The 144,179-nt window shown below is 43.5% G+C and overlaps 5 protein-coding genes and 1 long non-coding RNA gene across 21 annotated transcripts in view; 2 read left to right on the top strand and 4 right to left on the bottom strand.

Annotated features, from left to right (window-relative positions):
* Window positions 1-42,781: 42,781 nt before the first annotated feature.
* On the bottom strand, window positions 42,782-65,514 carry LOC126995838 (maltase A3-like). Of its 11 annotated transcripts, none has more exons than XM_050855704.1 (15): window positions 65,322-65,514; window positions 63,536-63,666; window positions 63,307-63,416; window positions 57,824-58,003; window positions 57,258-57,418; window positions 55,911-56,036; window positions 54,884-54,962; window positions 53,466-53,610; window positions 52,794-53,001; window positions 51,387-51,507; window positions 50,434-50,568; window positions 48,508-48,703; window positions 46,970-47,125; window positions 43,142-46,151; window positions 42,782-43,110 (listed from the first exon to the last, which is right to left on the bottom strand). In XM_050855704.1, the coding sequence occupies exons 2-14, from the start codon at window positions 63,616-63,618 to the stop codon at window positions 46,070-46,072; spliced, it is 1,782 nt and encodes a 593-aa protein (XP_050711661.1). In that variant the 5' UTR covers window positions 63,619-63,666; window positions 65,322-65,514; the 3' UTR covers window positions 42,782-43,110; window positions 43,142-46,069. The 11 variants fall into 11 exon arrangements, with proteins under 11 accessions (XP_050711661.1, XP_050711669.1, XP_050711667.1 ...); XM_050855712.1 differs by having other exon boundaries at window positions 65,328-65,514; XM_050855710.1 differs by lacking the exon at window positions 65,322-65,514 and having other exon boundaries at window positions 42,782-42,993; window positions 43,052-43,110.
* On the top strand, window positions 64,509-65,524 carry LOC126995841 (uncharacterized). Of its 3 annotated transcripts, none has more exons than XR_007750747.1 (3): window positions 64,509-64,654; window positions 64,776-64,896; window positions 65,014-65,524. It is a non-coding gene; the product is annotated as an uncharacterized LOC126995841 (long non-coding RNA). The 3 variants fall into 3 exon arrangements; XR_007750749.1 differs by having other exon boundaries at window positions 64,776-65,013; window positions 65,138-65,524; XR_007750746.1 differs by having other exon boundaries at window positions 64,776-65,524.
* A 35-nt stretch (window positions 65,525-65,559) lies between these two features.
* On the bottom strand, window positions 65,560-84,134 carry LOC126995840 (glycoprotein-N-acetylgalactosamine 3-beta-galactosyltransferase 1-like). Its single transcript, XM_050855715.1, has 7 exons — window positions 81,880-84,134; window positions 75,370-75,481; window positions 73,538-73,658; window positions 72,796-73,039; window positions 70,561-70,696; window positions 68,884-69,044; window positions 65,560-66,695 (listed from the first exon to the last, which is right to left on the bottom strand). Exons 1-7 carry the CDS (start codon window positions 82,060-82,062, stop codon window positions 66,303-66,305), a joined length of 1,350 nt encoding a protein of 449 aa, XP_050711672.1. The 5' UTR covers window positions 82,063-84,134; the 3' UTR covers window positions 65,560-66,302.
* A 1,830-nt stretch (window positions 84,135-85,964) lies between these two features.
* On the bottom strand, window positions 85,965-109,609 carry LOC126995837 (centrosomal protein of 78 kDa-like). 3 transcript variants are annotated; one of them, XM_050855702.1, is made up of 12 exons: window positions 109,376-109,596; window positions 108,391-108,471; window positions 107,595-107,835; window positions 104,660-104,790; window positions 101,839-102,015; window positions 100,779-100,953; window positions 99,274-99,452; window positions 98,724-98,935; window positions 97,822-97,953; window positions 96,879-97,067; window positions 96,588-96,676; window positions 85,965-86,780 (listed from the first exon to the last, which is right to left on the bottom strand). In XM_050855702.1, the coding sequence occupies exons 3-12, from the start codon at window positions 107,827-107,829 to the stop codon at window positions 86,755-86,757; spliced, it is 1,545 nt and encodes a 514-aa protein (XP_050711659.1). In that variant the 5' UTR covers window positions 107,830-107,835; window positions 108,391-108,471; window positions 109,376-109,596; the 3' UTR covers window positions 85,965-86,754. The 3 variants fall into 3 exon arrangements, with proteins under 3 accessions (XP_050711659.1, XP_050711657.1, XP_050711658.1); XM_050855700.1 differs by lacking the exon at window positions 85,965-86,780 and having other exon boundaries at window positions 93,901-96,676; window positions 109,376-109,609; XM_050855701.1 differs by lacking the exons at window positions 85,965-86,780; window positions 100,779-100,953; window positions 101,839-102,015; ... (2 more) ...; window positions 108,391-108,471; window positions 109,376-109,596 and having other exon boundaries at window positions 93,901-96,676; window positions 98,724-98,930; window positions 99,274-99,408.
* A 6,307-nt stretch (window positions 109,610-115,916) lies between these two features.
* LOC126995834 (protein SDA1 homolog) lies at window positions 115,917-125,589 on the top strand. Its single transcript, XM_050855696.1, has 4 exons — window positions 115,917-116,083; window positions 118,413-118,626; window positions 120,280-120,471; window positions 123,313-125,589. Exons 2-4 carry the CDS (start codon window positions 118,426-118,428, stop codon window positions 125,080-125,082), a joined length of 2,163 nt encoding a protein of 720 aa, XP_050711653.1. The 5' UTR covers window positions 115,917-116,083; window positions 118,413-118,425; the 3' UTR covers window positions 125,083-125,589.
* Window positions 125,590-125,739: 150 nt separating this feature from the next.
* The window catches only part of LOC126995836 (GPI mannosyltransferase 2-like), a 28,351-nt gene continuing 9,911 nt past the window's right edge, over window positions 125,740-144,179 (bottom strand). For both annotated transcript variants that reach the window (XM_050855698.1, XM_050855699.1), the window contains exons 2-9: window positions 135,418-135,612; window positions 132,102-132,182; window positions 131,365-131,897; window positions 131,061-131,205; window positions 129,803-129,961; window positions 128,699-128,812; window positions 127,566-127,736; window positions 125,740-127,130 (exon numbers count right to left, since the gene is read on the bottom strand). In XM_050855698.1, the coding sequence (XP_050711655.1) occupies window positions 126,867-127,130; window positions 127,566-127,736; window positions 128,699-128,812; window positions 129,803-129,961; window positions 131,061-131,205; window positions 131,365-131,897; window positions 132,102-132,182; window positions 135,418-135,492 (1,542 nt within the window). In that variant the 5' untranslated portion in view covers window positions 135,493-135,612 and the 3' untranslated portion in view covers window positions 125,740-126,866. The remainder of the gene's footprint in view (window positions 127,131-127,565; window positions 127,737-128,698; window positions 128,813-129,802; window positions 129,962-131,060; window positions 131,206-131,364; window positions 131,898-132,101; window positions 132,183-135,417; window positions 135,613-144,179) is intronic.

Here is a 144,179-nt window from a genome sequence, read left to right as displayed (position 1 = left end):
GAGGGGGGGGGAGGGGGGAGGGCCTTTTTTGCTGCACTTTTGTTTTCCTTCCCTGGTTGTTGTTTTTCTTCTCAACATTGCTTCCTTCCTTTTCCTTTCTGCATTTTTCTTTCTCTTTCTCTCACTGTCTTTCTTTCGTGGTCCTTTTGTTTTTTGCACTTTTGTTTTTGTTTTGTGTTTTTGTTTGTTTTTTTCGTTTGATATGAGAGGCTTTTTTTTCTCCTCTCTCTCTCTCTCTCTCTATTCCCTTCATCTTCATTGCTCCGTCATTTTTTTTCCCCTTTCTTTTCCTTTAGTTATTTTCTTTTTCTTTTTCTTTGATATGAGATTTCTCTCTCTCTCATCTTCATAACTCGGCCATTTTTCTCCATTTTTCTCCTTTATTTATTTTTTTTCCTTTGATATGACCTTTTCCCACTCTCTTGATAAAGTCCCACATCATAAATTACTTTACAAATTAAAGCAAATAGGTATTGACGGTCAAGTAAACCAATGGATCGCGAATTGGTTGAGCAACAGACAACAAAGAGTAGTGATTGACGGATTTAACTCAAGAGTGGGCGCCGGTCACTAGTGGCGTCCCTCAGGGCTCGGTTCTTGGCCCAGTGCTCTTCATTATTTACATCAACGACGTGGATGTTGGACTCAATAATCGCATTAGTAAATTTGCAGACGACACAAAGATCGGTAACTCGGTTCTCACTGACGAAGACAGGCAAAGACTCCAAGAGGATTTGCACAAAATTTCAGCTTGGTCGGATAGATGGGAGATGCCCTTTAACGTAGACAAGTGCCAGGTCCTTCAAGTTGGAACGAGGAATAAGAAGTTCGATTACGAAATGCGCGGCGTTAAACTCAAAAGCGTTCAATGCGTCAAGGACTTGGGGGTCAAAATCGCGTCAAACCTCAAATTCTCACAGCAATGCATCGATGCAGCAAATAAAGCGAACAGAATGTTGGGCTTCATTAAAAGAAACTTTTTATTAAAGAATAAAGATGTAATACTCCCGCTCTACAATAGATTAGTCAGACCCCACTTGGAATATGCGGTACAGTTTTGGTCTCCCCACCATGCAAAGGATATTGCTAAATTAGAAGGTGTTCAGCGTCGGGCAACGAAAATGATCCCTTCCTTGCGCAACAAATCCTACGAAGAAAGGCTTTCTACCCTTAATATGTTCTCTCTTGAGAAACGTCGCCTCCGAGGAAAACTGATCGAATGTTTTAAAATACTTAATAGTTTCACGAATGTAGACAGATCAACATTGTTTATGATCGATGACACTTTGCGCACGAGGAACAATGGCGTAAAACTCAGATGTAGACAAGTAAATTCAGACTGCACCAAATTTTTCTTCACCAACGTTGTAGTGCGAGAATGGAATAAGCTCCCACCGTCAGTGGTCCAGTGTAACACGATTGACTCCTTCAAAAAAAAAGCTCGACCGTCACTTCCTTCAACTTAATATCAACTAGAGTAGAAATGCAACGTTTTGGAGCCTTCTGATTAATGTAAAATCACTTAGGTTTAAGGACAGACCACCTAGTCTGGACCATGGGGTCTGTGTGGTCTCATTTTCTGTGTAAATCTATGTCTATTTAAATCTCTCTCTCTCTCTCTCTCTCTCTCTGTCTCTCTATCTATCTATCTATCTATCTCTATATCTATCTATCTATCTCCATACCTCTTCATAACGCGGCCTTGTCTTTATTCTTCCATTTGTTTTCTTTTCCTTTGTTTACCTATGCGAGTTATTTTTCATCTTCCTCCTTGACATAACCTCCCTCCTTTTCCCTCTCTCCCTCTCCCTCTCCCTCTCCCTCTCTCTCTCTCTCTCCACACCTCTTCATAAACGCCCGCTCATAAACTTTCCTTCCCCGGACACTTGCGTTACACTCCGCCGCGTAACTCCTCGCTAAAGTGTCTCTAAATTTAACATACTCAGCCGAATTTTACTCCCGGGCGGCGCTAAGAAACGTTCGCGTCGCCTCCGCCAACGTTTCTTCCCGGTGGTGGTGGATGTCGACGTCTTAATGGCCTCGAGGAAAAGAGGGAGAGAGGAAGAGGAAAAAAAAAAAAGCCGTAATGAGTGTGGAAAGTGATGAGGTGATAAGTAGTGAGAAGTTATGAGATGAGAGAGTTTTAGGCGTGATGAACGTTTGCGTGGAGGAGGAGGAGGAAGAGAGGGAGGTAGAAGAAAGGGCGGACAGTGAAGGGATAGCAAGAAGAATCTAATCTGGCACCATCCTTGAAGCTGAAAGAGGAGGAGGAAGAGGAAAAGGAGGAGGAAGAGAAGGGAGAGAGGGAGGTAGAAGAAAGAATGGACAGTGAAGGGATAGCAAGAAAAATCTAATCTGGCACCATCTTTGAAGCTGAAAGAGGAGTAAGAAGAGGAAAAGGAGGAGGAGGAAGAGAAGAAGGAAGAAGAGAGTAAAGTATAGAGGAGACAATAGCTTAGATGAGTGAGGTATAGACGAAAAGAGGTAAAAAGAATCTAATCTAACACCATCTCTTAAGCTAAAAGAGGAGGAAGAAGAAGAGGAAAAGGAGGAGGAGGAGGAAGAGAAGAAGGAAGAAGAGAGTAAAGTATAGAGGAGACAATAGCTTAGATGAGTGAGGTATAGACGAAAAGAATAGGTTAAAAGAATCTAATCAAACACCATCCCTGAAGCTGAAAGAGGAGGAGGAGGAGGAGGAAGAGGAGGGGGAGGAGGTAGAAATAGAAGTGAGGGAGTTATAAACGAAAGAACTAGCGACGGGAGCCCAAGAAATCATCCCACGAGGTCATTAGTCCAGTATCATTCTTGACGCTCGCCCACCGCAGCAGAACGGCAGCGCGAACCCTCGGTAGCTCTCATCGGCCTCCTGAAGATCCTCCTCCACCTGCTCCCTGGCCACGACGTACCGCATGCCGCCGGGGACGAGCTGAACCGTGCACAGGAACTCCGGGGTACCGTACAGGCAAGGGTCCTTCGGCATTGCGAATCTTGTCTTCTCCTGAGAGTCCTCGAACGGTGCAGGACCCTCGTCGGCGTCGTCTTCGAATTTCGCGCTGGTTAAAGGGTTCCTGCTACTCTTCTCCGAACTGCTGACGGCGAGCATATTATTGAGGTACTTCGCGTGGGCCGTCGCCATGTAGTCCTCCACCGTCTTCAGCGTCCCGTCGAATCGTAACGGCGGGATTTCATCGGGCAGGGGAAGAGACGGAGGAGGAGGAGGAGGCATGATGGGTCTTCGTGGGCGCCTGGCATAGCCCGACACTCCCACGCACACCCCCACGCACACCCACGCGGCCACCGTCAAAGCCTTCACGAGATGCATGCCTCCGGAAGTGCCGACGTAATATCAATTTTGTAATCATGATTTTGCGCTTCACGTTAACTGGCGGCGAGGAGGAGCTAACTTTGGCCGCCCTGGAGAGAAAAGTGTGACGGGCGGAACTTGGGAATGGACACCCTGGCTCCCTTCTTGCCTTCCTTTCTTCCTTTCTTTCTTGCCTTCCTTCCTTCCTTTCCTTCCTCCCTTCCTTCCTCCCTTCCTCCCTTCCTACCTCCCTTCATTTTTTTTCATTCCTTCCTTCTTTCCTTGCTTCCTTCCTTGCCTTCATTCCTTGCCTTCCTTCCGTCCCTCCTTTCCTCCCTCCCTCCCTCTAGTCCCACACCTTCCCCACATAGCCCCCACGAGACTAACAAGGAGGAAACTGGGGAGTGGAAAGTGGGAAGTAGAAGTGAAAGGAGGGAAGAAATGACAGTAGGGAAGTTGGAAGTAGACACCCTCCCTCCTTCCCTCCCTCCTTCCTCCAGTGCCACACCTCCCCACATATCCCCACACGGCTGGCAGGGAGGGAGGCGAGGACGTAGAGGGAGGGGGGAAGGGAAAGGTGTAAGTAGTTGAAGGAGTGAAGGATAGAGATGATTTTGAAAAGTGACTAACCTAACCTAACCTAACTTAATCCTTTCCTCCTCCACACGCTTCCACTCCTAAAGCCTTAACCTCCCACCCTCCCTCCTCCTCCTCCACCTCCTCTTCCTCCTCCTCCTCTTCCTTTACCCATTGCCCTACCCTAATAGATATTTTGAAGACAAGTGGAAAACTTAACCTAACCTAACCTAATCCTTCCTTTCCCCTTGCTCCTCCACACGCCTCCACTCCTAAAGCCTTAACCTCCCTCCCTCTCTCCTCCTCCTCCTCCTCCTCCTCCTCCTTCTCTACCCATGGCCCTAATAGATATTTTGAAGACAAGTGGAAAACCTAACCTAACCGAATCTAACCCTCCCTTTCCCCTCTAAGCTCCACACCCCTCAACTCCAAAAGCCTTCCCTCCACCCAAATCCTGTCTCTTCGTCCTCCTCCTCCTCCTCCTCCTCTTTCTCTTTCTCTTCCTCTTCCTCCCCCTCCTCCACACGTAACCCTACCCTTTAACAAAACAGATGGTTATTTTGAAGATTAACCAAACCTAACCCTCCCTCCGCCACATCCCTCTACTCCGAAAGCCTTCAATCAACCCCACTTCCTCCTCCTCCTCCTCCTCATTATATTCCTCCTCCTTTTTCTCTTATCACTCATTTAACCTTCATTCATTTCCTCCTCCTCCTCCTCCTCCACCCTCCACCTTACTCTTCTTACTCCACCCTTCCCACACTTCCTTCCACCTACACACACTCCACTGGGAACAAAGTCTCGATACCTGTTGACATGTGGTACCAAGGGACGAAATGAATGAACTAAAGGTAAGGTAAGGAAAGGTAAGCCATTGAAATTTGTATTGAAAGGGTATGCAGGGCGATTTACATAGATTTACATAGATATTCAGACCACACAGACCCCATTGTGTAAACTCGGTGGTATGTATTGAAAGGTAAGTGGAGAGAGAGAGAGAGAGAGAGAGAGAGAGAGAGAGAGAGAGAGAGAGAGATGGAAAGAAAGAATAAAAAGAATGAAAGAAAGGAAAAAGACGAAAAGCAAAAAATAAAGAAAAAGAGGGAAAAAAGAAGAAACGATGAAAGGAAAAGAAAAAAGGAAAAAAGAAAGGAAGCCGGAAAAAGGACAAAAAAACACAGACACAGGGAAAGAAAGAAAAAAGAAAAAGAAAGAGAACGAGAAAAATAAATATATGTAGGCGAGCATTCAGGACAACGCAAAACAAGAACACAAAATCCTAGGCAATACAAAACCGACCAGAAATAGAAAAAAAAGTGACTAAGAATAAATAAAAAAAAAAAAATAACGACAAAAAAGACAAAAACAATCAGTACCTATGCAACTTGATATAAAGAAAAATCGATAAAAAAAAAGAAAACAATAAATATAAGAAAAAACTATATAAAAAAAACAATATAAAAGAAGAGAAAGAAATAAGTAAAAAAAATCAAATAAAAACCGTCCCTTCCGTTCATAATGGCCGACAGACAAGGCTCAACTTTTTTTTTTCTTTTTTTTTTTTTTTATTCTCAACACGAAGTCTGAAACGAAGGAATTGTCGGCCGAACGAACACGAAAGATGACGAAGAGATATTACATTTTCCATCCCACTCTCTCTCTCTCTCTCTCTCTCTTGCTCTTTATCTATCAACTTCGCTCAAAAAAAACATTGCAACGTCTTATCTCGCGAAACCCAACTTAAGATAACAGTTAAGACTCTCTCTCTCTCTCTCTCTCTCTGATAATCTTTCTTTCAAACATTTACATTCATTCTTTCTTTTTCTTTCTCTCTTTATCAATATTGCTCTTGACCTAATCTTTCTCACTCCGACACACACACACACACACACACACACACACACACACACACACACACACACACACACACACCTCAGCAATCCCAGTTTAGTTCCTCCTCAAATGCATCAACTTCCTATTTCCTTTTATTTCCTTGAATCAATCGAATTTCTCTTTCCTTCGCCAGTCATCAAATTGGATTGCTAGCCTCACTACCTCCTCCTCCTCCTCCTCCTCCTCCTCCTCCTTCTCCTCCTCCTCTTCTTCTTCTTCTGCTTCCTCCTCCTTTTCCTCGTCCTCGTTCCCGTTTTTGTTTTCTTTCTCTTTCTCATCCACTTTCTATTCATCATCATCTTCCTCTTTTTCCTCTTCTTTATCTTACTCTATTTATTCCTTCTCCTCCTCCTCCTCCTCCTCGTCTTCCTCTTCCTTCTCATCCTCTTCATTTTACTCTCTATTTCTCTCCTCGTTCTCCTTCTCCTCCTCCTACTCCTTTTCCTCGTCTTCCTCTTCCTCCTCCTCGTCTTCCTCTACCTCATCATTCACATTCTTCATCTTATTCTTTCTTCCTTTCATTCTCCTCCTCCTACTAATCCTCCTCCTCCTCCTCCTCCTATACCTCTCTCCTCCCTCCTCTCTTCCAGCTACACACCTCTTCCTCACACACACACACACACACACACACACGGCAAAGTTTCTCAAGCCGGCAAAATGAGACCCAACTTCTGCTTCGTCTTCTATGGCGGAGATGTGAGAGGCTCCTGTTACTGCTATAATGGAGGTGGTGGTGGAGGTGGTGGAGGTGGTGGTGAGGGAAGGGAAGGGAAGGGAGGGAGATGGTATAGTTTTAGGTGTAGAGGAGTAGTCGTAGTAGTAGTAGTAGTAGTAGTAGTAGTAGTAGTAGTAGTAGGATAAGTAGTAGTAGGATTATTATTATTATTAGTAGTAGTAGTAACAGTAATAGTAGTGGAAGTAGCAGTAACAGTAATAGTAGTAGTAATAGTAGTAGTAGTAGTAGTAGTAGTAGTAGTATAAGAAGAAGAAGAAGAAGAAGAAGAAGAAGGTAGTAGTAGTAATAGTAGAAGTAGAATCAATCAATACTTCTACCGCAGTGCCCCTTTCAGAAACATACCATTTTCTTTCCTAAATCCTAATAGTTCCTTACTCTCCCGCGATTATATTTCTCCCTCTCACCTTCCTTTTCTTTCCTAATACCACTCAAACTACCCTCTCTCTCTGTGTATATTATAACCCACGTCTCTTAGCGCCATTCAGTCTTATCTAACTCCCACACTCGTCCCTAGTACCACGTTCCCTTTGTATAGTGGGACAAGTATAGCTCTCGTTCAGTCCTCAGGCAGTACCACGTCTTTAAACTGTCCTCTATAACGTAAAGGACATACTATTTTTCTTTCCATTGCCGTATTTCAGTACATATAGTAGTAGTAGTAGTAGTAGTAGTAGTAGTAGTAGTAGTAGTAGTAAGTAGTAGTAGTAGTAGTAGTAGTAGTAGTAGTAGTAGTAGTAGTAGTAGTAGGTGTTACTCTTGTTATTGAATGTTGGGGGGGTTGCGAGAATGGGCTGGGGGGGGGGGGGGGGGGCCACGAAGCCTTGCTGGAAACGGCTTGGAAGAATATTTTTTATCGGCGTCTCAGACGCTGATCAACATATTGTCCATCTTGTTGTTGTTGTTGTTGTTGTTGTTGTTGTTGTTGTTGTTGTTGTTGTTGTTCTCTTCAAGTTGTTTTCCTGGCTTACGCATGCATTGTAGACATGACATTGTATAATAACATTTGTGAGCCCTGATGAACCCTACAACATGGCATTATAAACAGAGTCAGCTTTTTTTTTTACGTCTTGGCCTGTGGCGCCGGTAGGCCTTATTAGCAGGGCCTGATGGTCGACCCCAGCCCGTTGTGGCGCAGGCAAGTGTTACATGAGAACATAAGAACGCAGGAGTCTGCAAGAGGCCGGTAGGCCTGTACAAGGCAGCTCCTTTGAACCTAAGCTCCCGTGTATCTAACCCCACCTAATATCGCTGTCCATGAATTTATCTAGTCTATTTTTGAATGTGAAAATTGTATTGGCACTCACCACATTACTGCTAAGCCTATTCCACTCATCCACAACCCTGTTAGAAAACCAATTTTTGCCTATGTCCCTGTTGAATCTGAATTTATCCAGTTTAAACCCATTACTTCGTGTCCTACCCGGTTCTCTTACCAACAAAACCTTATGAATATCCCCCTTATTAAAGCCCTTCAATCATTTATAAACCTCGATCATGTCTCCACGCACCCTTCGCCTTTCTAGAGAATGCAAGTTTAACTGAGTCTTTCCTCGTATTGCAAGTTTCTCAACCCCTGAATCATCTTAGTCATCCTCCTCTGCACCGATTCTAACATTTTGATATCGATTCTATAGTAAGGTGACCAGAACTGAACCGCATAGTCAAGATGAGGTCTAACTAATGCTAAATATAGTTTGAGGAAGACTTCGGCGCTTCTGTTGCTTACGCTCCTTGAAATAAATCCCAGTACCCTATTAGCTCGATTTCTAGCTTGAATGCATTGTGCCCTTGGACGGAGATCAGAGCTCACTAAGACCCCTAAATCTCTCTCGCACCCAGACCTGCTTATGAGAGTGTCATTTAAGCAATAGTTATGTGAGGGGTTGTTCCTACCTACACTCAGAATACTGCACTTCCCTACATTGAACTCCATCTGCCATTTATCCGCCCAGTAATACAATCTGTTTAGTTCATCCTGGAGAATACTAGCGTCCTGATCCGACTCAATTACTCTACCGATCTTGGTATCATCAGCAAACTTACTGACATCACTACTAATTCCTGTATCTAAGTCACTGATATATATAATAAACAAAAGTGGACCTAATACCGAACCTTGTGTGTTTATAGTGGCGCCATCTTTACTTTTCAGCATTTTCCACTTTAGACCCCTAGTTGCATAATATAGATTGTTGGGGGGGGGTGTTGGAGGGTCATGCGACCCCGATCTAGCACACTTTTTGTGCTATTAACACTTGTTTCATCTTATCGTTTCGAGGTGGTTTTCCATGTTCTAATTCCGCTGGTGCGTGTTAGGAGGAAGCATCAGGGTGTCTTTCAGGGGGCATGTCAGGGACAGTGTGTTTAAAAATTGTTGTGTTAGATAGTGTAAAACAAACTGCTGATTTCAATGGGTCGCGAGTACTGATACGTTGGGAACCACTGGCTTAGAAAAATTAAAACATGCAAAATACTACATTACTACCACAATCACCACCACCACCACTACCACCATCACCACCACCACCAACAACAACAACAACACCACCACAACCTCAACCACCACAACCACCACCACTATTACCATTACCTACCCACCACCATTACCCAAGCTCCCTCCTCCTCACCACCACCACCACCCATAAAGCTGCCATCATCCCCAGCCGTCATGTAACTGCCTCATGACTCGCCATTAAGCAGAAGGAGGAGGAGGAAGAGGAGGAGAAGAGGAGGAGGAAGAGGAGGAGGAGGGAAGACGTAGTTCCAATTTGCCATCAATTGTTCTAGGAAGAGGAAGAACCTGTATGTATGTGTGTGTGTGTGTGTGTGTGTGTGTGTGTGTGTGTGTGTGTGTGTGTGTGTGTCCCCTCTCTCTCTCTCTCTCTCTCTCTCTCTCTCTCTCTCTCTCTCTCTCTCTCTCTCTCTCTCTCTCTCTCTCTCTCTCTCTCTCTCTCTCTCTCTCTCTCTCTCCTTTCCGCTAGAACGCACATCAAATTATCGTAACACAAAGTCCAGATTTTCATATTTCTCACCTTTTCGCATCTTCCCGTTTCCTTTTGATTCGCTTATGACACTTACAAAACACTAACTCACTCTCTCTCTCACACTTTCTTTTACTTTCCTTCTATATATGTGTCTTTCCTTGTTCCTTTCTTCCTTTCTTTTTTTTTAGGGTGAAAGAAAATAATTAACCTTTTTTTTCTCTTTCCCCACGGCCAAATAAATGAACGAGAAAGAGATAGAAATAAGGAAGGATAGTAAAGGAGGAGGTGGAGGAAGGGAGAATGAAAGGGGAAAGCAAAAGAGTGAGGAGAATGGGAAGAGAAATTGGATGGAGGGAAGGAAGGGAAAGGTTACGGAGGCAAAACGAGGGAGGAGGAGGAGGAGGAGGAGGAGGAGGAGGAGGACGAGGAGGAGGAGGAGGAAGACGAGAATGAGGAGAAAGGCGATCACGAGCAGGACGAGAAGAAGAAAGAGGAAGACGAGAAGGAGGAGGAGGAGAACAAGAAGAACGAGGAGGAGGAGGAGGAGGAGGAGGAAGACGAGAACGAGATGGAAGAGGAAGAAGCGAACAAGGGGGAGGAAGAGGAGGAAGAGAAAGATGGGGACGAGGAGGAATAGAACGAAGAAAAAGAGGAGGAAGAAAGAGAGGAGGAGGAAGAGGAGGAGGAGGAGGAGGGCGAGTATTTGAAAACAATTTCCCTGCCAGCACCCTACAAATGGCCGTCATCACAAAAGGTTTTACAAATGAATAAGCAACTCCATTCACTTCGGAGGTAATGGAAAGGAAATTTGTGGATTTAATTTTCCCATAGAGGTGGTTAGAGGAGGAGGAGGAGGAGGAGGAGGAGGAGGTGGAGGAGGAGGAGGAGGAGGTGAACCAAAAACAAGAAGAATATGCGCAAGAACAAGACAGGGACGTAGGCGAAGACGAAGACGAAAAATAAGAAGAAAGAAAGAAAGAAGAAAACAATCATGGAAAGGAGAAATGAAAAGGAGGATGAGAACGAAGAAAAGGAAGAACATTCGAACAGAAGAATAAAACAGAGGTGGAAGAACAGGATAAGAAAACGAATGAAGGAAGCGAAGAAAAGGCAAAACAAGAAGAAGAGAAGAAAAACCACAAGCATCACTAGAAAAGGAGAACGAGGAAGAGGAAAAGGAAGACCATACGAAGAGAAGAAGAAGAAAACGAAGGTGGAAGAACGGGAAGATAAGAAACCAAACGAAGAAAGCGAAGGAGAAGTAAAACAAATAAGAAAACGGAGGGAAGAAATCAAGAAAACGTCACACAAGAACAAGAAAAACAAACTCACCCCAAAAACACCAACAACGTACCTTCAATAGAGACGAGGAAGGGAAGCGAAGAATCAGGATGTAAGGCGGCGAAGGGAGATGAAGCGAGGGGACTTGAGGTTAGGACGAGTGTGTATTCTCACTATTCTGTACCTCAATAGCAGTTTAGTAGAATCCAAGTTGCTAAGTGGACCTCATCCTTCAGAAAACCCCAGACGCGGCCCTCCAAAACACACACACACACACAGACATACAGAGGGTGCTGCAGAGGACGTGGGGTGCGGGGTATACGGGCGAGTGTGTTTCCCTTAGGTTCCAGAGGCGTTTGTGTGGCGTTCGTGGTGAGGTGGTCGGTTCCTCTCTCTCCCTCTCTCAGTAAACTTTCGTAAACATGTCCCTCCCTTGAGTTTGCGAAGAGTTGCGGTACTAAACCCGTTGCAGCTGCGAAGTAGGAGGAGGAGGGGGTGGGGAAGCCGAGGTACAGAGAAGGGATGGAAGTCTCAATCTCTCTCTTCGTCTCCCTCTCCCTCAGTCCCTTTCCTTTGACGGGATTGCGAAGTCCGTGTCAGGTCTCCTCTCTCAGGCTTCTTGTTATGGAGTTCCCGCGAGACTCCCGTTCTGTCGTCGAGTTTCCGTGGGTACTTCGCCGCCCAGAAACTCCCTCCCGTCTTAAGCCTCTGAAGAAAACAAGAATAAGAAGAGTAGATTAGCCACAAGAAAGGAGGGGACGCGGGAATAATCTTTTTGAATTCTACTCTTTTTGACATTTCTTGAAGACAGGATGATGTGTGTGTGTGTGTGTGTGTGTGTGTGTGTGTGTGTTTGAGAGAGAGAGAGAGAGAGAGAGAGAGAGAGAGAGAGAGAGAGAGAGAGAGAGAGAGAGAGAGAGAGAGAGAGAGAGAGAGAGAGAGAGAGAGAGAGAGAGAGAGAGAGAGAGAAAATACGCAGTGCCTATTTCTCTGACAACTCGATCTAAGACTTGAAAACAATACTATCGCACCCCTCTGCCCAGGGAAGTTGAGAAAATGAAAGTTATGGTGGTAACAGGCACCAAGGCCCCGGCTGAGAACAGGCCACTTAAGACCTTTATAGGTTAGTTACTTTAAAAGCTCTATGTGCGCGTTATGCTTGCGGGTAAGGTATTGTACATTAGATATCTATACCTGACAGACTGATCTGGTTTGAGCAAGAACGAAATATGACCTATATGGGCTAGTTACTTTTAAAAGCTCTAATTGCTTCTCAGTCTACGAGATAAGGTGTGGTACAGGGTTTAGACTGGTTTCATTGACCGCTGATAATCTCGTCTCCTACTTCATGAACTGCTAACCTTCAGACCACCCGGAAGCCGATGGAAAAGAGAATAGAGATCACTGCATACTGTCTCTGTAATACTGACAGCTTAATCTGGTCTCTGAGTATAACAACTACAGTCCGACACAAATATGAGCGCAGCTGTGTGGGGAAGGCTCCGAGCCTCTCCACAGCGTGCCGCATCACCCACGATACATCACTCTAAACTCGCGTGTCAGATTTGTACGGTTTGAAATTGTGTAGTAAATATTCTGTTTGCATCAGATAATGCCATAGGTATAGTTTTATGAATGTGTCGCTTTTTAGAATAATAGCAATGATCTGTAGAAATTTCATGATGTGACAATGCTCTCCGACGGTGTCAGCGATCAAGGGCATCATGTCACTTCATAATCGTCCCTCACCTCCACGCGCAATGACACCTTCGACTCGCTCTCGTGTGACCCACAGTCGAGCTTCACCTCACAGCGAAGGGGACGGTTGGGCCTATAACATGTAACTCAGTGCTCCGGAATAGATCTGGCACCGCTGTGGCCATGAGACTCCCCGAGGGGGCCCGTTCAATCTGACTTCACGGCTGCCTCTGGCTATTAGATTTGAATAGGCTAGTTACGTGAGCAAGCTTAATTAGTTTGCTTGTTATGCTGGCGGACAAGGTACTCACGGTGAAGATGAAGACTGTAGCTGCAGCGAGAACGTTAGCGTCACACCCACAAGAGTCAGCAGTCCCAGCCCCGAGGCCCACGTTAAACCTCCACCAACGCCTTGCTGGTACACGAGTGCGCCACAACCACACGAGTCCGCACTCCGCAACCCCAGCTACCACACACACACACACACACACACACACGCACGTTTCCACTGATGCCTTATATCCACCTCATTACCCTCTGACTGGCTTTTGGCAAATATTAATCCTTTATTCAAGACAGGTGACCGGACTGAACCAGCCAATTATCGCCCATCTCACTGACATCGATTCCATGTAAAATTTTCGAGCACATAATACACAAACACATAATGAATCACCTTGACACAAACAACATCCTTACCGACTCACAACACGGCTTTCGACCTAAACGTTCATGTGAATCGCAACTCATTACTACAAATCACGACACTGCGAGGCTACTCGACCGACGTGACAATAAGCAAGTTGACACTATTGTTTTAAGAACATAAGAACATAAGAACGCAGGAGTCTACAAGAGGCCGGTAGGCCTGTACTAGGCAGCTCCTTTGACCCTAAGCTCCCGTGTATCTGCACCGATTCTAACATTTTGATATCCATTCTATTGTAAGGTGACCAGAACTGAACCGCATAGTCAAGATGAGGTCTAACTAATGCTAAATATAGTTTGAGGAAGACTTCGGCGCTTCTGTTGCTTACGCTCCTTGAAATAAATCCCAGTACCCTATTAGCTCGATTTCTAGCTTGAATGCATTGTGCCCTTGGACGGAGATCAGAGCTCACTAAGACCCCTAAATCCCTCGCGCACCCAGACCTGCTTATGAGAGTGTCATTTAAGCAATAGTTATGTGAGGGGTTGTTCCTACCTACACTCAAAATACTGCACTTCCCTACATTGAACTCCATCTGATATTTATCCGCCCAGTCATACAATCTGTTTAGTTCATCCTTGAGAATACTAGCGTCCTGATCCGACTCAATTACTCTACCGATCTTGGTATCATCTGCAAATTTACTAACATCACTACTAATTCCTGTATCTAAGTCATTGATATAAATAATAAACAAAAGATATAGATATAGATTGATATAAATAAAAAACAAAAGCCTTCGACAAAGTCCCGCACAAAAGACTGACATTAAAATTGAAATACTACGGTATTTCAGGACCTATTCTTCACTGGATCACTGCATTTCTTACTAACAGGACTCAACGTGTTCTTCTTGACGGATCTTCATCTGACACTGTCCCTGTTTCTTCAGGTGTCCCACAAGGCACCGTTCTAGGCCCCTTCTTTTCCTCCTGTACATTGACGATCTTCCACTGTCAACGCCTAACTCTTCCACTAGACTATTTGCCGACGATACTTTACTGTTTAGAGCAGTAAAGACTACTGACGATTGCAGACTACTACAAAACGACTTGGACGCCCTCCAGCGGTGGGAGCGCACCTGGCAGATGCACTTCCGACCAGACAAATGCAAAAAATATTCACCAGAGCGCACAACCCCATCCATCACACTTACACTCTCCACAATTCAGATTTAGTAGCAGTTCACACACACAAGTACCTTGATACCCATCTCTCAACTAGCTTGAAATTCAACACCCACATAGACCATATCAGTGCCACAGCCAACAGAGCACTGGGGTTCCTGAGGAGGAATTTACATAACTGCACACCTGACATTAAACACATAGCTTATGACACACTTGAGACCAACACTGGAATACTGCTCCACGGTGTGGGATCCTTACACACAGAGAAACATTGATAGGTTAGAACAAATCAACACCAAGGCGGCAAGGTTCATTACAAACAATTACACTCAAACGCCTGGCATCACAACACAGATCAAACAAATAAACATGGACAAATAAACAAGTACTGAGAGTACCAATAGAGAGTTCAAGTTTACTAATTCCAGTTCCGCTTTTTGCCGGACTTGATCTGCTGGATCCGGTGCTCCCAAGTTAACACCAACCTAGCTGTTGACTTATGTGCCGCCCTCTGGCGCTGTGCAGTGTGCGCCATCGTACTCGATCAAGGATGGAGGCAGGGGAGGCAAGATTTACGAGCAGCAAGAGACACGAAAATCGTTTTTAGAGGCCGCATTATTGGTATGCGGGAAAGCTGGCAGTCCATCTGGGTCATAGCGAATAACCTGGGAATTTCTACAGGAACCGTCATCAGGTGGTGGGTGTTGATAATTTTGTTCATTTTTACATATTCGTCAGAAAGAAGGTTAGACTTAAGATATGATAAACCATAAAATTCATAACACATGCGGAACAACTCTCCAATTACTTATTTTTCTGGCAGGGCTGAAGAGACTAATGTATATGGCAGCCTGCCACGCGGACGACCACCACAGTGCACGACTGCAGATCAGGACCGGGAAATTTTACGCGTAGCAGAGGCCGCTCCTCAGTCAACTTCTGTGGCTTTAAGGGACACTTTACAAATTAATGTCAGCGCAAGGACTGTCAGACGACGATTGCACAATGAGGAAGTGCATCACAGGACACCAGCAACAAAGGAGTTCCTGACGGACCAGCATCGCGAGGGGCGACTTCAGTTTGCCCAGCAGTGTGTGAACCGCGAGGAAGAATCATGGGAACGCGTTATCTGGACTGATGAAAAGATGTTTGTGTCCACGTGTCACGGCAAACGACACTGCTGGAGAAGAAACAACACTCGGTGAGTATAAGAATTCACGATGTTTTTCTACATTCAATGTCGTGCACACTTGTATTAATAATGTGAGATCATACTAATACAGGACTTTTCAGAACTATTATTAAAATCTCTATGTTTTATATATATATATATATATATATATATATATATATATATATCTATATATATATATATATATATATATATATATTTTTTTTTTTTTTTTTACAACAAAGGAGACAGCTCAAGGGCACAAAAGAAGGAAACAATAATAAATAAATAAAAAGCCCGCTACTCGCTGCTCCTAAAAAAAAAAAAGAATCAAAAGAGGTGGACGAAAGAGAGGTCAATTTCGGGAGGAGAGGTGTCCTGATACCCTCCTCTTGAAAGAGTTCAAGTCGTAGGCAGGAGAAAATACAGATGAAGGAAGATTGTTTCAGAGTTTACCAGCGTGAGGGATGAAAGAGTGAAGGTGCTGGTTAACTCTTGCATAAGGGGTTTGGACAGTGTGGGGATGAGCATGAGTAGAAAGTCGTGTGCAGCAGGGCCGCGGGATGGGGGGAGGCATGCAGTTAGCAAGTTCAGAAGAGCAGTCAGCGTGAAAATAGCGATAGAAGACAGAAAGAGAGGCAGCATCGAGACGGAATTTAAGAGGTAGAAGGCTATCAGTAGGAGGAGGAGAGCTTCGTCCTTAGACTCCACTCTGTCCAGAAGAGCTGTGTGAGTGGAGCCCCCCCACATGTGAGATGCATACTCTATACGAGGGCGGACAAGGCCCCAGTATATGGATAGCAACTGTGCGGGGGAGAAGAACTGGCGGAGACGATACAGAACGCTCAACCTCGAGGAAGCTGATTTAGCGAGAGAGGAGATATGAAGTTTCCAGTTAAGATTTTGAGTTAAGGATAGACCGAGGATGTTTAGTGCTGAAGAAGGTGACAGCTGAGTGTTGTCAAAGAATAGGGGATAGGTGTTTGGAAGCTTGTGTCGAGTTGATAGGTGGAGAAATTGAGTTTTTGAGCCACTGAAGGACACAAGGTTCCTTCTACCCCAGTCGGAAATGATAGCAAGGTCTGAGGTAAAGCGTTCTGCAGCTTCCAGTCTGGAGTCGTGTACTTCCTGTTGGGATGGCCTGCTTTTGAAAGAAGTTGAATAATGCAGAGTGGAGTCGTCGGCGTATGAGTGGACAGGACAGTTTGTTATGGAAAGAAAATCATTGATGAATAACAGGAAGAGAGTGGGTGATAGGACAGAGCCCTGTGGAACGCCACTGTTGATAGGTTTAGGGGAAGAACAGTGACCGTCTACCACCGCAGAGATAGAACGGCCGGAAAGGAAACTGGAAATAAAGGAACAGAGAAAGGGATAGAGTCCGAAAGAGGGCAGTTTAGAAAGCAAAGACTTGTGCCCATAGCTGGGCGTTATCGCGATGTTATCGCGATACTTTATCGCTGATAACAAAATCGGGTTATCGGCCATCCGCTACTTATTTAAATATATATCGGTACCTTCGTTACTTTTCAAACCAAACTAGCGATAATCGCTACTTTTTTCCGCCTCTCAGAAAAAAAAACTGTCTCCTCCCTACACGTGGCCCGGGCCCCCGGTGTTGTATGAAAAAACTTCGGGGAATGAAATATCTTCGGTGAAGAGATTTCTTACTTAGATCATCAACATTAAAACACTAGGTTATTTTTTTACGTTAGACTCAATAATCAATATGTCAAAAATAAAAATCATTTAACTTTGCCCAAAAAATGAATATTCACTGCCTCAAATTTCATATTCCATATTCGTTTGTGAGCATGCCATGGTATTGAAGGCACCCGGTGTTGTGTTATTTGGTGTCCCATCGTCAAAAGCGCTTTTTTTTATAAACACTGGTCTCTCATGAACTGCGCATGTTCAGACCAGTAAGCGTAGCCCTGTACAGTCTCACAAAGCTTTTTAACACATCAAGAGTTGCTGGAAGGCTGAATCAGACAAACAGTACCACCATACTCGCTGTTTCTAGAACGACACTCTGTACATATAAATACAACTCGTACAGAGTGTCGTTCTAGAAACATCGGGGATGGTGGTAGTGGTACTGTATGTCTGATTCAACCTTCCAGCAACTCTTAATTACGGTTAAAAATCTTTGTGAGACTGTACAGGTCTACGCTTGCTGGTCTCAGCATGCGCAGTTCACGAGAGACCAGTGTTTGTAAGCAAAAGCGTTGACGGTGGGGACGCCAAATAACAACACCGGTTCAGGCGTTTCTAGTATTACCGTCCATAGGTACGTGTCAATGTGTGGTTTTCAGGTTTTGTAAGTTTTCTGAAATACAGATAATGAAAATTTGAACTCATCTTTGTTTTTTATTTGAAATATCAATATAGTATCGTTCTCGCCTATCGGACTTATCGCTAGCTACTATCGGAATTGTGGATTTATATCGGGTATCGGTTATCGGTTATCGCCTATATTTGTGTCTCCAGTTAACGAATATCGGTTATCACCGATAAGGTTTTCCATTATATCCATAATAAGGTTTTCTGTTATCGTGCCCAGCTATGCTTGTGCCAGACTCTATCGAAGGCTTTCGATATGTCTAGCGCAAATGAGAAAGTTTCACCGAAACGGCTAAGAGAGGATGACCAAGAGTCAGTTAAGAGAGCAAGAAGATCGCCAGTAGAACGCCCCTTGCGGAACCCATACTGGCGATCAGATAGAAGGTTAGAATTGGAGAGGTGCTTTTGAAACTTCCGGTTAAGGATTGATTCAAAAGCTTTAGATAGACAGGAAAGTAAAGCTATAGGGCGGTAGTTTGAGGGATTGGAACGGTCACCCTTCTTAGGCACAGGCTGTACAAAGGCATACTTCCAGCAGGAAGGAAAGGTAGATGTTGATAGGCAGAGACGAAAGAGTTTGACCAGGCAGGGTGTCAGCACGGAAGCACAGTTTTTAAGGACAATAGGAGGCACTCCATCAGATCCATAAGCCTTCTGAGAGTTGAGGCCAGAGAGGGCATAGAAAACATTATGAAAAATCTTAATAACAGGCATAAAGGAGTCAGAAGAGGGATGAGTAGGAGAAATATGCCCAGAATCGTCCAGGGTGGAGTTTTTACAGAAAGTTTGAGCAAAGAGTTCAGCCTTAGAGATAAATGAGACGGCAGTGCTCCCGTCAGGGTTAAGGAGAGGAGGGAAAGAGGAAGAAGTGAAATTGGTGGAGATATTTTTGGTTAGGTGCCAAAAGTCACAGGAAGAATTAGAAAAAGCAAGGTTTTGACATTTTCTATTGATGAAAGATGGTTTGGTAAGTCGGAGGATAGATTTGGCACGATTCCGGGCTGAAATGTAAGGTTGATGGTTGGTAATTGACTGAATAACTGGTATGTAACGGATACACAATGCGCACTTTATTCCTTAAATAAAAGCAGTGCATCTAATTATGGTTTCTTTCAACAGCTACGATCAGCAGAATGTCTTCCACGTGGCCAGGAGTGGACACGTGACCGTGAACGTGTGGGGGTGTATAAGTTGTCACGGAATGGGTGACGTGCAGCACCTTCAGGGGAGGTCCAGTGCTGTCAACTATGCTGACATATCAAATAATTTATTTATGCCTTCCTTTACCGCCAGGAACCACCTCTTCCCTCCTGGTCCAGTATACTTCGTTCATGACCGCTGCCCTGCTCATCGGGCTCGTATTTTGCAGAAGTGCTCCCAGGACCACCCTCAGTTCCAACTCCTGCCATGTCCTAGTAAGGAGCCAGATTGCAACCCTTTTAAAAATATCTGGGGTTCGATGGTAAACACGTGAGAGCCTCATCAAGAGCGCACATCTCCGGAACTGTAGCCTCACGCTCGTGAGGTTTGGGAGGTATTCCGGGGTAAGCCAGACCTTGTTAGACGCCACAGGGGAAACATGAGACGACGACTTCAAGCTGTCATTGACAAGGGTGGTGGATGGACGGGATATTGAGGTAAGAAGTTTCTTCGAGTATGTATGGGTGTGCGTATGTGTGCATGCGTCTACTGCTACCTGTATATTGTTATACATTCATGAATTTTATTTGAAGCACTATGACTTTTTCTTCAGGTTACGAGTCTGTATGCAGCCTTCCCCTTAGACAGTTTGTCATGGACGCCTATAACAAATAAAAGCTGATTTGGTTTGAAGCGTACTGTTATACATCCTAATTGTTGTACATATGCTCCGATTGGCTAACTGCCGGGACATAACTGTTCCACCATTATTGCTTACTGCAAGACCATAATGTGAAGAAATGCTTGGGGAAAAAAAAAGTTCCTTAATATGATGAACCTAACCACTGGCATCGTGTAATATATAGGCAAACACAACATACAAATATAGTAACATAAGCCTACGTTAATTAATGGTAATCCATCTATATTTTACATACGTGCCATACATATACCACTGTGATCCACACGGAACACATATAATAATAATAATAATAACAACAACAACGAATAGCATAAATTCGCATTGTTTACGCGTGTTTCGCATCGTTCACGGGGCATCGTTTACATTTTTCGCATCGTTTACGGTCGCATTGTTTAAGGTTTTCGCATCGTTTACGGTCGCATTGTTTACGTGTTTCGCATCGTTTACGGTCGCATTGTTTACGTTTTTCGCATCGTTTACGGTCGCATCGTTTACGTGTTTCGCATCGTTTACGGTCGCATTGTTTACGTGTTTCGCATAGTTTACGGTCGCATCGTTTACGTTTTTCGCATAGTTTACGGTCGCATCGTTTACGTTTTTCGCATAGTTTACGGTCGCATTGTTTACGTGTTTCGCATAGTTTACGGTCGCATCGTTTACGTTTTTCGAATAGTTTACGGTCGCATTGTTTACGTGTTTCGCATAGTTTACGGTCGCATCGTTTACGTTTTTCGCATAGTTTACGGTCGCATCGTTTACGTTTTTCGTATCGTTTATGGTCGCATTGTTTACGTGTTTCGCATCGTTTACGGTCGCATCGTTTACGTTTTTCGTATCGTTTACGGTCGCATTGTTTACGTGTTTCGCATCGTTTACGGTCGCATCGTTTACGTGTTTCGCATCGTTTACGATCGCATCGTTTACGTGTTTCGCATCGTTTACGGTCGCATTGTTTACGTGTTTCGCATCGTTTACGGTCGCATCGTTTACGTGTTTCGCATCGTTTGCGGGCGCATTGTTTACTTTTTCGCATCGTTTACGGGCGCATTGTTCACGGGCGTCTAAGTAACGGAATGTCTCGGGACGAGGGGGCAGTGGAGGAGGCCCCTTCCGCGAAGGTGTCGCCGGCCTGCTCCTCGACTGGGCCAGGGCCGGCAGCCTCCTCCTCTTCGGACCCCGCGCGTTTTGTGTGCCAGTCAGTGTGTTTTTAATGGACTCAGTCTTGTTTTTGTGTGTGCCAGTCAGTGTGTTTTTAATGGACTCAGTCTTGTTTTTGTGTGTGCCAGTCAGTGTGTTTTGAGGGAGGTGTGTTGCAGGTTTGCAAGTGGGCGCGTAGGATGGCAGGCAGGCGTGGTGGGAGTGAGCCAGAGAGTGAGGGAGGTTGGTAGGCAGGCTGATAGATAGGTAGGTAGGGAGGGAGGCAGGTAGGGAGGGAGGGAGGTGAGCGGGAAGGTAGTTATTAAAGACCTACCCCCACTGCGAACCCCCATGCCCCTCCCCTCCTCCTGCCCTCCTTACCTATACCCACCCACCTCCCTCCTCCCTCCCTCTCCTCTCCACCAACCCACTCACCCACCCACCTCGTTTTGGGTTATTTGAGGTGACTGAGTCTAGGGTTTTGTGTGCTGAGTCTTGGGTTTTTTGTGCTGAGTCGTGTTTCTTTTTGGCTGAGTCCTCTACTTTACGTGTTTCGCATCGTTTACGTGTTTCGCATCGTTTACGTGTTTCGCATCGCTTACGTGTTTCGCATCGCTTACGTGTTTCGCATCGTTTACGTGTTTCGCATCGTTTACGTGTTTCGCATCGTTTACGTGTTTCGCATCGTTTACGTGTTTCGCATCGCTTACGTGTTTCGCATCGTTTACGTGTTTCGCATCGCTTACGTGTTTCGCATCGCTTACGTGTTTCGCATCGTTTACGTGTTTCGCATCGCTTACGTGTTTCGCATCGTTTACGTGTTTCGCATCGTTTACGTGTTTCGCATCGTTTACGTGTTTCGCATTGTTTACGTGTTTCGCATTGTTTACGGGCGCATTGTGTACTTTTTTCGCATTGTTTACGTGTTTCGCATTGTTTACGCGTTTCGCATCGTTTACGGGCGCATTGTTTACGTGTTTCGCATTGTTTACGCGTTTCGCATTGTTTACGTGTTTCGCATCGCTTACGTGTTTCGCATTGTTTACGTGTTTCGCATTGTTTACGTGTTTCGCATTGTTTACGTGTTTCGCATTGTTTACGTGTTTCGCATTGTTTACGTGTTTCGCATTGTTTACGCGTTTCGCATTGTTTACGTGTTTCGCATCGTTTACGTGTTTCGCATCGTTTACGTTTTTCGCATTGTTTACGTGTTTCGCATTGTTTACGGGCGCATTGTGTACGTGTTTCGCATTGTTTACGCGTTTCGCATCGTTTACGAGCGTATTGTGTACGTTTTTCGCATTGTTTACGTGTTTCGCATTGTTTACGCGTTTCGCATCGTTTACGGGCGCATTGTGTACGTTTTTCGCATTGTTTACGTGTTTCCCATCGCTTACGGGGGCATTGTGTACGTTTTTCGCATTGTTTACGTGTTTCGCATCGCTTACGGGCGCATTCTTTACGTTTTTCGCATTGTTTATGGGCGCATTGTTTACGTGTTTCGCATTGTTCACGGGCGTCTCAGTAACGGAATGTCTCGGGACGAAGGGGCAGTGGAGGAGGCCCCTTCCGCGAAGGTGTCGCCGGCCTGCTCCTCGACTGGGCCGGGGCCGGCAGCCTCCTCCTCTTCGGACCCCGCGCAAGAAACATTCCCGTCCGCCTCAAGGTTCGGGTTAAGAACTTTTGGAGGCGTTGGGAACGTTTGCCGAAATATTATAATCTTTTTTATTACTCGGTGAAAGCCGTTGTCGCAGTTTGTGTAAGTCTGAGATGTGAATGAAAGAAGGTGTGGAAAGCGGGAACTCTGCCGCCATGGGGCTCTAGTTGCTCCCGCTTGTCTCTGCACTGTTTCCTTGAGATGGGGGCCTTCCACGCAGCAATTTCGCCTTGCAATGCTTCCCTGTGATTGGTTTGCTTTTTAAATGTCCAAGTTCCTGGTAACATGGATGACGATGACGGGCTGATGAAGTACTCACACTAGACGCGGTAAACGCTGTGATCACCGCTTGTGTCGCAACCTTTCCCTTCCTGCAAACACGTCACCTCAAGAGTTTACGGAAACGAACAAGAAGAAAATCAATTAATGTCGTGTGCCGCTCTCTCCACTGTAACAAGGGTGTAGTACATAATAGTAGTAGTAGTAGTAATTATTAATATTGTTGTAGTATCCTCTCCACAAGTATGAATCACTTTTCCCTACCACTTTCTCTCTCTCTCTCTCTCTCTCTCTCTCTCTCTCTCTCTCTCTCTCTCTCTCTCTCTCTCTCTCTCTCTCTCAGAGTGGTCACACACAACCAGTTATATGCCTGCTTGGCTCGCCTGCCTAACTATTTCGCATCGCCTATGACAACAGGTGTAATGTCTGTCATACTAAAGAAGCCATGATTATTTGCACATGAAGCATCCATTCTGAAGTAGAAAGTATTATGACTTCATATAAACCATGCTAGTAAATTATAATATATAATGATTTGGGTCTGACGAAAGTTCAGTATTTCCATGAAACAATAATTGTCTCGTTATCACTCATAATTTATCCCTCCCAACGTAGCTCCTGTCGCCTGCCAAGTCCACCGTCCCTTGCCCCTTCACTCCTCCCCTTCCCAACACCCTCCTGCTTTTCACCCCGATGCCCTGCTCTGCCTCCTCCTGTTGCAACAACAAGGCAGATGGTGGTCACAGCAATTCTTTGATTATTATCATAGGCAATGATAATGTTATAATGGCTTGTTATCCTGTCCGTCGGAAAATATCATGTGGTTCGTGAGGGTTGTCGAGTCACGATTACGAAGCATGGGTTTCATGTGAATACGAATATATTGTGGAATATAAGTCATTTTCTTGATATAGTCACCAAACGCTTTTGCACTGTCAAGCAGGACATGGCTTACACACCACAAACGACCCTACACAGAAGCAGCAATAATAGCCGCGTTCGATTCGTCCCAGCGACTGATCGAAGCAAACTTGGTGAAGCTTCATACTCATCAGTGTTACCATGTCCAGAGAGCACCACACCTCCTCGCGGGTGGCTCAGGTGTTTCTGTTTCATATGTCCGACACTGTGCTGTCCTCAGACAAATTTGAACACTTCTCATCCCTGGCAACCCTTTGACTCCCCCCCCACTCCCCCCCCCCCCTACACACACACACAGACTGTTACTCTTGTCTCCTGGTGTTAAGACTGCCCCCCACCCCTCTCCGCCCAGCCATCCCTGTACGAACTGCCCGCCTGTCGCCTTAGAGCAAAATAATCATTCGGTACTGGTTTACTCGGTTTTGGTTAATCAAAATCGTATTACTCGGTCTGCAGAAAGTACTCGGTTTCCCATCACTAGACTAAAAGATCGGCCGGGGTGGAAGAGAAAAAGGGGAGGAGGGGGACGAGGGAGGGGATGGAGGGAGTACCTACTTGGCTTGTTCATTAGTTAAAACCTGATCAACTTACGACTGTGGAGGAAGGGAAGGAAGATAGGATGGAAAAAAGGAAGGGAAGGCGGTACACACTACAGTACCACATCATTCCAGCCTTCACCAAGCACCATGTTTAGATACGTCAGGCCACCGTTGCCAGGTCATCGTACTCAGAACACAGCATTAACCGGTTTCTGACGCCTAACTATTGCTAAGAAACATCAGGATCTAAGTCTTTTAACGATAGATATAAATCAGTTTCGTTATTGGAGCCCAGAAGACAGTTTAGGGGTAGGAAGTCGGGAAATATAATCGGCTGAGTACGAGAATCTGGCAACGTTGCGTCAGGCTACACAAAACGAGGGGTGGAGTGACCCTGAAGCTCCAATCAGCCATCCCCGTCAAACTATCACTATACTTACAAAATTACCTATGGAAATACAAGGAACCTCTACGAAAGCCTTAACAAACGTGGGTGTGCAAGCCCCGAAATGTTTGAGAATATGGGCTACATTATATCACTGACAGCCTAATCTGACTTCTGAGTACAACAGAACGAAGACCTAAATAGGCTAGTTACGTAAGCAAGATCAGTTAATTTGGTTGTCATGATGGCGGACAAGGTATAGCCTACTCACGGTGAAGATGTAGGGACAGCAACAGCAGCGAGAACGTCAGCGCGACATCCACAGGAGTCAGCAGTCAGCAACCTCAGCCCCCACACACAAATTCCCATCGATGCCTTGTTATATAGCAAACGTCAGCACCACTACCACAAGAGTCAGCAGCCAGCAACCCCATCAGTTCATCCACACACGGCAAATTTCCACCGCGATACCGCTAATATAGTACATGTCAGCGTTACACCCACACGAGTCAGCAGTCAACCATCAGTTCACAGGCACACGTTAAACTTCCACTGATGCCATACTGATACTGGCCTTTGTCTGCGTGGAGTGGAAGGGCGACCGGTGGGGAGGGGGAGGGATGGGAAGGGGACGGAAGAAAAGCGGGGATAGGGAGATAGGGAGGGAGTACTTGGCTCGTTCGGTAGTTAAACGCAGTGTTGCCAGATTGGGAGAAAAGCCAAATCAGTGAGTAAGCCAGTTAGTAATTAGAGTGACAAGATACATTACATTATTTTGGTCATAGCGAGTAAATGAAGGTTGCCGCTGGTCACTCCCAGACGCTTTGGGCTCTCATAACATCCATATAATTTCAAAGGCAACAAAAATTACTGACTGACTAACTGATTAACTAAGTGACTGACTGACTGAGGGGCTGTTAATTAGTCCCCGGAAGCAAACATGAAAACAGACAGCAAGCCTTGTCAAACTGTCACTGAATTCATAAAACCAATCATGGAAACACTAACACAACAACCCCTTTGAAAACCTTATGAAATACGAGTGTTTTCAAAGGCACAGAAGAGATTAGTCGGGTTCTAATGAGTGTTTAATATTTATGATGCAGCAGCCTTGTCATACCGTCACTGGCCTCATAAAACTACCCATGGAAATGCTAACACAACCTCTAGGAAAGACTTATCGAATGGTGGTGTTTTCGAAGGCCACAAAGGATATAGGTCAGGTTCTCTTTTTTTATTATTGGTGCAAAAGCCTTGTCATACCGTCACTGGCCTCATAAAACTACCCATGGAAATACTAATACAACCTCTATGAAGCCTATCAAATGCGGGTGTTTTCGAAGGCCACAAAGGAGATTAGTCAGGTTCTCGTTGTTGTTTTGTTTGTTTTTTGTTTTTTTACATTCATGGTGTAGAAGCCTTGTCAAAATGTCACTGGACTCATAATGCTAACCATGGAAAGACATAGCAAACCCTTATCGAGCCTTATCGAACGCTAGTGTGTAAGTCGCCCAAGCACATATTTGGCAAGGCTTTCATAGACGTTTAAGGCATTTCTGAGGCTAGTTTTATAACCCTTCTGGTAGTGTGACCTTTCTTCCGTACCAGGAACCTATAAAAACACCCAATTGATCTTCTTTTCGGTCCTTGGAAACAGTTGACATAAGAGGCGGCAGCGTATGAGAATAGCGATCTTGGATTCCTGTGACAGAACAAACGATGCTGAGCTGTAGCCCCGAGCGGCGCCAGAGGTCGCCGACACCAAGGACGGCGCCTCCACGACTCCAGACACCCCCGCCTCACCCTCCCTCACCCACCCCGAAGCCTGGCGCCGCCCGTTGGTTGCTATGGTTTCCACCGTGGGGCGGCGAATGTACCGCCTCGCTTCAAGATTCCCAGCCGCCTTGACTTCGAAGCCACCACCAGGACACTCTATAGCAGGGATTAGCGGCCCCATGTAACGCCTATGGGAATATTTGTCCTTTCGGGGTAATCAGTCATGTTCTTACTACGGTCCCCAAGCACACACATTTGACAAGGCTTTAGTAGGAGTTTTGGGCATATTCAGGGGTAGTTTCATGACCCTGGTGGTAGTTCGACCCTTCTTCGGTATACCGTGAACCTAAAAAAACACTCATTAGAACCCGCCCTTGAATATAGTTTGACGTGAGAGATGGAAGTTTCTGAGAATACCGACTAATCTCTCTCTCTCTCTCTCTCTCTCACACACACACACACACACACACACAGGGCGCAAAGCTATAGGTCTTGAATGTGCCGCGGGAGTGAGTGAGTCAGCGCTCCGCCGTATAACACAATAAAGGTTGACACAATAATAGCTTAGAGAGGCGAGGCGGCGGAAGATGCGAGGCGGAGGCAGCGTCAGTAATCATCACGTCACCCTACTCACTCACTGGCTTTAAGTGGCTTATGTAGGTCGATGTTGTCAGACGCTTCCGCCCCTCACGTCATCTATTTCCAAAGGCCGATAAGGAGACAGGTCGGGTTCTAATGAGTATTTTCTTAGGTTCACGGTACAGAGGAAGGATCAAACTACTAAAAGGGTCATAAAACTACCCCTGGAAATGCCCGAAACTCCTACGAAAGCCTTGTCAAATATGTGCCAGAAGCTTCCACCCCTCACGTGAACTATTTCCAAAGCCCAAAAGGAGATCAGTCGGGTTGTAATGAGTGTTTTCTTAGGTTCACGGTACAGAGGAAGGGTCAAACTGTCAGAGGGGTCATAAAACTACCCCTGGAAATGCTCACAACTCCTACGAAAGCCTTGTCAAATATGTGCCAGAAGCTTCCACCCCTCACGTAAACTATTTCCAAAGCCCAAAAGGAGATCAGTCGGGTTGTAATGAGTGTTTTCTTAGGTTCACGGTACAGAGGAAGGGTCAAACTGCCAGAAGGGTCATAAAACTACCCCTGGAAATGCTCACAACTCGTACGAAAGCCTTGTCAATTATGTGTAGCCAACATTTTTTTTTTTTTTTTTTACATCAGAGGACACGGAATCAGAGGACGGCGAAATGTTTAAAATGACCATTGCTTACTTACTGACTTGTCCCACTCTGCTCCCTTGCTTATATTACTTACCTACTTACTCTGACTACCAACTTAATTTGCTTGCATACTAACTTACTTTCATCTTTACTCATCCACATGGTTCCGTCACTTACTTACATGTATTCACTTACCTACTTACTATACTGGCTTTTTACTTCATTCCATGTGTGTGTGTGTGTGTGTGTGTGTGTGTGTGTGTGTGTGTGTGTGTGTGTACCTTTTTAACCCTCATTCTCGTCTCTACATTAGTGCATAAGGCGGAGGAGGAGGAGGAGGAGGAGGAGGAGTCTTCCTAGAAAGGTAAACACGCTGAGGAAGGGAGGAAAGGAGGAGAGAACGAGAGGGAGAAAGAGAAGGAAAGGAGAGAAAATGAGGGAAGGAGAGAGAGAGAGAGAGGGAGAGAGAAGAGGAGAGGGATGGAAAGGAAGAAGAAAGAGAGGAAGGGAGAGAGATGGGGAAGGAAGGAAAAAGAAGAGCTAACACATACTCCTCTTCCTCCATCTCCTCCTCCTCCTCCTCCTCCTCTTCACCATCAGGCAATTATGCATCCTATGAATAATGACTGACATGACGAATGAAGAAAAAGAAGAACTGTCTCGATTGCTAAGTGTTGGGAAGAGCTGAGTCACCTGGCGGGGCGATGCTGTTACCTGGGAGACGTGTCCTGGCGGTATGCACAGGTAACACCCCCTTCAACACCTGGGCGAGAGTAATTAGGAGGGAAAGGCTTTAGTGTGGAAGGTAAGATGAAGGGGGATTGAGGGATGAAGGGAGGGATAAGAAGATGGGGTGAATTGAGTGATTGAGTGAGTGAATGAGTTAGTGAGTGATTAGCTAACTGACTGAAGGAAGGAAAGGAGAAAGGAAGAATTGACTGACTGACTGACTGACTAACTGACTGACTGACTGATTGACTGACTGACTGACTGACAAAATGAATGAATGAATGATTGACTGACTAACTGACTGACTGGCAATATGACTGATTGACTAACTAACTGACTGACTGGCAATATGAGTGAATGAAAGGCTGATTGATTGACTGACTAACTGACTGACTGACTAACAAAATGAGTGAATAAATGGCTGGCTGATTGACTGACTGACTGATCGGCTGACTGACTGACTGACAAAATGAATGAATGAATGGCAGACTGACTGACTGACTAACTGACTGACAAAATGAATGAATGAATGGCAGACTGACTGACTGACTGGCTGACAAAATGAATGAATGAATGGCAGACTGACTGACTGACTAACTGACTGACAAAATGAATGAATGAATGGCAGACTGACTGACTGACTGACTGACTGACTGACAAAATGAATGAATGAATGGCAGACTGACTGACTGACTGACTGACAAAATGAATGAATGAATGGCAGACTGACTGACTGACTGACTGACAAAATGAATGAATGAATGGCAGACTGACTGACTGACTGACTGACTGACAAAAAGAATGAATGAATGGCAGACTGACTGACTGACTGACAAAAAGAATGAATGAATGGCAGACTGACTGACTGACTGACAAAATGAATGAATGAATGGCAGACTGACTGACTGACTGACTGACAAAATGAATGAATGGCAGACTGACTGACTGACTGACTGACAAAAAGAATGAATGAATGGCAGACTGACTGACTGACTGACTGACAAAATGAATGAATGAATGGCAGACTGACTGACTGACTGACTGACAAAATGAATGAATGAATGGCAGACTGACTGACTGACTGACTGACTGACAAAATGAATGAATGAATGGCAGACTGACTGACTGACTGACTGACAAAATGAATGAATGAATGGCAGACTGACTGACTGACTGACTGAATGAATTAATGAATGAATGGCAGACTGACTGACTGACTGACTGACTGACAAAAAGAATGAATGAATGGCAGACTGACTGACTGACTGACTGACAAAAAGAATGAATGAATGGCAGACTGACTGACTGACTGACTGACTGACAAAATGAATGAATGAATGGCAGACTGACTGACTGACTGACTGACTGACTGACAAAAAGAATGAATGAATGGCAGACTGACTGACTGACTGACTGACTGACAAAATGAATGAATGAATGGCAGACTGACTGACTGACTGACTGACAAAATGAATGAATGAATGGCAGACTGACTGACTGGCTGACTGACTGACTGACAAAATGAATGAATGAATGGCAGACTGACTGACTGACTGACAAAATGAATGAATGAATGAATGGCAGACTGACTGACTGACAAAATGAATGAATGAATGGCAGACTGACTGACTGACTGACAAAAAGAATGAATGAATGGCAGACTGACTGACTGACTGACAAAATGAATGAATGAATGGCAGACTGACTGACTGACTGACTGACTGACTGACTGACAAAAAGAATGAATGAATGGCAGACTGATTGACTGACTGACTGACTGACTGACAAAATGAATGAATGAATGGCAGACTGACTGACTGACAGACTGACTGACTGACTGACAAAAAGAATGAATGAATGGCAGACTGACTGACTGACTGACTGACTGACTGACTGACTGACAAAAAGAATGAATGAATGGCAGACTGACTGACTGACTGACTGACTGACTGACAAAATGAATGAATGAATGGCAGACTGACTGACTGGCTGACTGACTGACTGACAAAAAGAATGAATGAATGGCAGACTGACTGACTGACTGACTGACAAAATGAATGAATGAATGGCAGACTGACTGACTGACTGACTGACAAAAAGAATGAATGAATGGCAGACTGACTGACTGACTGACTGACAAAATGAATGAATGGCAGACTGACTGACTGACTGACTGACAAAAAGAATGAATGAATGGCAGACTGATTGATTGACTGACTGATTGACTGACTAACTGACTGACTGAATGACAAAAAGAATGAATGAATGGCAGACTGACTGACTGACTGACAAAATGAATGAATGAATGGCAGACTGACTGACTGACTGACTGACTGACTGACAAAAAGAATGAATGAATGGCAGACTGATTGATTGACTGACTGATTGACTGACTAACTGACTGACTAACTGACAAAATGAATGAATGAATGGCAGACTGACTGACTGACTGACTGACTGACTGACAAAAAGAATGAATGAATGGCAGACTGACTGACTGACTGACAAAATGAATGAATGAATGAATGGCAGACTGACTGACTGACTGACAAAAAGAATGAATGAATGGCAGACTGACTGACTGACTGACTGACTGACAAAAAGAATGAATGAATGGCAGACTGACTGACTGACTGAATGAATGAATAAATGAATGAATGGCAGACTGACTGACTGACTGACAAAATGAATGAATGAATGAATGGCAGACTGACTGACTGACTGACTGACTGACTGACACAAAGAATAAATGAATGGCAGACTGATTGACTGACTGACTGACTAGCTGACAGACTGAGTGAATGAATGTATGAAGGAAGGAAGTAAGGAAGGAATTGCTGGCTGATTAGTTGACCGACTGACTGACTGATTCGCTGACTGATTGACTGACTTTGCAACTGACTTTTGACTCAATAACTGAATGACTAATAAAATGACTGACTTCAGACTGACTAACTGAATGAATGAATGAAGTGAAGGACTGGTTGACTGTCTGACTGGTTGACTGAAGGATGGACTAACTGACTAACTGACTGACTGACTGACTAACAAACGGACTAACTGACTAACAAATGGACTGACTGACTGCCTAACAAATGGACTAACTGACTGACTGACTGACTAAATGACTGACCGACCGACTAACCGATTAACTGACTGCGTGACTAACTGAGTGACTGTCAATTAATCTCCGGGGCACAGAAGGAAGAATTAAGTGAAGCAAACATGAAAACAGACAGCAAGGAAAGAGAAAACAGGCAAACAAATAATCAGGTAGAGAAAAGAATGAAATAACTCACACATGAAAACAATAACAATGGAAAGAGTAGAGGAGTAATGGAGAAATCAAATAAAGGAAAGAATGAACAAACTAAAATGAAAACAGAGGGCAAGGGAAAGAGCAGACAGGTAGCCGAGGTAACCAGCAGGCAGGGGTCCACTCTCCGGCTCTCCCCCTCCAGCATTAGGTCAAGTAACTACTCCGAGCGATTCTGAGTGAAGGATAAGTAATGCAGAAGAGGAGGAGGAGGAGAAGGAGGAGGAGGAGAGGAAAGGAGAAGGAGGAAAGAGAATGAGTTGAGTTTCCAGCCCGGAGTAGAGACAAGCAAATGCGAAGAGGATGAAGAGAAAGAGGAGGAGGAGGAGAAAGAGAAGCAGAATGAAGAGGAGGACGAGGAGGAGGAAACTGTGTTGGCAGATAAGTTTTCCACAGATTTACATAGATATACAGACCACACAGACCCTTAGTGAAACAATATTAGTCAAATGCCACCAAGACTTTGCATTTTAACTTTAGTGAATATCAAGTTGAAGAAAGTGTCGTTCGAGCTTGTTTTTGAATTAATCAATCGTGTTGCACTGGACCACTGAAGGCGGGAGCTTATTCCATTCTCGGTTACAACGTTGGTGAAGAAACATTTGGTGCAGTCTGAATTTACTTGTTTACACTTAAGTTCTGTGCCACTCTTTCTCGTTCGGAACGGGTCGTCGATCATAAACAATTTGGATTTGTCCACATTCGTAAAACCATTGAGTATTTTGAAACATTCGATCAGTTTTCCTCGGAGGCGACGTTTGTCAGGAGGGAACAGCTTTAAGGGATAAGAGCCTTGCCTTTCGCCGAGAACAAGGAGATAGATAAGCGGGAGGAGGACGAGGAAGGGAAAAAGGAGAAGGAGGACGAAGAGAAAGAAGAGCAGAAGGAAGAGCAGAAGGAAGAGGAGGAGAAAAGTAAATATATAGACAGACGAGAATTAATGTCAAGAGAAAAAGCAGCAACAAGAGGAGAAGTAAGAGAGAGGAGAGCACGAGGAAAAGGAAGCAGAAGAAGGAAGAGGAGGAGGAGGAGAAAAACAGGTAGACGGGGTAGAGCTAAAGGAGAAAGAGGGAGTAGGAGGAGGAAGTGGAAAAAGAGGAGGAGGACGAAGAAGGGGGGAAAAGGAGGATGAAGAGAAAGGGAACCGCGAGAAAGACGAGAAAGAGGAGTAGAAGGAGGAAAAGGAAGATTTACATAGATTTACATAGAAAATCAGACCACACAGACCCCATGGTCCAGACTTGGTGGTCTGTCCTTAAACCTAAGTGATTTTACATTAATCAGAAGACTCCAAAACGTTGCATTTCTACTCTAGTTGATATTAAGTTGAAGGAAGTGACGGTCGAGCTTATTTTTGAAGGAGTCAATCGTGTTACACTGGACCACTGATGATGGGAGCTTATTCCATTCTCGCACTACATCGTTGGTGAAGAAAAATTTGGTGCAGTCTGAATTTACTTGTCTACATCTGAGTTTTACGCCATTGTTCCTCGTGCGCAAAGTGTCATCGATCATAAACAATGTTGATCTGTCTACATTCGTGAAACCATTAAGTATTTTAAAACATTCGATCAGTTTTCCTCGGAGGCGAAGTTTCTCTAGAGAGAACATGTTAAGGGTGAAAGCCTTTCTTCGTAGGATTTGTTGCGCAAGGAAGGGATAATTTTCGTTGCCCGACGCTGAACACCTTCTAATTTAGCAATATCCTTTGCATGGTGGGAGACCAAAACTGTACCGCATATTCCAAGTGGGGTCTGACTAAACTGTTGTAGAGCAGGAGTATTACATCTTTATTCTTAAATAAAAAGTTTCTTTTAATGAAGCCCAACATTCTGTTCGCTTTATTTGCTGCATCGATGCATTGCTGTGAGAATTTGAGGTTTGACGCGATTTTGACCCCCAAGTCCTTGACGCATTGAACGCTGTTGAGTTTAACGCCGCGCATTTCGTAATCAAACTTCTTATTCCTCGTTCCAACTTGAAGGACCTGGCACTTGTCTACGTTAAAGGGCATCTCCCATCTATCCGACCAAGCTGAAATTTTGTGCAAATCCTCTTGGAGGCTTTGCCTGTCTTCGTCAGTGAGAACCGAGTTACCAATCTTTGTGTCGTCTGCAAATTTACTAATGCGGTTATTGAGTCCAACATCCACGTCGTTGATGTAAATAATGAAGAGCACTGGGCCAAGAACCGAGCCCTGAGGGACGCCACTAGTGACCGGCGCCCACTCTGAGTTAAATCCGTCAATCACTACTCGTTGTTTTCTGTTGCTCAACCAATTCGCGATCCATTGGTTTACCTGACCGTCAATACCTATTTGCTTTAATTTGTAAAGTAATTTATGATGCAGGACTTTATCAAACGCTTTCTGGAAATCAAGATAGACTACGTCCAGTGATTTGGTTACGTCATAAACAGTGAAGAGGTCGTTATAAAAGGTTAATAGATTTGACAGGCAGGATCTTTTGTTTCGGAAGCCATGTTGTGAGTCCCCAATTAATGAGTGGCTTTCAAGGTAACTCACAATTTTGTCTCTAATTATGCCCTCAAGTAGCTTACCTACAACCGAAGTTAGACTAATGGGCCTGTAATTACCTGGTACTTTTTTGTCTCCTTTCTTAAAAATCGGTGTCACGTTAGCCTTTTTCCAATCTGAAGGGACAATGCCTTGTCGCAAGGACATATTGAATACAGTTGTGAGGGAGAGAGTATTTCGCTCTTTGTTTCTTTCAGCAGAGTTGGATATACTTTATCAGGTCCAGGACTTTTATTTGTATTAAGTGATTTGAGGGCTTTAAGGACATCATCGGGTTTTATTTCAAAGTTAGACAATGCATGCTCGGGATTTACATTAGTACTGGTGTTGGTGGTGGTGGTGGGAGGACTGTTATTATTAAACACCGAGGAAAAGTAATTATTTAATAGGTTTGCAACGTGTTGGCTGTCAGTCACTAGTGCACCGTCGCTGTTTGTTAAAGGTCCAATTCCACTTCTGATCGCCTTTCTGTTGTTTATGTAACTGAAGAAGGATTTCGGATTATTTTTACAGTTGGCTGCAATATTTTCTTCATATCTACGCTTTGCCTGATGCACTAATCTTTTTACTCGTCGCCTTGCATCATTGTAAAGTCTAATGTTTTCGGGCGTGCTTTGGTCTTTCTTTAACCTGTAAGACAATTTTCTCCTTTGACTGAGTGTTTAATTTCGCTATTAAACCACGGTGGGCTTTATTAGTGTTAATTCGCTTCTCGCACAAGGGTACAAATGTGTCCTGCTGAGTGAGTAAGTGATTTTAAAGTTTAGCCAGGCGTCCTCTGCATTGCCGTCATCTGATAGTTGCATATCTATTAGTTTTCGTCGGATTTCTACGAAGTTGGCTCTTTTGAAATTGGGCACCTTAACTTTATTTTCAGTCACCGATGTTTGAGCTCTAATGTCAACGCGCACTAGTTTATGGTCGCAGGAACCGAGGTGTTCTCCTACCGTGACATTACTGACTAGGTTATCTTGGGTCGCTATAACAAGGTCAAGTATGTTATTTTGTCGAGTTGGTTCAGAAACCATTTGGCTTAGATAATTTTCCTCTAGAAATTCGATCATTCTATGGGACTCACCTTCTGTACCCGACAGTGTCGCCCAGTCGATATGGGGGAGGTTAAAGTCTCCTAGTATCAGTGAGTCGCTGTTATTAAGTGACTGCCTTAAGACGCTGTACATTTCAAGATCGCCATCAAGTGATTGCCCCGGAGGCCTGTAAGTGACAGATATATTTAAATTTACTTTTGCAATGTTTACTCGCACGCACAAATGTTCAACGTTACTGTTTCTTGGTGTTTTGTCAGTAGGTTGCAAGTAGCTTTTGACAAAAAGGGCGACACCACCCCCTCTACGGTTTACACGATCATTGTTGAAGAATCTGTAGCCATCTATGTTGTATTCGGAACTTAAATCAATATTAATGGTGTCGATAAATGTTTCGGTTATAGCAATTACGTCAAAGTTTTCTGTCAGAGCAAGACATCGCAGTTCATCAAACTTGTTTCTTAGGCTACGCGCATTGAAACTAAGGACTCTTAAGTTATCTTGAAGCTTGGTAATAGAGGTACTGGAGGGTACAATGTTACGAGTCTGTTGCGGTGTATGGTGTCTATTTACACGGGCGGGATGGAAGGACGTGGCTGAGAGTCGTTTTTTGTTTTTGGGGGGTTACGTACGGCGTTGTTGAGGAGCCTTCAAATCTGGCTGCCCCGATGGGGACAGGTGTATGCCGTCCCTTTGAAAAGTCTACTCTGGCCGTAGAAATCGTTCCAGGCGTTAAAGAATTCGACGTCAAGCTCTCCGCAGAGAGAGAGAGAGAGAAAAGCAGAACCAAAAGAGAGGGGCAGCAGGAGGAGAACAAGCAGCAGGAAGAAGAGGAAGAAGAAGAGGAGGAGGAGGAAGAGGAAGGGGAGCAAGAGGTTCATATCTAAATTCAATTCAGTTCAACGTAGAAATATGACGTTCAACCCTTGTAGAGAGCGACGTGATCTCCCCTTATTTGCTGCAGGGAGAGAGAGAGAGAGAGAGAGAGAGAGAGAGAGAGAGAGACCCAATAAACCTAAAGGGATAGAGAGGGGGGAAGGGTATATAACTCTCTCTCTCTCTCTCTCTCTCTCTCTCTCTCTCGTAGCCATAACCTGTTGTTCGACTTGCTATATTTAGATCCTCTTCCACCTCCTCCTCCTCCTCCTCCTTATACTTATACTTATCTCAATTCATTCTCCTCCTCCTTTTGCTCCTCCTCCTCCTCCTCCTTCTCCTCCTGAGTGGAAAGGTCCTCATGACAGCAGACTGTAAATTCATCCCGAGAGACCTGTACCAGATCACTCAGTGGTCGGAAAAGTGGCAGATGTCCTTCAACACTACCAAATGTAAAGTAATGCAAATCGGGTCCAAAAACACCAACCACACATACTGCATGGGTGGCGAACCACTACAGGAAGTGCAGGACACAGACCTCGGGGTCACTATCAGCAGTGACCTGAAACACACAAAACACTGCAAGTCTGCCTGCAAGAAAGACAACACTATGCTCGGGTTCATAGCGAGGAACTTCGAATATAAGACGTCGGGAATTGTGTTATCCTTGTATAATTTGCTGGTAAGGCCCCACCTGGAATACGCCGTCCAATTCTGGTCCCATAATTACAAGGTCACTGAACTACTCGAGAGAGTACAGCGACGCGCTACGAAAATGATACCATCACTGAGGACGCAACCTTCCGAAGAACGACTTAAGTGACTCAACCTCTTCACGTTGGAAAAGAGACGACTGCGGGGAGACCTGATACAAGTCTTCAAGTACCTGAGCAAGTTCAGCAACGTCGATCACTCCAAACTCTTCACGCTACAAACTAACCCGAGAACAAGAAACAACGGTAAAACAATTCAAGCGACGCGACGCAGTACGGATGTCGGTAGGGGTTATTTCTGGAACAGAGTCGTCCGCCACTGGAACAGCCTTCCTGCAGGAGTGGTTAGTGCGGAAACAATCAACTCCTTTATTAAGAATCGCATTGATCGTCACTTTGCTGCGTCGGGAGTGAACTAAATGTACCCACGAGTACGTACAGAAGTGCTTCAATCCTTCCCGCATGCCACTCCTGTGGCTGACGGATTGATTAAGTCACTGAAAGCAGGCAGCCTCGCGATGAGTCAATAGGCTTTCTGCTGCCTGCTCGTCCATGTTTCCATGCTTCCTCCTCCTCCTCCTCCTCCTCCCCACAAAACAAGATGTCTCCCCGGGCTTTAATATTCCTCCTGACATCGCCACTGATTACAGGAACGCCAGGTAACATTGTGATATTACCTCCACCCAGCTAAGGAAGAGGAGGAGGAGGGGAGGAGAAAGAGGTCATGGTGTTCGCTGCTATCCCCGTGTGTTGGAGGAGGGGGAGGAGGAGGGATATGAGGGGCTTGCATCCGAATCAAGGGGAAGGGAGGGATTAGGACACAGGATGAATCATTATAGGGGGATTAGGAGGAGGAGGAGGAGGAGGAGGAGGAGCAGAAGACACTAAGATGATGAAGTGGAGGAGCAGGAGAAGGAGGAGGACAAATTAAGACAAGTATGAGGAGGAGAAAAATTAAGATAAGGGGGAGGAAGAGAAGCAAAAGAATGAGGAGAAGGAGGAGGAGAAGGAGGAGGAGGAAGAATGAAAGGGAAGGAAAGATAGGAACGAACTAAAACAACTATGAGGAGATGGAAAAGGAATAGACGCCGAAGAAGAAGAAGAAGAAAAAGAAGACGAAGACGAAGACGAAGACGAAGACAAAGAAGAAGAAGAAGAAGAAGGAGAAGAAGAAGAAGAAGAAGAAGAAGAACACGAAGAAGAAGAAGAAGAAGAACAACAACAACAACAACAACAACAACAACAACAACAACAACAACAACAACAACAACAACAACAACAACAACAACAACAACAACAACAACAACAACAACAACAACAACAACAACAACAACAACAACAACAACAACAACAACGGAAAAAATAAGAGAAAAGGAGAAAGAGGAGGAGGAGGAGGACGAATAAAAGTTAGATGAAAGATGAAGTCGCCGAAGAAGAAGAAGAAGGACGACGATGAAGAAGAAGAAGAAGAAGGAAGAAGAGGAGGAAGAAGTAAGAAGAAGACATAGCAAAAGGAGGAGGAGGAGGAGGAAGAGGAGGAGGAGGACGAATAAGAGAAGAAGTAGACAAAGAAATTAGATGAAAAATGAAGTCGCTGGAGAAGAAGAAGGACGACGATGAAGAAGAAGAAGGAGAAGGAAGAAGAGGAGGAAGTAAGAAGACATAGCAAGAGGAGGAGGAGGAGGAGGAAGAGGAGGAGGAGGACGAATAAAAGAAGAATTAGACAAAGGAATTAGATGAAAAATGAAGTCGCCGGGGAAGAAGAAGGAGAAGGAAGAAGAGGAGGAAGAAGTAAGAAGACATAGCAAGAGGAGGAGGAGGAGGAGGAGAAGGAGGAACAGACCGCAATATCTCCCGGCAACAATAGCACGCGTCCCCCTGCGGTCCCTATTACTAGTATATTGTAATGGGCGACGACCGCACGCCGACAAGCTTTGCATAGAAATGGTCGCCGACGGGAGGTGGGGCTGTCCCGACCCTGGCGAGGCGACAAGGGCGGCGAGGAGGAGGAGGAGGAAGGAAGGACTCTGGGGAAAGATACGAAGGACTCTGAGGAAGGATACATAGGAAGAGGAAACTAGGAAGGAGGAAGGAAGGACTCAAAGGAAGGATATGGAGAAGGAGAAGGTTATAGGAGCTGTGACAAAGGCTGCGAGGAAGAGGAACAAAAAGACTCTAAGGATATACGAAGGACTCTAAGGAAGGATAAGGAGGAGGAGGAGGAGGAGGAGGAGGAAGAGGAGGAGGATCACAAAGAAACACAAAGGAAGAACAAACAACAGCAGACCTGCTGGTCCTTACGAGGCTGTTTGTGACAAGCTACACTAACTATCTAATCAAAGGTGGAAGATGAAGGACAGCAAAGGCGAAGGCTCCTCCCCACCCCCCCATCCCTCCAGCCAAAGCTGGCAGGAAAGAAAAAGAACCATGCAGCATGGAAAAACTGCATGGAAATTATGTAGGAAAGAACTACCATTACTGCTACCACTAACCGGGCGATAAAAACGGAGAAGGACACCAGTATTCAAAAGAACTTAACGTTATTACGACAATGAGTAATATCTATATTGCTGGTTGGATTCAAAATACTTGTCTAATCTATTCTTGAAGGCCGTAACTGTTGTACTATCAACGACATCACAGGGTAGAGAGTTCCAAACATTAACAACTCGATTGAAGAAGTGTTTAGCTTCGTGCGACGAGAATCTTTTACCACTTATCTTCAAATTGTGATTTCTTCTTGTTCTATTTGATCGATCAATTGTAAAGTAATCTTCCGCATTAATATCACTGAATCCTTTAAACATTTTAAACACTTCTATTAGATCGCCTCGCATTCTTCGTTTTGATAGGCTGAATATATTTACTTCTTTAAGCCTTTATTCATATGATAAATTTCTCAACCTAGGAATCATCTTTGTTACTCTTCGCTGAACCCGTTCCAACTTTTCTATGTCTTATCTGTAATAGGGAGACCAAAACTGTACACAGTACTCTAGACGGGGTCGAACCAACGAATTATACAGTTTTAATATTACTTTTTTTCCGATTTATTATCAAAGACTCGTCCGATGAAGCCAACCAATTTGTTTGCAGTTTTAACTACCTCTGAACAATGCTGACCGGGCCTTAAATCGCTTGATATAGTGATTCCAAGATCCTTTTTTTTACTCACTGCAGAAAGTTGTTTGCCATTCATTACGTACCGAACGCGATTGTTATTGTTTCCGATGTGCAACACTTTACATTTGTCAACGTTAAATTTCATTTGCCATTGATTGGCCCAACGTGCATTTCGATCTAGATCTGATTGTAAAGCTTCTTCGTCGAGTGTCGCAGTTACTTTACTAGCAATTTTTGTGTCATCAGCAAATTTTGATACTTTGCAAGTGAGCCCATCATCGATATCATTAACACAAATTAAGAAGAGCATGGGGCCAAGCACTGATCCTTGAGGTACGCCGCTTCCGACATCGAGCCAGTTAGATGTAACAGGCTGAATAAATTTACTTCTTTAATCCTTTGTTCATAAGATAAATTTATCAACCAAGGAATCATTTTTGTTACTCTCCGTTGAACCCGTGGCAGGAGGAGGAGGAGGAGGAGGAGGAGGAGGAGGAGGAGGAGGAGGAAGAGATGATAACCGTGAAGTGGAGGAAAGGGGAAGGTGTGTTATTGTTGAATATTTGTCCATTTACTTATGGACACGGACTATTAGGGAGCCCGTCAGAGGGTGCCAAGATCGAGATGACTCTATCGGCTGACTTCAGCCGAGCGGCCAAATCGTTGCGTCGACGAGGACTGGCGTGCCTCTGGGGAAGGTGTGGCAAAGATTGACGGAAGGAAGGATGAGGAAAGGAAGGAAAAGGAAGAGGAAGGAAAGGATGAGAGAAGGGAGGCATGGAGGAAGGGAATAAGGAAGGAATAATGAAGTAAATAAAAGTTAAAGGTATTAAAGAAAGGTAGGAAGAAGCAGAGGAAAGAATCATGATAAAAAATGGGATAAGGAAGCAGACGAAGGAGATAAGAGATATTAAAGAAATAGAGAGGGATAAAAAGAGAAAGAATGATAACAATAAGATAAAAAAAACGCACGAATGTCAAAAGAAAGATATTAAAAAAAGGAAGGAAAAAGATAAATGGAAAGAAATAACAATAAAAACAAAAGATAACAAAAACAACATCACAACACAAACTCTCTCTCTCTCTCTCTCTCTAGCAACACCCACACAACACACACCGCCAACCTCCCTCCTCCTCCTCCTCCTCCTCCTCTTCTTCTTCCTCCTCCTCCTCCTCCTCCTCCTCCTCTTTCTACAAACTAACTCAGCCGTTCAATGCAAAGTTACGTTCGCATCCACCAGCCGTTCTCTCTCTCTCTCTCTCTCTCTCTCTCTCTCTCTCTCTCTCTCTCTCACCCTCCGCCTAGGCCCATAAAAATAACATATTGGCTTCACAGCGAAAGCAACAACCTCCACCATTGCCTGAAATTTTACCCTAACAAGTTTTCTGACATATGTGATTCCCTCCTCCTCCTCCTCCTCTTCCTCCTCCTCCTCCTCTTCTTCCTCCTCCTCCATTCGACGTAGGTATAGGATTGAAGTAGAATTCGATGTTATGTCAAGGGAATTAAATCCGTTTGCTTATAACACAGTATCGGGAAGGAAGGAATGCACTGAGAGAGAGAGAGAGAGAGAGAGAGAGAGAGAGAGAGAGAGAGAGAGAGTGTTGAGTGTCTTTTAAAATGCTCCCCACTCATCACTTCTCTCTCTCTCTCTCTCTCTCTCTCTCTCTCTCTCTCTCTCTCTCTCCATTTTTCTGTATTGGATTCGTATATTGGCAAGCATTCCTCTTCCTCTTTCTCTCCCTTTTTTATCTTTCCTCCACCTCTCTTCCCTCTCCCGTCTTCCTTCCTTCCTTTCTTCTCCTTCTCCTTTCTTCCTCCTTTCTTTACTTTTTACATGTTATTCGCTTGTTCTGTCACTTTTTTTTTTCCTTCTCTCTCCTACCTGTCTCTCTCTCCTTTCTCTTACCTCTCCTCCTTATGTTCAGGTTCACAGCGAGGAACTTTTAAAACGCCAGACGTAATGTTATCCTTGTATACTTCCATGGTATACCTCGAGCATGTGGTACGCTTTTGGTCTCCTAATGACAGAAAGGACATTGAATTACTGGAAAGGGTTCAACACCGCGCCACGAAAATTATTCCAGCCTTAAGGGCTCAACCGTACAAGGAACGACTCAAGTGACTCAATCTCTTTACACTGGAGAAGAGACGCCTACGAGGGGATATGATTTAAGTCTTCAAGTACCTGAAAAAGCTCAATAACGTCGATTACTCCAAAGTCTTTGAGCTCCAAACCAACTCAAGAACTAGAAATAACGGTTTACCCATTCAAGCGCGTCGATGTAGTACAGACATTGGCAAGAGTTTCTTCTCAGACCGAGTCATCTGCCACTGGAACTCCTTCAAAAATCGAATTGACCATCATTTCGTTACGTCTGGAGTAAACTGAATGCCGAGGTGCTTTCATCTGCTCTGTGGGCACCAAGTGGCTGTCGAGCAGATTGAAGCACCAGAGCAGGCAACCTCGTAATGAGCCAATAGGCTTTCTGTTGCCTGCATTTCCATGGTTCCATGTTTTCTTATATAGTTTCCGTTCCCCCACTTCCTCTCTCCCTCCCGTCATACTATTTTTCCTCCCTTCACCTCTTCCCTCCTTGTTCCCTCCCTTCCACATCCTTTCCTGTCACTCCTCCTCCTCCTCCTCATCATCATCATCATCACCATCATCGAGAAAAAGAAAAAAACGAAAAAGAAGAGAGAGAGAGAGAGAGAGAGAGAGAGAGAGAGAACCACAAATTCGTCTTTAAATATATACTCCAGAATAACTCACACACACACACACACACACACACACACACACACACACACACACACACACACACACACTAACAAAACAACTTTACAACACTGCAGTACTTTTATTATTATTTTCCATCCAAGAGCTGAAAATTAAAAACACAACACTGCAAACTCCAACAGAGGTCCAACTAGCACTACTACATAATATACAAACCCACACATTGCTACTATTACATGACTAGTACAAATAAAGACATGCAGGAGACTATTTTTTTATGGTAACAAGACCTATTAATTATTTTTTATGGTAACAAGACCTATTAATTATTTTTTATGGTAACAAGACCTATTAATTATTTTTTATGGTAACAAGACCTATTAATTATTTTGTTATGGTAACAAGACCTATTAATTATTTTTTATGGTAACAAGACCTATTGATTATTTGTTTTATGGTAACAAGACCTATTAATTATTTTTTATGGTAACAAGACCTATTAATTATTTTCTAGTTTGTAGCCCTTTTTTTCCTTTCTCTCTCTCTCTCTCTCTCTCTCTCTCTCTCTCTCTCTCTCTCTCTCTCTCTCTCTCTCTCTCTCTCTCTCTCTCTCTCTCTCTCTCTCTCTCTCTCTCTCTCTCTCTCTCTCCTTCCTGTTCCATCACTTTCTTCCTTCCTTCTTGTTCCTCCTTCCCTCCCTCCTTTCTCTTTCCTTTCCTCCTCTTTCTTTCCTTTCCTCCTCCTTCATTTTTCATCACCTCCATCCTTCTTGTCCCTCCCTCTTTTCTCTTTCCTTTCTTCCTCCTCCTTTTTTATCACTTCCTTCCTTCCTTCTTTCTTGCCCCTCCCTTCCTTCATTCTCTTTTCTCTCCTCCCTTCCCTCTTCCTTTTCAATGGTGGGGTATATTGGTAACCATTTCCCTACCTCTCTTTCCCTTTTTTCTTCCTCTCTTCCCTCTTCCTTTATTCTTCCTTCTCCTCTTCCCTTTTTCTTCCCTCCTCTACTTCCCTTTTTATCAACTGTTATTGCACCCGAAATTGACCTCTCTTTTGGTACTCATTCTTTTTTCCTTTTATTTGAGCAGAACCTAGCGGCGTTTTTTATTGCTGTTTTGTTTTATGCCCTCAAGCTGTCTCCCTCCCTTGCTGTAAAAAATAAGCCACAAGAGGAACTTTATAAAAAATCTATCACCTCTCCTCTGGCCATTCATTCATTCTTTTTCCTTTATTGGGGCAGCATCTGATGTTTCTTTCATTATTGTTTTATTATTTTGAGCCTTGAGCTTCCTCCCTTGCGGTAAAACAAAGGACACCAGAGAAACTTTCCAAAAAAAAACTATCACACATGTACACTGTCACAGCCTCAAGACCCAATAGAAAACATGACATATAATCCGCCCCACCCTGCAGCCACCCACTCTACAAGACTCTGGCTCTCACCAACTCCCATCTGCTCTTGCCTGTCAGGGTGGGAAGGTGTGTGTGTGTGTGTGTGTGTGTGTGTGTGTTAGTGATAGTGTTAGTGTGTGTGTGTTAGCTGTCACTGCCTCAAAACACAATAGGAAACATGGCACGTAATCTACCTTTGTCCTTTTGTGTACTTGAATATGTCCCACTGAATAACAGAGTGGCGGGTGAATGGAACAGGCTCGGCAGTCATGTTGTGAGTGCCAATACGATAGATACATTAAAAAAAGGTTAGATAGATTCATGGGTAGTGAGGTTCGGTGGGGTTAGGTTCACAGGAGCTGCCTTGTATGAGCCTACCGGCCTCTTGCACACTCATTATGTTCTTATGTTCTTATGATCTAATGAAGAAATAAGTCTGACATAACTTGTGGATACTAAAACCTTTGGATGACTAGGACCCTTGAACTGAGGATAAAGAACAAGAGGAACAGAATCTATCACAAATATAATAGACTGTGGCTGCTGATAAACACAAGAGGGAACTTTGCATAAAATCTATCATAAAAGAAGTCTGGCAAATCTTATGAAAACTTATGCCTCTGGATGACTAAGACCCTTGAACTGAGGATAAAGCACAAGAGGAACAGAATCTATCACAAATATAATAGACTGTGGCTACTGATAAACATGAGAGGGAACTTTGCATAAAATCTATTATGTAAGAAGTCTGGCAAATCTTATGGAAACTAATGCCTTTGGATGACTAAGACCCTTGAACTGAGGATGAAGAAGAAGAGTCACTGAATCTATCACAAATATAATAAACTGTGGCTGTAGATCGTCATGAGAAGGAACTTTGCATAAAATCTATCACGTAAGAAGTCTGGCAAATCTTATGGAAACTGAATACCTTGGATGACTAAGACCCTTGAACTGAGGATGAAGAATAAGAGGCACAGAATCTATCACAGGTATAATAAACTGTGGCTGCAGATACACACGAGAAGGAACTTTGCATAAATCTATCACGCAAGAAGTCTGGCAAATCTTATGGAAACTGAATACCTCGGATGACTAGGACCCTTGAACTGAGGATGAAGAATAAGAGGCACAGAATCTATCACAGGTATAATAAACTGTGGCTGCAGATACACACATAAGGTAACTTCACATAAAATCTATCACGAAAGACATCTGGCAAATCTTATGAAAACTTATGCCTTTGGATGACTTAAGACCCTTGAACTGAGGATGAAGAAAAGTCACAGTATCTATCACAATTATAACAAACTGTGGCTGTAGATACACAACATGAGAGGGAACTGCATAAAATCAATTACAAATATAATAAAATGTGGCTGAAGATTGACATGAGAGTTAACTTTGTATAAGATCCATCACCTAATATCAAGTGTGGCTGCAGATTGACACAAGAGGGGACTTTGCATAATACCCATCACATTATATACTCTGTGGTTGCAGATTGACACGAGAGGAACTTTGCATAAAATCTATCATACATATAAACTGTTACTGCAGCGAGACACGAGAGGGAATTTTGTGAACGAGATCGACCTGTTTGTACTTCAATATATGTCTCACTGAAAACAGAAGTCAGGAACTAAACACTTTGGATGAATCAGACCCTAAAGTTGAGGGAGAGGGGAGTCCAGCAGTACTTCAGTATATGTTTCATTGATAAAAAAAATTTGGCAAGACTCACAGAAACTAGATACTATGGCTTAATAACCTAGAACTGAGGATGAGGCAAGTCCAACAGTGCCTCAATATGTCTCATTTAAAAAAGAAATTAGGCAAAACTCATGGAAACAGAACACTTAAGACTACTACCTCGAGCTGTAGCCATGATATATCTCATCGAAAAAAGAAGTCTGGTATTACTAACTACAGTACTCACTAAACACTTAAGATCAATACCCTTAAACTGAGGTGAGTCTTCCAGTGATGGGTACAAGGACTGCTCCTCAGTCGTCCTCCTCTGCAGCCAAGGCCAGAACAAGTCCTTCCCCGCCCAGCAGCGGCACAGCGTCCAGGGAGACCACAGCCCTGACACAGCAAGGAAACTCTTCAGTCTTAGTCCAATAAATATCTTTTGTGAGATAATATTGATATTAATGTAAGATTACGGCCATTAAGTTGTTAATACCTTAAAAGACTTATAAAATGTCTTTATTGCTACTAGACAATTTTTTCAAACAGACAAGTACATAGATAGATAGATAGAAAGATAGATAGATGACAGTAAGACTCCACAGCAGAGCAGGGAGTTTCATCTAATGCTGTAGTGACATAGGAGATTGCTTGCCATCTCTTTTTTTCTGCTGCAGTCATTAGACAGCTCCAACAAAAAGAGGACAGACATAAGTCCCTCCAGCTGGTACACAGCCTCTTCATTATCAAGATCTTCAGGGTGCCTCCTCATGGCACCCTTGGTAAATGAGACCTCATGCTCCCAGACTAAATCTCTGGAGGATCTTAGATCAGATTGGAGCCCCAGAGGTGATGTGTGCATGGCCCACCAACATGTGGACACACCCTGCCACCTCACCAACCCAACCCAGGCAGGTGGGGTTCACAGCCATAGTGGGCAAGCCATCTGGGCTCTCAGCCAAAAGCTGGCATTGCCTAAAAGAAGGGCATCCAAGGAAGAAAACTCCCGCTCCAGCCAAGATGAACAATGTTTTCATCAACCCGTCCAACCCCATAAGGGAAAATGAAGACGTTAAATGAAGAAGAAAAAGAATAAAAAGAAGTAGATTTGTGGACACTATAGCCTAATTTCATGGTGGCAACTCTTGGAGGCATTCAGGCTATCCATGTGTCTGTCCTTGACCAAACACAGCTAACAGCCACCTGAGGCTCACCCGGGCTGTGTGGCGCTGGAGGTGTCGGAGGCGGAGCGCAGGACGACCGTTGCGTTGCTGGGCAGTTCCTCGGTGGAGTCTTTGAGCAGGTCGGCTTTGATCTCCTCCTCGTTAGTATTCACCACTATGAGGTAGCTGTCCGACCCCTCAAGTGATCTGCAGAAGGTTAAGACATTCGATTAATTAAGAGGAAAATTGTAAACTTGAAATGAACACTCAATTTTAGTTAATTTTTATTTTTTTATTTATCTATTCTATTTATTGATTGATTTATTAACTAATTTATCTATTTACTTTTTTTTTTGGGGGGGGGGGGGGGGGATGTCACCTTGGCCCTATGACTCTGGGTACTGGGTTATTTCCTGCCACTAACTCAAAGGCTGATGTGATGGAGATAAGGAGTGAGGCAAGGTGCAGCTTTAGCATATACCTCCAACTTTACCCTCAACCTTTTTCTGCCCTTATGAACTCTCTCCATACTCTTCTTTCATTCCACCACTGCTCTGTTTCCCTTTCCTTCAAAATCTCTTCTAATGCTTCTGAATCTCCTAACACTGGCCCTCCTTTCTTCCTTGCAAAACCTCTTCTAACACTTCTAATATTTCTAACACTGGCCTTCCTTCCATCCAAAACCTTTTCTAACACTTCTTAAATTTCAAACACTGGTCTTCCTTCCTTCCTTCCTTCCTTCCTTCCCAAATCTTTTCTAACACTTCTAATTCTTTATAACACTGGCCTTCCTTCCTTCCTTCAAAAATCTCTCTCTACATCTCAATATTTTCTTGCTTTTCTTCTCCTTCTCTTGGGGATACACAGACCTCCATGCATACTTCTTTAAAACACCTATCTTACCTCCCATTATTATTATTATTATTATTATTATTATTATTATTATTATTATTATTATCATTATTATTATACAAAAGGAATCAGGTAGCAAGGGAGAGGAGTGGACACTATAATCCGCCTGTTCAGCCGTCCCCAGACACCTGAGACACCAAGAAAGAGAAAATGCAGGAAGTTTGGAAAGTTTCGCTTAGTCGGCGCAACATCTGTGGTCATATGCCGGAGAAAGACAGGAGGGGAAGGAATTATAGGAGATGTGAACAGATCCCAGGAGACGGGACACAACCCCCGATTAATACCTGGTACCCATTCACTGCAGAAAAAGCAGGAGTGTGAGAAAATATAGAAGATTACAGAAATAGAGGGACAGAGAGGGAGGGAAATACATATCTTTAACCCCTTGGATGCAGATTTCCTACAAGAAGACATCACCAAGCTACAGGAATGGAACAAAATGTGGCTGCTACAATTTAATGAAGAAAAATGTGAAGTCCTGCAGCTTGGGAGGAGATATCCAGCATACCAATACCACATGGGAAACACTCCACTATCCACCACAGAGGCAGAGAAAGACATGGGACTATACATTACCAGGCTACCAGTGAAGGCCAAATACATGACAATCGCAGCGAACGAGTTAAACACACAACAAACAAACATCCACATTAATCTAGGTTTTTTTATGACCTTACCTCATGAAGCTAAAAACATCCTTGGTGGTGACGGGGAAAGTGGTGTTCCCCCTCAAGAAGGTGTCCTCCCTCCTCAACTGGGCCAGCTGCTGATAGACCTTGAGGTGGCTGGCGGAGGCGCTGACCTGCCTCGCCACATTGACCTTGGGGTAGTTTGGGTTGACGGGGAGCCAGGTCGAGCTGCCGTTGGTGAACCCTGAGGAGGAAAAGTATATATTGAGGTAATGGAGCAGCTGTAAAGTGTAATGCTTGTATAATGTAAGTGTAAGTATAATGTAAAGTGTATACTACAATGTAAAGTATTGGAGACGATGGAGGTTACGTAAAGTATGTGGTAATGGAAGTGATGTAAAATATAATGCTTGTATAATGTAAGTGTAAAGTGTAAGTATGATGGAAGTTTAAGTATAATGCAGAGTATATTATGTAGGCCTATATAATGTTAAGTACTGGAAATGATAGAGTTTATGTGAAGTATAATGTATTGTAATGAACTCATGCAAAATATGATGAGTGTATAATGCAAGTGTAAGTATAATGTGAGGATAAGTATAATGTAATGTATGTATAAAGTACTGTAACTGATGGAGCTGATGGGAAGAATATGATGTAATGGAGCTCTTGTAAAATTAATGATGCAAAATATAATGTAAGTACAATGGATGATTTAAGTAGTATAATAAAATGTAAAGTATAATTGTGTGATGTGGAACTGACAGAGCTGAGAGTGACGACAGAGCAGAAGTTTATGAAGTTAACCCGGTAGCAGCGGGGATTATATTTATTAATGGTCCCTCTAAGCGAGAAAAATGAGAAAAAATCATAACTCACACAAATCATGTCAGAATATATATCAAAGCATTTGTGATTAGTTTATGTATCATCTATTTTAGGGGGTTTAAATCATGGCACAAGCTTGGCCCGTCGCTGCTACACGGTAAAGCCACAAATTTGGCCCATCGCTGCTACCGGGTTAAGGAGTTTATGTTCTAAGTATAAATGTAATAACATATATAAGTATTCTGTATTTTCAAGCATTTCAGGCCTTGCACACCCACGTTTGATAAGACTTTCATAGAGGTTGTGTTGGTAGTATTTACATGGAGGGTAGTTTTATGAGTCTAGTGGTAATTTGACAAGGCTTCTGCGCCATGAACATAAAGAAACACTCTTGAGAACCCAACTGATCTCCTCTGCGGCCTTTCTGAATAGTTAGTGTGAGAGCCAACAGAATCTTATAAGCCAAGTGAATGTAAAGAAACACTCATTCATCGTCAGTCTCTCTATTCCTCAGTTCTCCGTTCTCATTTACCCTCATCTTTGTTTTCGGTTGATTTGGGAAGCAATTTGGCAGTGTGAGATTGGTATGAGAACCAGACTAATCTCCTCTTTGGCCTTTGAAAATAGTTAATGTGGGACCCGAAACCATTTTATAAGCCCAGTGATAGTTTGTCAAGGCTTCTGCACTAAGAACATGAAAAAAACACTCATGAGAACCCAATTAATCTCCTCTGTGGCCCTTGGAAATAGTTAAAGTGGGACCCAAAACCATTTCATAAGCCCAGTGATAGTTTGTCAAGGCTTCTGCACTATGAACATGAAAAAAACACTCATGAGAACCTGACTCAAGACCACCAGGAAGGCCAAGGAAGACGTGGAGAAAGGTGGTGGAGGAAGATATGAGGAGGCTGAATATCACGGAAGAAATGGCTATGGACCGGCAACAGTGGAGGAGGCTCATATCCCGTCCAACCCCACCATAGGGAATAAATGGACGTTAAACAATGATGATGATGATGATGATGAGAACCTGACTAATCTCCTTTTTGGACTCTGAAAATACTTGTAGTTAGAACCAAAAGCATCTGAGAATACTGGCCTATGTACCTTCCTTACCCTTCAACACTGCCCACACAAAATCCTTACCGGCAAAGTCTCTGTTGTCCCACTGCATCGGTGTCCTGGCCGGGTCGCGACTGTACTTTTGGTAGAGATCCGGGCCCCATCTGCAGCCTGAGGGGTCAACTGTGTCCTCCCAGCTGATGAATGTGTCCTCCATGCCTGTGGGGAGTGACCTGACCTTAAGACTAGACTGAATGGGGTAAGACCAGTAGTGCCAAATTGTCATCCTCAGCATAACCTCAGTATCTTGTATTCACCAGTCGCTGAGTGAAAACTATCATAACCACACCAATAACGACACCCAAGTGTATTTATTGTTAAAACTGTTGAACGTTAAGGTTGTGATGGCGAGCTGAGAGGATGAATTGGCGTTTCTAAAGGTGATGAGATTAGTATTGTATCTGGGATTGTGGGTAAGGCTTGAGTGAAGGAGACATGGTGCTAAGGCTTGGTGAGGGGTAGTGGAGTTTCCTGGGCAAGCCTCCTTCTAGCTGATAAATGTGTCGTCTATGCCTGTCAAGAGTTACACAGCCTTAAAACAACACACTGGATTATCTATTTGCATGGGGAAAGCAGGGGAGGGAAGGAGACATGGTGGGGGGTAGTGGCATTCCCTGGGTAAGCCTCCTCGTAACTAATGAATGTGTCCTCCATATCCACCAGGAGTTATGTGAGCTAAAGCAACAGTCTGGTATGTCTCTTTGAATGGGGTAAGGCAGGGAGGGGAGGAGGCATGGGGGGGGGGGGGGTAGTGGAGTTCCTTTGGTAATTAAACCTCCTACGAGGGTATGTATCTTTGAATGGGGTAAGGCAGAGAGGGGAGGAGGCATGGGGGGGGGGGGGGGGGTAGTGGAGTTCCTTTGGTAATTAAACCTCCTACTATGGTATGTATCTTTGAATGGGGTAAGGCAGAGAGGGGAAGAGACATGGTAAGGGGTCGTGGCCTTTCTCATAGCCTTCCTTTATATAAGCCTCACCTATCTCCTCGCCATAGTAGGTCACCGGTGTGCCAGGCAGCAGGAGGATCACCATGTTGAGGGCGTCGATGAGGTCAGTCCCCAGACGGCTGGAGACGCGGTTCTTGTCATGGTTACCAAGCTGGAGAATATGATGGCAAGGTGAGTAGTGACCAAGAAACCATAATTCATATTCCACTAACATCACAAGACTCCTACTCTTTTGGTACCCCTTTTTTGCGAGCTGAGTGGTGCCCAAATACCCTCAATTTACATCCCACTAACACAGCAACACACATACTTATTTATTACCCTTTTGGCAAGCTAAGTGATGCCCAAAGAACCTCAATCTATATTCTACTAACGCAGCAACACTCATACTACCATTTGCCACCCATATGACAAGCTGAATGCTCCCCAAACAACCTCAACCTACATCCCACTAACATCACAACACTCATACTCATTTGCCACCCATATGGCAAGTAGAACAATGCCTAATAACCTCAATTTACATTCCACTAACATTACAACACTCCTACCCAGTTGGTGCAGGTGCTTAAAAATGAACAACAAAAAATAAGACAGAATATGTTAAGGTCTTCAGGTCTTTAAAGTCTCTTTAGTGTTTCTGATGTTGCAAGTGTATCCTTGATCACAATACTAAATACAAACCTCATTTACAAGTGGAATCAGAATGGACAACTTACAAGATGCATAGGAGTTTGAAAGGAGGGAAAGGGGTGGTAGCAAGATCCCCTGTGTATGAGCTATGACTAAATGGTTCATGGCTATTACCTTACCCCAAACATCTATATAAATTAGTGACCTCAGAATATGCCTGACAACACCCCAACAATAAGGAAGGTTGGCAAGATCACCCATAAACAAGATATAGTTAAATGGTTTACGGTTATAATCTTACCCAAACATCTTTGAGTTACAGACCTCAGAACATGTAAGGAAGGGTTGGTAGCAAGATCACCCATACATGAGAAATAGCTAAATGGTATCTTGTCCCCAAACATCTATGAATAATGGGCCTCAGAACATGTAAGGAAGAGTTGGTAGCAAGATCACCCATACATGAGAAATAGCTAAATGGTTCATGGTCATTATCTTGTCCCCAAACATCTATGAATCATGGGCCTCAGAACATGTAATTTAAGGAAGAGTTGGTAGCAAGATCACCCATGCACAAGAAATAGCTAAATGGTTCATGGTCATTATCTTGTCCCCAAACATCTATGAATTAGTAACCAACGAACATGCCTGACTTCTTCTTCTTCACTTATAGTCTATCTCCCATTCTTAGGGTCAGACTTGTCATAATCCTCCTCCATCTTGCTCAATCCAGTGTTAATCCATCTATTTCTAACACTTCCTGACACTTGCTTAACTACCCCACAAAACTTCCAGCTTGCTCACCACCCAGTTGGGCCACTTGCCGGCAGGGAGGTTGTCCAGCCAGAGGGACACGGTTGCCTTCAGAGACTCGCCGTCCAAACGTTTTCGGCTCTCCAGGTTGTCGATCAGTTGGAAGTTGAAGGGGAAGTCCGCCAGTGGGTCCTCCTCCGTCCCATAGTAATTCATCACCTCTTCCACTGTGTCACCGAAGACCTCCACCATGAAGGCCCTGCAGCGGAAGTCAACACTCATTTTTTTTTTTTTACGGCATAGGAAGCAATTCAAGGGAAAATAAAAATGAAAACAAAAAAAAGCTGGCTAATCACTGCTCCTATAAGATGAAGTATAGAGGAGTTGCTGAAAGAGAGGTCATTTTCTGTTTAAACATTAGGTATTATTTTGGTCTCACTATTAGGCCTACTACAGCTACTTTACTACTACTTCAGCTACTTCCACTACTACTACAGCTACTACCACTACTACTACAGCTTTTACCATTACTACTACATCCACCACCACTACTACTACCATTACTACAACAACTACTACCACTGCTTCACCTCTCACCACAACCTTTCTTTGGCAATACAGAAAACAGCTCAAGGGCAAAACTAATATAAAAAACAAAAAAGCTATTGCTACTACATATATCACTACTACTACAGCTCTCACTACTTCACCTCTCTCACTCACTTCTCGGAGCGCGCGTCGAGCAGTTTCCGCCACTCCCTCACGGCATCCAGGTTCTCTGGTTGGTTGCTGGTGTAGGGGTGCTGGAGGGAGTCGTAGTCGCTGGGGTTGTGGTGGCCGGGTGCTAGGGGCTCGTCCAGGCTCAGGTCTGTCGAAGGTGGCGATGGCAGTGAGGGAGGAAGAGGGATCGAAAGTGAATTTGCACATTATATAACTTCTTTGGAAATGGAAAGGAAAGAAACAAACAAGGAATCTGGTGGCATGAACATTACCTAGGAAGTGTGACTGCATTGGGTATCATTGAGTGTCATTTTATGTAGCACCAAAAGGCAGGGAGATAATGACCTACATAAAGATTAACATAAGAAACTGAATGAAGATATGAAGTCTATGGGGATTACCTATTTGTTATATATAGGATTCCAACACCCTGAAAACAATCTTAATAAGTGGCCTACATAAAGATTAACATAAGAAACTGAATGAAGCAATGAACTCTAAGGCAATTGCTGGTCATATTAGGATTGCATCACTCTGAAAACAACCTTCATAGTGACCTACATAAACATTAACGTAGGAAACTGAATAAAAGAATAAGCTCGAGAGGGATTATTGAGCATAGTTAGGATTGCATCACTCAGAAAATAACCTAAAAAGTGGCCTGCATAAAGATTAACATAAGAAACCGAATAAAAGAATAAGCTCCAGAGTGATTATTGGGCACATTTAGGATTACGTCATTCTGAAAACAACCTAAAAAGTGGCCTGCATAAAGATTGACAAAAGACACTGAATGAAGCCATGAACTCTACGGGAATCAGTGGGCATATGAGGATTGCATCTCTCTGAAAACAATGAACTCTAAGAGGATTATTGGACATATTAGGATTGCACCACTCTAGAAACAATCTTAATACTGACCTACATAAAGATTAACATAAGCTGAATGAAGCTATGAACTCTTAAGAGGATTATTGGACTTGTTAGGATTGCATCTTAATACTGACCTACATAAAGATTAACATAAGAAACCGAATGAAACAAAGAATTCTAAGAGGATTATTGGACTTATTAGGACTGCATCACTCTAGAAACAATCTTAATACTGACCTACATAAAGATTAACATAGGACACTGAATGAAACAAAGAATTCTAAGAAGATTATTGGACTTATTAGGATTGCACCACTCTAGAAACAATCTTAATACTGACCTACATAAAGATTAACATAGGAAACCGAATGAAACAAAGAATTCTAAGAGGATTATTGGACTTATTAGGATTGCACCACTCTAGAAACAATCTTAATACTGACCTACATAAAGATTAACATAAGAAGCTGAATGAAGCTATGAATTCTAAAGGGATTATTTGTCGTGTTATGGATCCATCAGTCTGAAAACAACCTTAAAAGACTCACCCTCGACCTCATACAAGTGCTTCACAGCGTCCACCCGGAAGCCATCCACGCCCTTGTCCATCCAGAAGGTGAGGACGTTCTGGGGTGGAGGATAATACAGAGTATCTTAAGGCAACCCTGACCCCATTTTCCCTTAATTTTAGAGTAGCCCTCTTAAACCTCACCCCCGGCAACCCTAACCCCATTTTCTTTCAGTACCTCTTCCATTAAACCATTGTTCTTCTCTCTATTAACATCCCCTAACTTAAAACAAAATCCTGACCCTTATTTATATATCTTGAGAATAAGTGAATGTATGTTTTAATTTTAAGGCCCCCCCCCCTTATCAGACAAATGAAATGACTAATTAAACTTGTACCAATAAAGTAGCATGGGAGCATCAATGGTTTTGTTTTTTTTACAAGTTCCTTCAGTGGTATACATATCTGCTTTGCATTTTCCATATGGATGAGCAGTTCTGTAATAATGAATACTGAAAATTATTCTCAACATAATTTTTAACTGGCCATATTAAGACAAGTTGAGGTATCCTATTACAGGTGTTCTTCGGTCTGTGCAGCGTGAACACCAGCGACTTTATCTCATTAGTGTTGGTAAGAATGCTACTGGTATTAGAAAACAACAGTCCCTCTTCCTGATTTACATTTGAAAGCAGAGTATGAGTAACTGAGGGAATTATTTATTTATTTATTTAGATGCTGTCTGTAGCTCCGGTAGGCTTTCTTGAGGGGCCTCCTGGACTGCCCCAGTTCGTTAGTGGCGCAGGCTAATTTTATTTATAGTGGCTGCCGTGATACTCTAGGATGATGATAAACATATATTCCTGCCCAGAGGAACCAAGTGGAAATGACCTAAACTAATTTAATCAAGGCAATACGCAAGGGGCAGGAGCACCATACCCCTTTCTTTAAGTAACAGAAGCATTAATCAAACCTGGGCATTGCAAAATAATCACCAGGTTGGAATTCACACAACAAAACGCACAGGTCCTACACCGCTGATCCGCCTGATACTCGCAGCATCTCACCTTCATCTCCTCCCGCACAGCATCACAGCGGAAGTTGAGGTCAGGCTGTGTGGCGAGGAACTGGTGGTAGTAGAATTGTTTCCTCTCCTCGCTCCATTCCCACGCTGAGCCGCGGAACACACTCAACTAAAAAAAAATGACACAGGAATAATATAAGTACAAGATGACTGCCAGGAAAGAAACATTAGACGTGGCTTTTAAACACATACCATCCCAGAATATGATCGCCTTTGTGAAAGGAGAGGAAGGGAGACGGAAGGCCTGTACAAAGCAGCTCTAACTCCACCTCACATCACCGTCCATGAATTTATCTTATCTATTTCTAAATGTGACAATTGTATGGGCACTCACAACAAACCAAGCCTATTTCACTCATCCAACACTGTTTGTAAACCAATTTTTGCATATATCCCTGTTCAATCTGAATTTATCCAGTTTAAACCCATTACTATGCGTACTACCCGGTTCTCCAGGACCTTATTAGTATCCCCCTTATTAAAGCCTTTCATCCATTTATAAACCTCGATCAAGTCTCCTCGCACTCATCGCTTTTCTAGAGAATGCAAATGTAATTGTTTAAGTCTTTCCTCGTATGGCAAGTTTCTTAACCCGTGAATCATCTTAGTCGTCCTCCTCTGTACCGATTCAAACATTTTGATATCCATTATAAAGTAAGGGACCAGAACTATATTGCATAATCAAGATGAGGTCTAACTAATGCTAAATATAGCTTGAGAACGACTTCAGCGCTTCTGTTGCTTACAATCTTGAAATGAATCCCAGTACCCTGTTTGGTCGATTTCAGGCTTGAATGCATTGTGCTCTTGGACGGAGATCAGAGCTCACTAGGACCTCTAGAGTCTAGATCCCTCTAGCTCACACCTAGACCTATTTATGGGAGGAAGATGTTGAGAAGAGAAGGAAAAGGGTGGGAAAGGAAGGAAGGAGGGCTAATGGAAGATTCAAATGCTCGCCGCTCGAGCTGGTGCTCGTCAAAATAGTATCCCTCTTATTAAAGCCCTTCATCCATTTATAAACCTCGAACAAGTCTCCTCGCACCCTTCGCTTTTCTTGAGAATGCAAATGTAATTGTTTAAGTCTTTCCTCGTTTGGCAAGTTTCTTAACCCGTGAATCATCTTAGTAGTCCTCCTCTGTACCGATTGTAACATTTTGATATCCATTATCTAGTGCGGCCAGTTGAAGGCCGCTTGTGACTGGTCGATGCATGTAAATGTTAATATATCTTATTAGTGGATTATTAACTGTCGTGGGTGTGGCCTATTTGCCGAGTAAGGTGAATAGGGTATTAAACAGCATTAATGACCTCTTCTCCTAATTCTACTTACCCAGTTGTTGGGAGGGATGGGCAGCCCCTCCTCATCTGTCCCCTCAGAATCCGCCCACACGAAGTAGTCGGTGTAGGGGTCCTCGCGTTTCACGGACTTAAGGAACCACTCGTGTTGGTCACTCGTGTGGTTAGGGACGAAATCCAGTATGACTTTTAACCCTAATGGCAGAGAGAGAGAGAGAGAGAGAGAGAGAGAGAGAGAGAGAGAGAGAGAGAATTGGTTAAAATATATATTATGACCGTAGCAATATAGTTATCAATTTTCTGTGTGTGTGTGTGTGTGTGTGTGTGTGTGTGTGTGTTCCTCCGCATATCTGTTAGTCATTATTATTTTATTATCTCTCCTTATCTTCTTCACATTTTCCTTCTTCTTCCTCCTCTCTCCTCCATTCTCCTTCACCTCCTCTCTCTTCTTCATTGCACTCTCATTCCTTGCCTCTCTCCTTCACCTCTTCCTCTTCTCTCTTCTTATCATCTTCCCTCTTTAATCCTCTAACCTTCCTTGTCTCTCTTTCCTCCCACGTGTGTGTGTGTGTGCATGTGTGTGTGTGTGTAGCCTCTCACCCCGCCTGTGCAGCTCGGCCACCATCTCCTCGAAGTCCGCCATGGTGCCGAAGATGGGGTCCACCGCCGTGTAGTTGGAGATGTCGTAGCCGAAGTCCTTCATGGGTGACTGGAAGAACGGACTCAGCCACACCGCCCCCACACCCAGGCCGGCCAGGTACTCGGCCTTCGAAGTGACTCCTGGGAAAGAAAGAAAGGCTTGTTAAGTTCAGGAGCCTTCGAAGTGACTCCTGGGAAAGAAAGAAAGGCTTGTTAAGTTCAGGAGCCTTCGAAGTGACGTCTGGGAAAGAAAGAAAAGCTTGTTGGGTTTATGCTGGTCAGTGCTGGTCCTGGAATAGACGGAAGATAAGGTGGAACAGTAAAATAATTGAGCTATCTTTGAGGATGCAGCAGTCTAGGAAGGATTAGATCATTAGGAGAAAGGGAATAATGTGAAGGCTTGGAGAGAGAGAGAGAGAGAGAGAGAGAGAGAGAGAGAGAGAGAGACGGATTTGGAGCAAGTGTTCCTTTCCGAAAATATTGGTTGAAATAGGTAATTCAAAATGATCCATCAACTAGGTACCTACGACCACAATTTCTACAACTTTGCGCGGGTTATAACTTATAAGTAAAATTAGCATCTCACAATGATCATGAGCCGCAGTGTGCTGGGATTGAGCTCCAACGTCACCAATGCATGATGCTACCGTGCTACCCACCCGCGACACTTCCGATCATGTAATAAAACCCTTACTTATAACATTATGAGCAATAAATCAAGAGGGAGAGGGATGAGGAGGAGGGTGTGATGCATAGAAAGAAGAGTAGGAATGTATGAGAGAGAGGAAGAACAGAAGGAAGGACGAACGGGACGCTGGCAGGCAGGGTGGCAGGGAAAGAAAGGAGGTTCTAAATATTACTGGATGATGGTGATAATATGGAGGAGAAGGAAGATGACGACAAATTTAAAAGGCTTATATTGCTAGGTCTCGCTCGGTAGTGTCAATGGGAACTCTACCCTTTCAAGTAGGTATAGCGTCGTTCATGATAAAAATTTACGCACTAACAACAGACGGAGGACAGGGCTGAAAAGTATAAAAACTGAGCTATCTTTGCGTTTACAGTTGTCTGGGAGGGATTAGAAGAAAGGGAGTGACGTGAAGGCTAAATTCGTGTGTGGCATTTCCTGTCCCTTTTCTACGGAGGAAAGATTTTTCGTTGCACAAGAGAACGTCACAGAAAGTTCCGGCTAACGTGCTCTGCCATGTGTGTGTGTGTGTGTGTGTGTGATTTTTTAAAGAGTAAACCCCTCACGCATAGTCCCCAACCTCTCTCTCTCTCTCTCTCTCTCGCTGGGAAGGTGTAAAACTGTTTCTGTCATCGCTGTGCTTACTGTTTCCTCTACTAATCCTTCCTCAAGTTTCCTTGGCCACACTGTACTTAGCTCAAACTCAAACTCAAGCCTGCTCAAGCTGCGGGAAAACTAATATTGTAACACTATAAGGTCAGTATTCTATGACGCTTCCTTCTCTTACATCAGTCATCTGAAGGCCAAAAAAAAGGGTTTAAACGCGTCCCCGTGAGTGTTTCTTTACGTTCACGGTGCAGAAACTAATTGTCACATTACCACCAGCAGGGTCATAAAGCTACCCATAGAAATGCCCACAAATCCCCCGAAAGCCTTGTTAAATGTACGTGCTTGGGCGCCGAAAGGTTTAAGAATAAGACTCAATAATGATAAGTCCTTAAATACACTAAGTCAAACCAGATAACGTGATATACAGCCTCTCTCTCTCTCTCTCTCTCTCTCTCTCTCTCTCTCTCTCTCTCTCTCTCATCACCTCAAACATGCCTGATAGGATACACCAGCGACTCTATTTACTCTCAACCTTTACTTTTCCCTACTTATACTTTTAACTTTACTTTTAAACTAAGGGGCGGGCAGGACAGGCAGCGATGTCCTTGACTCTGACCTTGAAACTCACTGACAGCTGACGAGAGGGAAAGGTAACTTGTGAGTACCTTAACTTGATATCGCCCGTGCCCATCCCACTCCTGACCCCTTACCTGAACGAACTTGGGGTACACCTGACGACCTCCTTGACCCTGACTTTGAAACTGACAGATGACGAGGAGTGAATTAAGGCAACGAGACACCTTTGATATCTCGATCCCTTGCCCTTCCCACTCCTGTCCCCTGAACGAACTTATCGGGTACACCTGACAATCTCCTTGACCCTGACCTTGAAACTCACACTGACAGCTGACGAGAGGGAAAGGTAACGAGTGAGTACCTTTGATATTCCTCGTACCTTTCCCACTCCTGTCCTGCTGAACGAACTTGGGGTACACCGTTTTTATTTCATTACGATCTCCTTGACCCTGACCTTGAAACTCACACTGACAGCTGACGAGAGGGAAAGGTAACGAGTGAGTACCTTTGATATTCCCGTACCTTTCCCACTCCTGTCCTGCTGAACGAACTTGCATGGGGTACACCGTTTTTATTTCATTACGATCTCCTTCACCCTGACCTTGAAACTCGTACACTGACAGCTGACGAGCTGAACGAACTACACTGTTTTTATTTCATTACGATCTCCTTCACCCTGACCTTGAAACTCGTACACTGACAGCTGACGAGGAGGGATGCAGGTATCCTCAGACGCTTCCACCTTTCACTACTACTTCCAAAGACCGAAAGGGGATTAATAACTTTCTCATGGGTGTTTTTTTCATGTTCGTGGTCTACAGAAGCATTGTCAGATTACCACCAGGACCACAGAACTACCCAGGGAAAGGACAATATATACAACTCCTACGGAAAGCCTTGTCAAATGTTTGGGCGCCTAAATGTTAAAGTCGGTAATCTCAGACACCTCCACTTTTCATATCAACTATTTCCAAAGGCCAAAAAGGAGATCAACTGGGTTCTCATGACTGTTTTTGTTGATTCAGGGTAAAACAGAAGGGTCAAACTACCACCAGGGTCATAAAACTACACCTGGAAATGCCCACATCAACTATATACGAAAGTTTTGTTAAATGTATGTGCTTGGGACCCGAAACGTTTAATAATATGACCCAAAGAATATATCTCTCACACACTGACAGCTGAAGAGTAACAATAATATATGGCCCTGCATGCTTTAATATGGACCTAAGAATATATATCTCTCACACACAGACAGATGAAGAGTGTAATAATAATATGGCCCTGTTTAAATATGTCTCACACACTGACAGTTGAAGAGTGCAACAATAATATGGCCCTGCTTAATAATATATCTCTCACACACTGACAGCTGAAGGGAAGTGTAACAAATAATTAAGCAGTACCTTTGATATCGCCCGTGCCATTCCCACTGGTGTCCCTGAACGAGCGTGGGTACACCTGGTAGATGATGTCCCTTTGCCACCACGGGACTTTCCTCTTCTTACTGGTGGCTTTGGATAGAGACGTCTTCTCCTTCCCTGAGTGTAGTTCTCGCTTGCGTGGAGAGGCCATGGCAACTGAGAGAGCCTGACATCACACACTCGGGGACTTATATGTTACTGAGTGCCACGGTGAACGAGCAGAAAGACCCTTTAGCATGCCAGCCACTCTGTTATAGTATTTTTATTCCCTGGTGACTTCATATTTCGTGTCACAGCTTCCTCTCACCCTTCATTGCATTGTTTCTTAAGGTAGCATCTCGTCTATGGGTCCAGGATGCTTCTTACCTATACCCCAGTTTAGTATTTCAATGTCATGACCGTGAAATCATCTTAGCTCAGGTGTTGGTACAAGGTAGTCAGCCTTTATCTTTGTATTCCCATTTAAACAGACAACTTTCGTATAGCCATTTCCTTTTACCCCTCACGAGCATTGTTTCCAGGGTAGCATGTCGTCTATAGGTCAACGATGCTTCATTACTATTACCCAGTCTGGTATTTGAGTGCCATGAAAGGTGAAATTATCTTGACTCTGGTGCTGCTGTAAGATTGTCAGTGGGCGTCACGTCTCGCCACACGGCACATATTGCACTGTCTTCTCATTACTCTTGCATCCCTATCAACGACGTGGCACCTAGTATAGCCATCAAGATCTCATGTCTGTCAAGGTTAAGTATATATTCCTTCACAGACACACGGAGGACGAATAGATCAATACACCGGCTTGAGTCACCTACGGCTGGCAACTCGACATTTGGCAAGAGTCTTGGGAGAGGGAGTCAGGGAGAGGGAGAGAGGAGGGCAGGGGTAGGGTAGGAGGGAGGTGTTACGGTAATATTCATCCGTAAAACTGGTTATCGTGAATGTATGACGTTTTCACTCTGAACTGGATGTAATGTGAGAAAAGAACAGCAACCTCTACGAATCTACGCCATATAACTTTACACTATCTATATATACTGTCTCCTTTTGTTAAACACTTGATAACACTCGCTAAACTCTGTCATGTGAAGTAGAGACCCCTGGTAGAGACGAGAACACAGTAACAAATATTTAGACCGTATTTTTAATTGTATCGGCCCCTCAGTTCGCCTGTGAAAAGCCTATCGTAGAAGTTGCTGGGATTATCACGGACTGTTTTGTGATCATAGAGATAGTTTTACACGACTTCTGCATCTTGAACGAGAAAATTACTTATGAAACCCCGGTTAATCTTCTCTGTGGCCTTGGGAAACAGCCGTAATGGGATTCCGATACGTTTGTTAAAATGATATGGACCTTAATCTCCTCTTCGAAACCCTTTTCCACGCTCACCAACAAGGACACGAGAAGGAACAAGCTCAGCCAACAAAGTATAGGCCTTGTACAAACTCACCAAACCTGCTAAACTAGAAAAAAGTAACCAAATAGCCTCATCTTCGAAACCAGTTGCTACGTTAGCCAAAGCAAGACGTGAGGAAGATTACAGTTGACCAGACAACAAAAAGACCTTTTACACACACCTGCTAGACTAGAAAATAGTAACAAACGTCTCTTCTTCGATACCCCTTGCCACCCCAGCCAGACTAAGACGCAAAGAACAATAGCAGAATAGCCAACAAAATATAGGCCTTTAAACTCACAAAAACAGACACTAAAAGAAACAGCTCGCGTAGGTATCAAGAATCAACTCCCACGAACCTCCTATGCGGTATCAAGGGTATTTAGAAGCCTGCTCCCTCGAACTCCCCAAAGAACTCACCAGGCAGGTTTTCAACGCACTAACCAGACATCTTCATACTAACAGTTCGCGTGGGTATCAAGAATCAAGTCCCACGAACTCCCTATAGGTCCGTCTATAAGAAACACTCAGCAGAAGTAGCGGTATCAAGGGTATCGAGAAGCTTGCCCCTACGGACTGCCCAAAGAAGGACTCACCAGACAGGTCTTTAACGCACTAACCAGACATCTTCATACATACAGCTCACGTAGGTATCAGGAATCAAGTCCCACACACACCCTAGATGTTGAAGCACTTACCAGACAAGGCGGTATCAAGGGTGTCAATAAGACTGCCCCCGCGGACTCACCCGGCAGGTCTCCGGTACCATCCCGGTCGGCGTCCAGCAGGGAGCGAGGGTACACTTGGTAGATGATCTCCGTCTGCCAGAACTCCAAGTCACTCCCCACATTGTCCTCCCTGCAGCATCCAAACACATGATGATAGCACATGCGAGACATAAACATTGAACACTTTATTCGTACGGTTTTATTGGTTTCAGTAACGTCAATTTGAGATCACAGTCATAATTCTTTTACCCGACGACGACGCAAACGATGACGACGGTGACGAGCGAGAGGAGGAAGAGGGAGAGGCACACAGTGGTCACGACTCTTTTCATCTTAACGGCGGTTTGCTAGTTAGTGGTTCGCTCGCCGCTGAAGCTTGTCTGGCACATTAGAAAGAGACGTATAAGAAAACAGAAGTGTGAGTCCGCATCTTATAGGAATTTGTGTATAACAGTAAGAAATTAGCATATTACTTAAGCTTGTCTGGCACATTAACAAAAGAGACGTAAAAGAAAGCAGAATGGTGAATCCGCATGGAGTTTGTGTAGCTTATACTAGTGAGAAATTAGCATATTATTTAAGTTTGTCTGGCACATTAGAAAGAGACATAAACAGTTAGGAAAGGAGATTACTGTACCAGCATCTTTAGGGATCAGTAATTTGTGTATATTAGTAAGAAATTAGCATATTATTCAAGCATCTGTGATTTGTTAGTGAAAAAAAGACGTACTATACAGTTAAGAAAGCAAAGTTGTGAATTACCATCTTCTAGGAATCAGCAATTTCTGTGTTAGTAAGAAATTTGCATATTATTTAAGCATCTGTGATTTGGTAGTGAAAAAAAGACATAGTACAGTTTAGAAAGCAAAATTTTGAGTCAGTATCTTTTAAGAATTCAGTAATTTGTGCGCACTAGCTTACTCTTAGCAAATTTAAAGCACCTTCAGTGATTTGTCGGTAAAAGCAACGTAAGAATGCAGTTAAAGGAGTAGAATTGTGAGTTAGCATCTTCCAGGGATCAGCAATTACTGTATACTAGTAACTATGAAATCAGCATCTAAAAAAACCTTCAGTAATTTATCGGTCAGAACCTATAACAAGAACGTTCTGTTGAGGCAAACACACTGGAGGTTAACACTAGGATGCCCAAATAAACATTTCAAACAGATCTTTATCGTATTCCGGCGCCTTCATTTGTACTTCAGAAGCAATTATAAGAACACTCTGTTGATTCAAACAAATTGGAGGTTAACACTATGATGCCCACGTGACATTTCAAGCACATCTTTAACACATCCTATTCAAGCACCTCCATTTGTCCGTCAGAAACTCTTACAAGAACGCTCTGTTGATTCACACAAACTGGAGGTTAACACTATGATGCCCACGTGACATTTCAAGCACATCTTTAACACATCCTATTCAAGCACCTCCATTTGTCCGTCAGAAACTCTTACAAGAACGCTCTGCTGATTCACACATACTGGAGGTTAACACTATGATGCCCACGTAACATTTCAAGCAAGTCTTTAACACATCACATTCACACACCTTCATTTGTCTGTCAGAAACTCTTACAAAAACGCTCTATTGCTTCAAACATACTGGAGGTTAACACTATGATGCACATATACACATTTCAAGGAGATCTTTAACACATTCATGCACCTTCATTTGCCAGTCAGAAACTCTTACAAAAACGCTCTACTGCTTCAAACATACTGGAGGTTAACACTATGATGCACATATACACATTTCAAGCAAGTCTTTAACACATCATATTTACGCACATTCGTTTGTTCGTCAGAAACGCTTACAAGAACGCTCTATTGCTTCAAACTACTGCTGGAGGTTAACACTATGATGCACATATACACATTTCAAGCACATCTTTAACACATTCACGCACCTTCATTAGTCAGTCAGAAACTCTTACAAGAACGTCCTACTGAAGTCAAACATACGTAGATATCAACTGTTACTGGAGGTTATGAAGGTCAGATACAGGTTACAAGGAGATCTTTAAACAACTCACACTGACCCAACGTTGTAAAGCTGGTGTGTGTGTGTGCGTGTGTGCGTGTCGCCTAACTGTGAAGACGATTCTGTGATGTTATGAATAGCAGCACCACCGACAAACTACGTAGATACGATAGATAACGATAACTACCTGCAAACACACACACACACACACACACACACACACACACAGACACACACACACACACACACACACACCTAAGTGTGTGTGTGTGTGTGTGTGTGTGTGTGTGTGTGTGTGTGTGTGTGTGTGTGGGTGGGTGTGTTGACAGGTGCAAATACTTCTCCTCACTCAAGTGTTACAGCAGACGCCTTCCCAGCTGATTAGTGAAGCTGCATCTGCACACACACACACACACACACACACACACACACACACACACACACACACACACACACATTACCTACACTCACCCTGACATTGAGTACACACCGGCGAGCTCTCAAGTACATATGAAGTTATTCCAACTTGTGTAAGGAGCACACACACACACACACACACACACACACACAAGGGGATGGGGGGGGGGGGGTGAGGACCCCGGCAGTACCTAGAGATCGACTGTAATGAGCTTGGTCTTGTCGGGAGGGTATTTGCTGGCGATTACGAGTGCAACTTGTGATCAGGCCGTGGGTGAATTACACACACACACACACACACACACACACACACACACACACTGTATACATACGTACATTAATTCAGTAACCCTACGATATATACACAGGAGATGTACACACACACACTGGAATGAACTATAGAACGTATTGTACACACACACACACAGGCAGTTCCTCCCCCATCACGAAATCATTGTTATAATAATAGTCAAACTCGAATACTATGTATAACTTAAAACACGACCACCATGGCCTTCCACACCCACCATCGTATCACACTCACAGACACTTCCAATATCACAAAAAAACAACAACAACAAAGCATAAGCAACAACAAAACATATTCCTCTCTTCTTCAACGGTGAGGTTCCACGACTGGAGTAACTTCGGGACGTCTGGAAGAGGAGGAGGAGGAGGAGGAGGAAGAGAAAGAGGAGGTACTTGGTGTGGTGGGAGACGAAGAGAGGATACGGTTAAGGTCTTTAGAGATGGAAGAGAAGGTGGAAGAGCTACTACTTGACGGAGTGGAAGACGGGGACAGGATACGCATAAGGTCCCTGGAGTTGACGGAGGAGTAGGAGGGGGCGGAGGAGGCCACGGGAGGGGGCGGGGAGGTGGAGGTGTTGCGCCCTGGTGGTTGGAGGTCCCTGTGGACGGAGACGCGGTACAGCAGCGTCTCCAGCACCCACATCATGCGAGGGTCGATGTCATGGAAGGAGATGACGTGCCGGCTGCAGCAATCTGGGCCCTGGACGAAGAGAGAGGGACGAGGCGAGGTGAGGAGAGGGTATGACACGTCTCCTCCTCTTCCTTTTCCTCCTCCTCCTCCTACTACTCCTGCTGCTACTACTACTTCTACTACTACTGATAATGATGATAAGATGTCGATACTAACGCAAATGATAATAATGATAATAATAATACCTCTGTTTCTAATCTAATATCACTCACTCATTCTTTCTCCTCTTACTACTATTACTACCACTACTACTACTACTACTACTACTACAATTACAAGAACAACAGCTACTACTACTACTACTACTACTACTTCTACACTACTACTACTACTATAATTACTACTACTACTACCACCACTACGACTACTACTACTACTACTACTACTACAGATGATGATGATAAATGCTGTTACTACCACAAACAATACTACCAACACCACTACTACACTACTAACCTTATAAAACCACTTCCACCATCACTATATACCTTCACTAACACCCTAATCTACCTCCCTCTTTACTGCAAATAATTATAATAACACCAATGCTTCTAATTTGATAACACTGCCATCACCGTCACCACAGCCTCACGCAAGCATTATACTCAACGCTACCATCAATAAGACCCTATAATATCCCTTCACCTCTTTCCTCCTAACCACTGAATGCGGATGCCGACTCAAACCTATGCCTGGACTAACAACGTAAAAATTTCCCTCCCACCACAAGCTCCAAGGTGACGGAAATGAACACCGAGGTCACGCGCAATTGACGTATGCCCCCAACCTTACCTTACTACGGAATGCGGGTGCCCACTCAAACCTATGCCTTTATTTATTTATTTATTTATTTTACAGCAGAGGAGACAGTGCAAGGGCGTAAATAAAAAGAAAACAATAATGAAAAAAAAAAACGCTACTTACTGCTCCTGAATACAGTAGAGTGGGCAAAAAGAGAAATCACTAACACCATAAAAATTCCCCTCCCACCACAAGCTCCAAGGGCCAAGGTGACGGAAATGAACACCGAGGCCATGCGCAATTGACGTATGCCCCCATCCTTACCTTACTACGTAATGCGGGTGCCCACTCAAACCTATGCCTGCACTAACAGCATAAAAATTTCCCTCACACCACTAGCTCCAAGGGCCAATGTGACGGAAATGAACACTGAGGCCACGCGCAATTGACATATGCTCCCCAACTTTACCTTACTACGGAATGCGGGTGCCCACTCAAAGCTACTTACAATTACAGCCTAGTATCTCGGCATCTCTGTTAGCCCGTTTGAAAAGCCTCTCATAGAAGTTTCTGGGATATTCATGGACGGTTTTGTGATAGTTTTACCCGACTTCTGGACCTTGAACGGGAAAAGCGACCAAGAAAATCCGGATAATCGTCTCTGTGGTCTTGGGAAATAGCCGTAATGGAAGCCCGCCGAGATTCTTATTATTTTTTTTTTAACAAAGGAGACAGCTCAAGGGCACAAAAAAAGGAAACAATAATAAAAAAAAGCCCGCTACTCGCTGCTCCTACAAAAAAGAATCAAAAGAGGTGGCCGAAAGAGAGGTCAATTTCGGGAGGAGAGGTGTCTAATCCCCTGACTAAATGAAGGCCTTTATTTTTTAGCACTTGTCCCCTGCCACTGTATCTTTTTAGTTTCCTGGTGCTACTTCCACATGTATCCTTAGTTGTATAATCACACTCTGTACTGCCTGGGGGTTGGGATGGCATGTTCCTCCCTTCTTTGTTGTTTACTTGGAACAATAAACAATCAATCAATCAATGTGTGTTTCTTAGGTTGACGGTACAAAAGAAGGGTCAAATTACCACAAGGGTCATAAAACCACCCTGGAAATGCCCCCCATAACACCTACGAAAGCCTTGTCAAATATGTGTTTTAATGTTTCCCTTCCATAACCAACAATGTCTCCCTTCCTCTCAGCTTTTAACGTTTCCCTTCTATAACCAACAATGTCTCCCTTTCATAACCAACAGTCTCCCTTCTATAACCAACGATGTCTCCCTTTCACTCAGCTTTTAACGTCTCCCTTCTATAACCAACAATGTCTCCCTTCCTCTCAGCTGTTAATGTCTCCCTTCCTCTCAGCTTTTAAAAAATATGGGCCTAACGCTAATTTCCCTCAAAGTTCCCCACACTACCACTTAACTTTCCCTCCACTTTCCCTCGTCTTACCACGGCGTGCGGGTGCCAGATGTATCGCCAGTACCAGTGCAGCCTGTTGATGACGGGCTGGTGGAAGAACAGCGAGAGGGGACTGTGAGAAAAGAACCTCGACCGACCGACCTCGTCCAGACTGTCCCCGGCCACCACCCCGACGCTCTCCAAACACTTGCCTAGGAAAGAGAATGAGGAGAGGGTAAATTTTGCTTTTCTTACAGTAGAGGAAGGAGTTTAAGGACAAGACTTCAGCACAGTTACAAGACACCAAATTGTGCTATCCTTTTTTTTTAACAAGACGGTTTCTGACGCCCTCCAAACACTTGCCTGGGAAAGAGAAGGATATAGGAGGGTAACAGCACAGTTCCAAGACATCTAAGTGTGCTATATATCTGACAGGAGAGGAGGCAACTCAAGGGCAAAATAAAAGAGAAAGTATAAAAGATCGCTGGCGCTGCTCCTGCAAATGCTAGTTGATGAAGAAGGCGAAAGAGGGTCAAAATTGAATGGGTGGAGAGGTGTCTTGATACTCCCCTCCTCTTGAAGGCGTCTAAGTCGTAGGAAGAAGGAAATTGTGACCACGGAAAGTGGAGAGGTGTCTTGATACCTCTTCTTGAAAGCGTTGAAGTCGTAGGCAGGAAGAGATAAAGACCAATGAAAGCGGAATGGTGTCTTGATACGCCCCTCTTCTTGAAAGCGTTGAAGTCGTAGGCAGGAAGAGATAAAGACCAATGAAAGCGGAATGGTGTCTTGATACGCCCCTCTTCTTGAAAGCGTTGAAGTCGTAGGCAGGAGGAAATACAGACAAAGGAAAGCAGAGAGGTGTCTTGTTACGCCCCTCTTCTTGAAAGCGTTGAAGTCGTAGGCAGGAAATGATAAAGACCAAAGAAAGCGATGAAGTCGTAGACAGGAGGAGGAAATACAGACCAAGGAAGACAGAATTGAAGTTATATGAATTTCCGATGTCCTTGTAACCAGATAGCAAAGATAGACAGCGTGATGTTAATTAAAAAAAGGAGGAAAATAAGAGGAAACGATGGACATGGGACAAATATACCATTCCCAGGCTCCACCTTCCTCACATAGCTACCTCCTCAATTCCCTCATTACTCAGTTACCTCAATTGCTTCACGCTTTCATCACAGCTCCCTCCACCTCCTCCTCCACCCCCCTCACGTCTGTTCTCCTTCGTCCACCTCCCTTCTCCTCCTCCCTTTCATCCATACTTCTATCTCTCTCTCCCTTATCGACCTTCTCTCCCCACTTCCCTCGTACCTCTCCCTCTCCCTCTCTCTCTCTCCTAATTACATTCATATCTTTCCATTCCTCCATCTCATTATCTCCATTTCATTCATCACCTCCTTGTTTTCTCTCTCTCTCTCTCTCTCTCTCTCTCTCTCTCTCTCTCTCTCTCTCTCTCTCTCTCTCTCTCTCTCTCTCTCTCTCTCTCTCTCTCTTTCTCTCTCTCTCTCTCCTCTCCTCTCTTCTTCTCTTCTTCTCTTCTCTTCTCTTCTCTTCTCTTCTCTTCTCTTCTCTTCTCTTCTCTTCTTTCTCTTCTCTACTTTCTCTTTTTCTTTTTTCTTTTTAATTTTCTCTCCTCTCTCTCTCTCTCTCTCTCTCTCTCTCTCTCTCTCTCTCTCTCTCTCTCTCTCTCTCTCTCTCTCTCTCTCTCTCTCTCTCTCTCTCTCTCACCCAGCTGCAGGTCCTCGGCGCCCTTGAGGGACTTGGTGGCACACTTGGTCTGGTCCACGATCGGCAGCGCCCGCGTCACGAACCTGCGCAGCGCCTCGCGGCTCAGCACATAGCCGCCGCCCCCCGACATGTAGCCCTGGGAGACGTGGGGGGGAAGGTTTACATAGATTTCCAGACTATACACAGATCCTATGGTCCAGACTAAGTAGGTGAATTTTACCACTGAGAAGCGAATGGGAGGTTTACATGCATCTTCAGCCAATACACAAATGCTATATTGTTTAACATGTAATAACCCTGAGAGGCGAGGGGAAGGTTTACATAGATTTCCAGACTATACACAGACGTTATGGTCCAGACTACATAGAGCCAAGGGGGAAATTTACATAGATTTTCAACCCATACACAGATACTACGGTCCAGACTGCATCTAACCCCGAGGAAGAGATTTACATAGATTTTCAACCCATACACAGATACTACGGTCCAGACTCCATCTAACACTGAGGAAAAGATTTACATAGATTTTCAACCCATACACAGATACAATGGTCCAGACTGCATCTAACCCTGAGGAAGAGATTTACATAGATTTTCAACCCATACACAGATACTACGGTCCAGACTGCATCTAGCCCTGAGGAAGAGATTTACATAGATTTTCAACCCATACACAGATACAATGGTCCAGACTGCATCTAACCCTGAGGAAGAGATTTACATAGATTTTCAACCCATACACAGATACTATGGTCCAGACTGCATCTAACCCTGAGGAAGAGATTTACATAGATTTTCAACCCAAGCACAGATACTATGGTCCAGACTCCATCTAACCCTGAGGAAGAGATTTACATAGATTTTCAACCCATACACAGATACTATGGTCCAGACTACATCTAGCCCTTAGGAAGAGATTTACATAGATTTTCAACCCACACACAGATGCTATGGTCCAGACTCCATCTAACCCTGAGGAAGAGATTTACATAGATTTTCAACCCATACACAGATACTATGGTCCAGACTACATCTAGCCCTGAGGAAGAGATTTACATAGATTTTCAACCCATACACAGATGCTATGGTCCAGACTGCATCTAACCCTGAGGAAGAGATTTACATAGATTTTCAACCCAAGCACAGATACTATGGTCCAGACTCCATCTAACCCTGAGGAAGAGATTTACATAGATTTTCAACCCATACACAGATACTATGGTCCAGACTACATAGGTGGACATCTAACCCAAAGAGGCGAGGGAGAAGGTTAAAATTGTGAGGCGACGGAAACGTTTACATAGATTTTCAGCCTATACACAGACGCTATGGTCCAAGCTACACAAGTGGACCTATAACTGACGCGAGGGGAAAGGTTTACATAGATTTTGAACCCATACACAGATCCTACGGTGCAGACTACGTAATTGGAGTTGTAACCATAGGAAGTGAGGGAAAGTTTTACATATATAGATTTTCAGCGTTTAAAAATCCTATGGTCCTGAGTACGTAATTTGTCCTAAAGTCTGATTGAGGCTTCACTATATGGCCATTAGGACAGCATAGATGGTTTGTCCTTGAATCCAAAACTTAAATCTGACCTTCAATAACATTCCATAAAAATATAAGTCCTTAAATCTAAACTTTGATAAATGGCCATCAAGACTTTGCATTTCTACTGTAAAGACTTTTAAGATGGAGGATGAGGCGGTGGAGACAGAGGGTGTGTAATGCTATGAACTCCCTCTATGTTCCTGTAATATTGTTTTTGTTTTAGAAGAAGGAGATTAAACTCACCCCTAATACCTTTTCTCTCTCTCTCTCTCTCTCTCTCTCTCTCTCTCTCTCTCTCTCTCTCTCTCTCTCTCTCTCTCTCTCTCTCTCCTCTTCTCTTCTATTCTCTTCTTTTTTTCTCTTTTTTCATTTTCTTTTTTTCATTTTTTCTGATTTTTTCCTCTCTCTCTCTCTCTCTCTCTCTCTCTCTCTCTCTCTCTCTCTCTCTCTCTCTCTCTCTCTCTCTCTCTCTCTCTCTCTCTCTCTCCTCTTTTCTCCTCTTTTCTTCTCTTCCTTTTTTCTCTTTTTTCATTCTTTTTTTCCTTTTTTCTGATCCTCTCTCTCTCTCTCTCTCTCTCTCTCTCTCTCTCTCTCTCTCTCTCTCTCTCTCTCTCTCTCTCTCTCACACACACACACACACACACAAAAAAAAAAAAAAAAAAAAATCGTCGCCTCACTCACCTGTCTCACGTGCTGCCGGAACCTGACGCCGTAGTACACCGGCTCGTCTGGGTCGCGGCCTTGCAGGAAGTAGCGCAGGTTCTCCACCACGATGAAGGTGTCGTCGTCGGCCTTCAGGTACCAGTGGAATTGCGGGTACTGGGCGTGCAGGTGTGTGAGAGCGGCCTTAGACTTCGCCCACAGGTACCCGTAGCCCTCGGGGACGTCCAGCACCTCAGGGGATAGATTAGCGTCATCTTCCGTGCTGCAAGAAGGTCAAGGGTTAATGTGACAGAGATCAGCACCGAAGCAACGCGCGGGTTTTGTTGTCTTGAAGCCCATGTTTTTTAGTGTGTGTGTGTGTGTGTGTGTGTGTGTGTGTGTGTGTGTGTGTGTGTGTGTGTGTGTGTGTGTGTGTGTGTGTGTGTGTTTGTGTCTTTTCGTCTTGTTTCTGTCTTATAGTTCGTCTGTTATAAATTCTCTCACTATCTATATATATCTATCTACCTAACAATCTATTTTTATCTATATCTTCTCACTAACACATAGCACCCAGAACACGAGTCAAGTACGTGATCAGACCATGGTGAATGACTGACAAGCACAAAACCCCCACTGTCTATCCTTTCTATCTAGTTCTATCTCTATCCCTCTTCTCACTAACACACATCACCCAGAACACGAGTCAAGTACGTGGTCAGCCCAGTGTACGACCTCTACCATAACCCATATCCTTCGCACTAACCATCTCCATATGCTTTACCTGAAGAAGACGAGGCTGTCACACCGCTGCCCCCAGGTGTTCTTGACGTGCAGGGCGGTGCGGTGGGTGCTCGGGCCGGCCAGGACGTAGCACAGCACAAGGGGCGTCTCGGGGATCTCTCCTGTTTGTGTGGGAAAGATTAGAAGGTCGGTATTCGTGGACGCTTCCGCCTCTTACATCAACTATTTGTAAAGGCCAAAAGGGAAATTAATCGGGTTTTCATGAGTGTTTTTTTCAGGTTCATGGTACAGAAGAAAGGTCAGTTTACTACCAGGGTCTTTAAACTACCCCTGGATATCCCCACAACTCCTGCGAAAACCGTGTTGAATATGTGTGTCACTGATTGAACGCCGGAATGTTTAAAATAAAAAGGGAGAGTAATCGCGTTCTCATGGATGTGTTTTTCAGGTTCATGGTACAGAAGAAGGGTCAGATTACTACCAGAGTCTCTAAACTACCCCTGAAAATCCCCACAACTCCTGCGAAAACCGTGTTGAATGTGTGTTACTGAATGGGCGCCGAAATGTTTAGATTTGAGACCCGCTGCCGCCTCTCACATCACTTATTTACCAAAGCCAAAAAGGGAGATTAATCAGGTCGTCATGGATGTTTTTTTAGGTTAATGGTACAGAAGAAGGGTCAGATTACTACCAGAGTCTCTAAACTACCCATGAAAATCTCCACAACTCCTGCGAAAACCGTGTTGAATGTGTGTTACTGAATGGGCGCCGAAATGTTTAGATTTGAGACCATTAATCAGGTCGTCATGGATGTTTTTTTAGGTTAATGGTACAGCAGAAAAGTCAGATTACTACCAGGGTCTTTAAACCGGGATGAATATGTGTGTTACTGAATGGGCGCCGAAATGTTTAGAATTGTGACCCTCAGACTGGTGACGCGCGTGTGTTATTCGATCGTGTGAGTTCCCTGAAGCTATTGTGAAGGCGAAGAGGAGTAGTGTGAAAGGGATGGAAGCTCTCTATTACTTTTCATTTTTAGGGGAGCAGAAGTATAGTTTTGCGAGAGTGTTTTACCCCATTGTTAATCTCTTTACCTTGACTTCTTCCTCTGATGTAAAAATAAAGAAAGGAAAAAGAGGAAATAGTGTTGTCAAGATTCACACACACACACACACACACACACATCAACTCCAAACTCAACCCAGACCCACAAAAAACGAAAAATCATACTTCTTTCCCTTTTTTATAGTACAGTATACATTAACAATCCACTGTTGCCAGATTATCGTATACTCCGAACATCGAATTTTACCGGTTTCTGACACTCAACTATTGCCAAAAACATGAGGAATTAACCATTTTAACAACTAAACTTTGGACACTAACGAGTGCAAACCGCCCGCTGCCAACACCACAAACAAAACACAAACAAAAAGTGAGCTTTCAAATCCAAAAACTTTGGTCGGAGCTCAAAATGTGAAAATATGCATTTTTGACCTCGGTGACCTTGACCTTTGACCTTTGACCTTGAAAATCGAACTCGTCCGGTGGGGGGCCATTAGTAGTCCACCTATGAAGGTTCAACATCCTAGCTGTGAATATATGCATTTTTGACTTCGGTTACCTCGACCTTTGACCTTGAAAATCGTTTCAACATCCTAGCTGTAATGGTTCAAAAGTTATCGCGTTACAGACAAAAATAAAAATAAACAATTTACACAGCTGAAAACAATACCTTCCGCAAAATCTTTTGCGGGCGGTAATAACTATAAATGAATCTCGTCAGTGGGGCCTAGGAGACAGTTTTGGGGTTGAGAGAGAGAGAGAGAGAGAGAGAGAGAGAGAGAGAGAGAGAGAGATCCGTATTCTTACCGCTACGAGCTGCTGATGGTGGTGGCGAAGGTGCTGGCCGGGGCGTGTATCTCAAATGAGTTCTATAATATCCCGTGTCCTCAAGGCGCTGTAGCTCCACCCCCGAGACATCCTGCAGGTTATATAGAATTAAATATATAAATAAAGTAAATTAAAAGGTACAGGAGATGGAAAATACATAGAATTACATTGAAAACAGATGCTTGGCCCTCGAGACATCCTGCAAGTTACGAAGTTTGACAGAGATACGGAAAACATGGATTAAAATGAGCAGGAGGCATAGCCTACTAAAATTACGTAGAATTTTATATAGAATACGTTACATTAAATAGATTTACACTAAAGAATACAGAAGAACCCTACTCTAGCAAAAATAAAGAAGAACGGCTCCCAGAACACGAGTCAAGCGCGTGATCAGACCATGGTGAATGAATGACGAGACACTCAAGGATCAAAGAGAGAGATTATTTCGCTGGACATTAAAAAAAATTGTTTTCCCATCATGCACCGCGTTTGTGACGTCACGCCCGCCAGCTGTTTAACTGTTGCCCGCTGGAGCCCAAACCCGTTATTTAAGCGGTGTTTGGGTGTTCCAGCAACACAAGGAACTTAGGAAAGAGTGGCCTAAGGTTTTACAGGTTCCCAGAGACAAGAAAACCTGTCGGAAGTGGAAAATAGCGTGTCGGCAGGCAGATAAATATGACGCCAGAAATGCCCGCGTTTTTTTTTTTTTTTTTTTTTTTTTTACGTCTCCGGCTATTGTGCCGATAGGCTTGTTTGAGGGGCCTGGATGGTATTCGGCCCCAGCTCGTCATGGCGCAGGCAAGTGTTTATAGTGGCAAATCTTCTCTTGGCTCATGCTGCCCCCCCGGAACTCGTTCTTGATTCTTGGACGGTTTTCCTCTAGAGTCCGGGTTGATGGGTGGTCTTCAGCATGTGGGTAGTTTTAAGCCACTCGGCGGTGACTGAAAAATCCGAGGTGGTAGCGTGGGGATTCGAACCCCTGTCGTCCATCACGCGGTGAATGTGGGCCCAGCACGCTACCACTTCTTAAAAAGTGATTATTCTCCAAGGAGTGATGGTGCCACTTGGGGACTAAAGGCTACAAAGGCACTGAAGCCAGGGGCTCTACCATCTGTACATATTCCATCAAAACCACATGCATGTATGTATAGTGAAAGCAGTGAAGATGAAGGTGACTGGTGGTGGCGGGGTGAGTGTTGTGTCAAGTGCTGTTCTCTTGGTTAATTTTCTCGTTTGGTGCATAAATGTCCCAGCCTATTACAAAAGATTCATTCTGCAATAGTTTTATATTCTGCTGCATTGAAATAACGTAATAGAAGGAGCTTTCCCATGCTTTCGCCATGGCTTTGGGCACCAGTGCACACGAGATGCGGGCGTGACGTCATCCTTCCCTATGACGTCATAACAATGACGTCGGAGCGAAATATCCTTTCTCTTTGATCCTTGGAGACACTAACCTTATCCTTGCCACTAAACCATCACTATCTATCCTTTTATCCACCTATTTATCTCTCTCTCTCTCTCTCTCTCTCTCTCTCTCTCTCTCTCTCTCTCTCTCTCTCTCTCTCTCTCTCTCTCTCTCTCTCTCTCTCTCTCTCTCTTTGTGAGTTTGTGAGTTACCTGGAAAGCCACTCATTAATTGGGGATTCACAACATGGCTTCCGTAACAAAAGATCCTGCCTATCAAACCTATTGACCTTTTATAACGACCTCTTCTCAGTTTATGACGTAACCAAATCATTGGACGTAGTCTATCTTGATTTCCAGAAAGCGTTTGATAAAGTCCCACATCATAAATTACTTTATAAATTAAAGCAAATTGGTATTGACGTTCAAGTAAACCAATGGATCGCGAATTGGTTGAGCAACAGACAACAAAGAGTGGTGATTGACGGATTTAACTCAGAGTGGGCACCGGTCACTAGTGGCGTCCCTCAGGGCTCGGTTCTTGCCCCAGTGCTTTTCATTATTTACATCAACGATGTGGATGTTAGACTCATTAATCGCACTGGCAAATTTGCAGACGACACAAAGATTGGTAACTCGGTTCTCACTGACGAAGACAGGCAAAGCCTCCAAGAGGATTTGCACAAAATTTCAGCTTGGTCGGATAGATGGGAGATGACCTTTAACGTAGACAAGTGCCAGGCCCTTCAAGTTGGAACAAGAAATAAGATGTTCGATTACGAAATGGGCGGCGTTAAACTCACAAGCATTCAATGCGTTAAGGACCTAGGGGTCAAAATCGCGTCAAACCTCAAATTATCACATCAATGCATCGATGCAGCAAATTAAGCGAACAGAATGTTGGGTTTCATTAAAAGAAACTTTTTATTCAAGAATATAGATGTAATACTTCCGCTCTACAAAGTTTAGTCAGACCCCACTTGGAATATGCGGTACAGTTTTGGTATCCCCACCATGCAAAGGACATTGCTAAATTAGAAGGTGTTCAGCGTCGGGAAACAAAAATGATCCCTTCCTTGCGTAACAAATCTTACGAAGAAAGGCTTTCCACCCTTAACATGTTCTCTCTTGAGAAACGTCGCCTCCGAGGAAAACTGATCGAATGTTTTAAAATACTTAATGGTTTCACGAATGTAGACAGAACAAAACTGTTTATGATCGATGACACTTTGCGAACGAGGAACAATGGCATAAAACTCAAATATAGACAAGTAAATTCAGACTGCACCAAATATTTCTTCACCAACGTTGTAGTGCGAGAATGGAATAAGCTCCCACCTTCAGTGGTCCAGTGTAACACGATTGACTCCTTTAAAAATAAGCTCGACCGTCACTTCCTTGAACTTAATATTAACTAGAGTAGAAATGCAATGTTTTGGAGCCATCTGATTAATGTAGAATCACTTAGGTTTAAGGACAGACCACCTAGTCTGGACCATGGGGTCTGTGTGGTCTGATTTTCTTTGTAAATCTTTGTAAAAATCTCTCTCTCTCTCTCTCTCTCTCTCTCTCTCTCTCTCTCTCTCTCTCTCTCTCTCTCTCTCTCTCTCTCTCTCTCTCTCTCTCTCTCTCTCTCTCTCTCTCCTCTAACACACATCAACCCAGAACGCGAGTCAAGTACGTGATCAGACCATGGTTACGACATCTACTAACCTTCATTCTTGCAACTAACCACCATTATGTATCTATCTTTCTATCTATCTGCTTATATCTCTATCTCTCTTCTCTTCTGTCAGTACGTAAATTTATCTATTTGTCTATCTTTCTTTCTATCTGCCTACTTGTCTCTATCTCTCTTCTCTTTTGTGAGTACGTAAATCTCTCTATCTATCTATTTTTTTTCTATCTACCTACTTCTATCTCTATCTCTTTTCTCTTCTCTTATCTTCTGCCAGTACGTAAATCTATCTCTCTATCTATCTTTCTATCTACCTACTTCTATCTCTATTTCTTTTCTCTTCTCTCATCTTTTGTCAGTACGTAAATCTCTATCTACTTACTTCTATCTCTTTCTCTTCTCTTTTATTTTGTGAGTACGTAAATCTTTGAATAATCTTCAAAGAGATGATTTTCCCAACCCTTTGTTCCTGAATACTTATTTAAACGAGACATTTTTGGTTCATATGGGCAGAAGCAAATATAAAGAAAATTATGGAGGTATCGTGGGTACGTAAATCTGGTAATGATCTTCAGAGGGACGATTTCCCCAACCCTTTGTTACTGAATGCTTATGTAGACGAGACATTTTTGGTTCATATTGGCAAAAGCAATAATAAAGAAAATATTGATGAAGGAGGTATTGTGGGTACGTAGATCTTTTAATAGTCTTCAAAATCCTCTTAAATAAATAAATAGACCTCCACAAGCTAACCCCGGCAGTCTCAACCAAAGGCAGCTCACTTCCCGAGGACGCAAGGACTCTTCACTTGTGAGCTAACCAGGATTCACCAAGGGGTCTGACACACACTCACACACACACACATCTATCCACATACTCATTCTCACGTGTATATATATTTGTATTCCTTATGTGTAATTCTAACTCTAAATTAAACACCTCAGTGAACTAATATTTCGTTCCACAATTGTCATTCTTATTTGGTTCCTCAAAGATAACTCTCATACTTAGTTCCTCATTGATAATTGTAACTATAACTAATCACCTCAGTGAACCAAACTCTTGTCATTGCCTATTTTGTCATATGTTCTAATTAATGGTCTTATTAGGTTAAGTATTAATAAGTAAAATTGTACCATTTGCTTTCACTTAACCTTACAATTATGTTATGTCACAGTTAGCTACCTTTTCAACACAAATCGACCCCTAGACGTCAGTTAACTGTATTCGTAACACAGCCCTTTGCTCCTGAATGCTTATGTAGAAGACGAGACCTTTTTGGTTCATACTGGGTTAGAAGTCTACTAAAGAGTCCTTGATAGTTAATATGCATCCTTATTGTTTGTCACGAAGGAAATGATAAAGGCAATAAGTCACTAGGTATAGAAAACTTGGGACTATCTTATGGAAGGTTCAATAGAGAAGTTTCGTGTGACGTCACGCCAATTCATGCCGTCACGGCCGCGGTGCATTATTATGGGTTGGCGGGGTCAGCCCGATTGCCATGGGAGTGGAAGACCATGCGGGGAGATTTCATGGCCACTGGAGTGACCGGACGCGAGTTTCTAGCCTCATTATGTGATGTTAACGGCACGTACTGGTGACCCGTCTGAGAATAGACATGCCACATCTTTGCTGCGTTGTTGGGTGTGGAAATAAGGCAGATAAACACCCAAGTTTATCATTTTACCGTCTGCCTAAAATACCAACGCGGCAAGGGGAGGGGAGGGAGTTGATCGCTGAAAGAAGAAGTCTCTGGTTATCGAGGATCTCCAAAGGCCAGACTTCAAACCCTAAACACTGGAGAGTCTGTGGAAAGCACTTCATGACAGGTAGGAATGATGTTTCAGTCATACACAATAACGAATAGACAGTGTTTCCTCAGTCCTTGTGAGTGCTTCCAGTGTCAACATATAACACCTGCAGATTCAGATAGCTTTTTTCCAGTGGTGTCAAGCAAAGATTAGTGACATTGCACGACAGTGAAGTGAATTTTCACTTGTTTGTCAAGTTATTTAGCCTTATTTGAGAGTTCATTCATCACTAGATTTAGTAGTGGTTAGCCCAGAAAGTTATTAATGTATGGTAGGTATGAGTGATGATGAATGTCGGCACTCTGATACATTAGTTATTATTAGATATGTTGCCAGCATCATTGTTCAAGTATTAGTTACTGTTAGATATGTAGACACTCGCTTTGTGAATGACCAACCCCCTAAAAGTGGGTTAGCTTGTATGGTAGGTAGTACAAGTGGAGATGAATGTTGGCACTCTCTGAAGCATCACTTATTGTTAAATATATAGATACAGTCTTTGTTGAAGCACTATGTAGTCATTGTTAGGTATGTATAGACAATGCGTAAGCCATTTCTTCCTCTAATGCTTGCCTTGGTTTCCACGTAAAGCTGCCGTACTTTAGGATAACTAAGCCTGATTTAAGTGACCATCCTCTCATAATAAGTCTTGTCCAGCACAGAGAGCGAAAAATAATATTTGGAGTATTCCATTTCCTACGATCCCCCAACGAGGCACGATCTCTTTCACTGGTTTCCAAGCAAGGACAGATTGCCACACGTGGCGGCCATGTTTACTTCGTGACGTCATGAAAACGTCACAAGGTCACGTGAGTGAAAAAACTCTATTTGACCATACAGCACCATTAGTCATTCAAAAGCAAAATAACTGGTTCTCAATAGTAAACGGCTTAACTGATTATCAAAGGCCCAGATTAATTCCAGTACACAATGCAATGACGAGTGCGTTGAAGTTTTGACACACACACACACACACACACACCTCAGCAGAAGCGGTAGTCAAGTGGTCACTGGTCAGCGTGGGGGCGTGGTGAGCCCGAGGACCTAGGTTCAAGTCCCACCGATGCACGCTTCTTATTATTAAACATCGCCGAGTGTCTGAAGATTACCCGCGTGCTTCCCAGACCTTCAGTCAACCCTAACTTCAGCGACTTGGGTCAGAAGGAGCACCGGGGGGCAGCATGGGCCAGGCAAGAGTCATGCATCACGGCAGCCTCTATAAATAAAATTCGCCTGCGCCTCTAACGGGCTGGGCCGTCCAAGAGGCCCCTCAAGACAGCCTATGCGGTAGGCAGCACCTAAACTCTCTCTCTCTCTCTCTCTCTCTCTCTCTCTCTCTCTCTCTCTCACACACACACACACACACACACACACACACACACACACACACACGCACTTCCTAACCATCCCCCAACTTTTTTTTCTATGCATTAACCATTAGATTTAGTGGCTGTTACTTTTCAGCCTAAAGGCTGCCGAAGCTTAATAATCTTCTTTTTTATCATTACTATAATTATTATCATAAACTCGTCTCAAACACACCCGTGTTTATTATTATTATTATAATTATCATTGTTACACACGTACCTCCAGCAGGTCCTCCCAGTGCGATGTGTCGAGGGCGGGCGCGGTGGTGAGGGAAGGGAACTGCAGTGAACTGGCGAGCAGCAGGTTGAAGATGGCACCGATGGCGAACCCGAGCAGGAAGGTGGCGACGGTGCGCAAGCAGACGAGGAGCAGCAGCCGCCTACCCATGACGCTGCCCTTCATGGGCCCAACACTGCTGGCTAGGCAAGGGCGAGGAGGGGACTGGCAGGGGCGGAGAGGGACTAGGTAGGGCGGATAAGGGACTGGATAAGGTAAGGAGGAACTGGATTGGGTAAGGAAGGGACTGGATAGATTGGGGAAGGGATTGGTGGCGGTAGGGGCGCGACAGCCCAACACAAACACACAAACAAAAGCACACCGTCTTCCAACAACACGAAGGAAATTAACACACACAGATTTGACTTTCAATGCACCAATCACGTATTCTTTAGACTTATAACGCCACTAAGAGACGTAACCAAGATATATTTACCTTTCAGTACACTTAACACGAATCCTTTTAACTCGATAACGTTAGCAGTCACGCTTCCAGTACTTTCCTTCCTTGATGTGTGAGAAGAACGTTAGGTACATCCGATCATGGCTAGCTTTCAATACACAATCACGGATCCTTTTGTCTTGATAACGTTATATTCAGTCGCGCTTCGGTGTCTTCCCTCCTTGATGTGTAAGAAGAACGGTACCTCCAATTTTGGCACTTTATCTGACCAGCGAATATCTTACGAGCACACAGACACACGCACAGAAGATAAGTAATGTGGCTTCAGGTGATAATTGTGGTTGTTAGTGGTTGCGATGGTGTCGTTGTGGTAGCGGTTATTGCACTCTGGATGGGGTTATAGGCACTCATTAGGCACTGGGTAGATGTCACAAACGAAAAATTTAAGTAACGTTGATTCAAGTCACAGTTCCTTCCGTTATTGCATTTTCTGATAGGGTTAGGCACTTGCTTTATCCTTGGTAGGTGTCACACATACATAAAAGTAAAGTAACGTTGATTGAGGAAATACTCTTCAATTTTTCCACTTTTATATCCGGTTATGCACTTGCTAGACTCTGGAGGTGACAATCTCTTCAATTATTGCACTTTTTAATGTGGTTAGGCACTCGTTAGGCACTGGGTAGATGTCACACACGAAAATATACCAAAATAATGTTGATTGAGGTGATAAACTTCAATTGCTGCACTTTTAAATCTGGTTATGCGCTCGCTAGGCTCTGGAGACGACAATCTCTTCAGTTATTGTACTTTTGATGGGGTTAGGCACTTGCTAGGTACAGTAGGGCAGGCCACACGCACACAAAAGATAAGTAACATTGCTTGAGGTGACAGACTTCAGTTACTGCACTCCTTGACGTGGTTAGGCGGTCGCTATATTCTGGGTAGCTATCATGCACACACACACAAAGGAAGTAACATTGCTTGAGGTGATAGACTTCAGTTACTGCACTCCTTGATGTGGTTAGACGCTCACTCTGCACCAGGTAATATCACACCTCTTGATCACAGCCAGGTTCTTGTACGCGTCTCCACTCAGCAGCACATCAGGCACACAGGTGTTCTCGGGCCCGTCCGCCGCACCTGACTTCACACAGCGCACTACAACCCTTGCACAGCGCGTCCCTCCTGCCTCCACGCCTCACTGGATCTCTACGTCCACTCCAGCAGGGTTGCCGCTACGCTTATCCCATTCTCAGGGCGAGATTGAGTCGGGTTAGTGCCGTTACGAGGAGCTGCGGGGCCTCCGGCACACTACGACGCACCTCAGCCTGCTCTGCCGCGGGTGGTGGAGACGGCCGACGACTCCCTCACCCACCCACCCGCCCGTCACGTTCCGCCTCCCCGCCGTCAACGCCTTCTGCTTGCGTTGATGACGGCGAATCTTCCTTTTACGAGATGATGATACGAGTGTTATTTGCCGCGCCGGTGTGGACCACGAGTTACTCTGGTTGGTATTCTTAGAAGACGCTTCCTCTAACACCAACTATTCCCAAAGGCCGAAAAGGAAATCAGTCGGGTTCTAATGAGTGTTTTTGTAGGTTCACGGCACAGAAAAAGGGTCAAGCTACCACCACGGTCATTAAACTAACCCTGAAAATCCCCAAAACTCCTACGCAAGGCTTGGCAAATGTGTGAGATTGGGCGCCGAAATGTTTGATAGTACGGCCCTTTATACAGTGGATTGTGTGTGTGTGTGTGTGTGTGTGTGTGTGTGTCCTGAGAAAAGGCCGCCCACCCTCACCCTCCCCTTTACTGTACAGTCGAGGACTTGACTCAAGTTGACTGCTCGGGGCAAAGGGTCATATACTTCGGCGCCCAAGCACGCATATTTGACATGACTTTTATAGGAGTTTGCGGCATTTCCATGGGTAGTTTTATGACCCTGGGGATAGTGTGACAAAGTTTATGTATCATGAGCGCAAAGAAACACTCATGGGGACGCGTTTAACCTCCCTATTGGTCTTTCGAAATGATTGATGTCAGAGAGGGAAGCGTCGAAGAATGCCAACCATAAATTTCACCATCACATTCCTCCTGCTGCCGCATCCTTGATCCTGCCCCATCCTTGGTCCTGGCTCCCCCCGCCTCCCGAGATCCTTGGACAGCTTAAGTCAGTCATTTTCAAGTCTTTTCCATCCCTTATTACGTTATCACAAAGCATCACACACTTGAATAACGGAAGATAACATGTGCTTTAGCTCCGTACATTTGCGAAAACTTAAACGTACGATAATTTTGGGGGTATGGCTCAAATGTTTTCTATCCCTCATTACGTTGCCATAAAACAGCACACTTTTATGACGTAAGATAACATGAGCATCAGCGCTGAACATTTACGAAAACTTACCTACCCAACACCATAAATACGATGGGCCTTTTAGGATATCTCAAGTCTTTTCCATCCCTCAGTACGTTATCGCAAAGCCTAAGTCTATATATACCAAGTCAAGTCATACGCAGCTTTGTGTGAGGAGACACGGCAGAGGCGTGGCTTATGGAGCCAAACTAAAGAATGTAGAAACAGGGATTTAGAGAAAACGGAGAAAGGCGGAATAATTTAAATCAGTCACTTCAACATGCCCTTCCTCACACCCCACACCGCCGTTTGTAGGCATTGGAATTACAGTCACGCAATAGCATAATAAAAAGGCATAATTTTTTTCGTCAGTGGCTTGCCTGAACGCGCTGTGAAAGAAGGAAAGCATGCACATCCAAAGTGCACACACGGCCGCAGCTTTAGTCACCCCTGAGCTGGCGGGGTTTTTTTTTTTTTTTTTTTTTTTGTGACGTCATCCCGCTGCTCCTCCCCCAAACCGCCCCCTGCGCGTACCGGTCGCAGTTTTGAAGCAGAGTGACATGACTTGGTATATAAAGACTTATCGCAAGCATCATGCACTTGTACAAGGTAAGATAACATGAACTTTAGCGCTGAACATTTGCGAAAACTTACCTACCAAAAATTACAAATACGATGCGTCTTTTTGGGACATCTCTCGTCTTTTGCAGTCCTCATTACGTTTAAGAGAGCATCACACTCTTACATAAAAGGAAGATAACGTAACCTTTACCACAAACATTACAAAATTCTGCGAAATCTTACGTGCCCAACACTAAAAACAATTACACGATAATCTTCTCAACCCGCATTTTTTCTTACATTTAAAACACGTCTTACTGGTTATCAGAAGGCACTCACCCACCTACATTAAAGGAAGATAACGTAAACTTTAGCACTAACATTATAAAACTGTGAAATCTTACGTGCCCAACACTAAAAATAATTGCACGATGATCTTCTCAACCCGCATTTTTTCTTACATTTAAAACACGTCTGACTGGATATAAGAAGGCAGTCACCCACCTACATAAAAGGAAGATAATGTAAACTCTACCACTGAATGTCATGTAACTGCGAAATCTTACGATGATCTTTTCCAACCCGTATTTTTTTCCCTCAAACTTCAAACACATAGCCTATTAATGGTTATGAGAGAGCAGTCACACGTATACATTATTAAAGGAAGATAACGTACGCTCTACCACTGAATGTCACAAAACTCTGCGAAATCTTACTTATTCAAAACCAAAATAATATACAATCAACTTTTTCAACTCGTGTTTTTTTCCCTCAAACTTCAAGCACATAGCCTATAAATGGTTATGAGCGAGCAGTCACACGTACACTAAAGGAAGATAACGTAAACTCTGCCACTGAATATCCTAAAAATCTGCTACATCTTAAAACACTTAAAAAAATACGATCAACTTTTCAACTCGTATTTTTCCCCTCAAATTTCACACACGTCTTATGAGAAAGCAGCCACGTAAGCTCTACCACTGAATGTCATAAAACTCTGCGAAATCTTACTTATTCAAAACCAAAATAATATACAATCAACTTTTTCAACTCGTATTTTTTCCCCTCAAATTACACACACGTCTTACTGGTGTATATATAGATAGAGTGGGCGTTCGCGTATCAGACTTCAGTAAACTAAATTTTTTATAGGAAAACTCATAGAACACAAAACAAAGCAACGTTGTACAAGGTCAGGGAGTGGTATAGCTTGGGGCGGCGGAGTGAAGGCCAAGAATCTGGGGTGAAGGCAAGGTGAGGGGGCGGTGGAGGAGGAGGTGGTAGTGAGGTGAATGTGAGGAGGTGAAGGTGTCCCGGTACTGATGGTGGTGGAGGTGAGGAAGAGGTAAGGTGGAGGAGGTACGGTGATGGAGCATTGGAGGTAGAGGTGTCCCGGTACTGGTGGGTGATGGTGGGTGGTGGCGATGGCCCGGGGCAGCGCTGGATGAGACGTGACCAGCATACCCGACCCGACTCATCCCTGCACGCGGTATTGTCAGACGCTGCCACCCCTCACATCAACTATCTCAAAAGGACGAAAAGGAGATCAGACGGGTCCTAATAACTGTTTCTTAAGGTTCACAGTACAGATGAAGGATCAAACTATCAGAAGGGTCATAAAACTACCCCTGGAAATGCCCGAAACCCCCACGAAAGCCTATATAAGTTTGTGCTATCAGACGCGTCCTCCCCTCACATCATCTGTTTCCCAAGGCCGAAAAGGAGATCAGTCGGGTTCTAATGACTGTCTCTTTAGGTTCACGGTACAAAAGAAGGGTCAATCTACCAGAAGGGTCATAAACCTACCCCTGGAAATGCCCGAAACTCCTACGAATGCTTAAGTTGGTAATCAATCGAGTTCCAATGACTGTTTCTTTAGGCTCACGGTACAGAAGAATGGTCAGTCTACCAGGAAGGCCATAAAGCTATCCCTGGAAATGCCTCAAACTCCTACGAAAGCCAAAAATGTGTGCTTGGCCGACGAAATGTTATAAAAATATGACCACTTCCTCCCTGCTGCTGTTACTTCATTCATCATCGCAGCTCCGGCACCTGTGATATATACTGCTTTTACGGTGTCTGGTACCGCTTTATGCTGCGTGATCGTAGGTACTGCTCGTCCTTCCGTTATACAAGCCATGTCTGCGAAGGGGAAGGAAGGCCAATGCACGTACCGCTCACACGAGACTTAATGAAACGTGGTAGGCTAGTGTTTTTTTATGTGACCGATGACCCGCCGAACAGACACCATGCACCACCGCCATTACCATTCATATAACACCACCTCTCAACACCACAAGACAACCAGCAATTAATATTACCATCAATGATTGTAACACCACCACCACCAATCATAACACCGCCCACCACCACCAAAAAACACCACCACCAGTCATTATAACACCATTTCCTAACACCATCACCATCACCAATCACATAACACCACCACCACCACCACCACCCATATGACATCCACCACCACCACAAGCCTACTATCACCACTAGTCTAGTCATATAAAACCACCTCCCAACACCACAAAGACTACTTATCATCACCAATCACCATACCACTAACACCCATCACCACCACCACCACCACCAATGTCACTAAACACCGCACATCACCGCCACCACACAGCACCACCATCACATCAAACACGAATACAATGAAAGCATGACACAAAGGGAGCTGTAATTATGAGACCGCGAGAACCAAGACAGAGGAAGCGTCACGGGAAATAATAATATACAGCCTGACATAATCGTTTCGGAATGCGCTGCGGCCCAACCCTCCCAGGTAACAGCCCTCATTACACTTCCTTCTCCCCTCCTTCCTCCTCCTCTTCCAGCGGCATAAAACAAAAACAGAAAACAAGAGAGAGGGAGAGATAGAGAGAGCTATGCCTGCCTGCGTGCCGTGTGGGTGGACCGGTCAAGGCAACACTTCGCCTCGAGTCATGGGCCGCATTCTCAAGCCCCGTCTTCTCATTATAAACGTATCGGCACAGTTCGATCGTATGTTTGAAAAGCCGCTCGTAGAAGTTGCTGCTGGGCTTTCCATGGACTGTGACGGTTTTACACGACCTCTGTCTGCACCATGAACGGGAAAATCACCCATGAAAACCCGGTTAATCTTCTCTGTACGTGGCCTTGGAAAATAGTCGTGATGGGAGCCCGGTATGTTTAAGTTAAGAGTATGGACCTCAATGACCCGTATTCTCAGACGCTTTAGGCCCTCACAAAAACCACTTCCGAAGGCCACAGAGGAGGTTAGTCGTGTTCTATAGAACGATATTATAAGACACTTTCGTTTCTCACAGCAGCTATTTCTAAAGGTCAAAGAGGGGATCAATCGGGCTCTAATGCATGTTTCTTTAGGTTCATGGTACAGAAGAAGGGTTAAACTACCACCAGGGTCATAAAACTACTACTGGATATGCCCACAACTCCTACGAAAGCCTTGGCAAATATGTGAACTTGGGCGACGAAATGTTTAGTAAAACGGCCCTTTTTTCATATCCGTGGTGCAGAAAGAGGAGGCGGTGGCATGACTAGTTAGCGTGCTTGCGCGAAATCCACGAACACCCGGGTTCGCGCGTCCCGCCTTCTGCTACAAAGCTAAGAGGATAAAAAATGAGCTATACGGGGAAGAGCATGTGCCGCTATAAACAATAGCCTGCGCCATAACGGGCTGGAGTCGACCATCAGGCCCCACTATAAGAAAGCTACCTGTGCAAATAAATAATAAAAAGAGAAAAAGAAAAAAAAGCCTTGTCAAACTATCACTACTAAAAAAAACATGAAACTACTACTAATACTACCAACGCCTTATCGAATACGTGTGTGTGTATGTGTGTGTGCGCGTGTGTGTGTGTGTGTGAGCCCCGAAATGTTTATAAGAATGTGGGCCTATATATGTGTCAAGGCTTATGTGTCCGTGGGAAAGGATTCACGGGAAGGCCTCGCACACAGCAGCTGCAGCAGATGGCCCCCACATGAAAAGGGAAGCGGGGAGCAGAAAATGTAAACACCCGCGAAGTAAACAAACAGAACGGTCACGTTGATTACCGAACAGCAACGGGACACGCTCAGCAGGGCCCCCTTGTATTCTCGAACCTCCCGGCGCCCAGCTACACATATTTAACAGGGCTTTCGTAGGCGTTGGGGCATTTCCAGGGGTAGTTTAATGGCCCTGGTGGTAGTATGACCCTTCTTCTGTACCGTGAATGTGAAAAAACACTCATGAAAACCCGATTAATCTCCTTTTCGGACTTTGGAAATAGTTGACGTGGGAGGCGGAAGCGTCTCTGAGAATACTGCCTGACCCTCCCGAACCAGTCTTCACGCCTTGAACCAACACTTTTTTTTTTGCATGCAAGGGGGAACTTTCTTAAATGTGCTCTAGATATTAATGTCAATGAACTATGCGCTTGATATCTAATGGCATGATATCGATTTCAATACGTGTTACATTAATATATTTACACATTTCAACATAATGGTAATAGTAGTAGTAGTAGTAGTAGTAGTAGTAGAGTAGTAGTAGTAATTGTAGTAGTAAAAGTAGAAATAGACACAGTAGTAGTAGTAGTAGTAGTAGTAGTAGTAGTAGTAGTAGTAGTAGTAGTACAAGACTGACTAACTATTTGCACACACACACACACACACACACACACGTACCACAAACATAACACACACGCACACACACAACGAAACAGACAATAAAACCCGTTACTGCTATACAAATATATGGACTTTATTGCAAAAGGTCACGTAAATATAGTAGTATAATTTCACCTTTACGAAGATGTGCACCATTACGACTAGAACAGTGAGTGTGTATGGCAATGGGAAGGAACTGACTGACTGACTGACTTCCTGAATGCACTGCACCATAATGTTCTGCTGTGATAGGATTAGTACAGCACCACAAGGGGAGTTTATAGTGATACTAGGGGATAAATCTTTGAAGAGGAGGAGGAGGGAATTTATAAGCACCTTTTATCTTATTACAGTTCTCTGCACCCCTCTATTCAACCACTACATTTGACTGGTGGGTGAAACTAACTGATTCTGTTACACTTCCTGACTAGACCTTTCCCAGTGCTAGACTAGACCATTCCTTGTATATGTGTTGCGTCTCTAAACTATGCTGAGAGAGAGAGAGAGAGAGAGAGAGAGAGAGAGAGAGAGAGAGAGAGAGAGAGAGAGAGTGTGTGTGTGTGTGTGTGTTTGGTGGGGGGGGGGTTGATTGAGTGTGTGTGTGTGTGTTGGGGGGGGGGGGTTGATTGAGTGAGTGTGTGTGTGTGTGTGTGTGTGTGTGTGTGTGTATATAATTCACCACGGCCTGATCGCGAGTTGGACTCGTAATCGCCAACAGGTACCCTCCCGACAGAGCAAGTGCTCATTTGGTCGATCTCTGGGTACTGCCAGGACCTCATACACCACACACCCCATCCCCCTTGTTCAAGGGGGGACAGTAACCTCTCCTAGTCAACTGAAAGAATCCGGCCTGAGCGGGCTCGAACCGCCGCCCTGTCAGACCATGAAGCCTGGCAGCGCAGCGCTCAAACAGTTGCGCCACGAAGAGGTGTGTGTGTGTGTGTGTGTGTGTGTGTGTGTGTGTGTGTCAGAGTGTGGGCGATTGAGTGTGTGTGTGTGTGTGTGTGTGTGTGTGTGTGTGTGTGTGTGTGTAGAAGAACAGCTCAGCAAAGACCACCATTGACTTAGAACTTTTCTCACTCACAACTTGCTACAAAAACGACAAAGATCTTCCTTGTCTGACTAAAACCTTTAAAATAACTAATAATAACTCCTATCAATTAGTAACAAACTCTAACTCTAAGGTGGCCCAAACAAAGCCTTAACTAACAATTAATATTACACAAAACTTATGATTGATGGGGTATATTCATCCTTACCAGTGTCACCACCGAGTACGTCTTTCTGACCACGTGGCTTGTGCTGTTCTTTCAATTATCGTAAATTACCTGTGTTTCACTACTGTTAATAAAAATGTAGTTGAGCATTCTCGTTGTTTTATTTATTGGTAAATGAGAGAAAATAAATTAATATTGGATACTTATCCTCACTAAAAATCTTTCTTACATGAAAAACCTGCAAAATCAAGCAGAATTTGACTTTTTAAAAAACTATATTTACAATAACACCGATTTACGAGTGCCGTCCTTTATGAGTGCTTTGATTTATGAGCAAAAAAAGAATTAGAAATGCCTAAGTTTGAAATGCCAGAATTTCCTCTTTACTTCACTCCAACACGACCACCGCGTGTAACGAAACACATTAAAAATTAATCCAGACAAGGAAAGGTTTTGCCGGCACCAGGGATCGAACCCGTGACCAGCAAGACGGGAGAGCCACTCCTTAACCAGTCGGCCAAAGAGCTATTCCTCTCGTAGAGTGAGTTATGGGAGTATCCCCTATCAGGCAAGTCAGCTGCAATGCAAGTTTACAAGCGGTAACTTGGTGTACGATCGAGCATCCTGTTTGTACAAGTCAAAAAAGCGAGCGTGGGTTCCCTTTGTTCACCTCAAGACAAGAGCGCTCAGAGCGGAAAACAATGGGAATGGGGTTCAAGCTGGTGTCACACTGGGCCTTTTTTCTCCAACCATGTTGGTGGTAGACGCAACCAGCAACTCCAACCTTTATGGGTGTACGTCACACACGGCCAAGGTCGGTTGTCCGTATCCACAATGCAAACAAACCAGTCACCCCGTGTCCACATAGCGCCGTTTACAAAATTAAGGGCTGTTGTGGCCTTAACCGTCATCACCTTTGACTTGACCACGCTCTTGTTAGCTAGTGATCAACTACATTTTTAACTGTAGTATCACATATCGTATTGAAGTGTAATTGTTACAAGTCCCAGAGAAACACAGGTAATTTATGATAATTGAAAGAATAGTTTAAGCTTCTTGGGCACAAAGATTTAAAGATTTAAAGATTTATGGTGTGGTAGGAAAACTGCTTAGTGCAATAAAGTCTTTCTATGAGGATGCATCTGCATGTGTCAAAATTACTGGAAAAACAAGTGAACATTTTGAGATAAAAGTGGGCTTAAAACAAGGGTTATTCAATATTTATATGGATGGTGTTATTAGAAAAATTAAGGGCAAAGTTGGAGAAGTTGGAGTAAGACTGTTCGATGAGGGAAGGAAGGGGTACTGAATTCGATACTGTTTGCTGATGACACGGTGCTCATTGCAGAAAATGAAAGTGACCTACAAAATTTGGTCAGTGTTTTTTATAGTGTCTGTAATAGGAGAAAGCTGAAAGTAAATGTCAACAAAAGTAAAGTGATGGTTTGTGAGCGAAGTAGAAGTGAGGTTATAGATTTTGTATGCCCATATAGAGTGGGAATTGAATGTGAAAAAGAATGCAAAATAATTTTGAATGGTGAAGAGATGGAGAAGGTCAATGAGTTTAAGTACCTTGGATCAGTTATGTGTAAGCATGGTGGTATGGAGGGAGATATAAGAGAAAGGGCATTGCAAGGAAGAAGGGTGGTAGGCTCTTTGGGACGAATCATGAATGGCAGAAGTGTGAGCATGGAGATAAAGAGGGATTTGAGAAATACAATAATAGTACCAACCCTCACATATGCAAGTGAAACGTGGGCCTGGAATGAAAGTCAGAGGTCTAGAGTGCAGGCAGTGGAAATGAGTTATTTGAGGAGTGCTTGCGGTGTGAGTAGAATGGATAGAATGAGTAATGAAAGTGTGTACGAGCGTTTTGGAATGTGTCACAGGGGTGAAGGGAAGAAGTGTGGAGTGGTGGAAAAAGTGAAGCGACAGACTTTAAAGTAGTTTGGCCACATGGAGCGAATGGAGGAGAGTAAGATGACCAGAATGGTGTATGTGAGTGAGATAGAGGGAGGGAATGCTAGAGGACGACCTCCAGTGAAATGGAAGGATAGGGTGCAAAAGTACGTTAGGGAGAGAGGGGAAAGATCTTTGAGAAACTTTGAGCAGGCAAGGAGGGAGTGTCTGGATAGAGAAAGTTGGAAGCTCTTCTGCCGTGGCCATCCCCTGGTGGGAGCTCCTCGGAGCAGACGTCGATGAAATGAATGAATGAATGGCACAAAGACGTAGTCAGTGCATGGTGACATCTGGTAAGGATGAATGTACCTCATTAGACTAAAGATAACATGCAGATAATAATAACCACGGTAGAAAATCTTTAACTAAGTGAGGTGAACTTAATCTTAATCAACCTACACATTTTATATCTGATGTGTGCAAATGACTTAGTACAACACCTATGTACTTAAAATGTTTTCAAGATGGGTTCTCACAACACATACCTCTCCATTTGATTTTGACTCTTTCAACAATTTGCATGAGCAGTGACAGCCTTCAAATTCTTCTTCTTATTATTATTATTATTTTCCTTCATGAGGTTGGCTATAATTAGTCTCCCACTCAATGATTCTATACTCTCTCCTCCCTATCTTCATCCTTCTTCTCTTTCTTCTTTTCACTAACATCCTTATTTTCCCTTATGGCATTGCCTGGGCTATGAGTCTCTCCCACTCTTGATGATCATATACTCTCTCCTCCCTGATGTTCCTCCTTCTCATATCCTCTTCCAAATACCATTTCCAAGTCTTCTATTGTCTCTCTCTTCTCCCTGATGTTCCTCCTTCTCACGTCCGCCTCCAAACACCATTTCCAGCTCTTCTATTGTCTTCCAGCTGGTCTCCTCCCTTCAAACTCTACCTCTGCAGCTTTTCTGGGTATGTGGTCCTCCTCCCTCCTCTTGATGTGCCCATACCATCTCAACCTTTGCATAATCTTCCTCCACACACTGTTACCATCAGGTCTTCTATGGTTTTCCAGCTGATCTCTTCCTTCTACCTCTACCTCCTCCTTCTCTTGACATGCCCATACCTCACATTCTTTTTGGGTCTGTATGTTGAGGTTTAGAAGTCCTCGTCTCCAGGGGTGTGGATCTCTTCAGGCAGGGAGGTGTTGGTGAGGGTGAGGCCGGTGATGCTGAGGTCCTCCAGGTCACTTGCATCAAACTCGAACTCGCTCTCCCCTCGCACCTCATCTTCTCTCTCTCTCCCTCTTGTCAACTCCTCTACTTTCTTCCCTCCTCTCTCTCTCCCTCTTGACAACTCCACATTCTTCTCTCCTTCTCTTCCTCTATGCCCTTCCTCTTCTTCCTTCCCTTTAGGCATCTCCTCTCCTTCCTTCCCTCCTCTATCTCTCCATCTATGCATCTCCTTCACTTCTTTCCCTCCTTCTCTCCTAGACCACTCCTCTTCTTCCTTCCCTCCCTCCTTGCTCCTCCGATGGCCTTGACCCTTCGTCCAAGATGTGTGTGACTGTTGGAGCTGCTCACTGATGCTATAGGAGGAAGAGGAGGAAGGAGGAGTGGACGCCCTTCCTCTCATACGCCCGTGTAACCAAGCGCTCAGGTTCCTCATCTTCTCGTCATCTGTCTCGCTCACCTCGCTGGCTTGTACCTCGCCACCCCACTCCTCTCTTGGTGATCTGCTCTTCTTTGGCGAGTGTCTCTTGGGTGATCGTTTCTTAGGAGGGAGATGAGCGTCCTGAGGTAGGTGGCTTTCGTGAGGTGACTGTGACCCGAGTGTTGGATGTGACTGGTTTTGTTGCACCTGGTTCCTCTTGGGTGAGTGGGCTTCTTGAGGTTGTTGTGGGTTTGATGGTGACTGACTGTGTGGTGACTGTGGTGGTTTAGTGAGTGGTGAAAGTGACTGGTTTTGCTGTGACTGGTTCCTCTTGGGTGAGTGAGTTTCTTGAGGTTGCTGGTTAGAAGGTGAGTGAATGTGACTGTGAGGTGACTGGCTATGGGGAAACTGACTGTGAGGAGGTGGGCTTCGAGGTGACTGGCTGTGAGGTGACTGATTTTGAGGTGACTGGCTATGAGAAGAACTTTGAGGTGACTTACTGTTCGGTGAATGACTGTTTGGTGACTGGCTATGAGGTGACTGACTTTGGGGTGACTGGCTTGCATGTGACTGGCTTCTTGGTGACTGGCTTTCTTGACGATACCGAACGAGTGGTGGCGATTTCCTAGGAGAAGATGAACTGTGTCGTGGTAAAGGGCTTTCCCCCACAAACTGAATCTCATAAGGCGGCTGACTGGAGTATGACTGACTGGTGTGCACTGACTGACTTGACTGAGGATGGTGACTAGATCTGGCAGAGTGGATTGACTGTATCTCTTGAAGTAACTGGATGTCTCGGAGTGACTGGTCGGCTTCTGATCCTGGGCTTCTTAAGGGACTAGATAGTCTGTCTTCCTGCGCTGGTTTGACTTCCTCGGATGAATTGTTTTTGAAGTGATGCTGGGCTTTCCGAGGGTGCCTTTCCTCTTTAATCATTTCACTCGTTTTCAAGGAATAATTTATCGATTGGAAGCGCATTTCATGTTCTCTGTTCTCTTTCATGTTATGTGTTTCCTCTTCATCTGTGTTCATCGTCTTTTTAGTTTCCTCCTTCGTTATTTCGCTCATTTTCACAGCATGATTTACAGACTGGACGCTCATTTCACTTTCTCCATTCTCTTTCAGGTTATGGCTTTCCTTTTCATCTGTGTCCATTGTCTTTCCAGCTCTCAATCTCTCCTCTTTTAAATCCCCAACTTCCACTCTCATGGCTAAAGTATCTATGTTGGTTGGTCTACTTCTCGTCTCTTGGTTCCTGGGACTCTTAACTTCAGCAACCTCACTTTCTAGGATGCCGTTCGTAACCTGAGTCCCCACTGTCTGTTTCTGCTTGACGGGTCTTGAGGAGGAATGAATTGGCGCAGGGTAACTGTCTTTAGAATTACTCATTATTATTATTTGCTTGCCTTCATTCATTTGGTTCAGCATTTTCTTCTCACTCGTCTCTTCTTGCTTCATTGTTTCCTCATCTCTGTTGTCCCTGCCATTCAGTGCAAATCCAGGAGGGTCATTTCTATACTGCTGAGATGCTACTCTTGCTAAATTCGGTCTCCCTTCCTTTGGCATTTCACTCTTAGTCCCACGAAATGAGTGACCCGGACTTACTACTGGATTCATTGTATCTGTTATGGAAGGAGTCAGGTTCATGATATCCTCCCTGTTTTGACTTGGACGATCTGCTTCCCTTATTGCCTTCCTATCGCTTATTGTTTTCTTGGTCCCATTATGCCTTCCCTCCACACTGGCTGAAGGTGGTGCAGGGACAGGCTGACTCGTGGGGGTGATTTCTTGGCTCTGGGAGGTGACTTCATGAGCTGGCTGCTGGAGGAACACAGGGACAGGTATACTGAAGGGAAGGTTTGGAAAAAAGGCTCCAGGTGGTAAGTTCATACCTGGAGGGAGATGGAAGCTGGTGGATGGCTCGGTTGGCTGAGGCACAGGACTAGCAGCACCGGAGGAGGAAGATGTCTGCAGGTGCTCTCTGAAAGGAAGGTAGGTAAGGTAAATTATAATAAGGTAAAGAAAGGTAAGGTTAAGTAAAATAATAAATATGTATGTAAGGTAAGGTTAGGTAAGATAATAATTAGGTATGTTAGGTAAGGAAAAGTAAGGTAAAGTCAGGTAAATTAAAATGACATAAGGAAAGCATCAAGCAGCAGAGGGAGGGACAGACAACAACTTACCCTGAGTTCTGCATCATGGAGAGGAAGACCTGGAACTTGACGAAGCACTCCTCAATGTGGGTGATGGTGGCCTCGTCCAGCGTGTGGAGGCCCTTCAGCTGCGTCTGGATGCGGGACAGTTTGCGCTCCAGCCTCCGCCGCTGCTCACGCTCCTTGTGGTACTTCCCTCGGTAGTGCTGCAGCTTCCTCCTGAGGGTGGGAAGAATCAAATACTCGGATAATTGGATACTCGGATACTCCTTAATGATATTGTGTTGTTTCTTTGTTTATATTCTATTTGATTTTCTTTTTTATTGATTTTCTCTTCATATAGATTTTCATTTTGTGCTGATTTTCTTTTCATACTGATTTTCTTTTTATATTGATTTTCTTTTTGTGTTGATCTTCTATTAGTGTTGATTTTCTCTTGGTGTTGATTTTCTATTCATGTTGATTTTCTATTCATGATGATTTTCTACTGAGCTCCCTATAGCACTGGTCAGCTCTCTTGAGGTTAATGGCGCAGTTGAATTTTATTTTGAATGGATGTCATGGTATATGACTTGCTTGACCCATACTGTTCCCCCAGTCCTCCTCTTGACCGAAGTCACTGAAGTAAAGGTTTACTGAAGATCTGGACAGCAAGTGGGTAATCTTCTGCCACTCAGCAAAGGCTGAAAATTGTCAGCATCTTACGGAGGGACTGGAACCTGGGTCCGTGGGATCACCACGTCCACACGCTGACCACTCAGCCATCGCCTCCCCATATACATCCCCTATTCATACTGTTGCTTTTCAAATCAATACTGTCTATAAATAAACATCTTTTGGATGTCTCCTACCCAGAGTCCCTCCCAGCTAGCTGAGTGGTGTGTGTGCATGTGTTGCTGTGTGTGCATGTGTTTGTGAGTGATCATGTTTTTTGTCATAGGCTGTGTAGAAAGAACTAAACGTCAACACAAACCTAATTTTCATCACAGTCACTTCCCCCTCGGACGCTGAGGCTCGTGGGGACTGTGATGCTGCTTCCCCGACACTCGGCTGTGGCTGCTCCCCAAAGTGCTCCTTCACCATGGAGCCCGGCTCAAGACCCTCCCTGGAACACAAAGAAAGTAATACTCTTCAAAACACATACCTAACATACACCAAAACACATAATTTTTTTCTTTGGGGAGGTACTTTTTTCAGTAAAGGAAGCAGCTCACGGGCAAAAATAAATAAAAACAAAAATGCCTTTCGGCTCTGCTCCTGTAAAAGAAGGAGAGAAGAGTGGCCAAAAGGGAGGTCAGTTTCAGATAGAGAGGTGCCTTGATGCTCCTCTTATTTTCTTTCTCATCTTATTTTCTTATTTTCTGAATATTTCCATTTTTTTATTCATCTTATTCCTTATTTTCTTATGTATTACTATTTTCTTACTCTATCTGTTCTTACTATTTCTAAAACTCATCTTATTTTTGCATGTTAATCTTATCATAAAACTTCCCCTGGAAACGCCCCAAACTCCTACAAAAAACGTGTCAGATATATATGTTGGGGCACCAAAATGTTTAACCCGTCCGCTGCGATTGGCATGGATTTGGCCTTCACTGGTAGCCTGAGAACATATAGTCCCAGGTCTTTCTCTGCCTCTGTGGTGGATTGTGGAGTGTTTCCCATGTGCTGTGTATGCTGGATATCCCCTCCCAAGGTGCAGGACTTTACAATTTTCTTCACTGAATTGTAGCAGCCACTTTTTACTCCACTCCTGTAGTTTGGTGATGTCTTCTTGTAGGATATCCACAGACAAGGGGTTGAAAATATGGTCATCAGCCTCTCCAATACCCAATGATGCCAAACCCCAATACACAATAATCATATACTTCTCACCTCCTTTCATAGAGCCTGTGTTCCACCCTCCACGGCACTCCAAGCTGGGCCGGCACTCTGGGTCTCCTGGCGCTGGTGGGCATGCGAGGTGACTTCTGGGCTCTCCTCCCCTTCAGCGTCCTCCCACTGGCCCTGTAGCTCACTGTGTTCCTGCCTCGCTCTTGTTGGTGTGCCTCCTTAGCCTCCACCAGCGAGGTATTGAGCCAACTGTACTGTGTGTGGGTGGGTGGGTGTAGTGGTAGAAGTAGTAGTAGTTGTAACAATTGTAGTAGTAGTAGTAGTAGTAGTAGTAGTAGTAGTAGTGGTAGTAGTAGTAGTGAGATAAATGATGAAGATAACTAAGATGAATAATAAATAAAATAACAAGATATACAAAAAGAAAAGGTAACAAAAGTAAAATCACCAAATTGTACTGAAATAAAATAAAACAACTGAATAAATAAATAAATAAATAAAAGGAAATAAATGAAGAGTGGCAAAATTCAATGAAGAACTCAAATAAAAAACAAAAAACAAACATCAACTACCAATAAAGTCTTTGAGAACCAACCTGCGCCTCGTCCTCTGTCTGTCGCCCCTGCAGCAGGCCGGCCAGCTCCCCGAGAATCCTGTCCGGCAGGAAGGGGTTGTTGCGCACGTCCACCACCTCCAGCGTCTGGTTGACTCGCAGCGCAGCACAGAGCGACGCCCCGGCCCCCACACCCAGGCCACAGTGCTGCAGGTCCACAGCTGAACGCAGAGAATTGTGGTCATGTATCATCACCCTCATCAAATAATCGCCTAAGTCACTTTTCATCGATTTCCAGGTTTTTGTCTACATCAATATTTCAACATGTGATGGCCATTTTTGTATAGTTGCCTTCGTCATTCTGGGTTTGAGTGTTCTAGAATTGACCTTTTCGTTTCTGCCTAAATCTTAAGCCAAATGAGATAATGACATTCTTTTCTGATTTCTTGAAAACTAGAAAATAATGACTTTGTTTACGAAGGTGACGACATTCAGCTTTGTCTCCTCCCACCCCTTCCTTTTTCTACTCTTTCTTCTTACTTTACTATTGCTGTCTTTTATGTTTTTTATTCTCATTGTAGTTACATAATATTTAGCTTTGCTCCAACTTTTTATTCTTCTTTTTGTTTAACTGTTCGCCGTATTTAGTTTTCATTTTCATGTCTGCGCACGCATTCTAGTTATAGAATTTGCTTGTTCCCGCTTCTTTTATTTATTTTGCTCCTTTTTTCTCTTTATTTTTATCCCTTTATTCTTCTTTATTTTTCTTTCTTTTCTCCTTTTTTATTTTTCGCCTTCCGAGTTCCATTATTTTTCCTCTTTATGTCTACACCCACATTGTACTTATATACGTAGCCTTGTTCCCTCCCTCTTTCTTTATTTCTCTCCCTTTATTGTTCTTTATTTTCTCCCTTTTTTTTATTCTCCTTGCATTGCTGTCACTCATTTATTTTTATTTTTTGTCTGTTCAACATTGTAGTTACATATTTGGTGTTGTCCATCCTGTTGTTGTTGTTGTTGTTTTCTCCTTATTTTACTGTCAGTCTCACTTCTTTTTTTATATTTCCACTTCCATTCACACATTGCAGTTACATACTCAGCCTTCTCAGGATATAATGTACCCATTCTACAAAACTTTGGTCATTTTCAGCCAACATCTACTACATCACTCAAATCTTTTTGCTTTTACAGGAGCAGTGCTTAGCATTTATTTATTTATTCATTCATTTTATTCATTTTATTTTTTTATTTTTTGTACAGTAAAGGAAGCAGCTCAAGGGCAAAATTAAATGAAAGCAAAAAGTCCACTACGCTACTTCCATTACTGTAAAAAATAAAAATAATAATAAAAATAAAAATAAACTGTTGAAAGTACTTCCATTACTGTATTGAACAAAAAATAAAATTATCAACACAAAGTCCACCAAGCTACTTCCGTTACTGTAAAAAATAAAAAATAAATAAAAAAATTATAAAAAATGTTAAAAGTTCCTTCTCACCATCATCCATTCTTCTTTATCTTTCCATTCCCTGCCGTGCTGACTCACCCTTGATCCAGAGGTCCTCCGTCAGCACCTCAGCGATGGCCGCCGCGCCCTGGTCCCCTAGCGCTGGGTTACTGTTGAGGGTGAGGCGACGCAGCCCCTTCATGCCGTCCAAGAAGGGCCGCCGCTGCCTCAAGGTGTCCTGCCACATGGCGGTGTCTCGGTTCAGCCGCTGATGCTATAAAGAAAAAGTAAAACAGGGCATATCACTATCACGCTATGAGAAGACAAAAACATGCAACAAGTCAAAATCTTAAAATATCTTGTCACTTCTCTCTCTTTTCTATGGTGCCTCTTAAAAATCACCTTATGGTATAGTAGTAGTAGTAGTAGTAGTAGTACCAGTTGCCTCTATCATCCTAGGGTGAGTGTTCTATAGTGAAACCAAATTGTCGAGTCCGTTTTGGCGTTGGCTCCCACGGGTCTATCATTTCTCCCCTCTGCTCTGCCACACAGTCCCAACACCTATTTTTTCCTCTCATATGTTACCTACAGCTTACACATGAGAGGAAGAGATAAGTGTTGGGACTGTGTGGCAGAGCAGAGGGGAGGAAAGGACCCACGGGAGCCTATGCCAGACCAGCCTCAACATATTTGGAAGACTATAACATTTGCTTTAACTTTTCTGCCCTGTGCTTTAAAAACTCAGAAAATGACAAGTTGTTTTTTTCAATATCCCCAAAAAGTTGAAAAAAATTATATACTAAGTTTGTTTATGAGGGTGGCTATATGAAGCACCTTTTGCTATAGCAGTTGTCTTTGTCATTCTAGGGTATATGCATGTTCTAAAATTTGCCTTCTTAACTTTTCTGCACGATATGAAAATTCAGAAAATGACAAGTCTTTTTTTCACCTTCCCCAAAAATAGAATAATATTACCAAGTCTGTTTACAAGGGTGACAATATGAACTCTGTATATACACCTTGTGGTTGCTGATACTGTTCCCTATATCATTCCCCCTCCCTTTTTTTTACAGCAAAGGAAGCAGCTCAAGGGCAAAACATAAAGAAACAAAAAAGACCCCTATGCACTGCTCCCTTCGTGGAATAAAACTATACGTACCTTTATGAGGCAGGCAATGGCCGTGGCTCCCCTCTCCGCCAGCCCACAGTCAACCAAGGACAAGTGGGTGATGCTGGGTACGTTCTTGACGGCTTGGCACACACTCTCCGTCCCTGAGTCACCCAGAGTACACTTCCCTAAATGCAGAGTCTTCAGTGTGCGGGCCTTCCTTATGCCCTGAAATGTGATGAATGAATGAATGAATGGATGGTAAAGTGGGATGGGAGAGGAGGTGGAGTCAGGAGGTTAGTGGATAGATTACTTTTTTTTTTTCTTTTTTTTGTATCCACTATCTATCCATATCCACTTGACACCATCTCCTCTCCCGGTCTGTCAATATGGGATTTTTTTCTTTTTCTTTTCTACAGTAGAGGAGACAGCTCAAGGGCAAAAAAAGGAAACAATGATGAAAAAAAAAAAAAAGGCCTGCTATTCGCTGCTCCAATAAAAAGCTCAGAGGAGTGGCCGCAAGATAGGTCAATTTCAGGAGCAGAGGTGTCCTGATGACCTCCTCTTGAAGTAATAATAATGTGAAGACAGAAATATGTAACAACAGATCAATCACATGAATATAGGTGCAAAGTCTTCAGTGTACGAGCCTTTCTCACACACCAAAATGTAATGAATGAATGAATGAATGAATGAATGAGTGGATGGCAAAGTGATAATGATATGAAGATGAAAACATGTAACAACAGATCAGTCACTTGAATATAGGTACAAAGTCTTCAGTGTACGAGCCTTTCTCACACCCCAAAATGTAATGAATGAGTGAATGAATGAATGAATGGACGGCAAAATGATAATGATATGAAGATGAAAACATGTAACAACAGATCAGTCACTTGAATATAGGTGCAAAGTCTTCAGCGTGTGGGCCTTCCTTACACCCTGAAATGTAATGAATGAATGAATGCGTGACTGGATAGAATAGTGATGATATGAAGTGTGATGACATGAACACGGAAACATTTACAGTAACAAGAAATCAGTCACATGAATATAGGTGCAAAGTCTTAAGTGTGGGGGCCTTCCTTACTCCCTGAAATGTAATGAATGAATGAATGCGTGACTGGATAGAAAAGTGATGATATGAAGTGTGATGATATGAAGACAGGAACATTTAACAACAGGTCAGTCACATGAAGATAAGCGTAAAGTCTTCAGTGTTTGAGCCTGTCTCACGCCCTGATATGCAACTATTAACCAGATGACAAAGGGATATGAAGATAGAAACAAACAACAGATCAAAAATACTATCTTTAAAAAAATGTATGGAAAAAACTACCACAAATTTAAGATAGTATTGAGAAATCCATTCCTAATTTTTCTTGATTGCTAATTTCTTAAAAGACTAATTCACTAACCAAAACTTTCTTTCCTGCCTCAAACACTAACTTCATCAGATCAAATGCATCTCACGAATCTTGGAAAAAAAAATCACAACATTTAGGATAATATTAACCCGTCCGCTGCGATTGGCATGGATTTCGCCTTCACTGGTAGCCTGGTAAAATATAGTCCCAGGTCTCTCTCTTCCTATGCAGTGGATAGTGGAGTGTTTCCTATGTGGTATTGGTGTGCTGGATATCCCCTCTCAAGATGCATGACCTTACATTTTTCTTCATTGAATTGTAGCAGCCACTTTTTGTTCCATTTCTGTAGCTTGGTGAGGCCTCCTGGTAGGAAATTCACAGTCAACGGGTTAAGCAAATCATGCATACTTTTTCATAACTAATTTTTATCAAGGTAATATTAAGCAAATCATTCATATTTTTCATTACTAATCTTTCAACTGTCTCACCAATCCAAACTTTCTTCTCTCACTCAGGAACTCAAGGTAATATTAAGCAAATCATTCACACTTTTTCATTACTAATTTTTCAACTGTCTCACCAATCTAAGCTTTCTTCTCTTCTCCCGTAACTCAAGGTAATATTAAGCAAATCATTCACACTTTTTCATTACTAATTTTTCAACTGTCTCACCGACCAAAATTTTCTTCTCTCCTTCAGTAACTCAAGGTAATATTAAGCAAATCATTCACACTTTTTCATTACTAATCTTTCAACTGTTTCACCAATCCAAACTTTCTTTTCTCACTCAGGAACTCAAGGTAATATTAAACAAATCATTCACACTTTTTCATTAATAATCTTTCAACTATTTCACCTATCCAAACTTTCTTCTCTCACTCAGGAACTCAAGGTGATATTAACCAAGTCATTCATACTTTCTTCATTAATAATCTTTCAACAGTCTCACCAACCAAAACTTTCTTCTCTCCTTCAGTAACTCAAGGTAATATTAAGCAAGTCATTCATACTTTTTCATTAATAATCTTTCAACTGTCTCACCAACCAAAACTTTCTTCTCTCCTTCAGTAACTCAAGGTAATATTAAACAAATCACGCATACTTTCTTCATAACTAATTTTCTAACTGATTCACCAACCCAAACTCTCTTCTCTGCTCCAGTAACTCAAGGTAATATTAAGCAAATCATTCACACTTTCTTCAATACTAATTTTCTAACTGCTTCACCAATCAAAACTTTCTTCTCTGCTCCTGGAATGCAAGGTAATATTATGCAAATCATTCTTGTTTTCTCCATTTACTAATTTTCTAATTGTTTCACCAGCCATAACTTTCTTCTCTCCTTCAGTAACTTACACCTCAACCACAAGCACAAGCATAACCAGCCTCAGCACACATCAGCACCTTCTCCTCTCACACAGCACACATCAGCACCACAACAACCACCACCATCACCTCACCCACACAAGCATAATCAGCCTCAGCACATCTCAGCATCTTCTCACCTCACACAGCAACTTCAGCGTCCTGCCTCGGAGCCTGACGCCCTCCAGCCCCAGCGAGGTGACGGTGAGGGAGGCCACCACGCACACCGCCACGCCCTCCACCGCCCGCTCCACCACTCTCGCCGCCACCACTAGACAGACAGGGACAAGCAGGCAATGACTTAAAAAACAGCACAAGACCTATATGCAACTGAAAAGAAAGTATAAAGAGATGAAGAGAGCAATGAAGAGAAGAAGAGAGCAATGAAGAGAAGAAGAAAGAAATGAAGAGAAGAAGAGAGAAATGATGAGAAGAGAGCAATGAAGAGAAGAAGAAAGAAATGAAGAGAAGAAAGGAGAAATAAAAGGAAAAAACAGAGGGAGGAAAGAAATGAGAGAAATATTGTGTTTCTGTGTTTTGAGTAACATAGATAACTTAAGTAACCTATAGACAACTGAAGTAACCTTCAATGCCTCAAAAACTCAACTTCTTCGACATAATCTTCCAAACACCTATCCCCTATTCTTCGATAACACTCAGCTATCACCATCTTCAACACTAAACATCCTCGGTCTATCCTTTACTCAAAATCTCGACTGGAAACTTCATATCTCCTCTCTCGCTAAATCAGCTTCCTCGAGGTTGGGCGTTCTGTATCGTCTCCGCCAGTTCTTCTCCCCCGCGCAGTTGCTATCCATATACAGGGGCCTTGTCCGCCCTCGTATGGAGTATGCATCTCACGTGTGGGGAGGCTCCACTCACACAGCTCTTCTGGACAGAGTGGAGTCTAAGGCTCTTTGTCTCATCAGCTCTCCTCCTCCTACTGATAGTCTCCTACCTCTTAAATTCCATCGCGATGTTGCCTCTCTTTCTATCTTCTATCGATATTTCCATGCTGACTGCTCTTCTGAACTTGCTAACTGCATGCCTCCCCTCCTCCCGTGGCCCCGCTGCACGCAACTTTCTACTCATGCTCATCCCAATACTGTCCAAACCCCTTATGCAAGAGTTAACCAGCACCTTCACTCTTTCATCCCTCACGCTGGTAAACTCTGGAACAATCTTCCTTCATCTGTATTTCCTCCTGCCTACGACTTGAACTCTTTCAAGAGAAGGGTATCAGGACACCTCTCCTCCTGAAATTGACCTCTCTTTCGGCCACCTCTTCTGATTCTTTTTTAGGAGCAGCGAGTAGCGGGCTTTTTTTTATTATTGTTTCCTTTTTTTGTGCCCTTGAGCTGCCTCCTTTGTTGTAAAAAAAAAAATATAGACAATTTAAGTAACATAGGCAAGTTAAGTAACCTATAAATGACTCAAGTGACATATAGGTAACTTCAGTATCTAACCAATAGACTACTGAAGTAACCTATAGACAATTTAAGTAACATATAGGCAAGTTAAGTAACCTATAAATAACTTAAAAGAATCTATAGGCATTCCACTGATCCCAAAACTCAACAAAATCATCTACTCATTTTAGGAAACAGTTTTTTTTCTCGCACTGGCCTCTGTCTCTCCTTGCACCTCTTTGTTTGCATCTTTATTAATGCCACACCTTCTTCCTTGCATAATATGAATAAGAAAAATAAGGAACAATCTTTTCTTGCATCTCCTTCTGTATCTCTCTTCTCTATCCTTACTAATAATGCCACACCTTCTTCCTTGCATAATATGAATAAGAAAAATAAGGAACAATCTTTTCTTGCATCTCCTTCAAGTATCTCTCTTCTCTATCCTTACTAATAATGCTACACGCTCCTTCCTTGCATAATATGAATAAGAAAAATAAGGAACAATCTTTACTTGCATCTCCTTCAAGTATCTCTCTTCTCTATCCTTACTAATAATGCCACACCTTCTTCCTTGCATAATATGAATGAGAAAAATAAGGAACAATCTTTTCTTGCATATCCTTCTGTATCTCTCTTCTCTATCCTTACTAATAATGCCACACACTCCTTCCTTGCATAATATGAATAAGAAAAATAAGGAACAATCTTTTCTTGCATCTCCTTCTGTATCTCTCTTCTCTATCCTTACTAATAATGCCACACCTTCTTCCTTGCATAATATGAATAAGAAAAATAAGGAACAATCTTTTCTTGCATCTCCTTCAAGTATCTCTCTTCTCTATCCTTACTAATAATGCCACACCTTCTTCCTTGCATAATATGAGTGAGAAAAATAAGGAACAATCTTTTCTTGCATCTCCTTCTGTATCTCTCTTCTCTATCCTTGCTAATAATGCCACACCTTCTTCCTTGCATAATAATAATAAGAAAAATAAGGAACAATCTTTTCTTGCATCTCCTTCTGTATCTCTCTTCTCTATCCTTACTAATAATGCCACACCTTCCTTCCTTGCATAAGAATGAGAATAAGAATATGGGATAAATTTTCTTGGATCTCCCTAACCTACTCTCTATCTATCTATTTCTTTACCTGTATATCTCTATTTATCTAATGGCACACACCTTCCCCCCATAATAAGAATAAGAAAAGAATGATATGTTTTTTTATTTTATTTCACCTCCTTCCTGCATCTCTTTCTCTATCTTCCTCTTCTACCTCTCTTGTTTATTGTTACTAATACTACACACCTTCCGTCCTTCCATAATAAGAACAAAAATAAGAATAATATAGGATGATGTTTTCTTAGATATCCTTAACCGGTAGCAGCGAGGATCATGTTTCTTAATGGTCCCTCTAAGCGAGAGAAATGAGAAAAAAATCATCTCTCACACAAACCATTTCATAATATATATCAAAGCATTTATGATCAGTTTATGCATCATCTATTTTTGGGGGTTTATATCATGGCACAAATTTGGCCCGTCGCTGCTACACGGTAAAGCCACAAATTTGGCCCGTCGCTGCTACCGGGTTAACCTACTCTTTCCTCTATCTACCTATTTATCCATCTCTAGATCTCTCTATCTATCCAACACTACACACCTTCCTTCCCACCAGTTGGCACATGAATCCTGAGATGTGTTGGGGAGACTTTATTCTTGATGGTGTGGCACAGTGCTTCAAGGTGGTCCAGGTCTATGGAGTCGAGGTGGAGCTCCAGGAAGCCTCGAGACAGCTGGAGGGTCACTTGAGGGTGCGGGAAGGTGTTGAAGAGCTCACAGGACAGCCGGTAGTGACGGGTGAGTGTCTCCCCGAGGCCCTCTGTCTTGCCGGCCATCCCGATCTGAAGTTGTGTATTAGTATGTATGAGAGCAGAAGAACATAAGAACATAAGAAGGTGCAAGAGGCTGGTAGGATTGTAGCTCCTGTGAACCTAATCCCACCTAACCTCATTATCCATGTATCTATCTGACCTTTTTTGAGTGTGTCAATCGTATTGGTAACATGATAATAGTTAGATCATTAGGACTTATGGAACTTATAAGGGAGTCTTATTGGTGAGTCTAATGACACTACAGCAATAATAATGATAAAAATAATAATAATAATAATAATAATAATAATAATAATAATAATAATAATAATAATTACAAAATGCCATAATAGGTAGTATAATCATATTTCTGCTCTGGAAGTTGTGTCTGCTCTATATATCTAAAGGTTGTGTATTTCCAAATCTATATAAGTAGCAACATAATAATAACACCCAAGTAAAGATAATAAAAATCCCATAATACTAACAAAATACCATATTAGATAGTATGGACATGTTTCTGTACTGGAAGTCATTGTATCGGCATGTTATTGAGATTGACAATGAAATCCATGAAGTGCTTACCTTTGGGGCCTCAGCCTTGATCAGCTAAATGCATGACAGTGGCTTGTGGTGGTGGCCTGGGCTGGTGACTCCATTACGGAACTGCAAATGAAATGATTAAAAGACAAGTCAATTTGGGGCATAGAAATAGATATAAATGATTGACAGGAGAGTTAGAGGTGTAGGGCCATATTCTTAAACCTCACATAATTGACATGGCTTTCATAGGAGTTTTATTCTTAAACCTCACATAATTAACCAGGTAGCAGCGACGGGACAAATTTTTACCATGTAGCAGTGACGGGCCAAATTTGTGCCATGATATAAGCCCCCAAAATAGATGATACATAATCTGATCACAAATGCTTTGATATATATTATGAAATGGTTTGTGTGAGGGGTGATTTTTTCTCATTTTTCTCGCTTAGAGGGACCATTAAGAAACATGATCCCCGCTGCTACCGGGTTAACAAGGCTTTCAAAGGAGTTTTAGTAATTTCCAGGGGTAGTTTTATGACCCTGGTGGTATTTGACCCTTCTGTAACACAAACCTAAAAAACACTCATTAGAACCCGAATGATCTCCTATTTGACCTTTGGAAACAGTTAATGTGAGAGTCGGAAGCATCTGACAATACAGGCCATAGACAGACACACAAAAATAGATACATAAGCTTGATAGGAAGGTTAGAGGCATGAAAACAGACACCAGGAAACTACAAGGCATAGAAAAGACAAAGTTTGGAGCACAGAAAGCTAGAGACATAGGAAGTTAGAGGCACAGTTAGAAAGTATGAGGCATCAGGGAATTACAATGATAGGACAGCAAGTTAATTTGGGGCACAGAAGTAAAGCGATTTGCGTTAGAGGCATAGACAAACCCACAACTGATTAATAGGCAAGTCAGAGGCATAGAGAGACGGTAATTCCAGGGTAAAATCATGACAGCACAGTTATATACACACTATTTCATACTGCACTGGTTATAAATGAATGGCCTGGCTCACCTCACGTCACCTGCCAAGCCACTGTTTGTTTACGGCCGTCAGCTGGCCGCCGCGTGACTCACCAATCTCGCCTCGCCGCCCATGTATTATTCAGCATGGCGCTGGACTGGCCCAATAAAATCTATCCTCACAGGTTCTCCGCTCCTCTAGGATCTGAAAATAAGGGAAAATGTGCACGGTTGCAGGCACTATAATTTACTATTGTCCCCTTGACTGAGTTAATCTGAACAAACATGCACGGCACAAACCACCCATGCACCTTTTCTGACCTTCCAGTGTACCTCATCTTTTCTGACCCTCCAGTGTAGCTCATCTTTTCTGACCCTCCAGTGTAGCTCATCTTTTCTGACCCTCCAGTGTACCTCATCTTTTCTGACCCTCCAGTGTACCTCATCTTTTCCCTCCAGTGAACCTCATCTTTCTGACCCTCCAGTGTACCTCATCTTTTCTCTTCAGTGTACCTCATCTTTTCTGACCTTCCAGTGTAGCTCATCTTTTCTGACCCTCCAGTGTAGCTCATCTTTTCTGACCCTCCAGTGTACCTCATCTTTTCTGACCCTCCAGTGAACCTCATCTTTCTGACCCTCCAGTGTAGCTCATCTTTTCTGACCCTCCAGTGTACCTCATCTTTTCTGACTCTCCAGTGTACCTCATCTTTTCTGACTCTCCAGTGTAGCTCATCTTTTCTGACCCTCCAGTGTAGCTCATCTTTTCTGACCCTCCAGTGTAGCTCATCTTTTCTGACCCTCCAGTGTACCTCATCTTTTCTGACTCTCCAGTGTACCTCATCTTTTCTGACCCTCCAGTGTAGCTCATCTTTTCTGACCCTCCAGTGTAGCTCATCTTTTCTGACCCTCCAGTGTAGCTCATCTTTTCTGACCCTCCAGTGTAGCTCATCTTTTCTGACCCTCCAGTGTACCTCATCTTTTCTGACCCTCCAGTGTAGCTCATCTTTTCTGACCCTCCAGTGTAGCTCATCTTTTCTGACCCTCCAGTGTAGCTCATCTTTTCTGACCCTCCAGTGTAGCTCATCTTTTCTGACCCTCCAGTGTACCTCATCTTTTCTGACCCTCCAGTGTAGCTTATCTTTTCTGACCCTCCAGTGTACCTCATCTTTTCTGACCCTCCAGTGTACCTCATCTTTTCTGACCCTCCAGTGTAGCTCATCTTTTCTGACCCTCCAGTGTAGCTCATCTTTTCTGACCCTCCAGTGTACCTCATCTTTTCTGACCCTCCAGTGTAGCTCATCTTTTCTGACCTTCCAGTGTAGCTCATCTTTTCTGACCCTCCAGTGTACCTCATCTTTTCTGACCCTCCAGTGTAGCTCATCTTTTCTGACCCTCCAGTGTAGCTCATCTTTTCTGACCCTCCAGTGTAGCTCATCTTTTCTGACCCTCCAGTGTAGCTCATCTTTTCTGACCCTCCAGTGTAGCTCATCTTTTCTGACCCTCCAGTGTAGCTCATCTTTTCTGACTCTCCAGTGTAGCTCATCTTTTCTGACCCTCCAGTGTACCTCATCTTTTCTGACCCTCCAGTGTAGCTCATCTTTTCTGACCCTCCAGTGTAGCTCATCTTTTCTGACCCTCCAGTGTAGCTCATCTTTTCTGACTCTCCAGTGTAGCTCATCTTTTCTGACTCTCCAGTGTAGCTCATCTTTTTTGACCCTCCAGTGTACCTCATCTTTTCTGACCCTCCAGTGTAGCTCATCTTTTCTGACCCTCCAGTGTAGCTCATCTTTTCTGACCCTCCAGTGTAGCTCATCTTTCTGACCCTCCAGTGGAGCTCATCTTTTCTGACTCTCCAGTGTAGCTCATCTTTTCTGACTCTCCAGTGTAGCTCATCTTTTCTGACCCTCCAGTGTAGCTCATCTTTTCTGACCCTCCAGTGTACCTCATCTTTTCTGACCCTCCAGTGTAGCTTATCTTTTCTGACCCTCCAGTGTACCTCATCTTTTCTGACCCTCCAGTGTAGCTCATCTTTTCTGACCCTCCAGTGTACCTCATCTTTTCTGACCCTCCAGTGTAGCTCATCTTTGCTGACCCTCCAGTGTAGCTCATCTTTTCTGACCCTCCAGTGTACCTCATCTTTTCTGACCCTCCAGTGTAGCTCATCTTTTCTGACCTTCCAGTGTAGCTCATCTTTTCTGACCCTCCAGTGTACCTCATCTTTTCTGACCCTCCAGTGTACCTCATCTTTTCTGACCCTCCAGTGTAGCTCATCTTTTCTGACCCTCCAGTGTAGCTCATCTTTTCTGACCCTCCAGTGTAGCTCATCTTTTCTGACCCTCCAGTGTACCTCATCTTTTCTGACCCTCCAGTGTAGCTCATCTTTTCTGACCCTCCAGTGTAGCTCATCTTTTCTGACTCTCCAGTGTAGCTCATCTTTTCTGACTCTCCAGTGTAGCTCATCTTGTCTGACTCCAGTGTCCCTCATCTTTTCTGACGCTCCAGTGTAGCTCATCTTTTTTGACCCTCCAGTGTACCTCATCTTTTCTGACCCTCCAGTGTAGCTCATCTTTTCTGACCCTCCAGTGTACCTTATCTTTTCTGACCCTCCAGTGTAGCTCATCTTTTCTGACCCTCCAGTGTAGCTCATCTTTTCTGACCCTCCAGTGTAGCTCATCTTTTCTGACCCTCCAGTGTACCTCATCTTTTCTGACCCTCCAGTGTAGCTCATCTTTTCTGACCCTCCAGTGTAGCTCATCTTTTCTGACCCTCCAGTGTAGCTCATCTTTTCTGACCCTCCAGTGTAGCTCATCTTTTCTGACCCTCCAGTGTAGCTCATCTTTTCTGACCCTCCAGTGTAGCTCATCTTTTCTGACCCTCCAGTGTAGCTCATCTTTTCTGACTCTCCAGTGTAGCTCATCTTTTCTGACTCTCCAGTGTAGCTCATCTTTTCTGACTCTCCAGTGTAGCTCATCTTTTCTGACTCTCCAGTGTAGCTCATCTTTTTTGACCCTCCAGTGTACCTCATCTTTTCTGACCCTCCAGTGTAGCTCATCTTTTCTGACCCTCCAGTGTACCTTATCTTTTCTGACCCTCCAGTGTAGCTCATCTTTTCTGACCCTCCAGTGTACCTCATCTTTTCTGACCCTCCAGTGTAGCTCATCTTTTCTGACCCTCCAGTGTACCTTATCTTTTCTGACCCTCCAGTGTACCTTATCTTTTCTGACCCTCCAGTGTAGCTCATCTTTTCTGACCCTCCAGTGTAGCTCATCTTTTCTGACCCTCCAGTGTACCTCATCTTTTCTGACCCTCCAGTGTACCTTATCTTTTCTGACCCTCCAGTGTACCTCATCTTTTCTCACCCTCCAGTGTACCTTATCTTTTCTGACCCTCCAGTGTAGCTCATCTTTTCTGACCCTCCAGTGTACCTCATCTTTTCTGACCCTCCAGTGTAGCTCATCTTTTCTGACCCTCCAGTGTACCTCATCTTTTCTCTCCAGTGAACCTCATCTTTCTGACCCTCCAGTGTAGCTCATCTTTTCTGACCCTCTAGTGTAGCTCATCTTTTCTGACCCTCCAGTGTAGCTCATCTTTTCTGACCCTCCAGTGTAGCTCATCTTTTCTGACCTTCCAGTGTAGCTCATCTTTTCTGACCCTCCAGTGTAGCTCATCTTTTCTGACCCTCCAGTGTAGCTCATCTTTTCTGACTCTCCAATGTAGCTCATCTTTTCTGACCCTCCAGTGTACCTCATCTTTTCTGACCCTCCAGTGTAGCTTATCTTTTCTGACCCTCCAGTGTACCTCATCTTTTCTGACCCTCCAGTGTAGCTCATCTTTTCTGACCCTCCAGTGAACCTCATCTTTTCTGACCCTCCAGTGTAGCTCATCTTTTCTGACCCTCCAGTGAACCTCATCTTTTCTGACCCTCCAGTGTACCTCATCTTTTCTGACCCTCCAGTGTAGCTCATCTTTTCTGACCTTCCAGTGTAGCTCATCTTTTCTGACCCTCCAGTGTACCTCATCTTTTCTGACCCTCCAGTGTAGCTCATCTTTTCTGACCCTCCAGTGTAGCTCATCTTTTCTGACCCTCCAGTGTAGCTCATCGTTTCTGACCCTCCAGTGTAGCTCATCTTTTCTGACCCTCCAGTGTAGCTCATCTTTTCTGACCCTCCAGTGTAGCTCATCTTTTCTGACCCTCCAGTGTAGCTCATCTTTTCTGACTCTCCAGTGTAGCTCATCTTTTCTGACTCTCCAGTGTAGCTCATCTTTTCTGACTCTCCAGTGTAGTTCATCTTTTCTGACTCTCCAGTGTAGCTCATCTTTTTTGACCCTCCAGTGTACCTCATATTTTCTGACCCTCCAGTGTAGCTCATCTTTTCTGACCCTCCAGTGTACCTTATCTTTTCTGACCCTCCAGTGTAGCTCATCTTTTCTGACCCTCCAGTGTAGCTCATCTTTTCTGACCTTCCAGTGTAGCTCATCTTTTCTGACCCTCCAGTGTACCTCATCTTTTCTGACCCTCCAGTGTAGCTCATCTTTTCTGACCCTCCAGTGTAGCTCATCTTTTCTGACCCTCCAGTGTAGCTCATCTTTTCTGACCCTCCAGTGTAGCTCATCTTTTCTGACCCTCCAGTGTAGCTCATCTTTTCTGACCCTCCAGTGTAGCTCATCTTTTCTGACCCTCCAGTGTAGCTCATCTTTTCTGACTCTCCAGTGTAGCTCATCTTTTCTGACTCTCCAGTGTAGCTCATCTTTTCTGACTCTCCAGTGTAGCTCATCTTTTCTGACTCTCCAGTGTAGCTCATCTTTTTTGACCCTCCAGTGTACCTCATCTTTTCTGACCCTCCAGTGTAGCTCATCTTTTCTGACCCTCCAGTGTACCTTATCTTTTCTGACCCTCCAGTGTAGCTCATCGATCGCGATCTTTTCTGACCCTCCAGTGTACCTCATCTTTTCTGACCCTCCAGTGTAGCTCATCTTTTCTGACCCTCCAGTGTACCTTATCTTTTCTGACCCTCCAGTGTACCTTATCTTTTCTGACCCTCCAGTGTAGCTCATCTTTTCTGACCCTCCAGTGTAGCTCATCTTTTCTGACCCTCCAGTGTACCTCATCTTTTCTGACCCTCCAGTGTACCTTATCTTTTCTGACCCTCCAGTGTACCTCATCTTTTCTCACCCTCCAGTGTACCTTATCTTTTCTGACCCTCCAGTGTAGCTCATCTTTTCTGACCCTCCAGTGTACCTCATCTTTTCTGACCCTCCAGTGTAGCTCATCTTTTCTGACCCTAAAGTGTACCTCATCTTTTCTCTCCAGTGAACCTCATCTTTCTGACCCTCCAGTGTAGCTCATCTTTTCTGACCCTCTAGTGTAGCTCATCTTTTCTGACCCTCCAGTGTAGCTCATCTTTTCTGACCCTCCAGTGTAGCTCATCTTTTCTGACCCTCCAGTGTAGCTCATCTTTTCTGACCCTCCAGTGTAGCTCATCTTTTCTGACCCTCCAGTGTAGCTCATCTTTTCTGACTCTCCAATGTAGCTCATCTTTTCTGACCCTCCAGTGTACCTCATCTTTTCTGACCCTCCAGTGTACCTCATCTTTTCTGACTCTCCAGTGTAGCTCATCTTTTCTGACCCTCCAGTGTAGCTCATCTTTTCTGACTCTCCAGTGTAGCTCATCTTTTCTGACTCTCCAGTGTAGCTCATCTTTTCTGACCCTCCAGTGTAGCTCATCTTTTCTGACTCTCCAGTGTAGCTCATCTTTTCTGACCCTCCAGTGTACCTCATCTTTTCTGACCCTCCAGTGTAGCTCATCTTTTCTGACTCTCCAGTGTAGCTCATCTTTTCTGACTCTCCAGTGTAGCTCATCTTTTCTGACCCTCCAGTGTAGCTCATCTTTTCTGACTCTCCAGTGTAGCTCATCTTTTCTGACCCTCCAGTGTAGCTCATCTTTTCTGACTCTCCAGTGTAGCTCATCTTTTCTGACCCTCCAGTGTAGCTCATCTTTTCTGACTCTCCAGTGTAGCTCATCTTTTCTGACCCTCCAGTGTAGCTCATCTTTTCTGACTCTCCAGTGTAGCTCATCTTTTCTGACCCTCCAGTGCAGCTCATCTTTTCTGACTCTCCAATGTAGCTCATCTTTTCTGACTCTCCAGTGTAGCTCATCTTTTCTGACCCTCCAGTGTAGCTCATCTTTTCTGACCCTCCAGTGTAGCTCATCTTTTCTGACTCTCCAGTGTAGCTCATCTTTTCTGACCCTCCAGTGTAGCTCATCTTTTCTGACCCTCCAGTGTACCTCATCTTTCTGACCCTCCAGTGTACCTCATCTTTTCTCTTCAGTGTACCTCATCTTTTCTGACCCTCCAGTGTACCTCATCTTTCTGACCCTCCAGTGTACCTCATCTTTTCTCTTCAGTGTACCTCATCTTTTCTGACCCTCCAGTGTAGCTCATCTTTTCTGACCCTCCAGTGTAGCTCATCTTTTCTGACCCTCCAGTGAACCTCATCTTTTCTGACCCTCCAGTGTAGCTCATCTTTTCTGACTCTCCAGTGTAGCTCATCTTTTCTCTCCAGTGAACCTCATCATGTCAAGTCTCCATAGCCCAGACCCAGGCCGCCGCCGGGCCACGTGCGCCGCCAGCTGAGGAGGTAAACAAACACGTCCACACCTGCTGGGCCGCGACATTTTTTACCTCACACTCCACTATTATACAACACTCAAGGCGGATTGATCATCAAGGAAACGCTGAAAGTCTCCTGAAGGGGCAGGTAAGCAGTAGGCGTTAAGTTTTGCCAGTTAATTGCAAGAAATTCTATGCACAAAATGTCATCAGTTTACAGCGGGTGGCTCTCTTTTTATCCCATTTCCCAGTACCCTGATCCCTACATCCCTTATCCCTTTACTCAATACCCTGATACCCCAAGACGACAGGACTAAGGCCGGTATTTTCAGATGCCTCCGCCTTTCGCACAAACTATTTCCAAAGGCCAAAAATGAGATTAGATACGTTCTATGGTAATGAGTGTTTTTTAGATTCATGGTACATTAGAAGGGTCAAACTACCACCAGTGTCTTAAAACCACCCCTGGAAATGCTTAAAACTTATACAAAAACATGGTTGAAGGCGGGTGTGTAAGCCGTTGACCGATGAACGTTGATGAGGTTTCAGGCCCTGCTCCGCCGCTGATGTAGCGCTCTTGAGAGCCGCTAAATAATTAAGAATATGAGCCTTAAACACAGTCATTTTAGGGCCGTGGTGCTATTCAGACATGGGGTGATTACTTATGTAACCGATTATGATTACTTCATATTTTCACGACTACAATTACAATAAAATTAGGTGTTATTGATTACGATTATGATTACATGATGTATTAATCATGATTACAATTGTGATTACAGGAAGGACTGAAAGTTGAACTTGAAAATTTCATACACATGTATCTAACTAAATATTTAATTGGTTGAATTACTTCAGATATTTAGAGTACATACTTGCTGTACGAGAAACTTAACTTAAACTTTGCTAATGTAATCGCAAAAGTAATCACAATTATGATTACATTTTAATGTATTCGATTACGATTACTTGAAAAACTGTAATCGATTACGATTACTTGAAAAACTGTAATCGATTACGATTACTTGAAAAACTGTAATCGATTACGATTACTTGAAAAACTGTAATCGATTACGATTACTTGAAAAACTGTAATCGATTGCTATTACTTGAAAAACTGTAATCGATTATGATTACTTGAAAAACTGTAATCGATTACGATTACTTGAAAAACTGTAATCGATTACGATTACTTGAAAAACTGTAATCGATTACGATTACTTGAAAAACTGTAATCGATTGCTATTACTTGAAAAACTGTAATCGATTGCTATTACTTGAAAAACTGTAATCGATTGCTATTACTTGAAAAACTGTAATCGATTACGATTACTTGAAAAACTGTAATCGATTGCGATTACTTGAAAAACTGTAATCGATTGCGATTACTTGAAAAACTGTAATCGATTGCGATTACTTGAAAAACTGTAATCGATTGCGATTACTTGAAAAACTGTAATCGATTGCGATTACCCCATGTCTGGTGCTATCCTGGCCACACCCTCAAGTCTTACTAATGTTTGTGTATAAATCCAGGCTTCCTTTGCCTATCAGTCAACAAAGTCCATCTTGAAAGGAAAGAAAAAAAGTTGGGAAATTTTTGAAAAGCTTAACCAATAACCATCTCAACTATTCATGCCACTTAAGAAATAATTAATTACCTGGATTCTCTCATAAGTTATAGAACAACAGAGGGAGGAGGTCCAATCTGTAATTGTAAATGGCCTAAGTGTCTATGCCTCCTCTTCATTTCATTACCTCTCAAAAATGAAGAATTACCAGGATTCTCTTGATTATTGGAGGGGGGAAAGGGGAGATAGAGCTCTGAGTTGTACTATTTAATTAAAAATGACCTAATTATCTGTGCACCCTGTTAATTTTCATACCACTTAGAAATGAGTAATTACCAGGATGATCTCATTAGCTGGAAGGACTGAAGGAGTGAATGGATAAAGTTCTGAGCTGTAGTTGAAAATATAATGTATAGAAATGATGTAATGGATGAAAATGTAAGTGATTGCCTATGCGTCGTGTTCAGAATTTTCATACTACAAATAAATGAATAATTACCAGGATTCTCTCATTAGTTGGGGAGTGAGGGGTAAAGGGATGAAGTTTTGAGCTGTTATTGAAAATGTAAGTTAATAATTGATGCAAGGAATGGAAATGTAATTGATTGTCTATGCATCCTGTTAATTTTCATAACATTTATAAATGAATAATTACCAGGATTCTCTCATTAGTTTGGGGAGTGAGAGGGGAATGGATGGAGTTTTGAGCCATAAGTGAAAATTATCAATTGTCTTTGCATCCTGTTCACCATTTTCTTAGCACTTATAATTGGATAATAAACAGGATTCTTTCATTTTTGGAAGAGGAGGAGAGATGGGGTGAAATTCTGAGCTGTATATACTAACTGAAAATGGCTGTATTATTTATTCATCCTGTAACCATTATCATCATCATTTTCCTTCCAGTCCGACCGCCACCATGGAGCCCATCAAGTCCAACAACAACAAGCTGCCGTCCAACCTGCCGCAGCTGCAGAACCTCATCAAGCGCGACTCAGCGTCCTACAGGGAGGAGTTTGAGCGCCAGCATTCCGTGTACGAGGCTCTGTGTGTCATCTTTGAGCAGAACCCAACCGTGTACAACAATGACCTGCACCAGATGGTCACATTTCTGTCTCAGGTGAGTGAGTTAGCCAATAAAAGAGAAGGGAAAGGTGAAGGCATGTTACTGTTAGTTTCTGCTGGTGTGAATGTTATGATAATAGTGATGGCCCTGAGGTATATAGAAAACTGGCATACTTACAGAAACAAATAAAAGAAATACTTATGAAAGGCCAGCCAGTCACAGGAAAAGGTAAAAGGTAGAGGCTTATGTTGCCGTGAATGTTATGGTAATGGGTACTAGTTATGTTTCACCCTGAGGCATATAGGAAAAGGCCATACCTACAGAAATAAATACAAATGAAAGGCCAGCTGATCAGAGGGGAAGGGAAAGGTCAAGGTGTGTTTCCATTGGTTTATGCTGCTGTGAGTGTTATAATAATAATGTTAGATTTGTTTCACCCTAAGGTATATAGAAAAATGTTATGATATTAGTAAAAGTTTTGTTTCACCCTGAGATATATAGGAAACTGACATACTTACAGAAATAAGTATGAATGAAAAGCCTGCTAATCAGAAGGGAAGGGAAAGTTAAAAATGTGTTTCTGTTGGTTTATACTGCCGTGAATGTTGTAATAATAGTATAAGAGTTTTATTTCACCTTGAGGCTTGTAGAAAAATGGTATACAGAAATAAAGAAAGTAAATTCATAAATATAAATGAAAGGATTGCAGAGGTGCATTTCCATTGGTGTATGCTGCCATGAGTTATGATAATAGTAATGGTGTCTTTCACCCTGAGGCATATAGAAACATTACATACTTAAAGAAAGAAATATAAATGAAAGGAGTGCAAATATACTGTGCTGCACCCAATCAATGCTATGTGATACTAGTACTAAGGAATGTGTGTTCATCCTTATCTTTGGTCATCATATTTATCATTCATTATATCATTATTATGCACATATTGATGGTATTTATTATTTATTATCCTAGCCAGAAATAACCCACCCCACTGCTTACCACTTTGTGCTTCCCTGATCTAAGAGAAAGGGGTTAAGGATCAGACTCCCGCCCTCTTTTAATATCTCATGCCTTAAAAATAAAACTGCAGACCCACAGCACCAAAAGCTCTGCCAGGCCAAGGTCAAATATATGTGGCTAGGAAAGTGGAGTAGAGAAGATGTTCATTTGTATTTATTTCTGTTTTCACTTTCTGGTACCCTGAGATAGTTTGGACACGTGATAAGAATGGAGAATCAATTTGTGAAGAGAGTGTATGAGGGAAGGATTGAGGGAGGGGGTGTCAGGGGAAGACCACCTGTGAAGTGGATCAATAGGGTGAGTATTGGAGCGAGAGAGTTGGAATTAGCAGGATTGAATGTGCTGAGAGGGAGTGCCAGAACAGGGAGAGATGGAGACACTTCTGCTGCGGCCACCCCCTGGAGGGAAGTTTCGATAAGGGAACAGGGCGTAGGAGATATAGAGAGATAGAGAGATTTTCTGTATTAATTTCTGTATGCCATATTTCTATGCACCTCAGGATGAAATAAATCTATTACTCTCATTATAACATCCATGGCAACATAAACCCATAGAAACACCTCTCTACCTTTCCCTAACTCTACAGGATTAAATAAATCATATGCAAATGCCTTCACAATTTTCTTACTTAAATTTAAACCCGTATCTTGTCTGCAATTAAATGATGATTGTTTCTCTGTGTGCAGGTGGCCCAGTGTTACCCTGACAAGCTGAGTGGCTTCCCCCAAGAGCTATCGGTCTTACTGAAGCGCCACAGCACAGTCCTCCACCCTGAGATGCGCATGTCCTTCGTCAAGGCTCTGGTGCTGCTGCGAAACAAGAACCTGTTGTCCCCCACAGACCTCCACATGCTGTTCTTCCAGCTTCTCCACTGCCCGGTGAGTTTACCATTTGATAATAATTATAGACAAAACTCAAAACCCTTGACAAGATTACTAAATTACACTTGAATGATTAAAGTGGCATGTGTATTTTTATGTAGAAGAGGTAATAAATTGCTGATGGAACTTTTTACAAACATAATATGTCCATTACTTACATTTTCCAAGGAGTGATGATGCCCATTGCAATAAGTATTTGTGTGATTGGCTTGTCTTTTTCTTCTTCTTCTTTTTCTTCTTATTTAACCCGAGAAAAGTGATCCCAGGGTTAGAGAGAGCCATTGTCAGGCGACTGGTTGACCAAAAAATCGAGTCTCTCAGAATAGGAAAAACAGTACCTCAGCGCCTTTGGAATATTGGAGCGCATAGGACAGTGAAAACCAAAACATCCTAAACCTATATGTATGGCTGTGGCAGCGGTCAATAAATGGGATTTAGCCGAGCGCTGGCAACCCCTGGAACGTGCGAGGGGGGAGTACGCGCGATGAGGTAAGACGAGGGACGCGAGCATAAATGAGACGTAGCACGTACACATATTTGTAACTACTAATATACACCTCATCTATATCTTATTTTTTTTAGTTTATCAATAGTTTATAAATAAAACGTGCTATGAGATGAGGCAAGACTATTGACGTAGGCGAAATGAATGACGTGGGGATAGTGGGTAGTCCTACTGAGTGTTGCCATATATTACAGTACCCTCTTGAGTTTCGCGCTCGCTTCATTCCAAAGGTATAGCGCTAAACTCAAGGATCGTGAAACTTGAGGTGTTGAAAACACTGAAAAAGCGCTTATCTGTTCCGACCCATCGAGGGTTTTTATTTATTTATTTATTTATTTATATATATTTTTTTTTTTTACATGTGGGCATGCACAGGCAACTTTTTATAGTGGCACCATTATAATTGGCTCATGCTGCCCCCCTGAGCTCACCCCTTTTTCCTCCTTTACTCCCTTGTTATCTCAAAATATGTACCTTGGAATAAGGAAGAAAACAGGAAGAGAGAACGGGTCGTTTAAAGCCACTAATGAAGCCTTATGGTTGGCTGAGCTCTGAAAACACGCTTGTGATTCGCTGGGAGTCTGGTGACGTCGTCGCCGGCGCTCACCCGGTCAGCGACCTCGCTGTCTTGGGGCGGTGTCACACTGGCTGTTTTCCTCTTACCATTGTGACTACTGGCAACGCCCGTGCACCCATCTGGGAGCAAGTTGTCGGTTGTCCGTAAGCTGGTGTCACACTGGGCCTTTTTCTTCCCACCACGTTGGCGGTAGCTTGGGCAACGCCATGTCGATACAGGGCAAGTTGTTTACGTTGTGGATGTGGATACGGGCAACTGACCTTGGCCGTGTGTGACACACACCAGGAAAAGTTGGAGTTGCCGGTTGCCCTAGCTGACGCCAACGTGGTGGGAAGAAAAAAGGCCAGTGTGACACCAGCTTACGGATAACCATGAACTCGCTCCCAGTTGGGCGTACGGGCGTTGCCCGTAGCTCCAACAGTTGGACGAAAACGGCCATTGTGACGCCGCCTTAAGGCAGTGAAGTCGCTGATAGGGTGAGCGTCGGCGATGACGTCATCGGACTCCCAGCGATTCACAAGCGTGTTTTCAGAACTGTCAGCCAATTGTAAGGCAGCCGCCTTCAACTGCAGCTTCAAAACGACCCGTTTTCCCTCTCTCTTTCTTGACATAACCACAATGTTTGGAGTAAAACGTCCAGTGTGATACTACCTTTAACCCTTTCCTTGTGCGCGGGACGGGACGCAACTATCCCCTCAGGCGCAGTCAGGCAGCCCAATGGGGGGTCTCTTTTAACCTCTGTATCTCAAAAACTATTCATCACAGCTAAAAAAACAAAAACACCACTGGAAAGAGGAGGTCCAGATCTATAGGAGTCAGATATGTATGCCTCTCTTGCGAACATACATATACGTTCAGGCAGTGTTGAATGTTAACACTTACATCGGTGCGTGCAGGATGATCAGCCATATTGAGGGAACTGCGGACATCTCTCCTTCAGATTCTGGCATGGGAGTATTGCCAACTGCAATATTTACAACTATTTGGTCTAAGAATCAGTCAGGTGATAGGTGAAGCTATGCAAAAATGTCGCTATATTGGGCAAGAACATCCACCAGTTACTCGTCCGTAGATTTGCCATGCTGGGCTGATATGATTTTCCACCAAATTTAGTGAAGAACCCACTCAATTGGCAATCCTGTGTTGTGAGAATTAGTGTTGGAACACTTTCATTCGTGGGAGATTTGAGTGCAGGTGGAGCTCGCAGCGAGCATTTAGCACCACCAGCAAATACGCCTAACACTCGCTGCGAGCATTTAGCAATGAAAGGGTTAAAGGTAGCGTGCGTGACGCCGATGGTAAGTAGACGTGACCCGTACGTGTCAAAGCAGCACGAAACTCAGGGTGATAATGTGCAAAAATCGGGATGGTAAGAATTTAGGACTAACCACGAAACTCGTAGATTGCGAAACTCGGATAGCATGAAACTCGAGAGGGTACTGTACATGATCCAGTCCAATTTTCAGCCATCTAGACCTACTGGCACAGTTTCTGTACGCGTTCAAAAATCGTTCTCAATTGAGGCTTGTCGCCTCTCCTCGGGCAAGCCTCAATTGAGGTCTGTCGCTGTTCTTGGGTTAACATCCTTATTTTTCCTTATGGGGTTGGATGGGCCATAAGTCTCCCACTTTTCATAAATGAAAGGAATAATCACACTAAGTTTCTGTTTTAAAGCAGCAGCACTTCCCTTCATTCTTCAGTTACTAATCTGACATATATTTCTTTGTGACTCATCTGACATGTGTTTTTTTTCCAGGACAAAAACCTGCGCAAGTTCCTGAAGCAACACATTGTGACGGACATCAAGAACATCAACGCCCGCAGCAAGAACACCAAGCTCAACAAGGAGCTCCAGAACTTCATGCACGAGATGCTCTCCTCCAGGCACGCCGTGGCTGCCAAGACCTCCCTCGACGTGATGATTGAACTGTACCGCAAGAAGGTATGGAATGACACAAAGACCGTCAACACCATCGCCACGGCCTGCTTCTCCAAGGTGACCAAGATTATGGTGGCCGCCATCAAGTTCTTCGTGGGCCGAGACGAGGAGGAGGAGGGGGGTGGGGGGGAGAGTGGCTCAGACAGTGATTCTGACAATGAGGAAGAGAAGAAGAGTGTCAAGGCAACCATGATGGCCTTGAAGGTGAACAAGAAGACCAAGAAGAAGCAGAAGAAACTGGACAAAGTAAAAGCTGCCGTGAAGAAGAGCCATAAGGACAAAAAGACAAAGGCTAGTTATGACTTCTCTGCGCTGCATCTGGTCCACGACCCTCAGAGTGTGGCGGAGAGGCTGTACCGGCGCCTCGAGAAAATGAACGAGCGATTTGAGGTGAAGCTGATGACCATGAACTTCATCTCCAGGCTGATTGGCGTTCATCAACTCTACCTGCCCAATTTTTACCCCCTGGTGACCCGGTTCCTCTTCCCCCACCAGCGTGAGGTCACCAAGGTCATGGTCTTTGCTGCCCAGGCTGCCCACCCGCAAGTCCCTCCAGATGACCTGAGTCCTGTACTGCGAACACTGGCTGACAACTTTGTGACGGAGCGTTACTCCGGCGAGGTCATGGCCATGGGGCTCAACGCCATCAGAGAGCTGTGTGCAAGGAACCCCTTCTGCATGTCTGCCGACCTCCTGCAAGACCTGACACAGTACAAGACCCACAAGGACAAGGGTGTCATGATGGCCGCTCGCTCCCTCATCGCGCTGTTTAGGGAAAAGAATCCAGAGCTGCTGTACAAGAAGGACCGTGGCGCCCCGACAGAGTTAGGTGCGGAGAAGAGACACGAGAACTTCGGGGAAAACCGCGCCGTCGACTACATCCCTGGAGCTGAGATTCTGGCCTACAAGACAGAAGGGGATGAGGGTTTGGGGACCAGCGACGACGAGAGTGACGATAACTGGGTCGACATGAGTGATGATGAAAGCGACTCCAACACACCAAAGGGCAAGAAAGAAACTAAAGAAGAGAAAAGCAAAGATGGTGAGGAGATGGACGAAGATGGGGAGGAAAAAGTATTCACTGCCAAGGAGGCTTTGCAGGAGGTAATGAAGCTCACGTCGGAGGAGCGAGCCCAGAAAGCTGCCGACATCGCTTGCTCGAGATTTTTAACAGACGAGGACTTTGCACGGATCGCAGCGACACAGGCAGCAAAGAAGGTTGAGAAGTTCACCCAGAGCAAGAAGAAGAAGCAGCGAGGGAAGAAGAGGAAAGCCACTGACGAACCCACAAAAGCTGGAACAGGAGAACTTGTGCCACTGAAGAACATTGAGATGATCTTTAAGAAGAGGAAACATGACAAGGACGCCCGCTTGGAGACTGTGGCCGCCGGGAGGGAGGGGAGGGAGAAGTACGGGGCGAAGAAGGGCCGCATGAACCCCCAGGCCTCCACCACCAACAGGGAGAAGATCAAGGGGAAGTCCTTCATGATGCTCAAACACAAGGTTGCCGGCAAGCAGAAACAGTCCTTCAGAACTAAACAAATGAAGCTGAGGAATTCCTTGCTCAAGCAGAAGAAGTTCCGTTAACTAGATGTGTATGTTAGTATATTAAATGTTGTAAATAAAAGTACTTTAGGGTTACATACTGATACTCTATAATTATTGTTTTGTAAGTTAAATTGATGGAACTGTTTAGTGTTGACTTATGAAGTACAGCAGTATTTCACAAGGATTTTTATCTACTAATTATTCATTCATTATTATTTTTATTTTTTATATTGAGCCCATGGCCCTGGTAGGCTTTATTGATGGGGCCTGGTGGTCAGCCCCTGCCTGCTAGTGGCACAAGCAAATATGTTATAGTGGCACCAATCTTGCCAGGCTCATGCTGCCCCCAGAGCTCCACTTAATCTTTAAAGAGTTTTGCTGAAGTCCAGGTTGACAGGACAGCATGTGGGCCATCATGGCCACTCAGTGATGACTGAAAATTGTCAAATTGTACTGGCAGGCAGGATTTGAAGCCAGGTCTCTGAATCACTACCTCCACCAGTTACTGTGTTGAACCTTTCCTGTAGCACTGAGAATAAAAAAATTAATAGTCTGTGACCTCTACATTACCACCCAAATTCCAAGCACTCATCATCACCCCATTCTTACCATATATGTATATTGCTCTCCACAATCCCTCCACTTCAAAGGAAAGGAAAAGACCCGGTAAGTGTGAGAATAAATAAAACTAGTATCTGTGTATGGTGCAAATTATTAAACAATTACAGCTACATAAATTACATATATGTGCTATGTACAAATATAAGTTGACTAGTAACAAATCTTAAAGCTATTTATTCAGCTAAACCCAGATGTTAGTAAAGTCAGCATAAAATACACATCTACATTTTAACTGTGATAGAAATAAAAGAATGTACAAAACAGAGTTGCTTAGTAAATTAGTACTATAGTCGATTCACCTGAGTATGAAGTGTGCATTATCAAGCACTGGCAATCTGCTGCCCCACAGCGCATCCAATTGCATGGATAATATATGACAGCCTACACGTAGGAAACAGTCGTTTCAATAATATGCAGGTAACAATAACATACCGTCAATTATAGTCGATCTTGAGTTGAAAATTATTTGTAATGTCGTAAACAGCTGTTTTGTTGATATAAATCCTGATAATTTTCCCAGTGGCTGACAATGCCAAGGCTTTTTAATACTTATAATCAGCAATCTTGTAAATTAACAAAACACCTGTTTGCATCAGTACTAATAAATTTTACCTTAAAATCGACTATAATTGACGGTATTTGTTATTGTTCTTTGCATATTACTGATAATGATGACTGTTTCCTATGCATAGCCCATCACATATTATCCACGCAATAGGACGCACCACGGGACAACCAGTGCTTGATAATGCACACTTCAGACTCAGGTGAACCGACTATAGTGTGAAACCAGATTTGCGAGATTGTCTTGTGTTGCTCTGCCACACAGTCCCAACACCTGTCCCTTCCTCTCATATGTTACCTACTAACATATGAGAAGGAGAGACGGGTGTTGGGACTGTGTGGCAGAGCGGCGGGGAGGAAAGGAACCAACACAAAAAGCCACAAATCTGGTTTTGCTATCAAAGGATATGGACTAGATTTGAGATCATGTCATTTGTGCACAATGACCCTCGGTACCACAATGTAATGCACAGAGGGCAGGAATACTGTGTCTCCTTGAGTGGCAGCATGTCTGAGGTACACACCAAAAGGCGAAACAAAAGTGTGATGACAGCAGTGTAAAAAATCCTGAGTGATACAAGAATGGTATGCTGAGACGGAATTACTCTGATAAAAATGGAACGTCATGACCCCACATCTCAGGTCCAGGGGAGGAAGTTGGAGTACAGAACAATGCCCATGATGAAGTAGAGGAGGAAGTAGGAGATGACGACCTGCCCCCAGAACGACCTGGGGCACTCCGAAAGAAGTGCTACTTTATACCTCTTGGTCAGGTTAGCCGGGGTCTCGGGGGGGCTGGACGCCCTCTCCCGGCCACCCTGGGTCTTGCCGGAGTCAGTGAGGAGGTGGGCGGCAAACCAGTACACCACAGGGCAGCTGGAGCAGAGCAACCTTGTGGTCACCTGTATGTAGGAAGAGAATATACCTACTGATACATCTGTGAGAATACTGCACTCACATCACACATATCAGTAAAGGAGAAGAGAAAGGAAGGCTGTGAAGGGAGGGAAGGGAACACATATCAATCTTAAGACGTAACCCAGTATTCTTAGACGCTTCCTTCTCTCACATCAATCAATTCTAAAGGCCGTAAAAGAGGTTAAACGCGTCGCCATGAGTGTTTCTTTCAAGATTTTTTAAGATGAGATGTTTAAGAATATGAACCTACATCAGTTTCTTATTTTCTCTAAATACTCTTCCTCCGATCTCAATACAAAAAAGATGAAAATGAAAAAGAAATTGAAAGAGAAGGAGAAAAAGACAAAGAAGAAAAATAATAGTAATAATATCAATAATAATGATAAAATAAAACACAAAACACACCCCACTACACTCACCTGCACATGGATACACAACACACAGAAGGCACAGAGACACAGCGAGTGGGCCGTGTAGATGAACACCCGCCAGGAGTTGATGCCCTTGTCCGGCCAGGGGAGGGGCTGCTTGTCCTTCCCGCCCCTGCCCTGCTCCGTCACGGACACGGGGATGCCCAGGCCCCAGCAGATCTGAAGGTAATTGATATAAGGTTGACTGAAAACTACACACATTTTTCTGTAGTTTTTTTATCCTTTCATATTCACGTTACTCTTATATTAAAGTTAGCCAAAAAAAATACACATTTTTTTTACTCATATTTTTAGCCTTTTACATTCATGCTACTCTAGTACTTAGATGGAGATGAAAACATTAGTACAATATACACATTCTTTTAACCCCTTGACTGCGGATTTCCTACAAAAAGACCTCACCAAGCTAAAGGAGTGGAACAAAAAGTGGCTGCTACAATTCAATAAAGAAAAATGTAAAGTCCTGCACCTTGGGAGGGGATATCCAGCATACCAATACTACATGGGAAACACTCCACTATCCACCACAGAGGCAGAGAAAGACCTGGGACTATATGTTACCAGGCTACCAGTGAAAGACAAATCCGTGCCAACCGCAGCAGACGAGTTTAACGACAGCCATTGTATATGAAGTCCATCATGGTCCACTCAATCAGACTCTTGCACGACACAATCCTGAAAGTTCTGCTTAAATTTTGTGGGTTCTGTGACTTGTCCTGCTGCATGGCATAATATCTGACCCTCATGGGCATGAGATAATCCATTAGTCCTAACTGAGCCACAGTAAAGGCCACAACCCAAGCATCTGTTGGGAAAGTACAGGACAACACAGTGACAAGTTAGGAGGAAAGGACAGGACAGAAAGACACAACGCATCATAATTTGGATTTTGTTGCTGTGTTCAATGAGTTGAGATGCTTCACACAATATGAATAAACAAAAAAATAACAGCTCTTTTTTTATGCTTTACCAAGAACATTCAATGAAAACAATACCCGTAGTTCAAGGGTTAAACATCAGTATGGTACATTATTTATACCTTAAATTAACCGTAAAATGACAACGACAACAACAGCAATATCAACAACAGCAACAATAACAACACTAACACCACCACCCACCTGAGGATTGTCCACCATGTACAGCGCAGCATGGCAGATCACCATCATCACCATAGGCAGGGCCAGCATGAAGTTCGGGACTTGCCGGAACTCGTAATAGCGCAAAAACCCAACCTGCGGGGAAAAACGATATATCTGATAGAAAAACATGTGCTAAGTATTACCCAATTCACATCAGTTATTTTTTCAACTTGCCCACACACACCTTCCCTGTCTGTTTTTTTTCTCCTCTGAGTACTTTGATTCCAACCATCAGAAAAAAAAAATTAAAAGTATCTGATAAAAAAATCGTGCTAAGAGTAACCCAATTTTAACACATCTCCATTATTTTTCTGACTTGCTCACACACACACACACACACACACACACACACACACACACACACACACACCTGTTTCTGTCGCTTCATAGTCTCTTTTTTGTAATTTCTTTCCTTCTCTGAGTAGCTTGACTTTCTAATGAGGAAAAAAAGTCATCAATCAATACCAAAGACATTCTCTGTGGAGTTTCCTCAAATTCGTTAGCTTCTTTATGACCACCAAACATTATATAAATGTTCATAGTCTTTGGTGTGTGGTTTGGAAGCTTACTCACCAAATTATGGAACTGGCACGCAGTACAACCCTTCTCTTTATCTATACTCTTTTCTCTATTTGTAACACATCTCCTACCTTCTTTCTTCCTTCCATCAAACAAGATAAGCAGTAGCACTCACATCCCAGTGTTTGTGGAAGAAAGGGAGAATGGCGGAGGGCAGCGGCGACAGAGGGAGCAAGGGAGAAAGGGAGCTGGAGTGTGCTGGTGATAACGGAAGCGAGAGAGAAAGGGTGGTGGAGTGTGCTGGAGATAAGGGTTGCAAGAGAGAAAAGGAGGTGAGGGTCTTGGAGGTAGAGGAACCAAAAGGGATGTTGCTATACTCTTACTTCTTTTATATTAGCCTTACAATCTCCTTTCCTCCTTCCCCAAACAAGACAAAATAATAGTACTCACATCCCAGTGTTTGCCCTGCCACTAAAGGGATGTTGCTATACTCTTACTTCTTTTATACTGGCCCTACAATCTTCTTTCCTCCTTCCCCAAACAAGACAAAATAATATTACTCACATCCCAGTATTTGTCCTGCACGTGAGAGTAGGCCAACGGGGGGAAGTTGAAGCACCACTCAGCCTCGCCCAGGTCCGGGGAGTGGAGGAAGTTGGAGCGCACAAACATTTCCAGATGGGTCGGCAGTGGCGGTATTCCTCCTTCCTCCGAGCAGTATGTCTAAAGAAGAGATCAACCATACTGTAGGAGGTTTTGAGGGCAGAGAAATGTATTGATGACAGGAAAGCCTTTTATTATTGGTGACGAAACAGCAACTGATATGAGTGCAGTGCTAGGTCACAATGGAAAACTCATCATACTAACTACCTAACTTTGTGAAGACTCAAGGGAAGAAAAACAACAACTGTCCAACTATTCAATACATATCCTTTTTCTATGGCAAGGAAGGCAGCTAAAGGGCAAAAGAACGAAAAAATACAAGAAAAGTCTGATAGCTGCTCCTCCAGTAACAATAAAAAGAATGAGAGGCTAGAACAGAAGTCAGTTTCATATGGAGAGGTGCACTGACACTCCTAACGTCACCTTCGTAAACAATCTTCCTGGGTCAATATTATTTCTGCTTTTTGTGAGCCCCAAAAAACTAATATCAAAAAAAGAAAAAATAGGTATAGCTAGAGCATCCCGAGGAAGATAATGCAATAGGAAACACTAGGCAGGCTGGGGCCAACCCTCAGGCCCAATCTGAAAGCCTACTGGTGCCACAGGCGTAAAAAAAAAAAAAAAAAAAAAAAAAAAAAAAAAAAGCAATGATACAAAAACAAACCTAAAAACACATTAACTTGCAGATCTAAGGAAGCAAAGAATCACATTAACCAACAGATCAAATGAAGCAAAGGAATGTACATTAAAACTTCAATAATAAAAAGTAATTGATTGAAAGCTGATTAAAAACTACACACTCCTTTTATAATGTATTTTTTATCCTTTTTCCTCTCCTTTGTATCATTTTTTATCCTATTTTCATCTTTTTATTCTTTATCCATTGCTAGTTTGCTACTCTAAAACTTTTGTGGAGATGCAAACATGAGTAGTACAGAGCACTGATACAAGACAAAGGTTCATCAATACACACACACACACACACACACACACAGAGATTGAGGTGGTTGAATTTACTGAGATTGAAACAGAGGAGGGAGTGAAAAGATCTGATTGCAGTGTATAGGGTGCTGAATGTGATGGAGAAAGTGGACAAGGAAAATCTAATAACATGGGATACAAGAGACTATCAACCAGGTGCATACACACACACACTCACCATATAGCACCAGACCTGGAACACAGCGAAGGGCAACACCACGGCGAAGCAGCCCAGGAAGAGAGGGATGAGGGTGTAGTTGAGGGTAAGCAGCAGCACCAGCACGAGGGACAGCTGCCCAGACTCAGTGGTGGCGTTGCGGATCCTGACGAGAGATGACTTTTTTATTTTTGGACTTTAATAAACTGAGGGATGTGTTTAGGATGAGTGAGTGAGGTCTTCCAAAACGCCATCCATCCATACATAAAAAGATCATCCATACAAAAACAGTTAACATACAAAGAGTTAATATACAAAAACTTACTTGTAGAAATAGTTAGAACAATCCTGCAACTTCCTGTAAAGCACAAAGCCCACATTGACAAGTCCGTTGGAGCGCACTGCCGAGGCTATACCGAACACGCTTGCCGAGAAGGAGGAGGAGCTGCGGGTCTCATTGAAAAGCAGGCCGGAGAAGGTGAGGAGGGCAAAGAGACCCTCCGAGTAAGGTGCCGAGAAGAACACACTAGCAGGGTTGATGCAGAAGAGGAGAGCCGCTCGGTAGGCCAGTGTCTCATCTCTTAGCACATGTTCGCTCAGCTTATGAAACACGACGGCGGTCCGCACAAAAATGAAAAAGTTTACGAGGGTGGCAGAGATAAGTAGCACACTGTAGTAGTTGAAGACGTAAAGCAGAGGGATCCCGATGACAGCTGCCACACTGCGCACGATGAGGGGAAACATGGGGAAGAAGGCAAGCGTGTTCTCATGCGTGTAGCCGTACTGAGCGATGTGCATAAAGTACTGGGCATCCCAACGCACCAGCCCACCCAGCGTCCACTTCACAACATGGTCTGCCTGTTGGAGCCAAAGAAGATGAGATTTTAGGGATTTACTCTTTACAGTAAAGGAAGCAGCTGAAGGGGAAAAAAAAAAAAAAAAAAAAAAGCCTGCAAATCACTGTTCCTATAAAAAGAGTTTAGAAGAGTGGCCAAAAGAGTGATCAATTTCAAGAGGAGAGGTGTCTTGATACTTTCCTTTACCAATGTCCCAGCCACTCACCAGGGACACAGGCAGCTCAGGGTCCTCCGGTGACACAAACGCATCCGCCAGGTGGTCAGGAAGCAGGATGTTGGACACCATCTGCAAAAGAAAGCACAAGGGACTCACTGCATCTTCTGTTCATCCTCAGAAGGGAAAATAACGGCGTTAAACAAAGGAGGAGAAAAAGAAGAAAAAGGAGAAAAAGAAGATAAAAGAATCACACTAATATGAACCTTCTATTAAGTGATCAAAGTAAGATTAGTATTGACACTTGGAGTTTGGGTTATGGAGGTGTTTGTTGTTTCTTGTTCCAAACCAAGATGAACAATGACAATATCTTCATCAACCCATCCATCACCATAAGGGAAAATAAGACTGATAAACAAAGAAAAAGAAGAAAAAAAGAAAAAGCAAGAGGAAGAAGAAAAAGAAGGAGATGAAGAGGAAGAATTTTGTTATTTCTAGGGGATGATATTAAACTTCTGTCAGATGTTAAACAAAAAAAAAGAAAAAGAAGGTTGATATTTCTAGGGGATGATATCCAATTTATTATAGATGTTAAACAAAGAAAAAGAAGAAGGAATGTTTGTTGTTTCTAAGGATAATTTCAAATCTATTATAGCCATCTCATGCAAAGGTAATACTTAGATTATTTGTTATGCAGTACAGCAACTAATACTTTCCATTAAAGTAAAGAAACTCCAATATTATGATGTAAAAAGACCTTATGCAAAATAGCTATAATAAATTCACTACTATCTATATTTCCTAAAGCGCCACCCTCCCTACCCTGCTCCAATCAACCCCCCACACACCCTGTCCTTCCTATCCCCCTTATTAACAGTCAAACTTGGGTCCATTGTGACAGAGATGTGCACTGGGGCCATGTGCAGCTATAGCATATGCCTTTTCTTGTTTATGTATTTTGTTGGGTAATTATTTAGAATCACTACGCGCCTCCAAAATACGATATTACGCCTCCATACTATACTTAAGGGACAAAATACATGTCCCTTAACCATAATATGAAGGCAGAAAAACTTAAAAGTAAAGAAAAAGTGGTTAAGGTAGTGAAAAGGCATATACATACATTCGTTTTGGTGTCAGCGGCTGCCATTGGGAATTGAGCAGTGTTGTTACCAGTACGAAAACAACAGGTTCACCACACGTGGTTATTTTATTTTTTTAGAACACACACCTTTACCCAAAGGGTTTTGTGAAGGTTTGGGCCGGGTATAGTATTAGGTAAAGGTGTGTGTTCTAAAAAAAAATAATAACCACGCGTGGTGGACCTGGTCTCACATACATGGGCTAATTGCTAACTAAACGTACCATCGCTAACTGGATCGTTGGCAACACTGCTCACCTCCCAATACTGCAAGAGCAAGAGCCACCGACGACACCAAAACAAATGTATGTATATGCCTTTTCACTACCTTTACCACTTTTTCTTTACTTTAAAGTTTTTCCGCCTTCATATTATCATTAGGGGACATGTATTTCAGTTCCTTATATATGGAGAATATCATCGAGTTTGGAGTGATTCTCACAATTACCCCATGTTGTCATATAAGTAATCAAGTCATTCAAATAATCATATCAGTTTGTACACTACTGACCCCACCCACCCTGTCCCTATTCACCTATCCACCCCCCTCTCATCACCCACCCACCCCATCCCTATTCACCCATCCACCCCCCTCTGTCACCCACCCAGCCCAGCCCTTTTCACCCATCCACCCCCCTCTCATCACCCACCCACTCCATCCCTATTCACCCATCCACCCCCCTCTCATCACCCACCCACCCTATCCCTATTCACCCATCCACCCCCCTCTGTCACCCACCCAGGATAATATTCAGGAGGTATGGGCTCTCTCTACCGCCGTTAATACTCACGTTTTCTGCATTATTTCTGTATCAGTATATAGTGTAGACCCTGTTCACTTCCGGAAACCATAAAAAATAAAAAAAATAAATACATAAAAAAAAAAATTATTCCTGGACCCCGAGAGACATACACCCTCCCTTTATCACATACCGCGCATGACTGATTGTCGCAGAAGCAGTGCCACGGCCTCGGGCTGGTTTGCTGTTAAGTTAGGTTAGGTTAGGTTAGGATAGGTTAGGTTAGGTTAGGTTAGGTTAGGATAGGATAGGTTAGGATAGGTTAGGTTAGGTTAGGATAGGTTAGGTTAGGTTAGGATAGGTTAGGTTAGGTTAGGTTAGGATAGGTTAGGTTAGGATAGGTTAGGTTAGGATAGGTTAGGTTAGGTTAGGTTAGGATAGGTTAGGTTAGGATAGGTTAGGTTAGGTTAGGATAGGTTAGGTTAGGTTAGGTTAGGCACAAACTATTTTTTTCTGGGTAATTTGTGGTGTTTTTTTCATGTGGAGATGGTTTTTTTCCAGAAATATTAGGATTGTGACTTGATCAAGAAAATTGAAATAGCCCCTTTCCTAATAGTTTCCGGAAAAAAAGACTATCTCCACTTGAAAAAGCACCACATTTTACCTAGAAAAAAATAGTTTGTGCCTGGAAATTCGAGAGCCCACATCTCCTGAATTATTACCCCCACCCAGCCCAGCCCTATTCACCCATCCACCCCCTCTCGTCACCCACCCATTCCATCCCTATTCACCCATCCACCCCCCTCTCATCACCCACCCACCCCACACCCACCCCATCCCTATTCACCCATCCACCCCCCTCTGTCACCCACCCAGCCCAGCCCTATTCACCCATCCACCCCCCTTTCGTCACCCACCCACTCCATCCCTACTCATGAAATGCCAGAATTTTTCTCTTTACAACACTCCCACACGGCCACTGCGTGTAACGAAACACACGAGAAATTAATTCAGACAAGGAAAGGTTTGCTGGCGCCGGGGATCAAACCTGTGACCAGCGTAACGGGAGAGCCACTCCTTTACCAGTCGGCCAAAGAGGTACCCCCCTGGCTAAGTGGGTTATTGGAGGCTCGCCCATCAGGCAAGTCGTGTCACTACATTCACCCATCCACCCCCCTCTTGTCACCCACCCACTCCATCCCTATTCACCCATCCACCCCCCTCGTCACCCACCCACTCCAACCCTATTCACCCATCCACCCCCCTCTTGTCACCCACCCATCCCATCCCTATTCACCCATCCACCCCCCTCTTGTCACCCACCCATCCCATCCCTATTCACCCATCCACCCCCCTCTGTCACCCACCCATCCACTCCCCTCTGTCACCCACCCAGCCCATCCCTCTCGTCACCCAGCCACCCCATCCCTTCCATCACCCAGCCACCCTGTCACCCACACACCGGCTCCCCCCTTCCGTCACCCACCTGCAGCACCAGCACCGCCGCCCTGGACGCCACGGCCACGCTCTTCACCTTCTCCCTCAGCGTGTAGGTCTTCATCCTGAGGGGCTCAGCGCGGCGACCATCAAAGGAGGGGAAGATATGGACGGTGACAGGTATTCCGGTTTTGTTTGTTTACATCAATGAATTTGGTCTTGGTCTTGTCAGCCGTGATGGTGTCTGCGGGGTGACAGGACAGTTGCCAGATTATCGTACTCAGAGCCACGTATTTACAGGTTTCTGAGCCATAACTATTGCCAAAAAACACAAATAATCAACCATTTTAACGATAACTATATAAAAAGGCAGTTATTGGGGTCGAGGAGGCAGGTTTTTTTAGAGAAATCGGCAAACATAGGAGGCTGAATACGACAATCTGGCAACGTTGGACTTAACACCTTTGCAGCGGGGACTAGTCTGGTTGTCTACCTCATCGTTATTTCATCTTAACAACAGCAACAGCCACAAGCAATCCGCATGCCAGGGCTATGGAGGCCGTGCTCCCACAATCTAACCAGCCATGAAATACTTAAGAAGTTGTCTTGGGTTATCTCTTGTTCACATTCTGCCTGTCTAACACTTTGATGTAGAATAAATTGTAGATGATAATATGAGTATGATACTGTTGTGCTGGAAACTTCCCCCGGCGTCCATGGGCCTCTAGAAGGCTCCGGGAGGAGCGAGCAGGGGGGGGAGCAGAGCTGTCCGCGCTGAGGGCGGCCAGACGCCAGGTGGGAAGTGTTGCCAACTCGCATATATTTTTGCTACGTGTTCTTGTATGATCTAAAATATACTGTAACATTCTAGACTGTACTGTTCTGGATATATATAGGAGAAGAGGGCGAGAAAGTCCCAGTCCGAGTCATAGTAAGCTAGTGGCCAGTGAAGAGTCAAGAGTGAAGTGTACTACTATGGAAGAATATTAAACTACAGAAGATGTGCAAAGTGTTTACATATTTCCTTCCCACGGAGTCTTGTGACGGCGACACGGAACCCAAGTAATACGTCCGGCATAACAATACATTATTTTAAACATATCTACATTATCTATATATACCTTAAATTAACTCATACAGCAACAATAACAGGACAGCAACAACAAAAACAACAACAGCAACACAACCACCCGCTCTTCTTTGTTATTATCTTCCTTCTCTTTCCTTCCTCACACTTTCTTTTTCTTCTTTTATAGCTGTCTGGCTGTACGGCTGGGTGGGTGACTGTGGGTAGCGGGTTGACTCTCTAGGATACCTGAAGTTCCATAAGGACTTCGCCTCCTCGTGCAGTGCCTCGAGAGCCATCACCAAGACCTCCAGCGTCTCCGCCAGGATTACTGCATGCATCATCGGCAAAAACAAGGTCAGTGACCCTGGTATTGTCAATGGATGCTCCGCAATGACTCTTGTCCACAACTCTGCTTGGTACTCCATACAAGTGTTGAAAAGCGATGGGGGCAAGGACATAGCCCTGCCCCACTCCCGCATTCACGGGAAAGAAGCTGGACAAAAGCCCCCCCACACACACACACACACACACACACACACACACTTCACAGCACTCTGTCCCAGAATACAGGCCAGTCAGCAAACCAATACTCCTTGCAGGAATCCCACGGAGTCGCAGGAGATCCCAGAGTGCCTCACGATGCACTGAGTCAAACGCCTTCTTGAGATCAACATAGGCTGCAAACATCCCCTGTCGAAACTCGCGTCGGCGCCCCACCAGTACGCGAAGCGCTAGGATATGGACAGTTGTTGACTTACCAGGCGTGAACCCAGACTGTTCGGTCTCTGCAGCCTCAGCAGCTGGCTGCGAAGTCGCATCAGCAATAGGTGGGCAATCACAATTGCCAGGCACACTGAGCAGTGACAATACCACGATAGTCGTTGCAGTCTTATTTGGCGGTCCCCTTTCCTTTACAGATTGGGACGACCAGCCCCCTCTTTCAGTCAGGAGGAATGGTGCCAGATTGCCATACGGCAGTCAAGACCGCATGCAACCCGCGGATCATGGCCTCACCTCCAGCTTTGAGCAGCTCCGCACTGATGTTACAGATGCCAGGTGCCTTTCCACCCCTCAACTTTGCCACAGCCTCCCTGACCTCTGCCAGAGAGGGCGGGCTTTCGTCAATGCATGGGTGGATCAGCATCCGCCACCTGCAACCCAGCAACTGGAAGCTGCCTACTTGGAGGGTCCGCCATGTATAACTGTTCAAAGGCTTAACGAGCCCTCTGCCCATCCATGTCCGACACGAGGCAGCCATCAGCTGTTCGGATAGCGCTCACCTGAGAGAGGGACTTGGAGCGGAGCTTCTTCAGGACTCGGTAAGCAGGTCGAAGATCATTCGCATTTAAATGGCCCTCGACTTCCTCAGCGAGACCCCTAACATACCTCTCCTTGTCTCTCCTCAGGGGAGCTCTAGTCCTACGCGACTGTATTGGTCCCGGTGTGGTGTCGTCTGCCATCCTTTGTCGTGAGACATCCCATCCTTAACTTCGCATCGCGGAACCCTATCTTTACTATCATAGAGTAACTAAGTGAAGCATCTAAGTGTAAAAAAGTACCGAGGAGGACCTAAAAAGCGATGTAAAGCGGAACAGATCAAAAGAAGAAGAGTGATTGCTGATATCCTAGCTATATACATACATACGTCATCATTTGCTTTTATAATAATATAAATAAACTTGGGTGGGACAGATCCCGACAAGCAGTCGACAAAAGACACAGTACCGTGTCGAAATTCATGTATGTAGTCAGGATGGGATATCGATCTCACGATACGGGATGTCTGACGACACCACACCGGTTCCCAGCAAGTCTGGGAGCGCGACTCTCCTCGATATTCTCCAGCGTCTCCACCGAGGCAAAGCCACTCCTAGATCTAGCTAATGTGACGCCGATTTAGCTAATGTGACGCCGATTTAGCTAATGTGACGCCGATTTAGCTAATGTGACGCCGACTAGCTAATGTAACGCCGATCTAGCTAATGTGACGCCGATTTTCAAAAAGGGGGACGGGTCAGCTGCTTCAAACTATCGCCCAATTAGCTTAACGTCGGTTATAGGCAAGATGCTGGAGTTCATAATAGCCAGGAACATTCGGGAGCATTTATTTATTTATTTATTTATTTATTTTTTTACGTCGTTGCCTGTTGCGCCGGTAGGCATCTTCCTGGTGGGGCCTGATGGTCGGCCCAAGGCTTCTTCCAGGTGGGGCCTGATGGTCGGCCCAGCCCGTTCTGGCGCAGGCGAGTGTTTATAGTGGCGCCATCTTGCATTGGCTCATGCTGACCCCCGGAACTCGTTCTTGATTCGCTTGGACGGCTTCCTCTAGAGTCCGGGTTGATGGGTGGTCTTCAGGACAGCATGTGGGTAGTTTTAAGCCACTCGGCGGTGACTGAAAAATCCGAGTGGTAGCGTGGGGATTCGAACCCGCGTCGTCCATCACGCGGTGAATGTGGGCCCAGTACGCTACCAGTTCGGCCACCGACTACCCGAAAATTTAAAGAAACATAACTTAATTCACGACTCGCAGCATGGGTTCACTAAAGGTAGGTCATGCCTCACCAATCTCTTGTCCTTCTACAATAAAGTATTTGAGGCGGTAGACAGAGATGAAAATTATGATGTAATCTATCTTGATTTTAGTAAAGCGTTTGACAAAGTTCCTCACCAACGACTGTTGCTTAAATTACAGGCTCACGGAGTAGAGGGTAAAGTTTTGAACTGGGTCAAGGCGTGGCTAGCAATAGGAAGCAAAGAGTGCAAATCAATGGTAAAAGATCTGACTGGGGATGTGTTACGAGTGGGGTCCCACAAGGTTCGGTATTAGGTCCACTTTTGTTTATCATTTATATCAATGACTTAGATACAGGAATTAGTAGTGATGTCAGTAAGTTTGCAGATGATACCAAGATCGGTAGAGTAATTGAGTCGGATCAGGACGCTAGTATTCTCCAGGATGAACTAAACAGATTGTATGACTGGGCGGATAAATGGCAGATGGAGTTCAATGTAGGGAAGTGCAGTATTCTGAGTGTAGGTAGGAACAACCCCTCTCATAACTATTGCTTAAATGACACTCTCATAGGTAGGTCTGGGTGCGAGAGATTTAGGGGTCTTAGTGAGCTCTGATCTCCGTCCAAGGGCACAATGCATTCAAGCTAGAAATCGAGCAAATAGGGTACTGGGATTTATTTCAAGGAGCGTGAGCAACAGAAGCGCCGAAGTCTTCCTCAAACTATATTTAGCATTAGTTAGACCTCATCTTGACTATGCGGTTCAGTTCTGGTCACCTTACTATAGAATGGATATCAAAATGTTAGAATCGGTGCAGAGGAGGATGACTAAGATGATTCAGGGGTTGAGAAACTTGCCATACGAGGAAAGACTCAAACAGTTAAACTTGCATTCTCTAGAAAGGCGAAGGGTGCGTGGAGACATGATCGAGGTTTATAAATGGATGAAGGGTTTTAATAAGGGGGATATTCATCTGACCGTAGGAGGCCTACTATTCATAAGGTTTTGTTGGTAAGAGAACCGGGTAGGACACGAAGTAATGGGTTTAAACTGGATAAATTCAGATTCAACAGGGACATAGGCAAAAATTGTTTTACTAACAGGGTTGTGGATGAGTGGAATAGGCTTAGCAGTCATGTGGTGAGTGCCAATACAATTGTCACATTCAAAAATAGATTAGATAAATTCATGGACAGCGATATTAGGTGGGGTTAGATACACGGGAGATTAGGTTCAAAGGAGCTGCCTTGTACAGGCCTACCGGCCTCTTGCAGACTCCTACGTTCTTATGTTCTTATGTTCTTATCTCGGGCGCTCTCCAGTGCACTCCTTGGCAGCTTGCGGAGTCTCATGTTTGAAGGTATCCCACGGTTCTGCAGGGTCCTCCAGGGTGCTGAGCACATTGAACCGATTTGAGACTGTCACTGCATACTCCTGAGCACATGCCAGGTCCTTCAGCCTCTCGAGATAGAACAAATGCATCTCGAGATTCTTCTTGACCTGACATGAAGCTTGAGCGTATCAACAACAAGCTTAAGGTCAGTTGCAAAGAACTCAGCACTCCGGTAAACCCTACAGTTCTGGAGGATCCTCCAACAAGTACTTACGAGGATGTGGTCAATCTCCTTGGCTACCCCTCCGGCATCGCCATACCAAGTCCAGCGGGACAGCCGCTGTACTAGGAACCCGCAGTTCTCAACGGCAAAGGACATTACTAAATTAGATGTTCAACGTAGGGCAACAAAAATAATCCCTTCCTTGCGCTACAAATATTACGACGAAAGGCTCTCATCCCTTATTGTTCTCCCTTAATAGACGTCTCCTCCGAGGAAAACTGATTGAATGTTTTAAAATACTCAAATGTTTTATGAATGTGGACAAATTTCAATTTCTCTCTCTCTCTCTCTCTCTCTCTCTCTCTCTCTCTCTCTCTCTCTCTCTCTCTCTCTCTCTCTCTCTCTCTCCTCCAACTCGGGAGTGAGCTGAACGTACCTAAGAGTAGGTGCACAAGTGCTTTAATCCTTCCCAGCAAGCCACTCTTATGGTAAACGGATTGATTACATCACTGAAATCAGGCAGCCTAGTAATGAGCCAACAGGCTTTCTGCTGTCTGCTAGTCCATGTTTCCATGTTTCTCCTCCCCCTGCTTCCCCCTTCCCTTCTCTTCCTCCCGCTACTACTACTATACACCCCAAATCAATATTGCATCAACGTTTCCTTGTTATTAATCGGATATGAACTGATGATGCGTGTGTGTGTCTTTATTAGGTAAGGTGGAGTGTGTTATCGCCGGGGCTGCAGCTGGAGGCCTCGTAGCTAAGTGGCGGCGCGGGAGAAGAAAAAAAGTGGCCTTGTTCCTTATCTTCGTTGTTCTCGTGATAACCGGTCGCACCATATGGGGTCGGAGAGAGAGAGAGAGAGAGAGAGAGAGAGAGAGAGAGAGAGGAATAATAGATTGAGCTGCGCTTGGCCTCGGTGCTAATCTCCGTCGCATTGTTTAAAGTTATTGCCACAACTAACAGAACCCGAAAACCTCAATGTAACACGATCAGAACCCGCAGATTGATCGATGTCTAGCATCTTCGAACTAATATGGCTATACAGCACCAACCAATCGCATTCCAACAGAGCTATAAGGTATACGTATTGTTAGGTTGCAAGTCCATATCATCAAATTTTTCAAAGGTTTACTCCATCTATTTCAAAAGCCTCACGCAGAAGTTGTCTTGGCATTCATGGGTGGTTTCCTGAGCCCGGCGGCAGTTTTGCAAGGCTTCCGCGCTGTGAACAGGACAAACACTCATGACAGCCCAATCGACGTAGTTCCTCTTTGGCCTTGAAGAAAAACGTTCGTAACATGAGTCTTAAACGTTTGATAATACGAGTGTCAGATTCTCAGGTCTTTTTGGCAACCATTCTCAGGTCAGAACTATAAAAAATAAAAAAACGCGTAAAAATAATAAAAAAAACATAGGAAACAACAAAAAACATCGAAAAACAACATATAGAACACGGAAAACAATAATAAAAACACGGAAAACAATAATAAAACACGGAAAACAATAACAAAACACTGAAAAAATATTAATAAATACGGAAAACAATAATAAACAAACGGAAAACAATAATAAAAACACGGAAAACAATAATAAAACACGGAAAACAATAATAAAACACTGAAAAAATATTAATAAATACGGAAAACAATAATAAAACACTGAAAAAATAATAATAAACACGGAAAACAATAATAAACAAACGGAAAACAATAATAAAAACACGGAAAACAAGAATAAAAACACGGAAAAAACAAGAATAAAAACAATGAAAACAATAATTAAAACACGGAAAACAATAAAAAAACACGAAAAACAATAATAAAAACACGGAAAAAAATAATAAAAACACGGAAAACAATAATAAAAAACGGAAAACAATAATAAAAACACGAAAAAACAATGATAAAACACGGAAAACAATTTTAGAACACGGAAAACAATAATAAAAACACTGAAAACAATAAAAGAACACGGAAAACAATAATAAAAATACGGAAAACAATAATAGAACACGGAAAACAATAATAAAAACACGGAAAACAATGATAAAACACGGAAAACAATAATAGAACACGGAAAAACATAATAAAAACACGGAAAACAATGATAAAACACGGAAAACAATAAAAAAACACGAAAAACAATAATAAAAACACGGAAAAAAATAATAAAAACACGGAAAACAATAATAGAACACGGAAAACAATAATAAAAACACGGAAAACAATGATAAAACACGGAAAACAATAATAGAACACGGAAAAACATAATAAAAACACGGAAAACAATGATAAAACACGGAAAACAATAATAGAACACGGAAAACAATAATAAAAACACGGAAAACAATGATAAAACACGGAAAACAATAATAGAACACGGAAAACAATAATAAAAACACGGTAAAAAATGATAAAACACGGAAAACAATAATAGAACACGGAAAACAATAATAAAAACACGGAAAACAATGATAAAACACGGAAAACAATAATAGAACAAGGAAAACAATAATAAAAACACGGAAAACAATGATAAAACACGGAAAACAATAATAGAACACGGAAAACAATAATAAAAACACGGAAAACAATGATAAAACACGGAAAACAATAATAGAACACGGAAAACAATAATAAAAACACGGAAAACAATGATAAAACACGGAAAACAATAATAGAACACGGAAAACAATAATAAAAACACGAAAAACTATGATAAAACACGGAAAACAATAATAGAACACGGAAAACAATAATAAAAACACGGAAAACAATGATAAAACACGGAAAACAATAATAGAACACGGAAAACAATAATAAAAACACGAAAAACAATAATAGAACACGGAAAACAATAATAAAAACACGAAAAACAATGATAAAACACGGAAAACAATAACAGAACACGAAAAACAATGATAAAACACGTAAAACAATAATAGAACACGGAAAACAATAATAAAAACACGAAAAACAATGATAAAACACGGAAAACAATAACAGAACACGGAAAACAATAATAAAAACACGGAAAACAATAAAAAAACAGAAAAAAACAATAACAAACACGCAAAACGATAAAAAACGAAAAAAAAGGAAAAAAAACATTAATCAAAACATGAAAAACAACAAAACACGGAAAACAAAACAACACGAAAAAAACACGAAAAAACAATAAAAAACACCCAAACACGATTCAAAACACCAAATAAAGCAATAAAACAGAATATATCATTTCCATAATTTCCATTTCTGAGCCTTTCCGGGTTAAAAAAAAAAAAAAAAAAAACGATAAAAGGCACGGAAATTTTTTTCTAATCCAAACACATTTTAAAACAGCAAGAAAACAGTAACACAAAATATATCGGCATTTCTATAATATCTAATCCAACCTGAGATTGAGAGGCGTAACAGTTTTTACTAACATGGCTTAGAACCGATAAACATTTATGTAGTAGTAGTAGTAGTAGTAGTAGTAGTAGTAGTAGTAGTAGTAGTAGTAGTAGTAGTAGCATCGGCAATTGTAATAGTAGTACTTAATTTAGAGCATCAGCGGATAAGTCATTTAAAAATAATACGAGTCACGCAAATGATTGGTCTTTACAAGTAGAAGCAGAAGTAGAAGTAGAAGGAGGTCTTTAGGAGTGGAAAGTCGCTAAGAGAGGGA

The sequence above is a fragment of the Eriocheir sinensis genome, chromosome 9, assembly GCF_024679095.1.
Source record: "Eriocheir sinensis breed Jianghai 21 chromosome 9, ASM2467909v1, whole genome shotgun sequence".
Lineage (NCBI taxonomy): Eukaryota > Metazoa > Arthropoda > Malacostraca > Decapoda > Varunidae > Eriocheir > Eriocheir sinensis.
Note: the sequence above shows the minus strand (reverse complement) of the source record. Positions and strands in the feature narration are given on the sequence as shown.

Excerpts from the sequence above, each read along its gene's own strand:
- LOC126995840 (XM_050855715.1), bottom strand. The coding sequence starts at position 82,062 with ATGAAGGGCAGCGTCATGGGTAGGCGGCTGCTGCTCCTCGTCTGCTTG. Across the intron at positions 73,040-73,537 it reads GACAGCCTCGTCTTCTTCAG|CACGGAAGATGACGCTAATC; the intron begins GTAAAGCATATG and ends ACCTTCTTGCAG. Across the intron at positions 66,696-68,883 it reads TCTGGCACCCGCACGCCGTG|GGCCCAGATTGCTGCAGCCG; the intron begins GTAAGACGAGGG and ends CTCTTCGTCCAG.
- LOC126995837 (XM_050855700.1), bottom strand. The coding sequence starts at position 107,829 with ATGGCCGGCAAGACAGAGGGCCTCGGGGAGACACTCACCCGTCACTAC. Across the intron at positions 102,016-104,659 it reads CGCTGAAGTTGCTGTGTGAG|GGCATAAGGAAGGCCCGCAC; the intron begins GTGAGAAGATGC and ends ATCACATTTCAG. Across the intron at positions 97,068-97,821 it reads GTGACTGTGATGAAAATTAG|GAGGAAGCTGCAGCACTACC; the intron begins GTTTGTGTTGAC and ends TCCCACCCTCAG.
- LOC126995838 (XM_050855704.1), bottom strand. The coding sequence starts at position 63,618 with ATGAAAAGAGTCGTGACCACTGTGTGCCTCTCCCTCTTCCTCCTCTCG. Across the intron at positions 56,037-57,257 it reads CCATCCCTCCCAACAACTGG|TTGAGTGTGTTCCGCGGCTC; the intron begins GTAAGTAGAATT and ends ATTTTTTTTTAG. Across the intron at positions 53,002-53,465 it reads CTCGACGCGCGCTCCGAGAA|GGCCTTCATGGTGGAGGTCT; the intron begins GTGAGTGAGAGA and ends CTTCCGCTGCAG.
- LOC126995834 (XM_050855696.1), top strand. The coding sequence starts at position 118,426 with ATGGAGCCCATCAAGTCCAACAACAACAAGCTGCCGTCCAACCTGCCG. Across the intron at positions 118,627-120,279 it reads TGGTCACATTTCTGTCTCAG|GTGGCCCAGTGTTACCCTGA; the intron begins GTGAGTGAGTTA and ends CTCTGTGTGCAG. Across the intron at positions 120,472-123,312 it reads TCCAGCTTCTCCACTGCCCG|GACAAAAACCTGCGCAAGTT; the intron begins GTGAGTTTACCA and ends TTTTTTTTCCAG.